At 44.0% G+C, this 121,896-nt stretch overlaps 1 protein-coding gene across 1 annotated transcript; it reads right to left on the bottom strand.

The window, feature by feature from the left end:
• Positions 1-1,121: 1,121 nt before the first annotated feature.
• On the bottom strand, positions 1,122-67,096 carry NEDD9 (neural precursor cell expressed, developmentally down-regulated 9). The gene is made up of 7 exons (XM_035124977.2): positions 66,907-67,096; positions 42,554-43,000; positions 11,422-11,523; positions 7,702-7,803; positions 4,484-5,701; positions 2,530-2,619; positions 1,122-2,105 (listed from the first exon to the last, which is right to left on the bottom strand). Exons 1-7 carry the CDS (start codon positions 66,916-66,918, stop codon positions 1,596-1,598), a joined length of 2,481 nt encoding a protein of 826 aa, XP_034980868.1. The 5' UTR covers positions 66,919-67,096; the 3' UTR covers positions 1,122-1,595.
• Positions 67,097-121,896: the final 54,800 nt, after the last annotated feature.

Genomic DNA, 121,896 nt, shown 5'->3' with positions numbered 1-121,896 from the left:
CTACATTGTGGTTACAATCCAGAGGAATTTATGCACGTGCGGAAAAACATCTTGCAAGGGCAAGAATTGCCATGCATTTAGTTTTGTTTAGTCATCATTGCCCAGGGAACTGTAGAGCATAGGTAAGCTTTGATGTGGTGAGACTGCTGCATTGCTGAACACCTTTGAACTGCCCTGCAATTTAGTGCAAGGTTATACAGCTGAAAAACGTATCTCCATGTATCAGAGGCATCCATTGGCATTCTGAACAAGTACCCCCGAGGCTACATAAGAACCAAAGCAATTTAGCAACTACCGTGTTTCCCCTTTTTTAAGACACCGTCTTATAACTTTTTTCCTCAAAAAAACCACAGGGTGGCTTACTTTCGGTGGGGTGTCTTATTTTTTTTATTGCCGGTACGGTATTTATGGCTCAGGGCGCCGCTGGGCTCTCTTGAGTGCTCGGTGCTGCAGCAGCCACTGGTTCCAGGTGGCGGGGCGGCAGGCGTCCTTGACCAGGCCAGGCGGAGGCCGCTGGCTCAGGCGCTCCGCCCGCTGCTGCAGGGTGCTCCAAGCTCCTTGGCTGGGCCAGGCAAGGAAGAAGCAGTGAGCCCAGCGGTGGCGGCAAGCACAGAAGCAGTAGGGACGGCAGTGGATGAGAAGGCGGAGCACGGGGATGCAGCCAGCAAGGCGGGAGCGCGATCAGCTGTTAAGCGACGCTCTTGGAGCGCCGCTTCACAGCTGATCGTGCTCCTGCAGTGCCGGCCGCATGGAGTGACTCTGTGAGTGGAGGTGCCTGTGGGGGTTGGTTTCCGCGGCGCAGAAGTATGGCTTATTTTCGGGGTATGTCTTATATTTCTCAAATCCTTAAAAACCCTGCCATGGCTTACTTTATGACTATGTATTAAAAAAGGGGAAACAGGGTATTATCAGTTTGCAAATGCAAGTGAATGGCAGACACATAAAACTTGTCCAGTTTTGAGGAACTACGGATTTACCATTAAACAGAGGTACGAAACAAGGGAGTCTTGTCTCTGAGGACATGATATTTTCACCACCACCCACCCTGCATTGCTAATGGGAGCGAATTTCATAGCTTGGCAAAGAGAAATGAGTTTTGCTTCCAAAGAAATGTGCAGGAGTTCAGTGTAAGAGGGCATCATTTATTTAGTAGCAACCTATGCCAAGACATAATTAGGCTACAATAAAATACAATATACACTATAGCCCCCAAGAGGCAAAAATAGTATCTGGTTCATGGATATCCTGAAAAACCCAGGCCACATATACACCATAAAACTGACGGATGCTTTTGTTAAGGTGCTTACTTAATGAACTTTATGGAATGTCGCAACATATACATACATGCAGAGTATCACTTTATATTTATATATGTATACTGTATTTAAAATGATAAAAGAAACAGGCTGAGATTGCCGAAACCCTTTATAATTTCTAATCCATAAAATGAATTTAAAATATTTAGTATAAAACGTCTAGAAAAAAATAAAATTAAATGCTCAAGTTTCATTTTTGTACATAATATAGAAAACATTTCCAGTTCTTTTATTTTTAAAGGCATTATTCTGCATTGGATTCTGTCCATTTTGTGTGCCTCAGTATGATGCCATATGTACCAAAGAGCGTTTGAATGACTGCGCGTAATGGGAGAGTTCTGTCACCCGGTCCACCATGTCTTGCAAGGATGCTGTGCTGGGATAATTCAGGGCAGCCACCTTAGTGGACATGACGATGCTTTTAAGCAATTCGCAAAGCTGGTTGCTGGAGTTCATTATACTGTTGCGTATTTCCTGAGTGGTCAACTGCCTAGTGAGGGTGTCCCCAATGAACACCAGCTTGTGAGCACTTAAGATGACGAACTTGCTATGCGCAACAAAGATCCTCGGTGGCTGCGCGGCACTAATGCAGCTGAAGAATGCATCGATGGCGTTTAAAAGGGAGATGAAGTGAGTCTCACACTGGTCCGCATAAAACAAAAGCAGCTGCCTTTCCTGAGAGGCCATTGGGCTGTTCACAGGGTGAAGGCCTTGAGGTGCCTTCCATTTCGAAATGTCGTTTTCCACGGGCTTCGTAATTTCTTGTTCCAGCCACTGGAACTGATTCAGCTGAAAAGCAAACAGCAGAGTCAATGCCACGTTATTCCCTCTAATAGCAAGCTCTTTAAGTGCCAACAGGATTGACACAGGATTGAGGACAAAATAGGGTAACAGGAAAACAAGAGTAGCAGCAAGCTTGGGCGAATCTGGAGGTGTGCACAAGCACATTTTTTAAAAAACGCTTTCTGCTTTGTCTGTTAAGCCTGTGGGAAGAGATGCCATGCTTTTAATGTGCTTTCAGGGACTTATGGTAGCACATTTTGCATGCTTAATAAAATAATAAAGAAATGTGTGTTCTAAAAAGAGGACAGCTTCTCCTGCCCCCTGCCAGCTGGCCACATGGTTTAAAGAGACAGTCCCATAAATTCTCCATTCCGTGGCATTTTGTGACTTTTCCTCTTTTGCTGTTTTTGGTGCTTCCACAAACTCTTACCTGGTGATGCTCCAGCTGCATCTTGTTCTGCTTGATTATATTTTCCTTCTCTAGAAGCTCTTTCTGTTGCCTTTCAAACTCTTCCTTCCCCTGATTGGATAACATTTAAGAAACAAGACAAAGAAAGACATGTCACGCATTTCATTATGTTCTCGCTCCAGTTGTTCTCATTGAGGAGAAGGAAGGGATACAAGAACAGAGAGAGCTCACCATGTGAAATGATTCCAATAAGAGCGCCAGCACTCTTCCCCCCCCCCCATGTGATTCCTACCAACTGGCATTCAGAGGCAGAACACAGCCACTGTGACTAGTAGTCACTGGTAGGAGATAGGGCAAATAGCCTACTACTGAGACATCATACCCTGGGGTGAGCTGCTGTCCAGAAAATGGGTGCCAGTGTGAGGGATTTCCACCTTCCCCTGCAGTACTTGAAGCCAGAACCAGAAGAGGCCTGAAGAGGGAGGAGCAAAGACTAGCACTGCGATGGAGTCTCAGATTGCTTGGAAAGGAGGAGGAGGGGAGGAGGAGGCTTAGACAACAGTGGGAACGTGGGGGGACCTTCAGGCTCCACAACTCCCTTCGTAGGGGCAAGATCTACCGCAGGGGTTGGCAACCCAAGGCCCATGGGCCACAAGCGGCAAACGGGGGTCATTTAACCGGCCCATGAGCCACCCCCGAACCGAGCCGCCCAATCAGTGAGTCCCTGTGTGCTGCACTAAACGAGCACAGTGTGGCGTGGGGACTCGCTTTCGCGGCACTGGAAATCGCGTCTGCGCGGACGCCGGAAATCGTGGACGCACCCGCAATCCGGCCCATGGAGAGATCTCTGCTGGGGTAAACTGGCCCAGGTGAGGTAAACCTTGCCGACCCCTGATCTACTGGGACGGGCTGCGGTGCTCACTAGGCCCCTTCTGGGCCAACCGTGTTTCCTTGAATAAAGAGTTAACTTCACTGATGCCATGTGACTCATTGCTCTCCTGCTCCTGACCTATGATGATTGCCACTAAACAGCCTCAGCCTTGTATAACTGAAGGAGCATCTCCACCCCTATTGTTCAGCCCAGAGACTGAAGTCCAGCACCGAAGGCCTTCTGGTGGTTCCCTCACTGTGAGAAGCGAGGTTACAGGGAACCAGGCAGAGGGCCTTCTCGGTAGTGGTGCCTGCCCTGTGGAACACCCTCCCATCAGATGTCAAAGAAATAAACAACTGACTGACTAGAAGACATCTGAAGGCAGCCCTGTTTAGGGAAGTTTTTAATGTTTGATATTTTATCGTATTTTTAATATTCTGTTTGGAGCCGCCCAGAGTGGCTGGAGAAACCCAGCCAGATGGATGGGGTATAAATAATAAAGTATTATTATTATTATTATTATTATTATTATTATTATTATTATTATTGATGGCTTTAAAGGGAAATTTTAATGGATTCATGGGAAATGGGCCAATAGATATCCATTATTGCTAATATTCATTCTAGTTCAGGCATGCCCAACCTTCGGCCCTCCAGATGTTTTGGACTACAATTCCCATCATCCCTGACCACTGGTCTTGTTAGCTAGGGATCATGGGAGTTGTAGGCCAAAACATCTGGAGGGCCGCAGGTTGGGCATGCCTGTTCTAGTTCAAAGGAACATCCATGTTTCATGGCAGAATAGTTCTGAACAGCAGTTCCTGGGAGATAAAGGACAGAGGTGGGCTGCTGCCTTCCTCCTGGCCTGCTTGTCAGCCGCTTCCCGAAAGCATTTGGCTGGTCCTTACTGAAAGCAGGATGCTGAGCACAAGAACCTGCTGTCAGACCACTGTACACTGACTGGCAGCAGCCCACCAGGATCTCAGGCAGGGGTCTCTCCAGGAGATGCTGGAACCTGGGACCTTTGGCATGCAAAACAAGTGCTCTTCCACTGAGCTATGGCCCTCCCCCAAACCTGGCTTAATCCAGCGAAGCAGTACTCACCTGCAAGTGCACGTAGTCGTAGTCATCCATCCAGCTCTTCTCCGAGCCATCGCTGCTGCTGCTGCTGCACTGGCAATGCTGGTCTTTGGAAAGGAGTGGTGACAAAGAAGAACAATGGCCCTGGCTCTTCTCTCCAGGGTGCAGCGTCTGGGCCTGAGGGCTGTCATACACGTAATCTGCAATCTCCGACGCATTCTTCAAATAAGAGCCACTCAGCCCTTGCTTGAAGAGCACCTCGGCGTTGAGGCCGATGCTGGTGGTGAGCTGCTTCGCATCGTCCGGGATCGTCCTCGCCACCATCACAAAGCGGTCCAGATCGTCGCATTTGTTCTGGACCTTGTTGACAGCCAGGACGTTCAAGGACCAGCTGCAGCTGCTGAGGTCGTGGCTAGTCTGGGTTAAAATCTGGTGCGAATCTTCCAGCCTCTGCAGCTCCCTCCTCATCTTGTGGTAGAGGCTGAGCTCAGGGAGGAAGGAGGCGTTGGCCGCAGCTCCTTTGGCAAAATGAAGGTAGTCGACCAGGGACTGCTCCACCTTCTCGACGGCCGCGTGGATCTTGTTGATGTGCTTCTCCATGTACTCATAAGACCGCCAGTCGGAGTTGACAAAGGCCATTAAGCTGGAGACAGTGGTCTCTACCGTGCTCTGGTGCCTGTAGAGTCTCTCTATGGCTGCGTCGGGATCTAGCGCTAATCTCTTGTCCTTTTCTGGGGTGGCTGAAAAGGACGATTCTTTTGACGTTGTGGAAGAGGTGGACATGTTGCTCCTGGTGCTCCCCGTACTAGAAAAGGACAGCCTGTTCATCCCGTCCGTCACGTCCTGCAGCCTTTTAGTGTCCTGTGTCACCAGCGGAGGCACATCGTACACACCCTCTTTGGTTTCACCATCCCCAAATCCCAAGAGCTGTCCGGGGAACGGGACTCCTCTGGGGGTGTCATAGACATCCATCTGGGGAGCTATCTGCTGCCCAGCAAACGGGGTTTGGTGGCTCACTGGGACGTCGTACAGGCCTTGCTGGTGGGGAGGGAGGTCGGAAGGGGCAGGCGGGCTGCAAACACATTTCTGCCCGGTTTCCTTTGCAGCTCCTTTGGCCATGGGAGGTGGGATGTCGTACACACCTTCTGGCCTTGCCTCGTGCTTCATGCAAGCGGCCGAGTCGGGCGAGCGCTCCCTGGGATCTGCAGCATCTCTGCACTCCAAAGGTGGGACTGAGTAGATCTGGAACACAAAAGTGGGGGAAAAAGCCATGAGCTGCGAAAAGGCATTGCCTCCATACCGTGAGGCCTGTGAGTTTATAACACAGCTTACATTGGTGAATATGGTTCCTGACATCAGACTTTTAAAGCATCGCTGAAATGCAAGATTGCTAAGACGAACTTTTGAGTGTTTGGGGCCTTTGGATTACTCAGATGAAGCAACCATTAGGCCTAGATGGTGCGACTGATCACAGTCCTAGCTGGTGTGTTGCTATCAAAAGCAACACATAAACAAACATAAAAATAGCTTGGCACATTCCCCAAGCAACAGGAAGTAAGAGTATGGGAAAGAGCTGTCCATGGATGCTTCTTTAGTTTATATCCCAGTCCTAAGCATTCTATTTGGAAGGAAGTGCAGGTCAACATAAATGCTTGCACTGGCTTCCAGAGAAGGTGAATGCATGCTCGGCTACGGTGTTAGGATCTCTGGATCAGCAGGGTCACAACAACAACAACAACATTTTTTTATTTATACCCTGCCCATCTGGCTGGGTTTCCCCAGCCACTCTGGGCGGCTTCCAACAGAAGTATTAAAATACAATAATTTATTAAACATTAAACAGTACGCAATTAAACAAATCTGTGGTGAGGCTGGAATGGACTTTCACTCATGCCACCCTCAGTAACACCAGGTTGGGCCAGACACATGATGTAATTGCTCCTCAGTGCCCAGGGAAGGTTGGTGACGCCATGGAAAGTAATCCACCTTACCCTGATGGTTTATCAGTAGCTGTGTTAAGCACTATACTGTATTGTGTTTTAGCTGATGTTTGCACTCCCCAAAGCTGTAGCACCAACAGGCAGGAAGGAAGTTTGGGAATGGCCAAGAAACCCACCATGTCTCCAAAAAAAAGAAACAATGCAGCTTGGGATGACTCTCCTTCCTTGGAGGTTTTTAGGCAGGGGTTGGGTGGCCATCTGGATGCTTTAGCTGAGATTCCCGCATTTCAGGGGGTTGGACTAGATGACCCTTGGGTCCCTTCCAACTCTACAATTCTATGATTCCCTGACCTGGTGTCAACACCCTCTCCATCCCCTGTTCACACCATACAGACACTGCACCTGCTTTACTTGGGATGGGAAAAGTCTCTTCCTTGAAACCCTGGAAAGCCACTGCCAGTCAATGCATTACTGAGGTCTGACTCACAGAATTGTAGAGTTGGAAGGGACCACAGGGGTCATCTAGCCGTACCCCCTGTAATGCAGGAACCTTTCGCCCAATGTGGGGCTCAAACCCACGATCCTGAGATTAAGAGTCTCACGCTCTACCGATAGAGCTATCTCAGCTTCCACAATGTAAGTCAGATTCCAGGACTCCTATGACCAGGCATCCCCAAACTGCGGCCCTCCAGATGTTTTGGCCTACAACTCCCATGATCCCTAGCTAACAGGACCAGTGGTTGGGGAAGATGGGGATTGTAGTCCAAAACATCTGGAGGGCCGAAGTTTGGGCGTGCCTGCCTATGACTGTGGCGCTCCCCGTGGCGCACATAAGCCTATTATGTGGCATCTTGCAGAAGGGAAGATCGCATAAGCAGGTTGCGCATGAATGGGAAACTTCCATGGGGACGGGAGCACCAGGCAGTCGGAGCAACGGAGAAACCATCAAAGTAACTGGGAAAGCAACGAAGCAACACGGATGAACTCCTCTCAGGTGAAGCAGAAAGATCCAAATCAGCCTGCTGCACGAGTGTTGATTTTTCAGAACTCTAATTACAAGAATGCTTTACGTAAAGCTAGTAATTACATTCTAAAGTTTATCTTTATCACAATTTTAAATAAATAAGCGAGCTGCAAGCTTGAGGGGAATGTTGAAAGGGCTAGAGAGTTCAAAGCGCTCCCCGCTTCTTCTTTTTTCTCCCGCCTTCTGTAAAATGCAAAATGTACTTTTTTTGTTCAAACATGCCTTCGACACGGCATGAAACGACACGTTTGCTTTCAATGGAGGAGGAATAGACTTACGCCTTTTGCAGGAGGCACATCGTAGACGCCTTGAGGTTCCCCATTCCCCATCTGGGCGGCGTGTGGGGGGCCTTTAAATGATGCAGGGGGGACGTCGTAAATCTTAGGAGAGAAGAGTTGCATTAACACAAACGGAGGGAAGCACCAGAGGGACCCACAGCCATTTCAAATCAATCCAACCCCACCCTGACCCTTTGCTTGGGAATTACTTCTGTAACAAACAGGATGAGGTTTGGAAGTTTACTTGCTGTTGCTTAGGGTTTTAAAAAAGCAAACAACAACAGCGACCTGCCAAGACATCTCCAGACCATTTTCATGCTTTCCTAAAGGACTGGTTTTCCAGTTTTGGAAAAGAGCAAATGTACCATATTTTGGAAATATATTTCCGAAGGACTGGGGTCATGTTTACTTATTCATTACATCTCTATCCCGACTTTTCTCCAAGGAGCTCATGGCGGCTTCACAACAACCCTGTGAGGTAGGATCCAACTAAAAAGTAACAAGCGGTCTAAGGTTACCCAGTGAGTGGCTGGATTAACTCCCAAATCAGACCATTGGTCCAACTACCTTATCACGATCACTATCAAATGTGGTTTTAGTAGGATTTGGAATAGTTTTGACGGATTCCAGATCAGTAGATAAGAAATGTGTACGAGAGATTTTTCAAAACATGGACATAAGATGAGCCCCCACAGATCAACCCCCACTGTCTAGGCTAGGATCCTGCGTTCAAAAGGATTTGGAAATTTGGGATTAGTTGCCCATCAGAGAGCCCCCCCCCCAATACAAGACATGATGCCAATTGCCCTGGACTCGCTGCCCAGCTACTGCTATTCAGTGGCATACAGCTCCTGAACATGAAGTTCCATTTAGGATATCCTGTGTCAACTCACACTGAACCAATGGGACTTACTTCTGAGTAGACATGTACAGGATTACACTGCTGGCTCCATCAATGGCCATTAAAGCTACCCTCCATGAATTTCCCTACAGCCCCTTCTAAAGCCATCAAAGGCTTACATAATGAGTCATTAATTGTTCAGCTTCCCTTTGGATTCCCCTCCCCCTTTTTTAATTGAGGTTACCTTGGCTACTTTCCAGTCCTTCAAGAAGGAGGCCCACTTTCATGACAAGCTGCGTATTTTTTTAGAAGTCCCGCAATTTAACATTTGAGCTCCAGTGGCTTGTTAAATTTTAATTTGTACATTAGCAGGGCTGGCCTTAACTGTTAGGCGGGTCGCCTTGGGCAGCTGATTTTGGGTGGTGATGAAAGGGCCATAAATGGTTAGTGATTTAATTTATTATTATATATTTTACTGCCAGGGAGAAACACCTGGGAGGTATATATATCATTTTTTCTGGCCCCCAAATAACTTGACCCAGCTTGGTACTATGCAGCTTGATTTGGGTGGCTAAGAAGATGGAGTAGACCAGGCACCCCCAAACTGCGGCCCTCCAGATGTTTTGGCCTACAACTCCCATGATCCCTAGCTAACAGGACCAGTGGTCAGGGATGATGGGAATTGTAGTCCAAAACATCTGGAGGGCCAAAGTTTGGGGATGCCTGGTATAGAACATTATTGTGATCCTGTGTCACTTTAAATGCAATACTTTCAGACGGAGTCAGTTCACACATTCAGCATCAACAGGGAACATTCCAACAGTCCAATTGCAGGTTATGGAGAACATAAATCACTGAAGCTAGCTTATCCAAGTCCAGAAACAGCTGTAGCTGGTGAATGAGGCATAGGCACCCTGCACTAAGGCCACCTGGGATTCAGCTGACAACCTGGCATTGAGGAGCAGCCTCAGACTATATACCTGTGCCTCGTGAATGCACTTGAACTGTGATACCTGCCCCCTCCTGGGAAACACCTTCTGTCCAAATTCCAACATCAACTTCCATTCTCTGTAGCACAGCGGTGAAAATGTCTGACAATAACCTGGAAGACCAAGGTTCAAATCAACCAGTCGTCTTTGAAGCTCGCTGGGAGAACCTTGGGCCAGTCACTGCTTCTCAACCTGGCCTACCTCACAGGCTTGTGGTAAGGGTAAAATGGGGAGTGGGGAGGAACCATGTATGCCACATTGATCACCTTGGAAGAAGAATGGGATAGAAGTGTGATATTAATCATCAGGGCATTTTTTTTCCCAGCTGGAACTTGCCGGAACTCAGTTCTGGCAGCTCACAGGTGGGCGCCATTGACATTCTAAGAGAACAAGGGAGGTGTTCATGGTGAGTTCTGGCACCTCTTTTTCTACAAAAATAGCACTAATAATAATAATAATATTCTAACATTGTGCTTGTGTACTATTATTACTGTAGTCTGCTTAATTTTTGCTTCAAGCATATGCATTTGTGGAAAACGTGCTATAGAAATAAGTTGACTATGGCCGTAGGAAAGAGATCTACAGGAAAAGGCTTCTGACACGGGGCTGGATCCTCCAGCAGCTTTGACACTTGTGATTTATCTCAGAGCTGCCGCCCTGCTCCTTCTCCACTGAAGTATGAACACAGCTGCTGATGGTAATTGATGCCTAATCCCTAACAATTTTCATGAGGTGTGAATTAACTTTCCCCGCCCCACTATCCCTCCCTGCTCTGTTCCACTGAGATCAGCACATATGTGTGCCATTTACAGTCCCCCTGGACCTTAAGATGTGGAGCAGGAAGGGCTGAGTTGGGTATTTCCCCCTCTCTCTTGGGTGCTTGCTCTTTGCAAAGATTGCTCCACCAACGCCAGACGGCGTGCTCATGAGGAAGTCCCATGTTGCTGAACTCCTAGCCAGCGAGGAACTTCTACATGCATGACAGAAACGAGCAATTCCTCGCCCAGATATTTTTGCACTCGTGCGGGCCCCCCTAACACATGACAGCCATGCTTTCATTCTTTGCCAGTCCCAATATAACATGGCATGAAGCAAAGGAGATCAGCAAGACTTTCTAAAATGTCTAAGCAGGACACCAACCATACATGCAGTAGAAAGGCAGGGCTCCATCATGCAACAAGTAAGGCTGCTGCCTGGAGCACAAATCTATTGTTACACTGGAAACTATGCACAAGTCCCTGCGCGAAATGGGAGGGGACCCTGAGGATCATCTCGTCCAATCCCCTGCAATGCAGGAATATGTGGCTGTCCCATTTGGGGATCGAACATGCAACCTTGGCATTATCAGCACTACCCACTGAGCTATCCAGAACTCCCTGAGATGCCTCTGGGCATACTGGGAGACACAGTCTTTGTGCCAGGATAACCTCAGAGTGAAAACAAGCTGACAAACCCCGAACCTACACAGGCAAGTATGCTCTATTTTCTTACAGTATGCAATTCCAGCTAAGCTATTTGTACTTATATTCAAGAGGCCGATATTTCTTATATGGGGGGGGGGAAAAACATTTGAACTGAGAGACAGCATTTGGGAAGAAAAAAACACAACACACTGCTTTTTTTGCTTTCAGGTATTCTGTGTGACCACTTGAATAGATTATTCCCTTAGAAAACAGATGCAGATTTTCTATTTTTGAGCCACATGCAGTGCATTCATTAAACTCTGGGGCCATCTAGAAAGTGGGAAAGGCAATCTGGTCAGAGATTATTTTTTATAAAAAAAAGATCTGGAATGAGTAAACCTGATCTACACTTAGGAAATAGGTAAAATGCCAAGACCTCAGATGCAGATTAATTACAACGGCCATTGACAGCTTTATTGGTACTTACCCCTTGGAGAGGACGAATCGGTGGGATGTCATAGGTATCCTTCTGGTATTTGGTAGGGAACTCATAAACATAACCTTGTCCTGACCTGACTGGAGTTACTACCTATGGGTTCAAAGAGAAAGACAGGAAAACATAAATACTGAGGCACTTGGCCAGATGCAGGTCAACCATGTTAAGAGTATACAAACATTCATTTCACTGGTTGATGGCAGTTTTACCAGAGGGAAAACCCAAACCATCATTAAGAGGTTTTAAAAAAAGTATACCTAAGATAGCTCATAACAAATTTAATCGTGTGTGTGTGTCTGTCTGTCTGTTTGTTTGTCTGTCTGTCTGTCTGTCTATCCAGTGCTTTTTTTTCCTAAAAAAATGTTTAGGGGTACTCTCATTTTCCTACTCATATTGAAATACTGCCCCTCAATAAGGCCAAACTTCAATTCACAAAATGTACCCCTGTGTACCCCCTGAAAAAAACACCACTCTATCAATCAATCAATCATCTAGCAGCCTAATGTGTGAGATATCTCTCTCTCTCTCTCTCTCTCTCTCTCTCTCTCTCTCTCTCTCTCTCTCTCTCTCTCTCTCACACACACACACACACACACACACACACACACACACACACACCCCTGCTGTATTTGTCTGCTACTAGTCAATCTGGGAAGGTAGCCCATCTGGGAGAAGGAAAACTCTGATCCTAAACCTCCACAGCCTTGTGGGATATCTTTGGGAGAATATAGGGCTAAGGAGTAAACCCTACACAAATCCAAAGTGAACTCCCTAAGATGGTTGGATGGTGGCTTGTACGCCCCCTTCTGGCAATTCCTGCAGCCCAGCTGGTGCCAAATGTATAGCTCAGCTTTCCTTTGGACCACATCAGTGAGGCCAAAAGCAGGGTCTTGTCACCTGGGAAGCCCAGGACGTCCACACACAGTGCCCAGGCTTATGCCCCGGGGGAGGTCACTTTGGTGCTGCTAACGACATGATTTGACTTCACACACCCTTGAAGGAGCACTCCATTGCCTCTTGTGACAGGCAGATGCCAGCAATACAGTCGATCTGTATGCCCACATGGAGATTAGCTGTGGATCAGATGTACCCAACAAGCATATCTGGCACATAGACCACATTCACCCATGGATTTTACTCTGCAGTGATAGCTTGAATGATGAGACTGGGGACTGCATTTAAACTCAGAGTCAGTGTTTGGAGAGAGGGTGTCCAGTGATTGTATACCTAGGATTATGAGATGCTTCACACATTACATATTTCAAGTACACACACAGACAAAAAAAACCAATGCATGAATGAGAAACATGGCCGACGGATTTCAGAGTGTGTCACTCAGCAGACAGCCATGGTTGGTTGTAGCTTCCTATGCAAGCTACAGTCTGTGGGAATCTGTGTGTTTGTGACAGACCCTTTCCTCGATCCAAAGCAATATCTAGAACAGGCATCCCCAAACTTCGGCCCTCCAGATGTTTTGGACTACAGTTCCCATCTTCCCTGACCACTGGTCCTGTTAGCTAGGGATCATGGGAGTTGTAGGCCAAAACATCTGGAGGGCCGCAGTTTGGGGATGCCTGATCTAGAATGTCCTGGGTCAATCACAGGCTAATCCATTCCAGGACTTGGGGAGTCAAGGGGAGCTCAAGGGGAGCCAGCAAGGAACATGAACTAAACCAGGCACCCCCAAACTGCGGCCCTCCAGATGTTTTGGCCTACAACTCCCATGATCCCTAGCTAACAGAACCAGTAGTAAGGGAAGATGGGAATTGTAGTCCAAAACATCTGGAGGGCCGAAGTTTGGGGATTCCTGAACTAAACTCTACACCTGTTAAGCTTATTCTGCATCCAGCTGCTGATCTTTAAGAATTCCAGGTGTTCTTAAAATCCATCCTGGAGGGGGTAAGTTGGAGTTTTGTTTTTGCATTTCCTCTCTATTTTTTGTCATTGCTGTTGTATATTGGAAATCTATATTTATTTTTAAAATAATAATTCCAGGTGTTCTGATCACATCACTAATTTTTCTTCACCTGCTATAAAGAAGGAGCTCCTCATCTGATTTTATAACCCACCTTCAGATTAAACTGGGTTAACAAATAAATGCTTTACATCTGGAATGAACATCTGACTCTCCCCGGCAAATATGCCGTTAAGTGCAACTTTAAAAAACTAACACTAAAGCCCTCGACAAACTTTATAGAGGAAACTGATACTGCCAAAATAATAAATGTTATTTAGCTGCACATTTTTTTTTATTAACGCCCAGACACAGAACCAAAAAAGATGCATGAGAATGGGTTGTTAGGAAGCAGTGCTGCTTAATTTAAAAGAAGGCAAACAGAGATGAAATTTACTTTTAATTTAATGCCAGCAAACCCCAATATGTAGCTACAGTTCTGGGCAAGACATTTATTTGCAAACAGCATTGTTTTAATACATGGTCACATTATGTGGCAACTTTTCCAAATCTCTTCTTGTTGTCATGACTGAAATCTCATGGCTACCCTCACGAGAAATCTAATTCAATTATGCAGAATGGTTTCACTGTACATTGATGTACTAAAGAAGGGTTTAACAAAGGAATATTTGGGACACACGAAGATGCCTTATACTAGGCCAGGCTATTTGTCCAGCATCGTCTGCACTGACTCTGGCTCTCCAGGATCTCAGGAAAGCTTCTAGCTGGTGATGACAGGGATCAGATCTGGACCCTTGTGCACGCAAAACACATTATCCGCCAATGAATTGTGGTTCATTTAAATCTGCTAAGCACCACCACCATTTTCTCTCTGGCCTTTTGCTAGGTGCAAAGGATGTCACAAGTACTGCAGCTAACACGGCTGTAAGATTTATTTATTTAATAAATTCCTATACCGTCCTTCATACCAGATCAGAGCTACCTTCACTTGTCACTTATGCAGGCTCATTAGGTATGCCTACAGTCCAATTTCACAAATTAAAACACCAAGGCTGATCCCCCCAAAGCGGTATATCATGCATTTGTGTACCGTGTGTGTGTGTGTGTGTGTGTGTGTGTGTGTGTGTGTGTGTGTGTGTGTGTATTCTGTTTTTAATCTGTTGGGAGCCATCCAGAGTGGTTGGGGAAACCCAGCCGAATGGGTGGGGTATAAATATATTATTATTATCATCATCATCATCATTATCATTATTAGAATTGCCATCGCAATTGCAAATGTTCACACACACAGCCAAGGAGTGCCAAAAGCGGTTCCAGCCTTCTTTCCTCCCTTAAGCCCCCAAACAGTTTTAAAGCAATGTTTTCCCTAGGATTGACAAATGTGCAAAATATCTACTCCAGATCTCTCAGTGACAAGTTTATTATTAGGCTGCCTACTAGTTCTGAATGCTAAGCATACTTGCGGCAGAAATGCTTTGCAACAAAATGACTTTTTTCAAAGAAAATAAAAGGGGGGGAGAGAGCGCTCATTTTATGACTTGTCCTCCAGGGGCTCTTTAAGTTGCAGAGATTCTGTTTAACATAAATAACAAGTCCCTGCGGTGTTGCAAACCTTTCCTTTAGGAGAACAGATATGGCAAATGAGAAACAAGAGTCTCCTCCCCAGGCAGCCTTAAATTTTAATCCTTTCTCTTAATGCAAAAACTTTGGCGTCAGGCTGCTTATACGAGCTATGGAGAAAATGCTCAATCTTAGCAATGCTGAAATGTGCTGCTGTTGGAACCTGGCCAAATGATCACATACGCAAGTAATCACATACATACACAGGGCTTCATGTTAAATTTCTGAAAATCTAGTTTTGGATTTCTCCCTCTGCAACTGATCGTTTGTGTACTGCAACATGGGAGGAGGAAGGCAACAATGCAGCTCCTATTTTACATGGGTGCCCCCCTTTCCCCCTAACTGCCTGTGTGGACCCTTGTATTTACAGATGACTTCTGCAGCAAGTCTGCAAGGTTTGCGATTCACATGGGCCTGTTCACCTGAGGATAGTTCCATTTGCATAAAAAACTGCTGGCGGTGGCAGCTTGTCAACTGGTTGACTGCATGCAGAGCTGTAGCCCTATGGAGAGTTTTGAGCCAGCATGGTGTAGCGCTTAGAGTGTTGGACTAGAACCTGGGAGACAGAGTATTCTTGTAATTCAAGAGTATGAAAGCCAAATTAAATTTGAAAGTGGTTGTTTTCCATACCCACAATGCGGGATGCACAGACACTAGTACAATTTTCATCCCTCAAGGGCATACAGTTTGTTTCTAATCCCTATGTTTGGGGGATTTGTTCATTTTCCCACCACATTTTCTCATCTCATATTTCTGAAATTACTTCTAATGATGAAGAACCACTCTAATGACTCTTTGTCCTGCAATGCACGGATTAAGAAACAGACTGACTTTTGTCCGGGTGCATCCAAAGCCACACTCCGCATGAGGGAGACGAATCGTACACATCTAAAGAAATCTTACAGCCCTCGCCCTGTTAAAAACATTGGCACTTGTTTCTTAGGAAGAACAAGCACCTGAAAGAACTAATTTGTCATCCTCCCTATGGACACATCTTCTCCTGAGCTAAGATGGACTACTGGTTTGACCTGGTAAAAGGCAACTTACTATGTCCTAGTCCTAACTGACAGAGAGTCTGGGGTGGTGTGAGCCTGGAAGGTGTGTACTGAGCTCTCTTTAGAGGCAAAGGAGAACCAGGATGTGCACCATTAATACCTGGGATTGGCAGTCAGGGTGAAGTCTCTGGAGTGATGAACTTGGTATAGGTGCTAGGAGCCTGCATTTGTGCCCTTTCCAGGACTACTCTACTTCATAGAATTGGAAGGGACCTTGAGGTTCTGCAGATTCCAGCCCGTATGTCAGCTTCAGCCCCAACTCCAGATGTTTATTTCAGGGACCTGGAATAAAATTCCAGGGACTCAGCTACATTAGTAAAGAAACAGCAATTTGAATCGGCTCTAAACATGCAACACCGGATGGCGCCAGAGAGCAGGAAATTTTAAAATGTGGTTTTCCATAGTGTTTTTCTTTTGTTATAACGGTCTAATTTCTGACTTATTAATAGCAGGGGTTTTTTCCTGTGTCTGGATCGAACCCAGGCCTAGATTTGGATACAGGCTTAACATTTAGAGGCATACAACTCTCTCACATCTCCTAAAGCAGGGATGGAAAACCTGGGTAGCCCTTCATATGTTGTTGGACTACAACTCCCATCATCATCCCTGACCAATGCTGGCAAGGGCTGATGGGTGTTGGAGTCCAATAGCATTTTGAGAGGAGCAGGTTCCGCAGCCCTGCATTAAGATAAAGATAAAGCACCTTAATGGTTGTACCATCCATGCAACTATTTCATACAATAAGGTCACATTCAGGCAGCTTTTGGGGGGGGTTATCTGAGTTTAAAAAGAAGCCTGCTTCCTTTGTGGAGATTAACCATGTCAGATCCATGATTTACAGGGACTGGATTACAGTACTCCAGGAATAATACCAGTATATTTGTTTGTTTCTGTAAAAATCCTTATAACTGATTCCAGGGCAGTGCACAATATATTCTATTGAATAAAATGCTGCAACAACAACAAGAAGAAGAAATCATGTAACATAAGGCATATGTAAACGCAGCAGCAAGACAACTTCATACAAGTGGTTAAAAGAGTTGTTTTTAAAAGCCTTATAGGAAGAAGTTGTGTGGGTTGGGCAAGTGTCCTGGTCCGTTCCCATGCCAGTGTTACTCCTCCCTTGGGGCTTGGTGTGGGAAAGAGTCACATTGTCCACCCAACCCACACCATTCCTTCCTACCAGACATGGCTAGAACAGTGCGGCTTCCAGCCACGTGGAAGCAGCTCTGATGAACACATGAAACACATGCCAGAAAACTATGCCACACTTTATCTAAGAAACTGCTGAAAAATCTTATCGGCGTTCTGTATTCCAAACAGAAGTTAATAAAGGAGGAACTCTCTGCACTGGAGAACTCCATCAGGAATCACCCGGCCTGGCAGAAGTTCCACAAGGAAAAACAAACCATTTACCACTCTCAACTGGAGTTACTGAAGAACCAGAAAAATAAAAAACTCTGCAACCTTTCCAACCTACAGGCCACCAATCAAAACAAGATCAACAACATTGTCAATCTTTCACAGCAAACACTCAGCCCAGCTGAGGAATCCGTCCTTTCACGGGGACTATCATTCTGCCCTGCCAAATCCCAACACATGATTCAGTTCTGCGGGGACCTGGAAGCATTTTTCCGCCGTTTACGCCTGAAGGAGTATTTTCATCACACACAAGAACAAGACAAAGTAGAACAAACTACATCCCCACAACACAACACCTCTCAACTTACTGGGGAACAACCATCACCCTCCAAACGCATCAATGAACAGAACATTGACCACCAACTACCACCGAAAAGAAGTTACACAAAAAGGGACTCCACATGGACCCCTCCTGATGGACGCAATACCACACTAGATCTGTACATCGAATGCTTCCGCCACAGAATCCAAACGGATGTGACCAGAAAACACCATCGCTTACAACAAAATCTAAACCATGCTGAAAGGAGAGCCATAGAAAATCTCAGGAACAACCCAGACATTATAATTAAAGAGGCAGACAAGGGTGGAGCTGTCGTCATCATGAACAAAACTGATTACATCCAAGAGGCCCACAGACAACTTTCCAATACTGCCTTTTACATGAAATTGGACTCAGACCCCACACAAGCATACAAAAAAGAACTGAACAAGATTATTAAGGAGCTACCCCTACACATCCAAGAACAGATCCTCACAAACACACCAGCGGAACCTCGGCCAGGAACTTTCTATCTTCTACCCAAAATACACAAACCAGGAAACCCAGGACGCCCCATCATCTCAGGTATTGGCACCATTACAGTGGGTGTTTCCGGCTATATGGACTCTGTTCTGAAACCATATGCTATCAGTGCTCCCAGCTACGTACGTGACACCACAGATTTTCTGAGGAAAATACAATATTTGAACAATCTTCCTAACAATACTATACTAGCCACTATGGATGTGGAATCTCTATATACCAACATCCCACACAATGATGGTTTACAAGCCATAAGGAACACCATTTCAGATAAAACCACAGCGGACTTTGCTACCAAACTCTGCCACTTTGTCCTTACCCACAACCACTTCAAATTTGGTGATGACCTGTTCCTCCAGATCAGCGGCACAGCCATGGGCACCCGCATGGCCCCACAGTATGCCAACATCTTCATGGCAGATTTAGAACAACGTTTCCTTAACTCCTACCCACTCAAACCTCTCCTGTACCTGCGATACATTGACGATATTTTTATTATCTGGACACATGGACAACAGACCCTGGAAACCTTCCACCAGACATTCAATGACTTTCACCCCACCATCAACCTAACAATGAACCAATCTATGCAAGAAATACATTTTTTGGACACTACTATAAAAATACAGGATGGACGTATAGACACCACCTTATACAGAAAACCAACTGACCGACAAACATATCTACATGCTTCTAGCTACCATCCCAAACATACCAAACAATCCATCGTATACAGCCAGGCCTTACGTTACAACCGCATCTGTTCCAACTCTACAGACAGAGAATCTCACCTAAGAGATCTACAGCAAACCTTTTTAGAACTAAAATATCCACCTGATGAAATTAAACAACAGATCAACAGAGCCAGACAGATACCTAGAGAGAACCTGCTGCAAGACAGACCCAAAAAAGAAAATAACAGAACACCACTAGTCATCACATACAGCTCCCAAGCTAAAACAGTACAACGCATCATCAGAGATCTACAGCCTCTCCTGGACAATGACCGCTCCCTTTCTCAAGCTCTGGGAGGAAGACCTTTCATTGCCTACAGACAGCCACCCAATCTTAAACAACTCCTCACCCACAATAATACAACCACCAGACTTAACATGGACACTGGTACCAGAGCCTGCAATAAACCCAGATGCCAACTTTGCTGCCACATACACCCAGACAACACCATTACTGGCCCCAACAACATCCAACATACCATCTCAGGACTATTTAATTGCTCATCCTCTAACATTGTGTATGCCATCAAATGCCAACAGTGCCCTTCAGCTCTCTATATTGGACAAACAGGCCAAACCCTACGCCAAAGGATAAATGGACATAAATCTGACATCAGGAACCAGAAGACAGAAAAACCAGTAGGAGAACACTTCAATCTCCCAGGACATTCTATACAAGATCTCAAAGTAGCTGTCTTACTACAAAAGAATTTCAGAAATAGACTGGAAAGAGAAGTTGCTGAATTGCAACTTATCACCAAGCTCAAAACCATGGAGGGACCTGGTTTGAACAGAGATATCGGGTTCTTATCTCATTATACATGATAAGCGATCTTCAGCCATCTCAACCCTTGCTTTTTCATGCAAAACCATTTGCAGTCGTTTGCGGTCATCAACAGCTATCAGTCAGTCAATCACCCATTTCCACCACCCTTCTGAGTGATCCCCCCTCCCCATCCCCACCCCTCCCCACCCCTTCTCTACATAAGTGCCTGGAAACTTCCATTTCACTGTATCTGAAGAAGTGTGCATGCACACGAAAGCTCATACCAAAATAAAAACTTAGTTGGTCTTTAAGGTGCTACTGAAGGAATTTTTTTATTTTACTTCGATCCAGACCAACACGGCTACCTACCTGTAACCAGAACTATGGAAGGCACCACATTGAGCCGCATGAAATGGAAGTCCATCAACCTCACCAAGAAACTTGCCCAGGTACAAACTGACATCCTCTTTCTATCTAAATGCAAAAACCTGGACATTGTACCTAAGGGTCTTAGAATTAAGAACCCTCTTCAATCAACTTATCCCACAGAATATGCCAGAAAACTATGCCACACTTTATCTAAGAAACTGCTGAAACATCTTATCGGCGTTCTGTATTCCAAACAGAAGTTAATAAAGGAGGAACTCTCTGCACTGGAGAACTCCATCAGGAATCACCCGGCCTGGCAGAAGTTCCACAAGGAAAAACAAACCATTTACCACTCTCAACTGGAGTTACTGAAGAACCAGAAAAATAAAAAACTCTGCAACCTTTCCAACCTACAGGCCACCAATCAAAACAAGATCAACAACATTGTCAATCTTTCACAGCAAACACTCAGCCCAGCTGAGGAATCCGTCCTTTCACGGGGACTATCATTCTGCCCTGCCAAATCCCAACACATGATTCAGTTCTGCGGGGACCTGGAAGCATTTTTCCGCCGTTTACGCCTGAAGGAGTATTTTCATCACACACAAGAACAAGACAAAGTAGAACAAACTACATCCCCACAACACAACACCTCTCAACTTACTGGGGAACAACCATCACCCTCCAAACGCATCAATGAACAGAACATTGACCACCAACTACCACCGAAAAGAAGTTACACAAAAAGGGACTCCACATGGACCCCTCCTGATGGACGCAATACCACACTAGATCTGTACATCGAATGCTTCCGCCACAGAATCCAAACGGATGTGACCAGAAAACACCATCGCTTACAACAAAATCTAAACCATGCTGAAAGGAGAGCCATAGAAAATCTCAGGAACAACCCAGACATTATAATTAAAGAGGCAGACAAGGGTGGAGCTGTCGTCATCATGAACAAAACTGATTACATCCAAGAGGCCCACAGACAACTTTCCAATACTGCCTTTTACATGAAATTGGACTCAGACCCCACACAAGCATACAAAAAAGAACTGAACAAGATTATTAAGGAGCTACCCCTACACATCCAAGAACAGATCCTCACAAACACACCAGCGGAACCTCGGCCAGGAACTTTCTATCTTCTACCCAAAATACACAAACCAGGAAACCCAGGACGCCCCATCATCTCAGGTATTGGCACCATTACAGTGGGTGTTTCCGGCTATATGGACTCTGTTCTGTAACCATATGCTATCAGTGCTCCCAGCTACGTACGTGACACCACAGATTTTCTGAGGAAAATACAATATTTGAACAATCTTCCTAACAATACTATACTAGCCACTATGGATGTGGAATCTCTATATACCAACATCCCACACAATGATGGTTTACAAGCCATAAGGAACACCATTTCAGATAAAACCACAGCGGACTTTGCTACCAAACTCTGCCACTTTGTCCTTACCCACAACCACTTCAAATTTGGTGATGACCTGTTCCTCCAGATCAGCGGCACAGCCATGGGCACCCGCATGGCCCCACAGTATGCCAACATCTTCATGGCAGATTTAGAACAACGTTTCCTTAACTCCTACCCACTCAAACCTCTCCTGTACCTGCGATACATTGACGATATTTTTATTATCTGGACACATGGACAACAGACCCTGGAAACCTTCCACCAGACATTCAATGACTTTCACCCCACCATCAACCTAACAATGAACCAATCTATGCAAGAAATACATTTTTTGGACACTACTATAAAAATACAGGATGGACGTATAGACACCACCTTATACAGAAAACCAACTGACCGACAAACATATCTACATGCTTCTAGCTACCATCCCAAACATACCAAACAATCCATCGTATACAGCCAGGCCTTACGTTACAACCGCATCTGTTCCAACTCTACAGACAGAGAATCTCACCTAAGAGATCTACAGCAAACCTTTTTAGAACTAAAATATCCACCTGATGAAATTAAACAACAGATCAACAGAGCCAGACAGATACCTAGAGAGAACCTGCTGCAAGACAGACCCAAAAAAGAAAATAACAGAACACCACTAGTCATCACATACAGCTCCCAAGCTAAAACAGTACAACGCATCATCAGAGATCTACAGCCTCTCCTGGACAATGACCGCTCCCTTTCTCAAGCTCTGGGAGGAAGACCTTTCATTGCCTACAGACAGCCACCCAATCTTAAACAACTCCTCACCCACAATAATACAACCACCAGACTTAACATGGACACTGGTACCAGAGCCTGCAATAAACCCAGATGCCAACTTTGCTGCCACATACACCCAGACAACACCATTACTGGCCCCAACAACATCCAACATACCATCTCAGGACTATTTAATTGCTCATCCTCTAACATTGTGTATGCCATCAAATGCCAACAGTGCCCTTCAGCTCTCTATATTGGACAAACAGGCCAAACCCTACGCCAAAGGATAAATGGACATAAATCTGACATCAGGAACCAGAAGACAGAAAAACCAGTAGGAGAACACTTCAATCTCCCAGGACATTCTATACAAGATCTCAAAGTAGCTGTCTTACTACAAAAGAATTTCAGAAATAGACTGGAAAGAGAAGTTGCTGAATTGCAACTTATCACCAAGCTCAAAACCATGGAGGGACCTGGTTTGAACAGAGATATCGGGTTCTTATCTCATTATACATGATAAGCGATCTTCAGCCATCTCAACCCTTGCTTTTTCATGCAAAACCATTTGCAGTCGTTTGCGGTCATCAACAGCTATCAGTCAGTCAATCACCCATTTCCACCACCCTTCTGAGTGATCCCCCCTCCCCATCCCCACCCCTCCCCACCCCTTCTCTACATAAGTGCCTGGAAACTTCCATTTCACTGTATCTGAAGAAGTGTGCATGCACACGAAAGCTCATACCAAAATAAAAACTTAGTTGGTCTTTAAGGTGCTACTGAAGGAATTTTTTTATTTTACTTCGATCCAGACCAACACGGCTACCTACCTGTAACATGAAACTGAAATGGAGTTAAAAGCTGAAGGTTCAGAAGCACTTCAAGTTCTCTTTGGACTTGTCTGGTGGCTGGGATAAGCTGAGCTATGGATAGCCAAGATGGGGTTTTCATATCTGTTCCGTTTTGGTCTAGTTTCAAGCGATTACTTTGCCCTCCCTACACCTTCAGAGCATCTATGCATTTAAATAAAACAAACCCCAAAAGCACATTTTCTTGCAGTTGAGTATAATGAGCCTCCAAAGGAAGGGGACCGTAAGGCAGAGGGGGGAAAGATGCTTTGGCCCTTCTTTGCCCTCTCTTCCTCTGAGTTTCTGGTATGCAGGAATGTGCTTCCTGAGAAATGTCAATGAACTGCAGGCTGTCATTTCCACACATACCCGTCCTTTCTCTTAGAAGAATGCCTGTGGTCATCTGGTTCTTGAAAACCCTACATCTCGAATCAGAAATTTTTTACTTGTTTACGCATTAACAGAACCAGATGGTGCGCCCACAAACAATCTCTCCCTCCCTCCCTGACACACTCGCCGATAACTGCCAAACACTGCGACCATTTCAACTACGCAGAACAACTAAGCATGGGTAAGTGGTTTTTAAAAAGTAAAGAACGTACCGTACGTTAAACCTGCACTGTGAAAGAGATGCATATAACAACAAGAACAATTATCAAAAGAACAAAGAAGATAGTCTGTCAGAGTCCTTAGTCCTGCAATAGTGGCAACTTGGGTCTTTTCTATGCCAGCTCTGTGTTCTTTTACCAAAGAAAAACGCTGAGTGTGCATGTCCCCTGTCAAGCAGCCAGCTCTGCGGTTCATTAAATCCCTTTTCCTTACACAAAAGGGGCAGGGGGAGAAAGAAATCTTTCCTACTCATTACCTAACAGAGAGAGGGGAGGAAACAGCAACCAGGAGAGCACTTAAGAACATATGAAGAACCGCCTTCCTGGATCGGACCAACAATCCATCCAGACTAGCAGTCTTTCAGCAATAACCGACAAGCCGTTTTCATTGTTACTGTAGCTGGAAATGAAATCTGAAGAAATGTCTAGTTATGTCAAGTAACATGGTCCTTGAATGCAAAATGTATGCTGATATCCGCCGGCAATACTTGGACCAACTATTCCAAACTGGAAACCGGAGATAGAGGTGACACGCTTCCTATTACAGGGGAGAGACCAGGAGCGTACCAGGACTGTAGCTGAGTTCCTCAATTCCTTTTGCCGCTGAAGTACATTACAGGATCCTGCCCCTGTAGAAGACCCACAGAGGTAAAATAGATCGCTGGCCTCCCCTCCCTTTTGGCAAGTGACTGTACTGATGGGTTGGTGACGTGATCACACTGGACTATTTATTTTAAATGTTTGTAAATGATGCCAATAAAGGTTTTGATTGATTGATTGATTGGTTATGTCAAGTACATTATGTGTAAGGTTGTCCCCCCACCCACACAACAATGGACTCCCAGTGAGGAATCATGGCTATGGATCTCATACCAGTAGCAGCAGCACACCAGACCAGAATCTGACACATCTATGCACTGTTGGGAAGTGGCAGAACTGCCAAGGTCCTCATAACGTTTAACACAGCGGGGAAGCATTGCTATTCGACATTACGCCGATATCCAGTGCATATCTGTCATGTAGAGCATGACATAGAAACAGTCGACACAATTAAGAGAGCAGTTTGGAAGAGAATCCTATGGCACAGTTGCACTGGCTTACTCCTACTCTCCCAGAGCACAGATGTGCTACGCAAAGGACTTTTGGGGCGTGGGGGCAGGACAGAGCTGTGACTACTAACAGGCCCTTGTTCTCTGATCTTAGTCAAACCAACAATGCATGTTTTCTAGATAGGACATGACAGGAGCTGAAGCTCACAGAGTTTTTCTGTTATGTTTACTAGAGAGAACTCAATGAGAGCCACTCCCACTCACTGTGCCCTGACAGGGGCAGGAAAGAGCCATATTTAATCTTCTGCCTCTCTCTTCACTCTTCAATCCCATCACCAAGCCAGAAATGTGAGAGTATCGGTGTGTTTGGTACCTTTTCCTACCAGGGTTTGGAGAAAAGGCACACTTACCTGGAGTAATCTTCACTGAACTCATTGGCGCTGAATTATGCGTAAAGATGCAAAAAGGGTTCACTGCATGTTCTTATTCTCCTTCTTGTCCTCAGTTTAACACTCTTATAAGTCGCTTGGGTTGAGAAATGGTGACATGCCAGTGAGCATCAGAGGCAACTAGGGTCACAGACCTGTCTCTCCTCAGTGCCCCCACGACAACACAACTTCATTTATCACATCACAGTGATTTCTGATCCCGGAAAGGTATTTTATTTATTTATGGTTACATTACAGCCCTCCCGGGAGTTCAGGACGACATACATGCTGCTCCCTCTTCCTATTTTATCGTTACAACAACAACCCAGTGAGGTAGGTTAGGCTAGAGAGGCTGTGACAGTCCTAAGGTCATTGAGGGAGCTTCATGGCTGAGCAGTGATTTGAACCCTGACCTCCAAGGTCCCTGTCCAAGACTCCAACCACTGCACCGCACTGCCTTACCCATTCCAAAAAATGGTTCAACAGCAACTTCGACCCATTTACGCCAGGGGTTTTTGTTAAACAACTTGATAAAGCGATTCTTTTGAAATATTGCGTTTCCCTACATTCCTCCTGACTTCCGTATGGCCATCTAAAGATCAAAGGTCTGTGGGTGTGCGATGACTTAACAAGAGGGGTCAGATCAGAGAACAAACAAGGGTGCCCTCGACCTCTGCCACCATATCCTTCGCGTCAGATCGGCAGAGGCAGGTGCATCGGATTAAAGACTTTGCGACGAGGGCTTTGCCTCTTATATTTCCAGCCATTACCAAAGTCTCCGCTCCTGTTGAGTAGCAGTTTCCGAAGAGAATAAACTCGCAAACGGAATCTAATTAAAACTGATTGTCCTTAACAAAAGAACCCACTGTTCTCTCCAGCTTTTCAGGAATGCTCCCACACGGAAACATGTTGCAAATGAAGCTGCTTACGAAATCTCAGCAAGGAATCTACGTATGCTAAAAGTGCAGAAACCTAGGATCTGTTTTGGTTTGGTAGCCTTTATTACCTTTCCTTTCCTTTCTTGGTAGTTGTGCTAGATAGGCCAACCCCTGAAGAACTATACGCACTGTTCAGTGAATGTGCAATGCCACTGCATACAAAAATCAAGCTTTTAGATTTTCATATATAAGCATGCCTGTTAAAACAGAAAAGTTACGAAGCATCCTTAGGTCACATCCACACCATTAAAGCACACGACTCCCCCCCCCAAGAGTCCTGGAAACTGTGGTTTAACCCTCACAGCACTACAACCCCCAGCACCCTTAACAAACTACAGTTCCCAGGGGAAAGCCATGTGCTATAAATGATGGTGTAGATGTGACCTTATGCTGTATTGAGTCAATTGATCTTGTACTGTCTAATCCAGTACTTGTGTCTCTAGCCTTTGTTGGACTACAACTCCCATCATCCCTAGCTAGAAGGACCAGAGGGTCAGGGATGATGGGCTTTGTAGTCCAACAGCAGCTGGAGACACAGGTTTCAGAAACACTGCTCTAAACTGACCGGCAGTTGCTCTCTAATGTCTCAGGCATTTTCTAGCACTGCTTCCCAATATCCTGTTTTGCACAAGGGAGGCTAACCTACAGCCCTCCAGATGTTCCTGAACTACAATTCCTGCTGTCCCTGACCATTGGTCATGCTGGCCAGGCCTTATGGGAAGTGTAGATCAGCAACAATGGGTAGGGCTTGTGGGAAGTGTAGATCAGCAACAACAGATAAGCCATTCCTGTTTCAGCAGGGCATGTCACAGATTGAACCCGGGACCTTCTTCAAGGAAAGCACAAAGTCCTCCATCGAGATGGGGCCTCAGCCCAGCAATTTCACTGCACAGAACACCAAGGACTGTTTCACACATTACACAGAACAAGCCCAAGAGGCTTGCTGCTACCTCAACAGGAAGTGGCAGCCAAGCCCATCACCCAACCAAGCCTCTATGTTTTCAAACAGCTGTATAACTTTCTCACATATGACTTTTTTTTTTAGGTGTACGCCTACTTTAAAAAAAAAACCAGACATGGGCATCTAAAAGTATGATGCAGTCCTACTTTTGATTTGGAGAGCCCTCTATCATTTTATAACTAATCAGCACCATCTGGGCTTGTCTACTATATATTTCAGGCAGAAAAATAGGAACACGTTTTAAATAAAGGTGATAACATTGCAGAGAAACAATGCTCTGACTTGCATTAAAAGCCAGAAATAATGTTGACAAAAGACAGCTGTAAGTCACTAGGCTAGATAAGACACAGTAATTATCTTTTTCAATCCATGATACTCTGCCTCTCACTTTGCTGTTAAAAAAGCAATTGCCTTAACCAGTCTCAACCAGCCTGTGGTGCTATATTTCAACATCAGACACAAACAAAGGTTGATTCACTGTGTATCTGTGAACAAACAATACCCCTGTTGGCTTTCCCCGACTCTATGCATTCTTTGAATCAACACATTACAGTAGTAACATGCCTGAAGTTATATGCATTTCCCCTGCTCTGTATTTGCATCGTATGAAAATATGAAGCCCTTTTATGACCGGCACTATGAAATCAAGTGTTCTAAATGGGAATAAAAATATAAACTGGGTTGATAGTGAATCAAAGTATCCCCTCCCTGTGTTGGCTAGTTAGATACAGATATCAATGCTGTTCTTTGAGCAGAGTAACATGAGCACAGATGGGGAACCAGAATGTTACCTGCAAGTCGCTTGTTTTAATGAAAGAATCCAAAGCTGAGAGAGAAAATACTGTACAGTATGTTGCTTCGGAGATAAATGGTGCAATCCCCACCAAATCTTCAGTGAAAAAGATCTCAGGGAGTGGAGCATGGAAGGATCTCTGCCTTTCGAGACCTTGGGAGCCGCTGTAGTTGCTGGCCTTTGTCTGTCTCAAGAAACAATGGAGTGCACTTCCAGGGGTGAAATCAAACCGCTGTTTTAGCAGCACCAAAGTGACTTCCCCGGGGTGCAAGCCTGGGCAGTGTGTATGGCCGTCCTGGGCTGACCAGATGACAAGACCCCCCTCTTTGCCTCGCTGATGTGGTCCAAAGGAAAGCAGAGCAAGACTTGCAATCCCAGGCAGCCCTGTCCCACCCCGCTTAAAGCAAAGCAACTTAAACACTTAACTAACGTAAAAGGGTAAACTAAAAATACAAATACAAGTTAAAACACTTTAACACACACCCCCCCCGTTTAAACCCCATCCCCATTAAATTAATAACTTGGCACAAGGGGGGGGGGCTGGTCCATGCCCTCGCCCCATCCCTAAAATGCCAACCCCCAAAGGGATGACTCTCTTTGGTGTGGCCCCTTTCCCAGGGTAGGCTAGCTTTATAGAGCTGCCTAGCTGGGGAGCTGGATTAGAAACCTGCCTCTAAAGGCCTGTGCTCTTTGCAGTGAGTCACTTTCAGGGAAAGAGGTGGTGTGGGTGGGGGAAGCCCCTCTTATGTGGCTTGCTGAATTATCTCTTCTGATAAACGTGTTCTCACCTCATGTACAATATATTTCATTGTAAGCTGATACACTTTGAAAGCAAAATAAAAACTTTTGTTTCCATAAATTATCGCCTATGAGCGTAATGAACTCCCAAGTAAGACTAGGCGAGATAGAAACTCACCACGTTTTCCACACATCATGAAACTTGTCAAAAATTGGTCAAAACTGTGGGTGGATGCAGATTACTGTGCTGTGGGAGTATCAGGGAAATCTGGGGAGGGCGGAAGGGGGAGAGAGCTCATAGTGTGTAGCACCATTCTCTAAGCTGGTGCCATCCAGATGGACTACAACTCCCATTAGTCCCAGCCTGCATGACCAATGCTCAGAGATGATGGTCGTTGCAGTCCACAGCACATTGATGCCACAAGGTTGGTGAAGTCCAACCATGTGCCGAAGTACATTTCAGGATGACTTCCCAACCAACTAACCAACCTATTTCAGACTTGTTTTACAGTTGCAATATAGGCATTCCACCAATCAATTGTGTGCTATTTGCCCCTAGCTAAAAACAAGAAGAAAAAAATAGTACTGATTGCTTTTAAGTATCTCCTTAATATGTATTTTGGAAATTTTCTTTTTCTTTTTAAAATATTTTTTTATTGATCTTTCATGGATACTTCTAACAATATATCTTTTAACAAGTTTTCACATTTCCACCCTCTTCCCCTGGACTTCCCTCATACTCCCGTTTTGTTTCATTTCCATATTGTTCACCCTGTGTACTGTTTCCCCAAAATTTTCCCAATATAGTACATATAGTCTTTTTATTTTATTTTATACAGTTGTGATTGTTTACTCAAACCCTGCCAATGAGTCCATTTCTTTATGTTGCCTCTTCATATATGTTGTAAATGGTTCCCATTTTAAAGTCTTTGTTGTCCTTTTCACGTATTTTTTCTATCAGTTTTGCCAATTCTGCATATTCCATTAGTTTTTATTTTGGAAATTTTCTTGTGGGGCCTGCACAGTAACCCCCCCCCCTTTTTATTGCTGATGTACAGTTGTGTTAACTCCTGAAATCCAAATGCTTTCCTTTGCCACAGAGAGCCTTTGCTGTTGTGAGTTTTTTAACAGTGCCACCATTTAATTCTCCTTTAAAATGGATCCATACTGCCATAGAGATCAAAAACCAATTAATGCTCAGCTGAGAGCTTGAGTGGGTGTAAAAATGAAAGCATTCAGTTAATCCCACAGAGACATCTTATAAAAACTCTGGGATTTTCCTTAGAATAATCATCAGCCACACATCAGTGAATCATTTCTTACTACTGCATATTCAAGGTAGAAGGACTCTTCAATTAGTGGTTTTCTGAGAAAGCCTGAAAGCTGATGAATAACCACAGATATACATGCAAATGGCTGAGATAACATGACTGTTCTCAACCATTATGTGTGGTAAGTAACAGATGAGGACTTTTCTGCTGCAATAGAACCAGGACTGCAAAAACAACGGTTCACACCTCTTACACTTTCCGTCCGGAGAAATGCTTTGGCCAGGTAATAACATGGATAATTTCACACTCATGCATACGTTGCAGTTATCAAGTGATGACTTGGATGTGTGAATGAAACACCTCAAACACAACAGATAGAAGTTCAGGTAACTGTAGGGCAGCTGAGGGGGAGGCAGTGGGCAGACATAAGCTCCATGCTTATACGCAGTAAGTGCCACCCCCAGGGTGAGTGGTGCCCAGTGCACACACACACACCCGCCCCTAGCTCTGCATCCACTCACCTTCCAGGCCTCACATGGTCATTAAAGTCCAGAGGCTGCTTAGTGCCACTGCCAGTAGCAAAGTGAAACATTAACCCCCTCCATAGTTAAAGACTAAGGCTAGCACCAGAAAGCAGGAAGACCACAAGCACTGACAGCTGGAACCGCTGGGACACTGGGAAAAAGGCCTTACCTCTTGATTTTGTCCTAAATCGATACATCTATTCGTATTTATTTCTTTTACTTTCTTGTGGCTACTGGCTGCAGTCCTACATGTTGTAGAAAGCCCTAGCAAGCTCATTAGGACTTACTTCCAAGTGGATGTGGATAGGATTGAGCCAAATATAATCACCCTGAGTTATATCCAATGTTAAGTCATGCTCAGAATAGGCCCATGGAAATAGACTAACTTTGGTCTTCTAATTTAAATGGGTCTATTTTGAGTAGACCCCGGGACCCAGGTGGCACTGTGGGTTAAGCCACTGAGCCTAGGGCTTGCTGATCAGAAGGTCGGCGGTTCGAATCCCTGCGACGGGGTGAGCTCCCATTGCTCGGTCCCAGCTCCTGCCAACCTAGCAGTTCGAAAGCATGTCAAAATGCAAGTAGATAAATAGGAACCGCTCCAGCGGGAAGATAAACGGCGTTTCCGTGTGCTGCTCTGGTTCGCCAGGAGTGGCCTTGTCATGCTGGCCACATGACCTGGAAGCTATATGCCGGCTCCCTCGGCCAATAATGCGAGATGAGCGCGCAACCCCAGAGTCGGTCACGACTGGACCTAATGGCCAGGGGTCCCTTTACTTATTTTGAGTAGAGCTTCGTTAATTTGGTAATCTAAAAATTTTTGAAAATATGGATATATGGACCAGGGTATTCTTTGATGCAGCTGCAACCCCTGAACCGTTTAAAAAGCAAACACATAAAATAATGGTATCTGAAGAAGTGTGCATGCACACGAAAGCTCATACCAACGACAAACTTAGTTGGTCTCTAAGGTGCTACTGGAAGGAATTTTTTAAATATAAAATAAGAGCGTATCCCACAACTGAGGGTGTTTTCACCTTCTGCTAAAAGAGCAAAGAGAAATTTCAGACAGAAGACTGGACTGTATTTCAGTATTTCTGTATTTCAGCGTTTTGTTGGAAGCCGCCCAGAGTGGCTGGGGGAACCCAGCCAGATGGGCGGGGTATAAATAATAAATTATTATTATTATTATTATTATTATTATTATTATTATTATGAACCAGAGCACCCTCCACACTAGAGACACAGCCAGTTTTGCATCCTCTGTATAGTTAAAATGAAACTGCAAGTTGTTCTTCAGAGGTCTGCTTTTCTAAAATAAAACTTTGGTTTGAAAAGCATGCTGCAAGAAACTGGGGCATTATGCGACCAAGGGTGAAATGAGGGCGCTCAAAAAAAAGAAAAAGAAAAAAGAAGTGGTGTTCAGATGGGGGGGGGATATGGTTCACAACCAAACTTCAAATAGTGCAGATGTTTTTTTCCTGCCTTTGATGTTAACATGCCTTGTGCATATAGAACAAACAAGCCTAAGCTGTTTTCACCATAACCAAAGCCTTTGACATTTTCAGCAGCATGTGAACCACAGCATAAAAACAATAATGAGCCAGAGGGAGAATATTTCTGGAATACATCTTGCTTGCTATTATTGTTTTGCTTCTCAATGGAGACGGGAACTGCAGCTTAATTGGAAGGAAGGACATGTGAACATGAACGACCCGGTGAATAGACTCATTACTGTGAGAGTTATTTGCCAACTGTGGATGAAGAAGGGGAGGGGGGGGGCTCTTTCTGCTTACCAAAGGCTGAAAGGCCTGGACTGTGATGGAGGTTTTGTGTAAACCTACAAGTGTTAATTGCTTGCCTGAATTTTTCCCATGTTTTCTGTGTTTATGTGATCTGAGCATTTTATGGCACCGTGGTTCAGTTTGCTTTTCAGATTGCTGGACTGTGCTTTGAGTACTTGGTAGGGTGGCATTTTGCAAAAAAACACATTTCAAAGAATAAAATAAGAAGCGTTGGATTTAGGGGACTGCCCAATCGATTTGTACTAGGTTTGACCAGGACTTTACTATGAGTCACGGCTTACTAAGCCCACAAAAGTTACTAAGCTTGCAATATTATAAGTTAAACAAAAGTCCCTCCATGTGGAACTAAAAACAACAACACTAATGTGCTAGTAAGGGAAGGACAGAGAACGCCACATTCCACTGGCACCTCCTTGGTTTCTATGCTGGGTACAGAGAAGGGATGGAGTGCCCGTTTCCCTTCCACCAGCCCATTAACTCACGGCATGGATTTCCATGCACGGGTCTGAATGCAATTCATTACCATTGGTGACAAGGCGAGTGCTTAAATACAAAGCTGGCTTAGCCTCAGAATCTGTTTTCGGTGTCACGTCTTGGCCCTAAAACCTGCATCATCATCATCATCATCATCAAGAAGACAGTGCCTCTGGGCAGAATTTACCTCCTCCACTGAATTATGTTAGCTAAATTCACCCATTGACTTGGCATAACAAGGATTCCAAGTTAGTACCCTGCATGCACACACATGCCTGTAAACTTGCTTTTTCATCCTACAGAGCCTAGGAACAAAGAACTATCCTAACAGCTGTTTGTCTAGAAACAGCTGTTGGGGTAATCTTTTGTTTCTAGCAGTTAGCACCAAAGGTATATGAAGCAATAGTGGAAGATTACAGGGGTGGCTCATCCAGGGGGATAGGGCCATAGCAACAGCCTCCAGGCATCAGTGCCACTTACCACGAAGGGCAGGTAGCAGAGTGGTTAGGGCTGTGCAGAGCGGGTGTGGTGCCACGCACCACAGTAGCACCGCTGCCAGGAGGCTATTGGCGTGGCTCTGTGCCTCCTGCCAAGCCAAGCCACTCCTAGAAGACTATGTCAGAAAGTCAGCAATGTTACTTTACACTTGATTCTAGAGAGCAACCATTATCAAGTACCAAACAATGCCGTATGAAACAGTGATCTATATCTATGCCAAAGAGTCAACAATATTGCATCTCCTGTGTCAGGTTCACTAAAGACTAAAGCTGTTGTGTTTCAGGCCAAGACTGATTTGAGAGCACAACATCTCTGGTGCTGATTTGCAGAAGTGCTTTTTCTGCCCCGGGTGATATTATTTATTCTATAATTTATAGATCACAACTGAACATTTTTAAACATTCATGGCTTTTCCCAAAGAATCTTGGGTACTGTAGTCTGTTAAGGGTGCTGAGAGACCCCGATTCCCCTCAAAGGACTTCAATTCAGAGACCAGTTTAACAGTCAATCCCTCTTCCCAAGGAATTGTAGCTCTGTGAGGTGAATAAGGTTCTCCCAGCAACTCCCAGCACTCTTCAAAAACTATAGTTGCTTTGAATGTCTAGTTCAGATTAGACCTATGGAAAACTGACCGTTTGAATCAGCCCCTTAGGTAATTTTTGCACTGTGAACAACCTTGACTGAAAACCTCGTTTCTAATGAGACATTCAGTCAAAGGATCATTTCCAGCGAGGGATTCAAACAAAGGCTTATTCAAGCCATCCATTATTTTTTGTCAAGTCAATTTGAGACCATTTCTTTTCAGAGTGGTGTTTCAGTTCCTGAAGAGAAGTGGATACAGCAATGGCCTTAGCATTCCCCAGTCATGACATCACTCTAATCACCTGCCTTGAGACGTCTCTCTGACCTGCCTTACCATGTCTGCCAGCAGTAACTGCTGTGTTAGCATGGGTTTATGGCGCTCAGTGCTTATTTAATGGAAACTGCGCAGAAGCAAAACACACCGTATTTGCACAGAGGGAATTAGCTACTTGCAAACAGCTTGATGAGCGCTCACTTTGTAGGCACTTCTTTCAAAAGCTTACTGGAACCACAAACCCACACATAGATATCTGCTGCTTTGGGGAGAAGGCACAAACTGATTTCGTGAAACAACTCCCATGTTCCTCTCTCTGCAGATTAGCTGACTTCCAACTAATCTGGAGAGAGGGTTGTAGAAGTTACTTAGCAAATGAGAACATTTTAGAATCAAGTTCAAAACAAGTAACCAGCAAAAATAGGAGATGATTTGACAACTGGAAATGTCCCGGCAGGAAATGGGATGCAGGAGAGGAGGGAAAGAGAGGGAAGTGTGCACGAAAGAGAAGATTTTCAACAGTCCAAGGCCCTTGTACTGCAGAGCTGCACCTCTTTTCCCCAACCAAAAAGAAACCAGAATGACGTCATCGTGATCTTGAAGTGGACTGTATTATTTCTGACTACTGGAAGGGTCAGCAGTCTGAATGCCACCCCGCATATAAAATTATTCCCTTCTAGTTAAAAACAAACAAAACAAAAACCCACATAGCTGAAAGAAAGGTTCTAGTCTGGTTCTGGCACCCTGTAGTGCTAATTGTGTATTTCCGTCAACTTTTTAAGAATTGTGAACCGCCCACCTGCATCCTGTTTCCTGCTTGGCAGCGGGTTGGATTGGATGGCCCTTCTGGTCTCTCCCAACTCTATGATTCTATGATTCTATCCTGAACTGGTACAATCGATTCTACCACCTCAGAATTCTACTGTTTCATTCGCACATCAGTACTCCCCACCTATGCATCCTTTTTTTTTTTACCTTGCCCTCCTTCTCTCGTTACCTCCCACTGTTTTCTTCCCCATCAAAACTTAAGAGTACCAGCTCTTCATGGCAATGGCCTGTCTTTTTTGTTACTTTTATTAAAAAGCACCACGTACATCGAAGGTGCTGTATACAGGACAGTTAATAACGGAGTTATAAATTGTGTTTCAGTTGAATGAAGAATTTGTTAATAGCTATACAGTATTAACATTTCTTTAAAGTTGTGTTTTTATTTCATTTGCTTTGTGGGCAATCCAGAAAAGAGATGGCCACCGATTTGGGTGGTTCTAAAAGAGGATTAGAGACAAATTCACGGAGGGGAAGTCCATTGATGGCTACTAGCGATTATGGTTGTGTTCTACTTGAGCCAAAGGCAGCATATGTCTCTGTATACTCAGGGAGAGTGTTGTTGTACTAAGGTCCAGCTTATGGACTACTACTACTTCTTCTTTGGCGATCACTCGTAGCCGAGTAAGATTGTCTTCCATAAACACGGTTTTAACAATCAGTCCGTAAGTGACTGTGGAGGCCAATTCTGGATCCACACGTCCTTCCACAGTGGGGACATTGGTTTCCAGGCGGGAGTTGATCATGGTGTGGATTTGCCAAGTGTGCCGTCCTCTTAGCACGTTTCCTATGGACATCTGGCTGGCCCCTATGAGAACAGGATGCTAGAGTAGATGTACCTGATCCAGCAGAGTCATTGTGTTTCTAAATCCTAAGAGAGGCTATATCACCACCACCCTGGAACAGTGTTAGAAACTCAGATATATAACCTAGGCAGCAAAGGACTCCTTAAACCAAGGTTACAGTCAGCAAAACGGAATGTCTAGTTGCCATTTTGGGGAAAGACAACTCTAAAGTCTTATTTTTCAAACAACGTACTGACTGTGATTGATTCTCAGTTAAACATCTGGCTAGTTCAAATGACAACCTTGAGCTAGCTTGAGAACTTTGAGAAGAAAAGTCACTTGATCCAGGGGCAATCCACGTATCTATTGGCCTCTTCCAACCTCTTTTTCTTAAGGTTGACCGCTCCTGTTCAGGCTGCACAGAAAAAGCATTTTGGTTCCTGAAATTCATTCCGATTGTGCAGATAAAATATAACTGATAGAATTCTACAGGATGTGGTATTAGTGTGTGAAAACAGTCCAGATCCAATGATCCCCAGGCATGCACCTCCAGATGGCGGAGATGTCAGGCGCCCAGGCATCTTCGCTTGGTCAAAAGTGGTGCAAAGTGCACCTGGCGCCTGGCTAATTTCGAACACTGTCCTGGAGGAGCCTGTGACATTTAGGCATCTACATGTCCACATGGCAATGCTACATAGGACAAGGGCTGTGCTTTCTTGTGTACAAATTATAACACACCCAGTGCTGTGGAAATGAGACAAGCGCCACACTCTTGAAGAAAACTGTAGTGCGTGCAACAGATAAATAAACAAACACTCACTTTTGCTACAAGCTGATTGTATGGAAAAATCCTGCGAGAAGGCTGGACTTGCCCATTTGCAGGGCAGCCACAAGCCTTGTAGATATTTTGACCCTCTGCTATTAATACGGGTCTTTGAGATCATGCGAGATGGAATATTTTTAACTCCCAAGCCTTGCCAAGACACACAGAACACTTGTAAGCATGGGCTGTATTAGGGAGAGAAGGCACAGCGGTTCACTTAATCTGCTGGGGACAGGTGCCGCCAGTTGAAGGAAAGATATTCATCACATTAGACGTCAAGGAAACCTAGAGCTCAACTGTTCACTACGCCAAGCTCCCTTAAATACTTAAAAGATTGTTTTACTGATCTCCTGAGGATGAGGATCTAAGATGAGAGGCTGCCTTGTTTAGATGAGGAGGGAAGGCACAGCAGATTTTTAAAAAATCCTTTTTTAATTAGATATTTTTTAAAGAAAAACATGAAAGCATTGAAGATTATCCTTTTAAAAAACTGCCCAACATAATGGGTTTGAAGATGGTTTCCCTTCCTTTCTTGTTTTCAGAGCTTTTCCTAACTACTCTAGAGTTACAACAAATGTTTCCCTGAAGTGTAATCATATTGGCCTTGCTAATAGCCTGTTAAAAGAAACTTTAAGGTTTGGCATTGTTCCATGACTGCTGTAGACTCTACCTCTATGAGTCCCAGGCAGCAAAACAACAACAACAACAACAACAACAACAACAACAACAACAACAACAACAACAACAACAACCCCTTTGGTTTCCTTTGTACCTGGAATCCCCTCCTAACATATCTACGTGTTGCAAGCTGTACAGTACATTTAAAGCCATATCATACCGCGTTAAACAGTCATGGCTTACCCCAAAGAATCCTGGGAACTGTAGTTGGTTAAAAGTGTTGAGAGTTGCTGGTAGACCCACAGAGCTGCAAGCCCCAGCATCCCCTGTGATTGATCGTTTAAACCAGCGTTTCTCAACCACTGTTCCGTGGCACACTAGTGTGCCGCGAGACGCTGGCTGGTGTGCCGCGACGTGCGGCGACGAGAAGGGCGATTTGCATTGTCACGTGCCTGGCGGCCGCCAATATACAGCACTGACCCGCCGGAAAGCAATATTTCTCCTCCTCTTTCCCAAAGCTCAGTGCAAACGAGCCTGGCGGCCGCCAATACACAGCACTAACCCGCCGGAAAGCAATATTTGGCAAGTGTTTCTTACAGTCATAATTATAATATAGGGCGGCACAGAGTTAAATTTTTTAACTTTTTTAATAGTGGTGTGCCTCGTGATTTTTTTCACGGAACAAGTGTGCCGTGGCCCAAAAAGGGTTGAGAAACACTGGTTTAAACCACTCAATGCTAGTTTCCCTACGGCACCACCTATGCTGTTGCAGAGAATTATTCAACCCAGGCTTTCAGTGTTTGCTAAAGACCCAGATGTTCACTCAGGCATTTGAGGGCTGTTAATACAGAGCTGAGCTAGTGTACTGTGGACCGTGATATATTTTGATGTGTTTATTTTATCAGCATTGTAACGTATTGTTGCGAACTGCCCAGGTGTTACCGCTGAAGGTACATAAACACATTAAAATAAACAAACATAACAGCAATAACCTTTTGTGATTGTTCCTGAAGCAAAGACAAAGATACACAATGCAAAAGCATGAGGTCGAAGGATGTTACTAGTGAGCTAACCAAGTTTGCCTCAATGCCAAAAGGCCTAGAGTGGGTATTTCCAGTTCTCCAGGCATGGAAAATGGTGGCATAGGCAACAGAACAACACTCATGATAACCACTGTGATAAAGATCCTAATTTATCTACACCAGGGGTGGCCAACTCCCAAGAGACTGCAATCTACTCACAGTTAAAAACTGGCAGTGATCTACCCCTTTTTTGGGGGGGGGGGTTTCAGGTCAAAGTTGTTGAGTTTTTTCAGAGAGGAGGTAAAATGTTGAGCTTTTTTTTAGGAGAGCCACAGTTGTTCAGCTTCTTTGGGGGGAGCCAGTGATCTACCAGTGATCTACCGCAGACATCCACTGATCTACCGGTAGATCACGATCTACACCATTTCTAATCAAGCAGTCTGCAACTCACTAAACTGAACACATTTCAGCAGCCACATATAGCAGCACACAAAGGACTTCATAAGCCACCTGGCTTTGAAACATTCACCTGGGACTGAAAAAAAACACAGTGTGTGAGATCAGTGCTTGGACTCATCTTGCCTATGTCCTCCAGGCGCTGTTGGACCACAGCTCCCACCCACCAATGACCATTGGCCATGGGGGCTGGGGCTGGTGGAAGTTGGAGTCCAGCAACATCTGGAAGGTCACAGGCTCTTCATTTCAGCCTACAAGGATCTGACAGCATTGCTCTCATGTGGCAGCCATCCTTGCATATCAAACAGTATCCCTTCATTCAGGGGATCTTGCTCCACAAAGTCTGCAACGGTTGTCTCTTAGCCCATCTTTTGGCCTTCTTTGAGTCCATCTCTGCTGGGAAGCTGGGGAAGCAACAGGCTGTTATCCCTCTCCCTTTCCCCACCCATTAAGGAAGCAGGCAAACTCCAAGTTGACTGTTGGGTACCTCCTCTGAGATGGAGGAAGAGACACCTGGAGGCACAAGTCTTCTCTGTGCATTCAATCTATTTCTCTCCCTTCGACCTATCTGGACAATCTTCTGATACGTGCTACTTTCCCTGGCTGGGCAGCAGCAACCACCCTCTGCTGCTCCTCTGGCCCCATCACATGAAGCTTGCTGGATCAAATCCCACTTTGGGTCAGCCCATAACCTGGTGCTAACTGTGGAATACAGGTGCTCCAGGCCACAGCTGAGTTCAGAAAGCTGAATGGCAGAGTAGAATTGTTGGCACCTGTCTGCCTTGGGAGATGATGGAGGAGTGCACCTCTGGAGGTGAAAAACTGTTGGAAGGTTACAGCGCCTGCTGTGGCTGTAGAGACCAATATGCGAGAGACATGTTTTGTTGCAGTTGGGGCAGATGAAGGTGTCTGGTTGTGGAGTGGCATCCAGAGTGGAGTGAGACATGAATATGACATTTGCTTCAGGATCCGATCAAGCACCTGAGAGAGAGCTTACACATTGTGCAGGTCTGATGGAACTAATCTCAGCAACACATTCAGTGGTATCTCATCTGCTTGCATAATCCCACCCGTCCAAAACTACTTTTTTCCCCGAGGATTCAACCAGTAACAAAGCACATCCCTTTAGAACAAGTTTGTAAACAGTCACGTATCTAGCCTCCAACTAACTGGGCAGGGAAGCTTTCCAAAAGCTAATGCTGGATATAAGACAGTTACAAATATTGGTGGGCAGCTGGACTAATAGCTTTTGCAATTCTGCTTTCAAGTAATCTGTGAATGAATTCGTTTAGAACTCCTTCTCTGCCATTAGAAAACCTGATCTTTACCAAGGGATGGGGAACACACCAAAGCTAGCAATCAGAATACCAGGAAAATGTTCCTAAAGAGTCCTGATGGAAAGTAAGAGTCCACACAAGCTCCTGCTAGCTTTCCAAAAAGTGAGGATGCTGAACAATTTTGTTTGGCTTTATAAAAAAGTCAACTGACCTGACTCACACTTCCCAAACTAATGCATAGATGAGAAGGCAGTTAGCTTTCAGTTTTTGCACTGCTCTGAATTTTGCAGTCTTGGGTTTTTTAAAAAAGCACCAAAATGCATATATAGAAATGTGTGTTTTAAATGCATAAAGCAGGTTAAAATGCATACACAAATGCATATTTTTGGAGGAAACATATGAAAATATGTGTTTTGTGAAAAATGCATTCAAAGATAATGCAAATTCCCATGCTTTTTTTTAAAAGAAAATTGTAGATGGATGCAAAAAGAAGAGAGAGCAGTCTTATGAATGAACTCATGCAAAACTGACACAGGCTGGAAATAGACTTATCTGCCTGTCATTACCTTAAAGTGAATGGGGCGTGAATCGAGGACAAGCTAGAAGGATCGCAGCTTTAGTTTTAAAAGGAAAGAGCCAGAATTCCTGCCAACATCAACTGCAATGAAAGATTAAACCATGGCACCTTCCAGACATGCACTTCCTGCTTGAGTATCCCTGTCTGCTGTACATCACCGAGACACATTTATAAGGGCTCAGCAACGAGCTCTAAATATTACAGAGGATTTACTGATAGCCCTGCCTTCCAGCTGCTCCATATCAGATGAAATGCAAAGGATTTTTTTATAGAGCAGGGCTTCCACTAACTTTCAAGAAGCAATTGCCTTGACTCATGCAATGGGCACGTACCCCTGCAGAGAGATGTCAAGTGTCACTTTTATTTGCTCTAGGTTTAATATTTGAGTCACCCTTTCAAATCAAAGATTACCTAGATTTCCTGTTTCTCCTTGTCGGGCACTGTTGTCACATCTGGCGCCATTTCTTAAAATACATCCTGTAAACTCCTTAAACAAAATGCTGCCTTTACATAATGTTGGCACTTGCATGGTTTTAATAATAGACAAGGCTGTCTAACAGAATAGAGGTCTATTGGTGACTGCATGAGAAACACCGAGTACCACATTTTGTAGCCCCCCATGCACAAGAATTTAGGCTGCTTAAAGCTTTCACACTTTCACCAGAGACCACCAATTAATGAAGTCTAACTTTAGTTGATTAGCCAAATAAATAAGCCAAACAAAGCCGGCAAGCTTACTAGCAACCAATCAGGGATTATTCATTTACCATTTTCTCAGAATCCATCCATGCTAGATTCTTCTTGTATCACAGTATGGAAGAGAAGGAACGTCCCCTAGTATGCGGTGTCAGGGACTATATGGGACCACTTCAATGAGGAACAAATATCCAAGCTGACCAAAAGTTGGCTCAGCTACTGGTCCTAAGCAAGACAGAAGATTGAGTCCTACAGACTCAACTCGTTCTATTATCCCCTGTAGATAACAGACAATCTATACAGAATTTAAAAAAGATGTTTAGGTTTACATTTCCAAAAAAGGAGAACTTTTTATTAGGTATAACAAAGGGTGACATCCCCAAGAAGGTACTATGCCTATTTCTCTATGCGACCACAGCGGCTAAAATAATCTATGCACAACAATGGAAGGACAAAGAAATCCCAACAAAAGAACAGTGGCAAAATCAGATAATAGAGTATGTGGGGGTTAGTTACTATGACAGCAAACATAAGAAATCGAGATGAGGCACTGATAAGGGAGGAGTGGGAACATTTTGGAGGGCATCTAAAGAGGTACAATAGCGAAATAAGCCTCCAAGTAGGGTTTGATTTGTGAACAGCAGCTAATAACAACTAGGAATACTGTAGCATAGAATGAAGCTGGATGGAATAAAAGGATATGTAGCACAACTAGGATCAAATAAGATGCCATGGAGAGGTGGACTGGGAAGTCTTGAGATATGAGTTGATCAAAGGCAAATGTAAGATGCACCTATAGGTAAAGGTACAGGGACCCCTGACCGTTAGGTCCAGTCGCGGACGACTCTGGGGTTGTGGCGCTCATCTCGCTTTACTGGCTGCGGGAGCCGGCGTACAGCTTCCGGGCCATGTGGCCAGCATGACTAAGCCGCTTCTGGCGAACCAGAGCAGTGCACGGAAACGCCGTTTACCTTCCCGCTGGAGCGGCACCTATTTATCTACTTGCACTTTGACGTGCTTTCGAACTGCTAGGTGGGCAGGAGCAAGAACCGAGCAACGGGAGCTCACCCATCGCGGGGATTCGAACCCCCGACCTTCTGATCGGGAAGCCCTTGGGCTCTGTGGTTTAGACCACAGCGCCACCCGCGCCACCCCCAAGATGTATATATATATATAATGCTGGGAAATGTATAAATAAATAAAAAATAGATGATCTCATTATCACTGGTGGTAGGGAAAAAAACAGAATGGGGTTTTATCTGTTTTTTGAGGGTCGAAGTCCACCACGTTCAGCTACTTTCCCTATCCCAAAACTAAACAGCAGAAGGAAACGGTTTTGAAACGGATGCCTCAAGATAATTTGGACCCACCTTGTTGCTTATAGGGGAGGTATCCATTCCGCCAAAACTCCTTTGACCAGATGGAGGCACTTGGTAGACATCTTGGCCCTGAAGACCATGGCCGGTGGGCACCTGGTAGATCCCCTGGCTGTGGTAAGAAGGAGGCACTTGGTAGACCGGATCCCGAGGAGGAGCATGAGCACTAGGCACTTGGTAGATCTTTGGCTGGTTAAAGGGTTGGTGTACAGATCCCGAACTGGCCATGTCTTGGTTAGAGGGGCTCTCCTGCACAGGGCCGATGAGAAGTTTCACACGGTTGCCCGGAACAATGCCTTGCCGCCCATGTAAGGAGCAAAGCCACCATCCTTCCAGCCCTTCCGTGTTCTGTTCTATCACGGTCAAAATGTCGCCTTTGCGGAAAGCCAACTCCTCTGCACATTCTGGAACATTATCGTAGAGAGCTCTTGCCATAAGATTCTGTGGAGAAAACAGAGAGAACTTCAGCACAACATATTCCATCTCAGACACACTCAGGTTCTTTAAAGAAGTAAGAATGCTCGGTGCGAGGAAGGGGGAATCATTGCACAAATGTGGCATTAAAAACAAAATGATAGCATCCACGGACATTGTCACACCTGAAGCCAAAAGTCAAAATGGCAGCCTTCACTCCCCCATCACTTTCAATTGGCTCATATCCTTAAAAAACAGAGAGAAAGAGATTGGGGTGCAATAAGAGTGCAGGGCTGGAGAACCTTTGGGTTTCCAGACGTCATTAGACTACAACACCTATCATTCTTGATTATGATGGCTGGGGCTGATGGGAATTGGAGTCCAGCAATATCTGGAGAGACATGGATTTACAGTGGTACCTTGGTTTACAAACACAATTGGTTCCGGAAGTCTGTACTTAACCTGAAGCGTACTTAACCTGAAGCGAACATGTCCCATTGAAAGTAATGGAAAGTGGATTAATCCATACCAGACGGTCCGTGGAGTACTTAACCTGAAGCGTACTTAACCTGAAGCGAACTTTCCCATTGAAAGTAATGGAAAGTGGATTAATCTGTTCCAGACGGGTCTGCGGAGTACTCAACCTGAAGTGTACTTAACCCGAGGCGTACTTAAACCGAGGTATGACTGTATGGTGTAAGACCCCTGCTTTATGGTAAGAGTCAATTTGTCTAAATATACATACATAATCTTTTATATCCTCTGTGGGGGTGTGATGGGGCCCTGGAAGTTAGGAGTCAGGATTCCTGTCCTGAAATACCAGTTCAAATGCATGCCAAAAAATCTCTGTTCTACATTTATAACCAAGGATCTCATCATGTGTATAGGAGATCAGGAATCTGAATTTGCTAAACTGCAACCTCAGTCTGGTCTTGAAAAACCCTGAGAAAGGTATGCCTCTTTGGTGAAAATTTTCCATGGAGGTTCCTATGAGGTTTGCTGCCTTTAAACTTAAGTATGAGAAGTGTTACGTCATGTGTTGAAAGGAATAAACGGAAGGTAAATCTCTACTACTTCATGTGGCATGATGTAAATCAGGCATCCCCAAACTTTGGCCCTCCAGATGTTTTGGACTACAATTCCCATCTTCCCTGACCACTGGTCCTGCTAGCTAGGGATCATGGGAGTTGTAGGCCAAAACATCTGGAGGGCTGCAGTTTGGGGATGCCTGATGTAAATATTGCATAAAACTGCTAACTTATTTAATAGCAATAAAAGGGATAATCATGCTAGAATGAAACCCAGGTTCAAATGTTTGCACAGTCAGTTGTGTCTCAACCTCAGTTTGCCTTCTAGAAAATGGGAACTATGAAAAAACTACTTCACTGGACTGTTGCAAGGGTTAGCATGCAAATGTCCTGGAAAAGGCAATTCTGGCAGCTTAAGATCTGCTTTGGACAACCTGCTGATGCCTCATTGCCAAGGGAGACTAAATTGCTGAGGAAGATGGGGCAGGGCCTTTTCTGTGGTGATTCCTCCAACTATGGAACTCTTTCCTTAGGAATGAAGCAAAGTGGAAACAACTCTCTCCTTAGGGAGTGGTTTCCACTTTGCTTCATTTTAGGTGGGCCATTAAAACCTTTTTCTTTCCACATAGCTTTTGGATAATTTTAAAATATAACTAATTCTGCTCTCTCTTTTTTTAAAAAAGTTTTGTTCTGTTTGTTTTAAAGATTTGAAAACATGCCACTAAAAAAAGTATGCCCATGGTTCTGTACACACACACACACACTAATTGTAAAGATGCAGAATAGAGAAGCAGAGGCACAACACTCTCTTGGCTACCCAGAAAGCCTTTGGACAAACTGAGATCTTCATCTGTCAAAACCAAACCTAAGGTCCTTGTTATCGTTGGCACCCATCTATCTCGAAAAGCAATGGAGTGTGCCTCCGGGGATGAAGTCAAACCACTGCATTAGCAGCACCGAAGTGACTTCCCTGGGGCACAAGCCTGGGCATGGTGGATGGAGGTCCTGGTCTGCCTAGACAACAAGATCCCCCTCCTGGCTTTGATGATGTGGTTCGAAGTAAAGCAGAGCAATACATCTGGGCACCAGACTGGCTGCAGAGTTGCTGAAAAAAGGTTTGTATTCCTGAGCCTTTTCTTCTTCCAAAGATGTCCCGTAAGGCTGTGGAGGTTTAGGATCAGAGCTTTCCTTCTCCTAGATGGGCAACCTTCCCAGGTTGAAAGGCCCCCGGTGACATTATCTTGATAGCCCTGGAGCCCCACTGCTTCCTGAGCCACCATAGGATTAAGAGACACCCTAGAAGATCCTACAGAAAGGGCTGCAATGTGGCTTGTCCATGCCAGCCTCATGTTTCAGGAGCATGGGTTAACCCTGCCGTGGGGAGGCGCTTTGGACCAGGTTCTCCCTGCATGGTCTCTGGCTTCTCAGGAAGGAGCTGTTTACCGCTGAAGGTTCCCATCCCACCAGAATAATGTGAGCACTGGGCCTAACTCTGCATCCACCATTACAGAGCAGCACGCCGGCTCTGCAACTTCATAACATGAGCCAACCCATAACCTCGTTTAAAAAATATGCCGTTTCCATTCACAGACAAAACATGCTTTGCCTGTCTCACACTCTTTCTTTCTTTCTGTATACATGGCCGTCTGGCACATTCGGTACTGAAGCTGTCAGCCAAACTAGGCAATCAGTGGGAAACAGGCAAGCTGTATAGGCTGTCATTCTTGGACGCCTTCACAAAGGCCCAGAACGCTTTACTTCTTGGCTCACGTGGTCCTAAGCAAAGCACGCTGGCAGACATTAGGCTGCCCATTCCTGTACTCCAGAGGAGCCAGATAGCTGTAGATGAATTGCACGGGTTCTCTTCTCTCCGAGGAAAATGTATATGTAGTGCAAAAAACACACAGGCATAGCAATGAATGGTTACAGCCCATCCTAAACAAGCTGATGGTTGGTGGCTTCTGGAAAGTCCTTTTAAGAGCAGGCAGTTTATACGAAGGAGAAAGCAGTTTTACTTTTTGAAAAAAAGCCAAACTTTGACAGCAGAGGATGAAGCTCCAGTCTCTCCCTGCCTCAAACACAAAAAGTTTCTAACAGTTCTAGAAAGATTTATTATTTACTCGTTCAAAAAAGGGCAGGGAGTGGATTTGCGAAGTAATTTTTTTAAAGTTTAATGTATCTTAAAATAAGGTACTACATGGTTGATTACCATGCTGAAAATGAATAAAGTCAATCTGGAATGAGTGTATGAGCCTCAAATATAGATTAATTTTTTATTTAAAAAAACCAACAACCTGCATTTCTGTTGCCTTTAATTAATAAGTATTCTTATTTGAAGGTGAAATTATGCTGATTTGATGGCCCAGGGGAGAGAAAGCTTGAGAGAGCAACACAAATAACAGAATACGTTTTAAGTAGGGCTGTCAGCTAATTAAGAGAGATTTTAATCAGACTTTTCACTGATAACATAGCTACAGTTAAATAAATTTGCATATTACCAAAATGTAAACACAGGTGTCTTCTTGAGAAGGGTAAGAGGCTATGTTCAAGATTAAATGCTTTATTCACTATTGCAAGAACAAGAACCAAAGATGGTATAGAACAGGCATAGGCAACCTTGGCTCTCCAGATGTTTTGGAACTACAACTCCCATGATTCCTGACCACTGGCCCTGTTAGCTAGGGATCATGGGAGTTGTAGTTCCAAAACATCTGGAGAGCCAAGGTTGCCTCTGCCTTGTATAGAACAACTAAGTTGGTTTACCTTTACACTCATGCTACTACTGATTAAAATACGTTCTCTCAACAAATGAAAACTGGCCCCCTTGGACTACTCAACAAAAGCTCAACTAATATGGTCAATTGCAGCTTGTCAGCCAGAAAATCCTAATTCTATGTTATTGGGTTAATCAACAGGATACAAGGCAAAATGAATACAGAAGAACAAATCAACACAAATTAACAAAGATCATATCCAGCTTTGAGACAAACACATATGACCAAATAAAGATGCTATTGTGTGAGTTAAACAGGACTGTATAAGCAGATAAAAATGTATTTAGCCAAATCTATCTTTCCAAAAAGACTGCCGGACTAGGAAGAGATGAGCCACGATTAATATGTGATAAAGGAACGCCCAATTGCATAGAAGGTATCAGGTATGATCAAGCTTCTGGAGAGCAGAGCCTGGCAAGTCTGTTTCTCCAGGAGAGCTAGATATCACAGATGAGTGACCCCTGACAATCTGCCATGCTGGCCAGAACAGATGGGAATTTCAGTCCAACAACATTTGGAAGGCAACTGCTTCCCCACCCCTGTGCTAGGGGTATCTATTTACTCCTGTGTAGCAACCAAATTCACACCCGAAGCATAGATCTACTCTATGATAATTGTCACTTGAAAACTTCCCCAACTGTTGAAATCTTTCTCTTTTTCAAAGTTCTACCCTCGGCCAGATGTATCTATAGCACACCACTTTCTCCTGCCTGCATTTTATGGGGAGGTGCTACAGCCAGTTAAAGCACCAAGCCTAACTACCTTTGGCTTATCCAAAACCTAACATGCCAGGTCCCTGATTTACAGCTGGGTGAACAGGAAGCAAACATTAATTTGAGTAGTCAAGCAGAACCATTCAGGTTTCCAGCTTTTAATTAGAACAAATGCACCGAAGGAAGAAGGAGCGGGGGAGGGGGGATTAAGAGAGACAAAATGTCAGTAATAATTTTGGGTGCCAAGGAAAAAAGAACCACGAATTCCAATAAACAGGAATCAATAAGAGTCTTCCCTCTTTTCCTTTGACCAGTTACAGGTAGGTAGCCGTGTTGGTCTGACGCAGTCAAAACAAAATAAAATAAATCCTTCCAGTAGCACCTTAGAGACCAACTAAGTTTGTCATAGGTATGAGCTTTCGTGTGCATGCACACAAAAGCTCATACCTGTGACAAACTTAGTTGGTCTCTAAGGTGCTACTGGAAGGATTTTTTTATTTCCTTTGACCAGGACTTGGTCAGTGAGCTAAAATGGCCTCAGTCTGCTGGACTGGCATCACAAGCTGGGAGCCACTGTTCACATGAAATGTTAAGGATGCTCAAGATGAATGCAAACAAATATAGCTTACCTTTTTCTCCTCCCTCCCCACTGCTTTTTCCTTGCCTGTCATACATTTTAAATTATAAACCTGAGGGCAGGGACTGTCTGTACTTATATTTGTACACTGCTCCAAGAGTCTTTTATCCTGCTAAAGAATGGGGCAAATAAAGAAAGTTACAACAGTTTTTAAAGTAAGCCCACGAGTTACTGGACTGCAAATGTTATTAGCTTGCTAGGAGGCGAGTCGTCTGTGCTGTACAGTTCTGTGTTGGACATGGAGTGTGTAGGGGGAAGCTCCCACCTCTGCAGCCAGAATGGAAATGCAGGATGCTAGTCCTTTAACAGCCTACGAAGTGGACCAATGGAGGTGGGAAGGGGTGCTCCCTCGCTGCCACCTTGCTACAGCTTCTCACTAGCTGTTAATAAAGAATGACTTTATCTGCAGCTTGCACAGAAACTAAGACATCTAGTCAGGGATGGAGGATCCTGCCTGCTCACTCACCTGCATGGAATTCCTGGATACCTGTGGCAGGCAAGCAAATTAAATACAAGAGTGACAGTTATTAAAAAAAGCCACTTTCCCTCCATTTCCTCAGAACTAGTAGCACTGATCACTCACATAGCCAGTTATTTTGCATCATTCTGTGTGGGGCTCCCACCCTTTGAAGCCTCTGTGTTTCTTTTAATGTTTAGGTTGCTACAATATACAATATAGGAAGATGCCTTATACTGAGTCAGGGCATTGTTCAATCTAGATCAGTGCTGTTGACACTGACTGGCAGCAGCTCTTCCCCAGCCTTACCTGGCGAGGCCAAGGATTGAACCGGGGACCACAAAGCAGATGCTCTAACCCAGGCATCCCCAAACTTCAGCCCTCCAGATATTTTGGACTACAATTCCCATCTTCCCCAACTACTGGTCCTGTTAGCTAAAGATCATGGGAGTTGTAGGCCAAAACATCTGGAAGGCCGCAGTTTGGGGATGCCTGCTCTAACCACTGAGCTGCAGCTCTCTTCCAACCTTTATGCTAATCTCAGCATACCCCTCCATGAAATGACACCATGATGTGGGCTGTTAGGCCACAAAAGTAGCTATATAAAAACAGGAGTGTGCTATTTTTTAAATTACTCATTAAAATAAAAACCAGGGCATGGAGATGAAAGAAACGTTCACGAGGGTTATGAAGTGACAGCTTTAAAATGCCAAAGGGAAAGAGGCCAGCCAGAGGCAGGGGTGGGAACGCAGGGAGTATTCCATCCGGCCTCATAAAGTAAACAGGCCGAATGACGTCCATTGCAAGACAGTGGTAGGTGGGTGGGTGTTGCAGCCTTGGAGCAAACAGAGATAACTGATGCAGCACCATGAGATTGTGCACAATGGCTTCTTTAAAGGCTAACAAAACTGGCCACAAAAAAACAACAACCTAGCACCCTTCGTCTGCATCTCCCCCAGACAACAATTATTCATCAGAAAACAACTTAAGCATCCATTCTTTCCCCAGAATCGTTTTGCCATAGCAGGAGGCGGGGAAATTGCTCCCAGGCACGTACACTTGTGTACATTGAGCTATCATATACCAGAATGATTAACTTTTCTTTCTCAGCCCCCGCCTCCCCAACTAATGCCACCTACGTGCACAGAGAGTTTATTATTACAGCTACCAAGGAAACTATCACCTTTGAGTAAAGGAGAAATGCCTGCTCGTTCCTATTAGGAGCCGTTTCTAAACTACGCTAAACAGGTCATCCACTTCTCTCACTCATGTTTAGACAGTAACAGGAAAATAGGAGGGAGGAGCGGTAAGAGCTCAAACAAAAAAAGAATGATGTAAGCCTCTCGAGCAGAAGCAGCTTAAGCAAGTGACTGTAATTTCCCAAGATTATTAATACAGTAATACTAAAAATTTAAAGGCAGATAGAATGGTCTGTCTCTAATACTGTTTGCCTCCCTTTCTCTATATGCATGGCTTTAAGTCCAAAGGAATTGGCAGTCTGAGGGCCGCAGTCCTTTCACGAGTAACCTGTTAGGGGCCAGTGATGATAGCAGCAGATACGACTCTTTGCTTTGTAAAATGATGACATTCCAGCTACACAAAACTCACTTGTTGTTTTCTAAAGACAGACACACACACACACACACACACCGCCCAAGTTCCTCAGAGTGGTGTATGTAGTTTTCTCTCCTCATTTCACCCTCACACCCACCCTGTGAGGTAGGCTAGGCAGAGAGAGAATCAGTGGCATAGTATCCCCTAATGAGCTTGAAGAATTGAGGTCTGATTCTCAACATGGCAAATAAGAACAGCCTCTTGGTGAGCCAGCAAGGAAGCGTTAATAAGTTAAAAGAGTTCCTCCCACCAGTGCGCCACCGGCCTATTAAACCTTGTGAGCTAGTAACTTGCGTAGACTTGACACAGCAGACAGGAGGAGGCAAAAACGCCCCAAGTCATAAAGCAGGGCCAGGGTATCAACAGAGAGAAGCACATGCTGTGTTGTGGAGGCTGACAATGGACATCTCTAGTCGGGAAGCTGGCAGGCAGATCAGTGTCCTTTCTTTTTTATCTTCCGCTTCCCTCATCCCCCCCATCCATGGAATAAAGTGCCTATTGTATTGTACCGTCAAGGAGGAAAACTACTGAAGCATTGTGCGTCACAAATCTGTCTGTGGAAAGCAGGAGATTCTGTGAGAACTAGAGCTGTGCAGATCCCGCCACAGATAGAAACATTATGGCTTTAGATTCTTTTGATTTTTGTTTCTTTGCTTAAAGGATGCGGATGATTGTTCTGTTCCGGTGCTGACAGCTTTAAAAACTCATGCAAGCATCATGGTAGCAGCACTGGACTGGGAGATCAGGTTCAAATCCCTGCTGAACTACAAAGCTCACTAGGTGACCTTAGGCCAGTCTGTCTCTTAACCTAACCCACCTCTCCTTCTGTCACAGAGAGGAAGTCCACAGGATCCTATGACCCCCTTCAGCTGCCATTTGTGGGAGTTGAGGATTGTTCCTTGAGCTGCCTTAGTCACAGAAATATTAAACAGTGTGGTTATTATACAAGAGGGTTATGGGGTGGGCTTCCAACCTGATGGGTTTTTTTTATATATTTAAAGAAAATGAAACAGCTTCTAGAAAGTGGTTTGCCACAACAGTATTGAGATTAAGCTCACTTCCACATCAGAGTTTACTGTGAATTTAGTGCTACACAAACATGAAAGTTTTTCACACTGTCCGCGCAATATTGCACACATCAAAATGTCCCTCGGTTTCCTGCACCCTCCCTTTAAGCCAGATTTCCCAGTTCCACATTTAAAACTTAGTTAGGTGCTACTGGAAGGGATTTTTTTATTCCCCCCCCCACATTTTTAATTTTACTTAAGTGGATTTTCCATGGAAATTGTAAATCCAGATTGAATTTGCGTGTTGGGGTGGCATTTTGATGAAGAAAGTACTTACGGACAGCACAAAACAAACACCTTGTTTGAGCAGTGCCCTAAATCTCTTTTTTAAAAGATTTTTATTGGTTTTCACATAAACACACAAATTAACAAACATAAAACAAACACACACAAAGAAATACACACATAACACAACCTCTGGCATCTTATACTCTTGTATCTTAATATAATTCACTCCACCGAGCTAAGACTTCCCTCCCTCCCATCCTTCGGCTTTGTTTTTCCACTCTTATCCCGCTGTTTATTTTACCTACTTATTCAAAGTCAGTTCGTAGGATTTATTTTAGTCCTGCAAGTGTCCTTAAACTTCTACAGTTCCTCTCCATGTATTGAATGAATTTACTCCATTCTTTTTGGAACCTTGTTTCCCCCTGGTATCGGATCCCGTAGGTCAACTTGGCTAGTTCTGCATAGTCCATCATCTTCGTCCTCCACTCCTCAACTGTCGGTAAGTCCTGTAGTTTCCATTTGGGGGCCAATAAAGTTCTTGCCGCAGTTGTAGCAGAGCAGTGCCCTAAATCTCAATGTTGTTGCAGGATGGCATTTTGATCATGCAAATGCTGAGCTAAAATTGCCTGCAGGAGCTGCACCAAGATCATCAATAGACTGCTTTGCTGATGTGCCTTTACTTAGAGCTATGAAACACTTGCAAAGTACAAACCTAAGAAGCCAGTATGTTCGCCATTACTCTTGCAACCCTCAGGCAAAAGACAACCATTATCACAGAAGGCCAAACCTTCATATCAAGTACAAACCGTTCTCAAAGAGTTTCGTGAGAGGAGATCGGAGGGATCTCTTTGCAGAACACTTTGGCCAACAATAATTCCACCAGTGTGCTTTATTTGGCAGTAAGATATTCCACCCCCCACCAAAAAACTGGATGATGTGTTTTTAATGCAAATAAAGAGTGATGGCTTCCCAGCCTTGGCAGGAGCCATGAGAAGGTGCTGAGTTTTGAATGCCCAGCCACTTCATTCCTGTGCATCTCCAGGGCAGAGGCTGCCAGTCACTGAGCCCACTAGCCCTGCCAAGTTGTCTGGAAGCAGCAGAGTGTGGAAAAATGTTGGCCTGGGCAGGAGAAAAGCAAGTCTCTCAATTCACTCTTCCAGCGAGCTGCCTGCCTTTGTTTCACTATACATTACAAAGCGGGAGGGTCTGAATATGCAGTGGTGGAGTTTATCAGCCTCAAACAATAGAAGTTTTTTTAAAAAATGCACTCTCAACCATAATGCTTCCCTCCCTTTTAAAAAAAGATTATTAAGGTCTTTTGCTTTAGCCGGGAAAATCATACCAGTTGCATTTTCTCTTTTGGCCCGACAACTCAGATTCACTTCCAAGATGAACCAGGCAATGCCAGTCTAATTTTAAAGGTGTGTCGGGCATATATCCAAAAGGTTTATTAGGTTCCAGATGTTTCACTCACTGTTCAAGACTTTGATGCAGTCCAGGGATGATTGAGGCTTCATGAATGATCCTGAGAAAGCACGTCAGCCCTTTTCTCTTACTCTAATTTATACTCTCTTTTGCAGCAAAAAGATGGGGATCAGTTAGGAAACAAACAGATATTCTCGTTTCAGCTATTCTGTATCTTTACAGCAGAAGGAACTGGTGACAAGAGCCTGCTGCTGCAGATCCTGTAAGACTCCAGACTTAATATTCTTACAGATGGTCACCTCACAGAATCACAGAATTTTAGACTAGGAAGGTACCATGGGCGTCGTCTAGCCTAACCGCCTGCAATGCAGGAATCTTTTGCCCAATGCGTGGCTCAAACCCATGACCCTGATATTAAGAGATACATTTACTTTAGATGGCATTGCTTCAAAATGCAGCAATCCTTGTAGCAGCACATTCATTCCATCACATGGGATGGAGAAACCATGCAAGACTGCTTTGGCCTCTTTCAAATAGGGAGCTTGCCACACTAGGAAATGCAATTTCACGGATGTGCCTGTGGCAAGCCATTCCTGTGGAATATCCCTCCTTCTCTGCTCCCCCAAAGAGAGGCCACACTGAGAAGGTTGACCTTGCCACAGCAGCACAAGAGAAGCACTACACAGAAGCAGCTTGTCACATGGCCCCCACACAAAGAAGTGCCACCACCCTGCAAGAATCAGGATGTTAGGTATGCAAACACTCAGGGACAGACTTAACTAAGCCAGTGTGCTGGTGGATGTCAATACAAGGGGTTCTACTAGTGCAATGGGGCTTCCACCTCCTCTCCTCCCCGTTTGCCCCCTGTGCCAACTCGCTCAGATTGCCTCTGGAGGGTGAGGAGAACCCCCAGAACAGCACATGGCAAGAGGAGAGGGGCTTCATTCCACCTGGCAAGCAGAAATGTTTGCCCTGATGGGAAGAGCGGAAGAGTGCATTGTTGAATTCCTCCCTTGGAATTTTATGGTTGTCCCTTCCAGCAAATCATATGAATGCTCACCAAGGATCTTCATTCTGAACAATGACAATTAATTAACAACACATGCTAAGTGGTGCTAGTCTGGGTGAAGGTTGGGCTCTTGGCTTGTTTGTTTGCCTACAGGATTGTTATTCATTTAAAAGGCCTGTGAACAAGCTTTACAAAACCCAAAACAGATTTCAGGGTGGAGTTGGATTTCATTTTATTGCTTGTTTTCTCACACTGTTTTCTCTCTCTCACACACACACACACACACACACACTCACACACACACAGAACCCAGCACATTCTACCCTGATCCCCACGCACTTCTGAATGTACACATACTCAGAAATCCCGAGTCTCTATCAGAATATGCCCAAAGGTTGTGGCACAAGAGAAACAGTGTTGTAATATCTAAAACACTATGTTTTACCTGGGCTACCAAGTGCTGATAGGAGATGTCTGCTCCCTTGCTTTGCTTTCGGCACACTATCCTCTGGCTTAGGTAGGTTAGTGTGCCAAAGGGCCGGTGATTCTGCTGCAGACTTGAGGAATTTATGAGATCACCAGCCGACTGATTCTATGTAGCCTTGCTGTGAAGTAGGTGTAAGCTCATAAAAGCACATGACGGACAGCGACCAGGGAGAGACACACATTAGTACAACTCCAGATGAAGCAGTTATCGCAAGCAGGGGAGAGGCAACCAAGCTACCCTATCGCATTTCCAGAACCCCATGGGGCGTTCATTTCTTTTCCAGTGGAACATTAGCAATGACGTGCCCTTACATATCCTTTGAAAGAGACAGACCCCACCCTCTGCCTCCCAGCTCAGACTAGCCAAGTGTTTGGAAACTCTACAAAGTCAAAGGATTTTGGTCATATATATATTTAACCCCCCCCCTCCCTCACCCTTTTCCTATAGAGCTATCTATTTTAAAATAATTCTTAAACTGGAAGGGGGCTTCCTTTTAAAGACCACACCATCATTTCTGTGCACGAAGTAGGAAAACTACAAAACCAAAGGGATGGTAGCAGATGACAGAGAACCAAGCAAAGCAAGGATGATCTCACTAGGATTTAAATACTGTACTACCATGCCAAAAACCCAGAAGTGTGTGGTGGAAAAGCTAACTTCATTCCCTCCGGCAAACCAGGAAATTCCTTGTGAAAGGAGACTGGCTGTTGGGTGCTAGGAGGCAAAAAGCTAAGTGGGGGGGAAATGTGGGCATGAGAGAAACAAAAGAGGTAAGAACCCACTGAAATCTGCTGTGGTTGAAACTGCCCCCACTCTGTATTTTTCCCATATAAGCAATCTAGAATAAAATTCCCATAACATATTGGGGGTGGGAGAACCAATAGCTACTCCATAACAGTACTCAATAGCTTGGCTCAGGTTGCCAGGGTTAAGGTTTTTGTATTAATTTCCAATTTGGGTCCATGATATCTCAGGGGCTGCTTGATCTCTTATATCCCTGCCTGATCAATGAAGTCTTCAGGAGAGCTACTGTTAGTGGTTACCTAGCTCAGTAATCCTTCCCAGTTATACAGTACTGTTGTGTTTGCCTTGGCATGCTGACGTCGTATTTACAACTCTGCTGCAGCCCAAATCGAAGGCCTCACAGACCAATTTGCTCAGGTTTCTCCCTTTCCTACCAAGTACCTAAAAATATATCATCAATACCTCAAGCTTTCTGCAGCGGCAACACATGCCCAACCCCTGCCTTGCATAGGTTTGCTTCAGATGGGTTGAGAGAGTAGGATCCCGTCAGTATAGTCTTGTTAAGAGTAGCAATATGTGAAAACTCCACATCAACTGATTTCCAGAGTCATTTTAGTTCTATAAAGAATTAGCTGGTGAAAAGAATGAAGGCACAAACCCAGACTCTACTATTACAAATTACAATGCCAAAGACTTTTTTCTACGTACACAGTTTGTTTGAACCTGTAGATTAAACATCAATTCTCCATGGTTCTTTAAAAAAATAATGATGAAGTGAGAGCTAGATTGCATTCAGTGGGAAACAAGACTTTATTCCCACGATTTTTAAGCATTCCTCAAAAGCTATTGTCTCTGTACATGTCACAGGGTTTCCCGCTGAAATTTCAACTTCCTAGTCAATGGGGCACATCTTAAGAAGGGCCTCTTAATATGCCAACTACATTCATGCAGACTAAATCCATTCTTAGTTCTCCCCTTCTTTTGGAGCATACTAATCCAGCCTGGTTGTATGAATGAATGAATGAATGAATGGGTGTAAAAACACAAACTTCAAACAGCAGGAGTTGGCCTTGTCCCCTTTGAGACGAAAAAGTTGGGTCATTTTCACCAACCGTACAGAAACTATGTTTCTCCACTGAAATTTTAACAGCCCTGTTTCTTCTCATTTTTAATTATTTCTTTTAGGGCAAAGAATAAACAAGAATTTCCACTATTATTCAGAATAAAGAAGCGGAAAGAAAATAGTCGTTTTAAAAGAACAGTATGAGCTTGTCAGAGACAAACTGGCCCAAGGTAAATGACATCACATTTTGGCTTAGAGGATGCATAAATCTAGATTTTTGTAACTGGCAGAAATTGTTCTGTATGATACACATAATGTTCTCACTGCTGATTGGTAGATTACCTGTGCTGTAACATAAGCCTCTCCTTATTACTAGAACAATTCATTGATGCATTTAACGGTATTTTAAAATGCATCTACAGATACATAAGTGTATACCTGTGAAAATACTTCACTTTGTAAGTCTGATCTTCTTTAATATCTACATCCTCCCATCCCTGCTGTCATGCTCTGATCCAACTAAGGAGATCCACATGCATCTTGCTGAAAGCAATGCAAAACAGATATGTGGCCCCAGAACACAGATGTGTATATGAATGAGCATCTGCACAACTGATCCAGCAAGTGATGCAAACACGTATTTTTGCACAGTGGTCTCCTTACTTGGGTCGGGGAACCTGGCTGCATGGAGTCAGCTCCACCGACAGCCATTGAAGCCTCCCTGCTCGAGCCATGAAATATCTTGTTTGAATCCCTTAAGAGAATTGGGCTAAGAGGTGCAAATACCTAACCCTCTCTCCCTTTATGAGGAAACCCAAGTGACTGTGTAGGGCTTGCTCCTGCCAACATTCAGCGACAGCAGCAATTCTGCACATAAGTACAATTCTTGGTCCTTACCAGTTTTTCAAGAACTTGGGATATTTTCCTCCCCAAGAAGCCAAGATTTTCTTGCGTATCTCAGGGGTCTCCTAGGTATGCAGAAACTCACTCCAATTCTCTCGCTGAGCGTGCTTAGCTGTACATGGGACATCTAGTGGACCAACAGAAGGCGCAATACATATTGCTGAATTCTAGCTAATCTGTGATTCAGCAGCAGATTCCCACTCCCACTTAGCTGGATTCAAAAATGACTCAGAACAAAGAATTATGAGACTCTGGTTCTGCTTAGTTCTTAAAAGTTCCCACACATACAGTGCATAGTGTCTCCAGTTTCATGGACAGATGAACATGGTCACTGGGCAGCTAGCTGACGGCACACTTACTTAGCATCACTGTCTTAAGATGGCAACCAATACAATTCTCTGCAAAACACCATTGGCTCTGTTGCCGCCCAACACTGTCCTTCTGGGTAGCAAATTCTACCCAGTTCTGGGTCAGTTTATATGCCCATTCTTAGCACAATTCTGAAAATGTAACAGCCAACGCTTATTACAAGATTACACAAGGTGGTGTGGGTTTGCAAAGCCTGGATCATGCTGAAAGTCATGCTAGATAAGGGGAGGAGAACCTGTGTGGACCTCCAGACTCCAACCCCCATCAGCCCCAGCCAGATGGTCAATGGTCAGGGATGATGAGAATTCTAGCCAAGAAACATCTCATGTGCTACATAGGTGGTGCCAACTGTTGCCTTCTGTCTGAAACACTGATTAATGCAGATATCTTTAGAGTGTCCAGCTTGGGTGTGGGAGAACGAAGTTCAGATCTTTGCTCTGAAATGAGGCTCTCTGAAGACAAGGCAAATCCCTATCACTTTCTTACCCAATTTGCCTCATGTGATTGCTTTACTGTGAGGCTAAAGTACAGCTGCTCTCTGAGATCCTTGGGAGTGAAATGAATCAAACAGATCTGTTTAAATAGCAAAACTCTCACTAGAAAAGGTGGTTTCCACTATAATGCCAGCTGATAATCCAAAAGGAGGGAAGCAACGAATATTTTCAAAATGTGCAGCCAAAATCCACAGAACTATAGTTGATACGGAGTGGTAATTTTTGGTTCAGGCAGTGCACTCTTAGACCATAGCTGTCAAGTTTTCCCTTTTCTCGCGAGGAAGCCTATTCAGCATAAGGGAATTTCCCTTAAAAAAAGGGAGAACTTGACAGCTGTGTTCTAGACATGCCTACGCAGAAGGACGTCCTACTAAGTTCAGTGAGACTTACTCCTAGGTAAGTATGTACACGATTGCAGCCTTAATGTAAAATAAAAAATGAACGTCTCAAACAAAAACAATTCATTAATAGTGTAGTTGAAAGTGCAGGCAGTTCCTCATGTAACCTTCAGGAAAATAGTAACTCCTTTTTCAGACAAAGCTCCCTTCATTGTCCTCCAGGGCATCCAGATAAATGAGGATGTCCTGAAATTCTAATTTAAAATGTCCCACAGAATCTCTTTCGTTTGCATTTGTTCTCTTCACTCATGCTAAAATAGACTTCCCATAACATGCAGTGCGTTCATCTTGCATCCACTTCATCAGGATGCAAGACTGTAACAGGAGACGGATAGCGTGCTGGATTTACAACAGACTACAAACAGTGACCAAGAGTGTCATTAATTATCTTTCCTCTCTTTGAGTCAATGCTGAGGCAAAATAATGTGCACAGCCTTTAAAGTATTGGGTGACTATAGCTGCCTAAAGGCTGCTAGTTACCCATGCCTTGTGAAATCAGAGGAATCTCTTTTATTAGTATGAAGATTTTACTGATCTCATTTACCACACTTTGTGCCGTGACATTCAGAGGGGAATGTCAGGAATAAACACAACCGCGGAGTTTGGGTCAGCAAAGTACATGCCGCCACCACCACCCCTTTTTTTTACATGGCTTAATGCCCCAGGTCTTCCATTGCCTTGGTTACAGACAGCAAGCAAGCACTTATGGTTAGGAATACAGTAATCCTTCCCAGTTATGCAGTACTGTTGTGTTTGCCTTGGCGTCGTATTTACAACTCTGCTGCAGCCCAAATCGAAGGCCTCACAGACCAATTTGCTCAGGTTTCTCCCTTTCCTACCAAGTACCTAAAAATATATCATCAATACCTCAAGCTTTCTGCAGCGGCAACACATGCCCAACCCCTGCCTTGCATAGGTTTGCTTCAGATGATCAGCTAACTACCAAACCCCAGTGAACTCTAGGTAGGTGTGCCAAGTTCACTTGTAAAAAGGTATGCAGGGCTGTAAAAAAGGCTGTAAAAAGGTATGCAGGATCATCAGTGGATCCATGCACATTTCAGCTTACATATGTTCCTGTCCGCATAAAAACTGGAGGATAGAGTGACATCTGTCCCACAACTGTTGAATCAAGAAGAGAGGGCTCAAGTGACATCATCATCATCGTTGTTGTTGTTATTGCTGCTGCTGCTGTTAGGAGGGCTGCTGAAAATTGAGGGTCTTTAGGTTGAAAGGTTGGAGTATTGCAACAGAGCTTGTACCGCACGTGCAGAAAGTATAAATCCCCAGGTTCACTCCTTGATACCTCCAGCTAAGCAGAGGTGGGAGGGCTAGGAAAACAGTAGTCTGGTTTATACATGCATTCACACACCCCTCTCTGTCCTCCATTCAAGCCAGCAGGAGGTGTTATCAGAATCCAGGGATACTGGAGAAGAATACAAATTAGGACTAGTAGAGTTTTGAAAACCAGCAGAGAGGCCTGGATGGTAGCGTTTGGCCCCCAGGCATTCGGCTCCTCACTCTTGGTCTACAATGAGCAGCACTGACTCTCCAGGGCTTCACAGAGCAGGATTTCCTAGAGATGCCAGCGACTGCGCACAAAACGTTTTGTAGTCGTCCCTTTCTGTCTTGGAAGATGCTGCAGGCCCACAGTTTGTCCTATGGCTGCCCATCATGGTCAAGCAGGAAGCACCTTCAGCACTGTCCTGGGTTTGGATGACATGCCAAGCCAAACCATGGATTAGCCGTTGGCCCTGCATGAACCTAAAAAGCTCCAGCGTGGAACACAGTGAGTGCCACGTCCTCCTTGGGAGAACCATGTTTGCAAGATCACTGTGGACCACACCCTGGCTCAGCGTAACACGCGGACCAGACCTTAGAGAGGCTTGGTAGGGCACGGTTTCAGAACTACTCCTTGAAGTGAATACCCTGCACTTCATAAAAATCACAGTGGTCAGGTCCTTGGTTGCAAAGCCATTCATTCTATAAAGTCCTCTTCTGCTTTGACCTTAAGGTCTGTTCGCAGTACACTGGCAATGAACAGGGGTGGGGAGAGGGCTTGTAACAGGCGGGTGTTAATTACAGCAACAGAGCTATTTAAAACACTGTTGATTTGAAGTCTTTTCGAAATCCCAATTTGTTATCTACAAATCACCTTTTAAACAAATGCTAATCCCTTCCCCCTCTCTAATGGGGCATTTTAAAAAAGAGAGGCTCATTCACCTATTTCTTAACTGAAAGATGTGCAGTGATATGTTATTTTATTTAAAAAATATATACCTGCAATTACTCACTGCTATTAGTCATTTCGTTCCAATTTTATGCCTACAGCTTGGTTGAATGAAATCTGTTTCAATACGATCATGGAGTTTTAGAGTTGGAAAGAACCTTACAGGTCATCTAGCCCAGTCCCCCTGCTCCATACAAGAATCTGCAACCACAACAAGGGAGGAGAAATCATTTCCAGTCTGTTCCAGGCAACCAGTTGAACCATGTGCTAGTGGTGGGCGGAGCCAGAGGCAAAGATAGGTGGAGCAACACATGTAAATTTTACCTTTGAACAGTAGAGACCTTATCAGACCTTATCAGAGTTCAAGGATGTGTTCCAGGTAGATAAAAAAAAACCTTGGGGTTTGAAGCAGTGCCAGTGAGGGGAGTAGCCTGGAGAGAGGGGGATGCCCTGGAGAACATTCCAAGGGCCAGAAAGAGATGTCTCAGGGGCCACATTTGCCTCCCTGGCATGAGACTCCCCACCCCTGAATTAGAGCATCCCTGAGACAGCCATCCTCTGGTGAAGGAGAGCTCACCACCTCATAAGGCCATTTGTCCCACTTCTGAGCAACTCTTACTGTCGGTTTCTCCTAATATTTAGGTGAAATCCGCTTCTTGCCATCGCCCACCCACTGGATTCAGTCCTGCCCTCTTCTGCAAGGGAAAGCAAGCCTGCTTCATCTTCTGCATGATAGCCCTTCAGATATTAGATGGCCATCATGTCTCTCCTTAACCTTCTCTTCTCCAGATTACAATCTACCCAACTTCTCCAGCTCTACCTCACAAGATGGACCACATCCCTCCAGCCTCTCTGGATGCAAGATTATATATGCTCTCTGATTCCTTTACCATAGGCTATGTCATGGGCGTGGCCAAGGGGGGAAGGGAAGGGCAGCTGTCCCCCCAAGTCAATAAAAATACATAGCTAACTGAGGTTCCCCCCCCCCACAAAAGGTCTGCCCCCCCAACAAAAATCCTGGCTACACCCATGGGTTACATGCCACTGCCAGTAGAGCATCTCTAAGGCAACAGAAGAGTTGTTCTATTGTGGCATCTTTCTAAAATGGCATATAGACACCCGTGGGAAATTTGTCGTTAAGGCCATTTTGTTTAAGCTGAGAAGCAGCTGTGGTCAGGGATGTGGGGGGCCACACCCATAAACTGGCCCTCTGAGGCATTTCTCCTCAGCCAGTTTGCCATTTGAAGGAATTTGTGTGCAGGCCATTGAAGCTCAGGCTCTGCTGCCTTTCATTTGTTCCTCCTCTGGCCAGACACTTTCTGGCAACTGCCCGTCCTGGTGGCTGCCTCTGTTTCTCGGAATGCACAGCTCAGAGCCGCTTCCCAAGTTACAATTTTCTGCCTTGGGCCTCCGCCCACAAGTCACTCCCATCAGAAAAAATTATAGGGCGGGGAGGACTTATTTGCCAAGGTCTATGCACATCAGACTTTGGCACACAAAGGGGCATGGGGGAAAGGCTTGGAGAAATGCACAGATATATTTCCAATGCTTCTGACAACTTGGGTCTTAACCAATGTGATGGCCTCTGAGGTGCTACTGCAAAGACCCTTTGTTGCCATGACAGAAGGAAGACACCTAGCTCTCATTATTTTAATGGGATAGAATGCTCTTGGCAATGAAGCTCAAACGTGGCAGGTGGTTCCCAACAGTGCAAACCTGGAAGTTAATTCTCCGATGGTGCGACTAGGAAAATTGCTCCCCGGGGAACCTCAGTTGTGGTACCCAACTCTTCTTATGCCTTACAGGATGGGTGGAGACTCTCGGGCCTGAAGGTGAACTGCATCCTTCCAGCCTCTCTACCTGGCCTTAGAATTCTCTCCAAATTTGGTTGGATTGTGTCCTAGAACTCTGATCATGCCTCTTTCTGGTCTGGATGGAGAATACAGAGGGGTGTGTGTGTGTGTGTGTGTGTGTGTGTGTGTACACACTAGGCTCCTTTGGGAAGAAGGGCAGGATGTAAAATTGATTGATTGATTGATTAAAACTACCCTACTGCACAGAGGTAAAATTTACGCTTACTCTTCCATCCACTTTTGCCTCTGGCAACGCCCACCATCGGCATGCGGCCCCTGGAATGTTGTCCAGAAGAGAATGTGGCCCTTTGGCTGAAAAGGGTTCCCTACCCCCACATTACAAGTATTCAAACGTCTACTAAATTATACACAAAGTGCAATGTATGGGAGTGGGGAGATTAATATTGCTGTGTATCAATGATGTTTCAAGATTTTGTTGGAAAGCATAATATACTCAGCTTATTGCCCAGCAGGTGAATCTTTGTAACATGCTCAGGCCAACTATCCATCTTATCACGTGCCCATTTTTAAGTAGCGGCCAAATCAAAGCTTTGTTATTAGGAAAACAACAGTTGTATATTAGAATAGTATGCATTTTTGTCACACAACAGTGGAAACTCTAGGATTACAACTCCAGGACATTAAAAAAGATGTAGGGAAATTGTTGGAACTTGTGTATTCTTGCAAGTTGTAAAATGTATGCTTCAGAGAAGTGTCCAGATTTTGCCATTCAGAATGAATTTGTGTAAAGTGATTAGTGGCATGACTTTGATGACCAGTGAATGAGCTCTATACCTGAGCAAGACTTTGAAGTCTTGCAGCCAAACCAATTCTCTATCCATTAAACCACAAGGGGTATTGATTTTGTTATGCAAACAAAAGCAAAATAAACATAAAAATGACAGGACATAAAATAAGCAATATATTAGATGCTGGCTGGTTGCCTTGCTTTTAAGAAAGGCAATAGAAGCAGTTTTTCAAGTTACATCAACTTTGATAAACGGTTTTAAGTTTGTAGTAGTATTAGTGAAATCTATAGAATTACTCCAGGGTGAATGATTTGTGGACTTCAAGCTTAAGAATGTTAGCCTTGGGTAAACTGTTTAAATAAATACTTCAGGCTCCCTAAGAAATGTAAACAAACTAGTTTACCAGGAAGGTTTTATAGAGACCAAAAATCTTCTGATTTTATGGTTTGCCTGCTCGCTGGCACTTTTCTGTTGCCTGGCCTGCTCCATCTAAGAGTATCACATAGTATGGCTATTCAGTCAGTCAGTCAGTCATCTGAATTAAATTACTCATTTCATATGCACTCAGTGTTTTGAAGGAGACTGCATCTATATATGAAATAGGATCATCACTTGTGGCAGTGGGGGAAGGATAAAAAAGGGATAACCAGAAATGTCAAGGTGATTTTATAACCCCAAAGGGATTACTGTGCAATTAAGGCAGAGTATCCCATATCCAGTTGAAGCCAAAAGCAAAATCTTCCTTGATCTCAATAGTTGGGAAGGTACATTGGCCTCGCATTTCCTTTCAAAACACTGTTTATAAGTGGGTGTATTTCTGAACTGAGGTTGGTTGAGATCCTGAGAGCTTTCAAAGAGTAGCACTAAGTCAGAGATCCTTTCCTCCTTGCTTCCCGTGCAATGGGAACTGAGGAAACGGCAGGATTGTTGGCAGCCATGAAGAATAGCCAATAGATTTCTTACAAAATTACTTGGAAGCCAATATTTGTAAGCCCCTTCCTTTTCTCCAAGAGTTGGTACTATCTACTACCTGCCCAGGTTCATACCTCAACAGAGGTTCTACTGCTGACCACCAGAACCTGCTACCTACTCATTTGCCCTCTCCAAGACTCCCAAGTTCACAATTCCACCTGCTCACTTGCCTGGGTGTTGATCCAGGTCTGATCTGGGTTTCAGGGGCCCCTGGTAGACCCACTCCTCCATTTGTAAACCTTGGAAAGCTTTCCTAGCGGTGCCAGGCGGCGCTTCAAGAAGAGCCACGCCTAAAGAGCCTTTAAATTTATCATCCTAGGTCATGGGGATTGTGGGAAATGAAAATGGTGGCCAGATTCAACCACGTGACACTGTTCAGAATCTTCTATAGCAATCCTAAGCTTGGGCCCATCATTCATGAGATCTGGCTCTAAATTCCCCTGCGGCATGCGGGAAATTCTGAGAAGGTTCATGTATGCTATTACAGTTAAGAATTAGTGTACCTCCAGGCATGAATTATCATTATGACTATTTGCTACTCTATTTATTTTTGCATTCTAGAGGCTATAATCATAGGCTGGGACTAGCATGGAGCTATGCATTGTACAGCCATATAATAAGACCACCACTTGTGACCAAATTAACTCACAACATTATAAATACTGTAGTTACAAACTTCGACTTGGAAGGTAAAGAACTTCCTTCACTCTTTTGGTTTCATGTTGACCTTGACAGGTTTCCTTTTTCTTGGCAGAGGAACAACCTTTCCTTCCCTCCCCCTCCCCTCTGAGTCCAACAAAACAAGATTGCAGTACAGTAGATGCTATTTGCTGATCTGATGCCCCGGGGTGTTCTTGTACCAAGCACACATATTTTTAATCAGTATAGAGCTGTGACTGACTGCAAGGAGCCAATCATGAAAGCTCTGAAACAAAATTCCTTTAGAAAGAGCTCTGCAAAACTCAATCTCTTTCCCAGTTTAACTTGAAAGAGTTTTCCAAGACCCCTGGGAGACGAAGGAATACAGGGGTCACTGCTACCAAAAACTCGTCCAGATTGTTGCTCAGAGCTACCTAAAGAATTGTGTACAATGCGCACATTCCCAAGTAAAGTCCTACTGATTTCAGTTGTCTTTACTCCCTTGTAAGCATGCACACAGGATCACAGCCCGAATGTGTTTTTTTAACATGACTAGAATGAACTCTAGAAATAAAGCAAACTGGAAAGAGGGAAAATGCTAGACAGCAATTCATTCCAAGGGACTGAAATGTGCAGGATTCTGGCTACACTTTTTTGAATTAATGGGTAACATCTCTGCAGCAGGAATCACATTAAATCAACATGTGAGCCCTCTTGCTAAAAGTACAGGTCTAGAATTTTATATTTCATCTAACTCTGTTTGCCCCATTTTGTAAAGCACTCATCTTTCAAAGTGTCTAAGCTGGTGAACAACACCAGCTTCTTATCCTCACAACTCGGCATATATACAGGGACTGACCCACAGGCAGCCAGTGTGGTGATTGGTTGAGTAGGAGGAACTTGAACCCAGACCTCATTGGTCCACTGCACTAAGTTTTTAAAAGTGGTTCTTTAATAGGAACTAACATGTTTTATACTTTATCAAACCAATTCCATTAGGTGATGGAAGGAAATCTTTTCAGATCTTCTGCATAGATTTGCATGCAAAATAGGGAGAAATCCAAGCCCCAGTCTAAAGCTAAACCTTATGCTGACATCTAAATATTTTCTATTCAGTCAACATAATCCTGATCTCATCCTGATTTCTGAAGGAAAGAAGGACAGGCTATCTTGCTTTGGTCACTCTGAGAGAAACTCTCTGATACACCTTTTCTGACAATTATTTTTATCACCGACTGTAAACGACATTCTCTTCTCAGTTATCTATTATTCAATGATATCTCTGCTGGCAAAGGTTTAAATTGCTCCACAACAGTTTTCTTTTAACCCATTGTTTCACACACACACACACACACACCAAAAAAAAAGGTACCCACACATATTTTTATCCAAAAAAAGGATTCGAAGAGCTTTGAAAGGAGGTACAGTAATAAAATCTCAAGTGTCTCCTTTACTTTGAGGCTGCAGTCCTATACACACCTGGGAGTGGGCCCACTGAACTCAATGGGTCTTACTTCCGAGTAGACATATGTATAGGGCTGCGCTGCTGTTTCGGTCTTTCTCCCTGAAACGACAGCCTTACTCCGGAGTAAGCGAGCGAGGCTGTTCTACAAGTAAGGAGCTAGAGGGAGAGACAGCGTTGGCTGTCTTGCAGATCAACAGCGGATGAGAAAATATCGAGCTTGTCAGAGGCATAGTTGAGGTGGCTGGTTAGAAGTTTTCAAACAGCAACAAAACACTCCCCTCCAAAATACAAAATAAAAAACCGGCTGCTACCAAGGACTAAACGCAGTCATTCACTCGATTTTTTTTGTTTTTGCTTTTAAATTCAAGAGACCTACTAAACACAACTGAGACACCGCTGGAGAAGTTTGGAAAAGTTTCGCGACAGATCCTTAACTTTGGCTCGACCCTGAATCCAGGCACCTAGGCGGGTCAGGCTCGCGTCATTCCCCGCTCTGCCAGTACATCTTCCGGAGCAGGAAAAGTATATGCACAACTTTTGCAGTCCCACGCGCGTTTCCTGCCCCACGCACGGAAAGAAAGGTTTTTCAAAGTTTTTCAAAGCAACCCATCTTCTTACCTTGTACTTCATTCTCGCAGGCCTGGGGCAGGGAATGGAAGAGGCGCTCCCTTTTGGACAAGTCAGTCCCACCACCTCGAGTCCTGGCGGGTTTTATACTCCATTGACCGCTGCTTGCAATCGAAAACGAAAACAGCCGCCTGCCAGCTCCGGCCGCCGCGACGCTACTGCCGAGCTGCGTTCAGCCAGCGACTCTGAGCTAGCTGCTTTGCTCGCTCGCAGGCTAACCGCGGCGCTCATTTGCATAGTTTCCGCCTATTGGCTAGAGAGCCAGACGCGCTGCGGTGGAGGGCAACGCCCCCTACTGAATGAAATCTTCGTGCAACACGCGTCGCCCTTCGCATCACATCTGCAGACCAGGTCTGCGTGGGTGGAGTTATTCTAACAATTAGGACCTCTTCTCCTCTGGAACCTGTGGCTCTCCAGATGTCCCTGATCATTGGCCTCGGTGGCTGAGGCTGGTGGGAACTGAGGTTCAACCACTTTGGAAGGGGGAGTTACCATGTTGAATACCTCTCTGTTTCTGGCTCAGGAATTATCATTTGTGTAAACAGGAGAACTGCCTCTCCCAGTGGAGGCTGGTCAGAAGACTGCAAGGCCAGACGCTAAATCACACAGCGGGCAGCACCTCTGCAGATGGGATGCGCTGGACTCACAGGGGCCCAGAGCTCCCATCCATCTTTCTAATGAATTCACTTCTCACTGCAGACTAGCAGGTCTCTTGCGGCATTAGTGTCATTCAGCACACAACTTAGGAATTACTGTTGCAAAGATTGCGGAGATAATGGACATGAAGGGCTTTGAGCATTCAGAAAGTGTTGCCATCCATGGGGTAGCCAAGAGGGGCAGGGGAGCAGTGTCCCCCCCCCCGATCCACAAAAATTATTGAAAAGTATTGGAAGTACTCATTTATCTGAGGTTCTGTCATTCACCCCCAGCAGAAGCCTGCCCCCTACAATGTCCTATTTACAGGATATTTTTGCCCATGATTTCCCAAGAAAACCTCAACAACTTTGGCTGCCCCCCCAGAACCAAAATCCTGGCTACGCCCATGCTTGTACCTGCAAGGGAAACTTTTTATTTTTAATACTGCTCTTTTGTGCGAATTCATTTCTATGCAAAACAGATGTTTTAATCGTAAAAATAAAAATACCATAAATGTGCCTTCAACAGTTGGTGGTGAGAAAAGACAGACTACAACCTTTCCTTTGGTCTGATGGAAACAAAATGGAATTAGGGATCCTGGAGGGAGGCATCACCCAGCAAAACAATACCACAAGCAGGGTTTGTTTTTTCACAGGAACTCACAGGAACTCAGTTCGGCGCATCTCAGGTGGGCACCATAGCCATACCAAGAGAACAAGGGAGGTGTTTGTGGTGATTTCCGGAACATCTTTCCCCCAGTAAGCTTTAACCTTATTGCTAGGTTAAAAGGTACCTTCTTTCTCTTTACATTTCCAACATTTAATTGATTTATACATTTTTGCTAATCTGCTGGTATTCGGCACCACCTATACAACATTTTCATATACTTTTCTCTTCTTTCATAGCACGCTGTAAACCTTCCATCCATATTCCACAATTGTCCCAATGCCTCCATTTCTATATTGTGACCAATATCTATTGCCCAACATATCATGGAAGATTTCACTTGTTCGACTTTTGTCGGCCAGGACAGCTTTCCTGTTAGACCTTCTGAGACTGACAAGGCATGTGACCCCCACCTGTCTTGAGTCTACTCCAGCTGAGAAATCAGACAACTCCTCCCCAAGCTAGTGAGCCCCACCTGGGCTGTAGGTCCTTGCCTGCCTTTTATCAGAACTGACAGGCTTAAGTTCTCAAATCATGAGGTCAGCGGTGGTACGTCTCATTTCACCACTTGAGGCAAACCAGGAAGTGCCACCGTGCTCAGCCACACTACCATAGCACCACCACCCGTGGGACACTCACTTACAAATGTTAACTTAAAGATCTTTCTCAGTTCATTATATATCATTTCCCAGTACACTTTAACCTTATTACAAGGCCACCACATATGGAAAAAGTACCTTCTTTCTCTTTACATTTCCAGCACATATTTATGATTTATACATTTCTGGCAATCTACTAGGTGTTAGGGAAGTTGACACCGTGCTCTGCCACACTGCACCACAACCACCAGCCAAGCTGTACCATACCCTCCAACATTTCTCCGATTAAAATGGGGATGTCCCATTCCACACTTATAATTTTACTTTTTCTGTATGGTACTTAGTATGTAGAGTTGAAAGGCTCCACAAAGGGTCATCAAGTCCAACCCCCTGCAATGCAGGAATCTTTTGCCCAATGTGAGACTCGAACCCATGACCCCGAGATTAAAAGTCTCATGCTATTCCAGGATCCAGTAGCAGATGATGTGAAAGACCCTTTCCCTGGAGTGCTGCTTCCATTCAGAGTAGACAAGGCTGGGTTTGTTGGACAAATAGGCTAACCCCATATGAAGTAGCCTTCTGTGTGGTTCCCCCCCCCAAGCTTTGTTTTTAAGCAGTAAATGTGTATTTTGCACCAACATGGTGCTACTATATGGTGTATAGCATGCACATTCTCTTCATGGAAGGCTTTCTTCTACGGGTGTATCCTATTAACGCTAAAGACAATATATCTGAAGTGTTTCACTGAGACAGCAAAAGCAGAGGGCGCTGCAAAGATATCGGAATATTCATTAGACCCCTGTACCACTTAAATACCCTGAAAGTGTTGCCCCATAACATTGTGTGGGCTGGTGAGAGCCTGAAATAAAGGTGGAGTATTTGTTTGAAAAATCAAACAAACTTTGACTAAAGGGGCGGGGTTTATAATTTTGAGGGACAGAAGTGCATCTTGCAAGTCTTCCTGTTCAGTAGAGATCTCTTCCCCCCCCATTAACACATTAATTGTTCCCCTTTTTTCCTTGTAAGATGTTCCCATAACACCCACTCATTGTCCCCTCAGTCCAAAAATAAAAAGGCCAAAGGTTTGTTTTGCGTGGGGAAAACGTCTGTATTTACATGCTGCTTAGGTGTTGGAAGACAAACTGGTTTAAAGTGACCCCAATGCCTGGTGGTATAAAAGTATGGCCAAATCGGAAAAGCCCGCTGGGTTCATGTGGGGGCAGGACAGAGATGAGTCAAATGTGAAACGCTGTTGCCGTTCTTTTAAACTGGGCCTCTTTATTAGGTTTAGATGATTCCTGGCCAGACATTCACTATCTTGACTGGAGGAACTCCAGCCAGACAAAATGATTTGGACTGAAAAGTCTCCAGTCTGAGTCTCAAAGCATTCCTCTGGTGAGAGAGCTCCACGTTTATTTCTTTTATTCTGACCAACTTGGACCTGCACCAGTATTTCTAAGTGCTGCAGATGGACTGGGATTGCTTCCAGTGATATAAAAATGAACAGTAAGCTGTATTGTGTTACCCGATTACTATGCACTAGGGATGGGGGGACCAGTGGCCCTTCAGCACCAGCCAGCATGGACACAGTTTCCCCCATCCCTGCTCTACAAGTATTTCAGCAGACACGGCTGGGTCTTCAGAACAGGCTTTGCTAACCTTGTGCTCTTCAAATGCTTTGCACTACAGCTGGGTGCTGTGGCTGAAAGGAATTGTAGTCCAAAACTTTGAGAGGGCATCAGTTGGCAAAGGCAGCTCCAGAGGCTCTAGAGAAGGCTCTATCTTGAACTAGGCGTGCTCTGCCCTTTTCCATGCCCTCCAACATTTCTCCAATGAAAATAGGGACGGCCTAAGGAAAAGCGGGACATTCTAGGATCAAATCAGAAACCGGGATGGCTTCTGTAAATCTGGGACTGTCACTGGAAAATAGGGAAACCTGGAGGGTCTGCTTTCCTTTGGACACCATATTACAGCCAAGCATTTTATGTGGAGATATCAGATAAATAGGTACCAATCCATATCAATGTATTTACAAACCAGAATTAAACCATTCTGCACTTTGAACACTACACTCTGATTCCTACCTCCTGCCAGAGCTTTTCTTCAAGGGAGAATTACCATTCGTATTAAAATCTCCTTCTCATATACTTGTCTTAAAGGTAAAGGTGCCCCTGACCATCAGGTCCAGTCATGTCTGACTCTGGGGTTGCGACGCTCATCTCGCTCTATAGGCCGAGGGAGCCGGCGTTTGTCCGCAGACAACTTCTGGGTCATGTGGCCAGCATGACAAAGCTGCTTCTGGCGAACCAGAGCAGCGCACGGAAACGCCGTTTACCTTCCCGCCGGAGCGGTCCCTATTTATCTACTTGCACTTTGATGTGCTTTCGAACTGCTAGGTGGGCAGGAGCTGGGACCGAGCAACGGGAGCTCACCCCGTTGCAGGGATTCGAACCGCCGACCTTCTGATCAGCAAGCCCTAGACTCTGTGATTTAACCCACAGCCACCTGGGTCCCTTTCTTAGTCTAGGACAAATCTGGAATAGATAGCCTTTCCAAGTTACAGAAAGTAGACTAATGTGATGTGGTTGTGTGGATACTGTCATTATATGGTTCAGTGACTAGTTAGCAATGGACTTAGGCTATTAAGGGAGTTTTCCTATGACTGCTCACGTACCCTCCAACATTTCTCAGATGAAAATAGGAACATTCTATTCTGCATCAGGAAGCTTATCCCGTATTTAATCTTGCTGCACACATATGCATCATATATATATGTCTGTTACTTGAGCCAATTACAACCTCTCTGCTGAACCTACCTCACAAGATTGTTGTAAAGAAAAAATGTGCAAATGAAAGGATAATGTAGAACACCTTCCATAGATAAATGGAATTAAATAAAATTTTAGCTGTAAGCTGCTTTGTGTCTCTATCAGGGGAAAAGGCAGGAAGCAACAACAACGGAAACTGTGAGAATGATCAGGAACATACCCGATAATAAATCCTATTGAATTCAGTGGGATTTACTTCTGGGTAAAAAAAAAATGTTTAGGATTGCAGTGTAAGGCTGCACAGTCCTTACCCAGACACCTTGGAGTAAGCTCCATTGAATGCAGTGGGACTTACTTATGAGTAGACAGTGTAAGGCTCCATTTACAATACAGTAAAGGAATAAACACTCCAGGCATTTCCTTAAAAAAATGGCTGCCTGCTGAATCACTGCAATTAAAGAATTTAAAGTGGACTGGTTACATTTTCCTTCAAAATTTTAGGAAGGGCTTCGTATGCCAGCTTCAGTTTCCTTCATTTGGTGCAGATATTTTATATTTAGTATAAACAGGAATCCGTTTTTGCACCTTCACACACACAGATAGAGCAAAGACTTGTTTCAAAAACGAGGAGGGGGAAAAAAGGAAAACCAGGATATTCCAGGATCAAATCAGAAACTAGGATGGTTTTTGTAATTCCAAGACTGTCCCAGGAAAATTGGGACACTTGGAGGGTATGCTGTTCTGTCCTTGTTTAAGGAAGAGAGCAAAATTCTCACTCACAGAGACCAGCAGAGCTGGGCAAGACTGGGCAGAGGGATATATTTATTCCATCCAAGCCCCCTCCAGCACAATATATCAGGGGGTTTGGAATGCTCTGCCATTTATGTATTTGGATTTATATCCTGTATTATTCCAAGCTTTTCTAAGGCCGTCACAGCAGACCTTCAGCTATGCATTTAGCAACAAAACACATAAGTAATTTGAATAATAAGTAGAGTGTTTAAAATGTGGGACTTCACAGTATTTAAAGCTCAACATACAACAATGTCAAATACAAGAATACTGAAAATATCAAATTGCTCTCAGGGGTTCCTTTGGAATTATTTTTGTTTTCCTCTGGGCTAAAGGACTCCAGCTTAACACAGTCATTTTGATCTACTACAGTGTTTCCCGAGACTTTAAAAATGTCAGAAACTGGATACAGTTTGAAAGGGACATTAGAGAATGTGAAACTGCTATCCTTGCACATTAATGACAAAATAAAACAAACCTCTATAAAGAGCATATTTGTGGCTAATACAACTACTTAGGCTTTCTTAACAACCTTGTAGATGTTAATGGGTTTACAGCCCAATATTATGTTACAGGTCCCTTTTGGAAAATTTACTCTCTCTGATTTAGTAAAACTATATATATAGAAAAGGATACATATATATAAAAGGAATGGGAAAGTGCTGGAAAGTGTGTAGCTAACAGGCCCGCTTTGTGGTGTGTGTGTGTGTGTGTGTGTGTGTGTGTGTGTGTGTGTGTGTTTTAAGAGGGAGAGCTTAAGCATACTGATTACAGTTTTCAGAGGTCAGGTCAATGAAGTGAAATGCCCACTAATCTCTGCTTTAACAAATAGTGAGATCTGAGATTTTTCCAGTCCTTTATTTATTTATTCAAAGTTCTTACATGCTGATTTCTATCCCAAGGTGACTTACAAAATATAATTAAAGCCACAGAGATATCTTTTAAAAAAACAAATACAGCAGAAACAATTAAGTAAGAAACAAATACAACAATTACAGAAACAAAAAAAAGCAGCAATTTAAAACCCAGCTCACCATATTTTTCATAGACTGTAGATGGCAATAAACATGATGTTAAGGTCAATCTTTAACCAAGATGGGGGCCTTATTGGCTTTCTTCTGAGTGGTAAAAGTGTGTTGACACTGCAATCCTAAAGTCGTTTACGAAGGAATAAGCCTCATTAAACACCATAGGGTTTTAAGATTCAGAAAACAAACCTTTTGAACACGGCAGCTCATGGTGGAATCTACACACATATAAAAATGCTGCAAAAATACTTTTTTAAAAACTGTTTTGAAAAATACATTGAGTTTTGCATAGCTCACTGTCACCATCCAGTGTCATATTTGTATATCACACTTTACAACACATTTAAAACATTTTATTTGCAGCTGTGTAGTTTGGAAAACTCAGCAGTGGCCAGAGGATTGGAGAAGATTAGTCTACATCCCTATCCCAAAGAAGGGCAGTGCCAAAGAATGCTCCAACACAATTGCGCTCATTTCACACACTAGCAAGGTTATGCTTAAAATTTTACAAGGCAGGCTTAAGACCGAGAACTCTCAGAAGTGCAATCTGGGTTTTGAAGGGGCAGAGGAACCAGAGACCAAATTGCAAACATGCGCTGGATTATGGAGAAAGCTAGAAAGTTCCAGAAAAACATCTACTTCTGCTTCATTGACTACGCAAAAGCATTTGACTGTGTCGACCACAGCAAACTATGGCAAGTTCTTAAAGAAATGGGAGTGCCTGATTGCCTCATCTGTCTCCTGAGAAATCTCTATGTGGGACAAGAAGCTACAGTTAGAACTGGATAGGGAATAACTGATTGGTTCAAAATTAGGAAAGGAGTATGACAAGGCTGTATATTGTCTCCCTGCTTATTTAACCTATATTCAGAATTCTTCATGTGAAAGGCTGGACTGGATGAATCCCAAGCCGGAATTAAGATTGCCATAAGAAATATCAACAACCTCAGATATGCTGATGACACAACCTTGATGGCAGAAAGTGAGGAGGAATTAAAGAACCTTTTAATGAGGGTGAAAGAGGAGAGCGCAAAATATGGTCTGAAGCTCAACATCAAAAAAAACTAAGATCATGGCCACTGGTCCCATCACCTCCTGGCAAATAGAAGGGGAAGAAATGGAGGCAGTGAGAGATTTTACTTTCTTGTGTTCCATGATCACTGCAGATGGTGACAGCAGTCACAAAATTAAAAGTCGCCTGCTTCTTGGGAGAAAAGCAATGACAAACCTAGACAGCATCTTAAAAAGCAGAGACATCACCTTGCCGACAAAGGTCCGTATAGTTAAAGCTATAGTTTTCCCAGTAGTGATGTATGGAAGTGAGAGCTAGACCATAAAGAAGGCTGATCGCTGAAGAATTGATGCTTTTCAATTATGGTGCTGGAGGAGACTCTTGAGAGTCCCACGGACTGCAGGAAGATCAAACCTATCCATTCTGAAGGAAATCAGCCCTGAGTGTTCACTGGAAGGACAGATCATGAAGCTGAGGCTCCAATACTTTGGCCACCTCATGAGAAGAGAAGACTCCCTGGAAAAGACCCTGATGTTGGGAAAGATGGAGGGCACAAGGAGAAGAGGACGACAGAGGACGAGATGGTTGGACAGTGTTCTCGAAGCTACCAACATGTGTCTGACCAAACTGCAGGAGGCAGTGGAAGACAGGAGTGCATGGTGTGCTCTGGTCCATGGGGTCACAAAGGGTCAGAAACAACTAAATGACTAAACAACAACAACAACAAGCTAAGTCCCATATCTGTTTTAATGCTATGATCATACACACTTCCTCCCCCCCCCCCGTTGACTCTGTGCCAAAAGAGAAAGTAGCGGTGGGAGAGAGAAGCAGAGTAGGAGAGAGTGTGACCCTCCCCACTCAGGACAATTTAAATACAGTAGATGTCCCAAATGACCATCAGCTCTAGTGGAAGAAACCCAATTTCCTGTTTTGTGCTATTGTGCAACACATAGTTCCCTGCTCTAATTCTAGATGGATAAAGAAGCAAATTCCTAACATCCAACAACAATAAGATAGATGGGTGATCATGTTACATACAGTGGTTTCCAGTCAACATCATCGAAGGTACATTCTCTCCTGCGCCTCTTTCCTCCAGATCATTGCATGAGTTGAACAGTCAGAACCAAGAAGGACCTCCTAAACTGCAGGTCCAGTGTCTCTGCTGGGCCCACTCGGGCACAAGCCATTGTTGTTGGGAGTCAAGGAGGAATCTGAGCTATGTGGGGAAGAGAGCAGGAGGAATGGAATGGGAGGATGTGGTGTGCTAGAGCTTATTGCTTCTAATGACACTTTAAAAGATTCTTTCATTTCTGAAACAAAGCCAACTTGCCGTCGACTTCTGCACTGAATGCTTCTTCCTTGTAGATGTGCTCCAGCAGTCGAACTGAGAATGCCAAACCTCCCACTTGTGCCAGAGGAAAAGAAAGAGTGATATTTGTGCCCATAACAGAAGCGGATAATAGTCTCAAAAACATGTGGCATTTTTTAGTGTCTCGTTAGTCACATGTACCTTTGATGCAGACCCCAATGTATTATTTCCCTTGCCCCTTCCCCAGGCTTCACTCTCTCTTCTGTCCCCACCCTGGGGATCACATCCTAATTTCCTCCATCACCATCCAAATCAATGGGAAATCTGACTTCTAAAAGGGCAGAACAATGGGGCTACTGTGATACAGTCCTTTGGAACAATGCATGAAAAGGCTCAATTCATGCTCTGTTTGACTACTTTTGGGTGGAGGCATTTTTAAAAAAACACCCACGGTTAAAAAAGAAGTAGTAGAAATGGTGAACACCCACAACCAGGAATGAATTAGAATTGGAATAGAAGATCTGCCTTGTGGGTGACAGTCAAAGTCCACATTCAGGCTTCCAATATCTGCCAGCCAGGTCCCTCTGGAAGTTTATGGGGAGAGGATAAAGGTGATGGCCACCCCTGTGGTTGTCTCCAGCACCTGGTACTCAGAGGTGCTCTACCTGAGAACAAGGAAGCCTCATGGCTAATACCATTTGATAGAATTGTCCTTCAGTGCTCACTGTAGCTTACCGGGAAGGACAATAGCTCAGTGGCAGAGGACAAGGCCTTGAGTGCCAAAGGTCCTAGTTTCAATTCCTGATATCTCTAGATAGAACTGTGGGAAGGAGTCCAGAAGAGAGAGGCAGGTAGGTGTCAGAGACTAGTTGGAAGGAGAGGAATGTTGGGAGGAACATGAGGAACAAGGGAGGAATAAAGATCTATATTGGGATCTGCTGCCCTTGTGGATTCTGCTGCCTGAGGTTGGTCACCTCACGTTGCTTCATAGGTGGGCTCTGGTGTGTTGGAAAGGAAATGGATGATTGTTTTGTTTCTTCCCAGAACCAATTAGGTCTGCACTTTGAGCTGTTGCTTCCAGGAAAATGGAGGTGAAAGGCAGACAGCAGTGTCACTCCACAGAATCAAGTTCAAAAGCTTCAAATTCAAACTTCCAGATGGACTGTACTTCAGTAGCAGAGATCCATCTCCCACTGCTGAAAACCACAGAACACCAGTCAATTTTTTGACAGGAACTTTGTTTTGTTTTCTTCAAGAAAAAGATGGGCAATGTACCGTATGCATTATTTGCTTATAAAACGATTTAAGTTTGAACAATTTGATCTTTGTGTTGGTGCCTCTTAGCTGGTGGGCCAAAGAAATCCTAGAAGATTCTCCTTAATGATCAAATGGCATTCAGATAGTTTCCAAAATATTTTAGTGAAAGTAAAATTTGATTAATTCTAAGCACACACATTCTCTCTCTCTCTCTCTCTCTCTCTCTCTCTCTCTCTCTCTCTCTCTCTCTCTCTCTCTCTCTCAGACACACACACACACACATATAAAAATGTATCTCGGTGAAAAGTTATGTAAGTTTCTATTTTAAACTCATCTGGTCCTAATTTTCTAAATTTACTGCCTCGGAGCTAATGCCAAAGTGCTACATTTGATTTATGGAAACACTTGAGCACATTTTTCCATAGTGATATTGTAGAAATGCATTTACAGCTCTTTTTGTTATTGTTAGGAAATATTACAGACTAAAACAAAAATATTTTAAAGAATACTTTATTATAAAATACCATAAGACGTACAGTTAATGAGGAATCTAGTAAACAATGCAATGTATTTTAAGAGCATTCCACACAGTTTACTTTTTCTGTTGTATTGAACAAGTTGATCCATCTGGTAAATGGATATTGAGAAATGTCTGCTTGGTGCCAAACCACTTTTTCAAGCACAGGCCACATTTTTGCAGGCAAATATTTAAGGGGCAGCCTTGGTTTTATGTATCACTGATTGTAACACAGAGAAATACACACACTGAAAAGCCGACATCACGAAAGGGAAGAAGCACAGAAACAATTCCATTAAAAGTCGCTAATCAGAATCCCAAAGAGCGTTCTCTCTCTCTCTCTCTCTCTCTCTCTCTCTCTCTCTCTCTCTGTGTGTGTGTGTGTGTGTGTGTGTGTTTTAAATGGATCTGGAAACAAAGCATCTGCTGGAGCCAGACTCTAGCTTTCCATCCCAGAAAGGATTTAAGCATTTTGTAAAATGACAGCATGAAAAAGTAGAGGAGTTCAGACTTTGGGAAAAAGGCACAAAAGAAACCCCAAATAGTTTTTGAAACCCAAAATAGAATCAGAAACCTGGGGGGGGGGATTTTCTGAGAAACATTTTTATGTGTGATGACTGTGGATTAATTGGAATATGCCTTTCTGAGAAGATTGTGGGTTGTTTCCATCTGGCTAGTTTTTGTTTTTTTTAATGCCTCAGGTCAAAGTTCAGCTTCAGTATCACTGAAACATTTCCAGCCATCTAGATTCACTGGAGATGGTGCATAACAAAAACCAGTCCAAAAAGACGCTCCCCTTCCAGCATTGGCAACAGCAGAAACGTAGCTTACTCTTAAAGATGTCACCATCTGTCTCTCACTCATTCACATCTCCCTTACTAAAAGTCACAGACAAATGTTATTATTTTTAATTCCATGCCTTCCCCAAGCTGGGGCCCTCCAGGTGTTGTTGGACTCCAACTCCCATCTGCCCCTGCTACTATGATCAATGGCTGGGGGTGATTGGATCTGATTGTCCTTGGAGCTCTGTGTGCTTTCTGCATATTTCCTTTAGGATAAAATCACTGAAAAATGCAAGGTATAGATCTATACCACAGGTTCACTTTGGCCACAGGGAGCCCTGGGAACTGTAGTTCTTAAAGAGGGGCTAGGGAACTCTTCTTGGAGAGTGGTCCATAAGGGGAACAGGGCACTGCCCCACCAACCTTGGTCTGCCCTCAGCCAGCTCCCACCTGCCCACTATCTTTCTTACAATCAGACAAGGGGCAACACCATCTGCTAGGGTCCTCTTCCTTAGTCTTGATGTTGCCTTGTGGAACTCAGCAGTTAGGATGGTGACAAAACCAGAATTAGTTGGCTCTGCCTGTTATTGGCTCTGGTTCCATCTACTGTTTCGACTGCCTGCATTCCACCCTACCAGTCTCACTGGACTCCAGTCACCACTGGGCCAGTTCAAGACATTTTGTTGCCTGAGGCAAAGGAGAAGGTGGCACTTCCTCACATTCCATGCACAAATGCTGACCAGACTAGCAACTGAGTCTTATTACAACACTGACAATGGAGTTGTGTCCTCCACTGCACCTGAGGGCAGCAGGCTAGCTTAGGGAGTGCAGAGATGGGCTGGTCATATAGCACACATAGCCTTGTCCACTCCACATCCCTCAGTATCTGTTACTTGAAGTGGTCGTCTCTCTTACCCAATGGAATAGAGAATCCTCAGGTCCAAACTACATGTTACATTAATCACACTTTTAAAAGAGTGGTAACTAACGCTATCACTATTATTTTGAAGAAAAAGCAGCCACAAGGCACTGACCTAGCGCTGTTCTCCTGATCTAGATTAGGTTATTACACCTAATGTAAGCCTTACACTGTAAGGAGATTGACAGAGAAAATATCCACTGCAAATATTCACTGTACAGTAATCCCTCATCTTAAGCACATTTGACTTGCATGATTCCAACCATATGCAGTTTAAGGTGAGCTGGCTGAAATTGCTCAAGTCAAATCCCAAGCAGGGTGGGGAGGGGAGCTTAAAAGCTCTTTTTGTGCAGAGTCCTCTTGGGGATACTCAGTGTGAAAAGAACTTTCAAGATCTCCCACTTGCTTGTCGGGCAAGCACCAGGTCTGGAAGGCTCTGAGATACTCTTGTGAGATCTCATAATGGAACAATCTAAGTTCCTGTGAGATCCTGTGCAATCATCCCTAGCCTTCCAGAGCCGATGCAGTGAGCAAACCTTGCCCAGAAGGCAAGCCAAGTGGACTCAGCATGAAAAGAGCTTTTAAGCCAGGAATGGGCAAACTCGGCCCTCCAGATGTTTTGGGACAACAACTCCAATCATCCCTAGCTAACAGGACCAGTGGTCATGGATGAGGGGAATTGTAGTCTCAAAACATCTGGAGGGCCAAGTTTGCCTATGCCTGTTTTAAGCTTTTGGCGCTCTCTCCTTCACCTGTGGGACGGCTCCAAGGGTCTGACCAGGGGCGTAGGAAGATAGGGGCGGTAGGGGTGGGCCGCCCCGAGCAGCGCAATCCCAGGGGCGCCATCACGGCTGCCCACCCCACCCCCCAAACACGTGCCCTGCCCCTGTGCGCGCCGCGCCACGCCACACCCCAAAACGCACGTGAGGTGGCGTCACGCTTGTGGGTGGTGTGACGCCCCTCGCTGGCCCGCCCCTCGCCTCCGTCCAGGGAGAGCACGCGCCACAGCAGGGAGAGCACATGTTGTGCTGAGCAAGCCCCTGCAGCACCTAGCGAGGTTTTTGCTGGGCAGCTGCTGGGACCGGCCTGCTCTCTCGGCCGACACACGCTCTCCTTTCCTGCTGCCACGCTCTCTTCCTGGGTGGAGTTGAGGGGCGGGCCAGCGAGGCGACGCTTGTGACGCCCCTCGCTGGCCCGCCCCTTGACTCCGTCCAGGGAGAGAGCGCACCGCAGCAGGAAGGGAGAGCGCAGATAAAGGTGTGCCATATGTGAAGGTTCAAGAGTTGCAAATTTAACTTAATATAGTATGGCAATAACACAGTTGTGTGCTAGCAGATAGAGACCACTCAGGGGTGTCCCCTCCTATTATTTCCATGTGATAGGTGGCCACCAGTATAGGTCCATTTTCACAGCAACAGCAATGTCCTTTTAGGACATCTTTCGGATTCCAAAACTCCCTGAGGGGATGGTGCATCTGGGGCCAGTCCTACCATGAGGCAGGGCGAAGCAGCTGCCTCAGGCAGCAGATGCTGAGGTGCACGGAGCTGACCGAGCTGTGCGTGCCACACGCCTGGCCTGTGCCTCCTAAGCTAGGTGGAGGATATCATCTCATTGTCAGTGTCAAAGCAAAATTCAACTGTAGCCTGGCAGGCTTTTGTACATGAGATTTGGGGGGGGGGAGGCACCACCTTTTTCTTCACTTCAGGCAGCAAAATGTCTTGGACCAGCCCTGAGTAAATCTTTGCTTTACTGTAGTGCCGCTTCCATTTGGTAGAGAAGAGATACTTATAAGCACTTTTGTTTTGTGCTTGTGTTTAAGGACCTTGGAGTTACAATGGCGTCTGACTTTTTTTTCTCCTCTGGTGACCATGCTTTTTTGTGTGTATGGCTGCTTCAGGGTCTGACAGAAAGGTCAGGCTTGTCTTTTTCTCTCTGCTTCCCATTCATATGGTTAGTGATGATCACTCATCCTCCCAAGGATCCCTGTTGCTGCTTCACTGGCTGACCTCATTTAGCTTTCTTGTTTGACAATGCCACCATTGCAGACTTTTCATTCTCATTCTCTAATGGCAGAACCCCTTGGGAACTGCCCCAATAGAAGGCAATCATGGAATCTAGCGGTGTTATTTATCATAGCAGCTTTGCTGAAGTGTTTCAGTAAATCAGAAGTTTTCAACCTTTTTGAGTCCATGGCTCCCTTGACCAACTACATTCTTCCTGCGGCACCCCTGTGGGGCTCAGGAGCCCAGATATGTCACCGCTTGCCTGCAGAGGTGACAGCCTCTCACCCTTTTTCGAACACCCTGATCTCTGAGCTGGCCCCCCTGCCCCAAAGAGAGGTGCCTCCTCACATTGCCCCACAGGGGCCTGGCAAGCACCCCCTATCCAGCCCCAGAGGCGGCATTTGCCTGGGGCGCTTGTAGCCAGGGCTGTTGCAACAAACAGCTGTGCAAGCCTCTGGGAGGCAGAGATGCAAGAGGGCATCAGAGGAAGTGAGAAAAGGACAGAGCGGCAGAGGCCAGTGTGTGACACCCCTGACCATCATTCAAGGCACCCCAGAATGCCACGGCACACTGGTTGAAAACAACTGCAGTAAATAATAAGGGGATCGAAATGGCTGAACCTTGCAGCTCTTTTCATGGCACAAGAACATGACACGGCATCGGGGCAATCAAAATTATTTTTCTAGCAACTTTTGGACTTAAAAATATTCTTATTCTGCAATTATTTTGCATGGATTTTGTGTGTGTGTGTGGAGAGAGAGAGAGTGGGAGAGAGAGACAATGTCATTATGTATTACAATGAAATTCTTACTTCCACTGAAGTAAAAACAAAGCTGATCAGTATGAGATGAAAGTTATAAAAGGAGTAATAGTAGTGTTAGCTGCAGGTTGTTTAATTACATATTATTTTTATTACATTTATATCCCACCTTTTCTTCACTGTGTTACTGTAACAGAGAGAAAAATACTTTATGGATCACCTCCCCCCCCTCCAAATATATGGCAACTTTTGTTTGTTAAATAGGTTATCTTATACTCTCAAAAATGGTCCCTACATTAAGGTAGGGAGATAAAATTGACATGATAACTATCCAGGCTGCCTTTCTATGATTTTTTAAAAATAATAATAATATTTTTTTCAAAATTACATTAATAGGTAATGTGCATAATGATAAAGTGCGTACTTACGTTCAATAAAACATAATTGTGGAGTTATTAATATTTACATGACAGCATTTATTACCACACCAAATTCATCCATGATAAATCAACATCAAAAAGAAAATATAAAGAACAATACTATGAATACATAGTAAGCCATTATATTAAACAAAATATGTTGCTGACCAGCATCTTGTACTTCCAAATTCCACAAATTCTTATGTAAAAGCATACATAGCAAAAGCACAGATCTTACTCTCTATGTGGCAGCACATACCTTGTGGTACAGTCTCCTCCCGGAAATCCAGTAGGCACTGACAGAACTGATACGCCATCAATTTTTAAAAACTTACCTGCTTGCTCTGGCCTTCCTTAGCCTCATTAGATGTGGTAGGTGATAACTTTTTTTAAATGGTGCTTAGTGTGTTTTAGTGGATTGTTTTAAGTTCTAAATGAACAGTGCAATCCTATCCCTGTTCACTTCAAAAGGTAGTCCCACTGAATGCAATTGAACTTGCTCCCCATTGAGTGTGTATAAAATGGCAGCTTCAGTCTAAACTTTCTGACCTTCCAAGCCAGCATATAAATATTTCTTCAATACATTCTGTAATATTTAAGTTCCAGAAATTTATGCACCCTAAAATCTCTGTAACCTGCTCCATCCTATTCCCACTTTCTTATCTTCCATATAGACATTTTCCTGTCTCTCCCTCCCACGAAAGGCAGCGACATACGGCAAAAAGTGATTCAGTGCAAATATTTCAACCCCTGAAGTATCTGCTGACCTTTTCCCAGGGCTTCTGAAATGCTCATTCATTTTATGAAGCAGACACATAGTTCAAAGATAACAATGCAGGAAACAGATCCCTTCCTCTCTCTCTCTCTCTTTATTCATGGCTTTTCTACCTTGCTACTTTATGCTATATTCAAAAAGCACACAAAGAGAAAAAGAAGGAGGAAGAGGTGGGAATATACACCAGGATAATAAACATTTTCCTCCACATTCACAATTATATTGTACTGTGAAAGGAAGTGACCGATGCTATGAAAGCATGACCATTCTGGTGCTCAAACAAGGTCACACCATTCTGACTCTCTGTTGAGGCTTGGCTGCTTAGTTCCAATATTCTTGTTTCAAACACCATAGAAAAGAATATCGATCTAGGATTCTGCAAAAGAATATAGGAAACCCACTAGGGATTTTAAAATGCCCCTCCTTATATTACAGATCAGAAAAGTGAACCCATGCAGACCCTGAGATCATCCTCTGAGGCCCTTCCTCATGTGCCTCCTCCATGAGAGGTGTGGAGGATGGCAACAAAGAATACAGACCCTCCAAGTGTCCCTATTTTTCAGGGACATCCCTAATTTAGAGAAGCCGTCCCAGTTTCTGATTTGATCCTAGAATGTCCCGCTTTCCCTTAGAATGTCCCCATTTTCATTGGAGAAATGTTGGAGGGTATGGAGTTATCCAACCCCCCCCCCAAGCCGTCTGAAGGCAAACCAGTTTTTAAAATGTTTAATGTTTTATTATGTTTTTATATACGTTGGAAGCTGCCCAGAATGCTGGGGCAACCTAATCAGATGTGTGGGGTATAAATACCCTGTTTCTCATATTTTAAGACATACCCATAAAATAAGCCATAGCATGATTTTTAAGCATTCAAGGAATATAAGCCATACCCCGAAAATAAGACATAGTGATAGGCGCAGCAGCAATGCCGGCCGCGGCAGGAGGAGGAGGAAAAAAATAAGACATCCCTTGAAAATAAGCCATAGTGTGTTTTTTTGAGGAAAAAATAAATATAAGACGTGTCTTATAATATGAGAAACACGGTAGTAAAATTATCACTATGGAATAAGGTAAAGGTAAAGGGACCCCTGACCATTAGGTCCAGTTGTGACCGACTCTGGGGTTGCGGCGCTCATCTCGCTCTATTGGCATACAGCTCCCTTGTGGCCAGCATGACTAAGCCGCTTCTGGCGAACCAGCGCAGCGCACGGAAACGCTGTTTACCTTCCCACCGGAGCGGTACCTATGTATCTACTTGCACTTTGACGTGCTTTGGAACTGCTAGGTGGGCAGGAGCTGGGACCGAGCAACGGGAGCTCACCCCGTCGTGGGGATTCGAACCGCCAACCTTCTGATCGGCAAGCCCTAGGCTCTGTGGTTTAACCCATAGCGCCACCCACGTCCTTTTCATTATAGAATGGGAAATCCCTATTTTCATCAGAGAAATGTTGGAGGGTATGAGAGCAGGCCTTTCCTGCAGTGGGCCCCCCGTTTGTGGAATGCTCTCCCCAGGGAGGTTCACCTTTAGGTGCCAGACAAAAACGTTCCTCTTCAGCTAGACCTTTGGCTGATTATCATCTGATGCCCTTTTAAATGTGTTGTAGGAGGGGGATTATTGGTTTGTTGTTCTTATCTGTACTATGCATTTTGTGGGTTTTATATACCGGTAGTAATTTTACGTTGTGAACCACCCTAAGATCTGTGGATGAAGGGTGGTATACAAATTTAATAAATAATAGTAAAGTTCTTTTATCTCTTTGCAATGTTGGTGATGCTTGTGGGGAAGCCTGAAATACAGTCACCACCCACTCTACAGGGTTTATTTGTGGCAGAAACCACAGGGGCTCAGAAGAATTGCATAGGAGGGGGCAGGCACATGTGGTGATGGAAGGGCAGGCAGGAGTCACATGCCAGTGGGCGTGGCTAGAGCCAGCAGTGGGTGGGGCATACATGCATACATGCACACTCAATTCCTTCCCCATCAGTCTCCCATAGGAGATGCTTCCATTGCAGCCTTTCCAAGGCCATCATAGCAGTTGGAGCAAATATTTTCAGGGGATTAAAAGGCTCCCTCTTGAATATATTTGCTGTCACATAGGCCTGGAACGCTCTCCCATAATGGTGGATTCAAGTAAGGCCGAAATCACATGGTTTTAATTCAAGAGTTCAATCTCTCTCTACATTTGTCTTTCTCCCTGTTTTTCTCTCCATTTTATTCACAGAAAAGTCCTCCACATCCATCATTGTTTTCCCCTCATCGCTTGACAATAAAACCTACAGACGTGAGAAATAAGAGAAGTTGCTTTCCCCCACCTATTTATAGTAACACCCTCCACCCATGGAAATACGGTAGTGGTGAATTATTTTATGGGTTCCCCACCCACAGACACAGGGGTTATTGCACCACACAGCTTCCTGGAATGATAGAGTCGAAAATAAATCAACAGAAAGGCAGGGAAAGCATGTGATATTGCTGTCATATATTTAGTTCCTACAACCTTTTTTTATGTGCAATGATTGTGCCATATGACTATACCCAGAAAAAGCTAGTCCTAAAACAGATGGGCAGGGTATAGAAATGATGATGATGATGATGATGATGATGATGATGATGATGATGATAGGCAACTCTATGCATCTCTAATATGGGGAAATGGCTTCTGGGGCTTCTGTTTCATGAACACTTGAACCAGCTACCACTTCTAAAATGAGATATCCACTGGAGAACCATTGGAAATCTGCAACACATCCACATTCATTAATAAATACTACAGCAGGTGTGGGGGACCTTGGGACTTCCAGACACTGCTGAACCACAACTTCTGTCGTCCCTAGCCATTGGTCATGCTGGCTGGCACTGGTGGGAGTTGCAGTTCAGTAACACTTGATGCTTTCACACACCTGTACTCCAGGGATGGGCCGCTTCCTCCAGGACAGAGCTGAAGTCACATTTTGAAAAATGGTAGAATGTGAAATATTCGCTCAGCATTGTGAATTCAGCTACTACAAGTAGTTGGAAATTAGGAATTCAAACACTTTAGGTTTATTAGCATCTCTTGCATATCTAAATTTCGACAGGTAAATAAAATTCACAGAGGCTGTCAACAGCCAAATATGAAATGCTATTTCATGTCAGCACTGGTGGAGAAATGGGGGGGGCGGGGGAGCACACCGCCCTTGGCACCATCAGGGAGGGGGGTACCATCGCGGCCACCCCCCCGGACACACGCCACACACACACACACACACTGCACGCCACGCCCCCGGGTGGCGCGTCACGCCTCTGGGACGCACGCCACTTTGCCGTGGGCAGCATGCCATGCCCCCCAGGGTGCACACCACGCCCCCGCGGGCGGTGTGCCACACCCCCGGGACGCATGCCACAGCCCCTGGGATGCGCACCAGCCACACACCCGCCTGCTGTTCACCCCCGGTGCCGGAGCATGCAGCTTCACCACTGCATGTCAGCTGTAGCCGGATAACTCTTAGAATTTGGGCAAAGAGAGGAAGGGAGGAAAGGATGGAAGGGGGGAGGCGGGGAGAAAGGGAAAGATAGAGATAAAGAAAGGAGTTTATTTGGCCTGGAAGCCAGAGATTTGTGGGAGTCCACACCAATGCTTCGGGGATCTGACTCAGGCTCAGTGTTTTTTGCTGACTGCTGCAGAAGATCACTTTGTTCTGCTTATATGCTCATAAAACAGATATTTAAAAGATATGACATCTCCATTGCACTCCCAACCTAAGGAAGTGAAACTGTAGCAATGCCCCCTAGAAATTTGATTTCTTGGGGAAGTGGGGAAAGCTGAGCAATATGATACCGGAAACACATGGAACCCACATTTTAGGGGCTCCCATAGCGTCTGGAGAAAGGAGCCACATAGACTGGGTGAAATAATCACTAAAATTATTATTTGTATTGTTTTTAATGGTGTTTTATCATTGATCACACCCTGATATTTTATCAGATGACAGCATATACTATTAAATAAGTAATAGGTAAAGGTAAAGGTAAAAGATCTCTGGATGGTTAAGTCTGGTCAAAGGTGACTATGGGGTGTGGAACTCATCTCACCTTTCAGGCCGAGGAAGCCGGCGTTTGCAGACAGCTTTCCAGGTCATGTGGCCAGCATGACTAAATCGCTTCTGGCGCAACGGAGCACTGTGACGGAAGCCAGAGAGCACGGAAACACCGTTTACCTTCCTGCCACAGTGGTATCTATTTATCTACTTGCACTAGTGTGCTTTCGAACTGCTAGGTTGGCAGAAGCTGGAACAGAGCAACGAGAGCTCACCCCATCATGCAGATTCAAACCGCCAACCTTCCATAGAGGCTCAGTGGTTTAGACCACAGCGCCACACACTCCCTTAAATAAGTGATGGCATGCTTTGAGTTTTGCCAAACCTTAAGTGGAATGATGTGTTTGGATTGAGCAGCATTCAGATCAGTTGCTAATTGACACCATTCATTCCTAAAGACATTACCAAACTGAACTGAGAGCCATCCGGCCATGCCAGAGCAGAAATGGGCGCTACATTATCCCAGTAACACACAACTTGTCCCAAAGAAGGATTTGAAGGAAGTGAGAAACATTACTAGAGGAAGAGGTTGAGGGAGAGGGAGGAAGGCTGGCAGAAAGCAGGTGGGAGGCTGTCCATTCGTATTGCATGCTTTCCTCTTTCTTTTTTAATGCTAGTAGGCAGATGGAGGAAAAGAACTTCCCTGTGCCAGGAGACAGCCCAACATTGTGGTGGTCTCTTTGGAGTTGTTTAGGCAGTGTGCATGAAACAACTCAAAGTCGATGCTCCCTTGGGTCACAAAACAGCAAGCTGTCATTAGCAGCTTTTATGAGAAACCATAATTATTATCCGACACTAAGTATGAGAGCATATTTTGTCTGTGCTAGGGATTTAGAGCTATTTTAACTTGGGCCTAATTAGAAAACATCATGATAATCTGTAGCCTCAGGCTTTTCCTACCCACCCATGAATGGATGCTTAACTTAGCCACTCAAAACAAACTTGAAGGGCTGAACAGAATCCGCACGTTCCCATACAGAGGCTCAGCGCACAATTGTGCCCTTTGTATCCAGCCAACATCAAGGGAAGAAGGTACTGTATACACTTGTGTAGGCTGGTGCTGCTGCCATAACTATTCCAATATCTACAGTATGCCCAACTTCTGCACTGTTGCCCCAATCTAGAATGTAAGGACATAAGGAAACCCTACATGGCCCATTGGGCAGACCCTCTCACCAGACTCACTGGAGTATGGGCTACTGAGGCCAGTCTATCCCATTCCAGGGGTGGTCATGGCTGGCAAAACAGCCTAAGCTGGGAATAAACACTTCTATCCACAGAAGCCACTTGGGACTCCAGTGGCAGGGGTAGCACAACTTCTCCCAGAGCAGGTAATCCACCTACTTTCCAGATACAACACCACACACTTACAGTGACTCCTCCATCTTTTAGGCGTCAGTTTGTTGACTGCTTCCATCCAGTCCAACATCTTCACGGCCTCTCATGATTCAGATGGAATGGATAGAGCTGTGTGTTATCAATATATTGATGGCATTGTGCTCTAAATCCCCAGATGACAGCTCCCAATAACTATATAGAAGTTGAATACTGGTAGCTTGGGAGACAGAACAGACCCCTGCCGGACTTCACAGCCCCAAAGCCATGGGGCTTAGCAACTGTTCCCTAGTGTTACTTTGTGGCAGCCATCCTGCAGGTAAAAGTGGAACCACTGCAATACAGTTCCTCCAACTCTCAGTGGTTCCAGAAAGATGCCATGGTCAACTGTATCAAAAGCTGCTGAGACATTCAGGAGAACCAACAGCGTGACATTCTTCCTGTTTCTCTGCCAATAAAGGTGACCAATCAGGGCGACCAAGGCTGTTCTAGGGTTAAAACTGTTCCAGGGCCTGAAACCAGAAACAGGATCTAGATAATCTGCTTCCTTCAGGCACATCTGCAGTGGACTAACCACTACTGCCTGAAAACCAAATATCACCTAAAGCCAAATCTTGATTCCATGACGACTCTCTTAATCATGTAAAGGTAAAGGGGGCCCTGACCATTAGGTCCAGTCATGGATGACTCTGGGGTTGCAGTGCTCATCTCGCTTTACTTGACGAGGGAGCCAGCGTACAGCTTCCAGGTCATGTGGCCAGCATGACTAAGCCACTTCTGGTGAACCTTCCCGCCAGAGCTATTTATTTACTTGCACTTTGATGTGCTTTCGAACTACTAGGTTGGCAGGAGCAGGGACCAAGCAACGGGAGCTCACCCCGTCGTGGGGATTTGAACCACCAACCTTCTGATAGGCAAGCCCTAGGCTCTGTGGTTTAACCCACAGCGCCACCCGCGTCCCTTCTTAATCATGTAGTTACATATATAGAGAAAGGCATGCCTTGCTTCTGAGTGTCGGAATGTGATGCAAGTAGGAGGTTTCCATGTTCTAATTACTGATTGATTTGAAGTTGAAATATTTTGAAGAGAGATAGTGTGTGTGGTCCCGGTATTATACTGGATGTTTTTAATGCAAAAAGGTAACCTTCTTTCCCCTACTTCATCCAAAAAAAGTTCTTGCACCATTCTGATTCATTAAGCAGGCGGGGTCATCCTATTCATGCCGATGCTATACAATGCAGACATCCTATTTTTAAAAACACATGAATAAGCAGCAAAGAAGCATATTTTCTACTTTGAACTTTATTCTGTCTGTTTCTTGCATCAGATTGCTGCCAATTCCCAAAACCTATTAGGTGGCCTGATCTCAGCTGAGAAGTATCAGAGAGTGGAAAATCCATAAAACACACATACAGCAGAATGTTTCAGAGCACCAGATCTTACATTCTTTTGAAGTACTACTGACAAGAAGAGAAAAGAGGGAGAAAAGAAAAATGAAGAGGCCTGTTGCTAACACTTATATTTTATTTCAACTTATAAACTTGTTCCAACACTTTACAAAATAAAAACAATGCTCATGATATGAAACAGAGCAAACCAGCCCCATTCTTTCTGCACTGGTAGCCGGGGAATTGTTAGCTGTTGGCTTAGGGGGGCTGAGCCCTTGGTCTTCTGAATCAGACCTCAGATCTCCTGCTCCTTCCTCCATTTAAATCTTCTGGACTTTGCTTATTGGACAGATGGGCACAGTGCAAAGCAAAGCACTTGTGAGACCTCAGCACCCGCTGGCAATATTTCCCAGAGTCATCGATACATAGATAATAGCATAAAGAGATTTTACACCAATGTGTGCGAACTGTGCCCTGTGTCCTTTAAGAACCTAGCAATGCACATGGTCAGTAGAAATCCCATTGAAATGAACAGGGTGATGGTCGCCAACCTTTTAAAGTTTGTGGGATCATTTGGTTTTTTGAGCAGCTGCTTTGGATGCCACACCTCTGGCCCAGATGCTACATACAGTAGTATCCCTCCACCCCATAGCCAGTGCTTCCTGATGGAGCCTGTTTCTCCCTTGCTCCCTCTGCAGCTGTACAAATTGCAAGAGGAAACAAACACCCAGCAAAGGCTGCCTGGTGAGTTTGCATCCCTGTTAGATCAAGCACCTGGGCCCCAGCCATTGTTTGTTCAAACAGTTCATTACAAGGCTTCAGCAGTTCTTTTCTTCTTCGGAGCATTTGTTTGGGGAGAAATGGGTTGCAAAAATGATAATGGCCATTGTGTTTTATTGCCTATTGGGTTTGTTTCCTGGCATTCAGGCCAAAGTGCAGAAGAAAGAGTTTGGGGGAGCTGCTAGCAACTACTCAGGGAGCAGGCGAACAAGGTGTGGTCTTGCCAAATGTTTGTATGATTTTATCAAGGCTCACACAATTACATGCAGAGCCATGCAAACAAAGAAGTGCTGGACAAAGGAGCACAAGAACAAAATTGTTTGGCTGACCCTCTCTTGTTTTCTTTAAATGCATTATTTTAAAGAACAGCTGAGATCGCTACTGACTGGAGGCGGGCAAATGTTGTCCCCATCTTCAAAAGCGGGGAGGGGGGGGGAGACCCAGGTACCGGTAACTACCAACCGGTGAACTTGACATCAATACCAGGGAAGGTCATAGAACAGATAATTCAACAGTCGGTCTGTGAGCATTTATAAAAGGATGCTGTGATTACTAAGACCCAGCATGGGTTTCTCAAAAATAAGTCATGCCAGACCAATCTGATTATTATTTTTTAAATGGAATTACAAACTTGGTGGATCAGGGAAATGCTGTGGACATAGTGTATCTTGATTTCAGTATAAGGTAAGTGGAATAAATGATAAAATTATCACCACCACCACCATCATTAAATAGGATGTCCCTATTTTGATTGGAGAAATGCTGGAGGTTATGTGATCTGTGCAAAAGAGGATCATATTGCAAACAATGAAACCAAAAGCTGGTGAAACTTTGCCTAAAGTTGGATTCAGATGGGATGCTTATTATTCAAGAGATTGTGCAGTAATGGAGGGCAGTTGCTCTGAAAACCCTATAGCCCTCAGCTGCTACTGAAACGAAACCTAAATATATACTGAACTGAGGACATCTTATTCCCACCTCTTCCCTGTGCTAAGCCAAATCCCAGGAAACCATAGTTTGGCTTACTAAGTCATGCAAACCAGATCAGTGAGTATATCTGGGAGCCAAGGGAGGGGGGGAAATCTTCCAATAGTATTGTTACAGATCTAGAGTAACAGAGTTTAGGGGTGCAAGGGTACCCATAACTGCTGGACATAGTGAATATTAGAAATTAGTAAAGGGGTAGAATTTAGCTGGTATTTGGAGTATTGAAGGGAAGATGCCAGGCCAGGGATAGGTAAAGGTAAAGATAAAGAACCTATTTATCAAGCACTGCTAGGAACTGTTTCTTTTTGTTTCCCAGCGTATTTCTTAGCAATTAAAAATTAGGTGCGAGCAAATTTTTACTCTGAAAAGTGTGCTCCAGAGAAAGTTTTTTTAGAACCACTGCGTTAACACATCAGTGAAAACCATTATCAGGGCAAGAGATTCTCTGCCAGTGAGGGGGAGGATACAAGAGGCGTGATGTCACACAGGAAAAATGGGCAGGAAAAATGAAAAAACAGTGGTCTGGATAAGGGGTGCCAGCAGACAGAGGGGGAAAAGTTGTTTTCTGCAAAGGTTCTTGGGAATGAGAAGGGTGGAGCCAAGGCTCCATGCAGGGGCTGAGGGTCAGAAATCAGCCTGGGGTTGGAATCTGATGCTGCAACACTGTGGAGAACAATTCCCTCTTGAGATGTGAATGTAGATGCTGTAAACTCTGCACTCCCTCCATTGAAAACTTCCAGTGTAAATAAGTGTTAATAAATGATATTTCTTAAAACCCCAGGAGTCTTCGCCACACCTTGATTCCCAACGGAAACAAAACCCTGAGTAAGTATCTAGAACCCCCTGGAAGTTTGCTACCACTCGGCAGAGATTGGGGATGGGGTGCAACCTTCGTAACTATTTTTTTTAAAAAAATAAATCAAAGATTCTTGGATTCTGGAAAGAAGACGCCAAGGGTTGTTAAACCCTCTCATTTGTTTAGAGGTCATTTGCTGCATTACATCTCCTGTTTATTTTCTGTACACATTTGACAGTACTCCTCTTTGACAGTACAACACACTGTGGTGTCGCTGAGCTAAAAACACCCACCCACCCAACATCCTTAATCAAACACAGAACACTTTATGCATTCATAAGCAAAATGCTGGTGCTATTTTCCTCATTTCAAACGAGAAGGTTAACTCTCAGTCTAGACAAACCTCCTGGTAGACCTTCTCTTGTGAACCTCAAAGGCCTGCAGGACGCATCATCTCTGAACATGTTTCTTATTTTCCAGACAAGCCCAGGGGATCTGCATCTTTCAATAAAATTCCTGGCTCCATTAAGTTGCCTCTTACTGCAATTTTTTTTTGTTATTGCTTTACATCAATAAAAGATATTTTCTTTAAAAACAAAACAAAACCCAATAACATCAGAAAAGTAGGTTTTTATCATGTAAATGACATGACTTAAGGCAAGCCGTGTTTAAGCTTTACTTTATATTTCATTTTTCAGCTTTTCAGACCAGGCTTCCAGGCTCTAAAAGTGTGTGCAGAGGCCTCTCTTTTTTTCTTTGGAAAGAGATGACAAAATCTCTCAGATAGTATCCAATACTATGGTCCTTTATCATGTACGGTGAACCAGAAACCAGATTATTTCACTCACAAGGTAAGAGTTGGACTCTGCTGCTTTCTTCTAGCTCCACTGCTTCTCCAGCAAGTGGTTTCCAAATACACTAGTTGAGGCACCCCCAAACTTCGGCCCTCCAGATGTTTTGGACTACAATTCCCATCTTCCCTGACCACTGGTCCTGTTAGCTAGGGATCATGGGAGTTGTAGGCCATAACATCTGGAGGGCCGTAGTTTGGGGATGCCTGCACTAGTTGAACCAAATATTGTATGAGGAATCTACAACTTTCTCATTTCCTAGAACTGCAGTGGAACCCTATCATGAGTCCATGTCCAGAAAACAATTTCTGATCCCTTTCAGCTCTACAATTCTGATTCTATGCATGTTATGAAGTTTAACAAAGCCTTGTCTATCCATTCCTGTTCCAGCATAATGAAGAGGTTGTCAATGGCCAAATCCAAGTGTTCAAGATTACAAATTGGTCAGATTAGTTAAATTATTTTTTGATTATTCAAATTATACTGAATGCAATTTATTTTGCTTTTATTTTTTTTCAGGCAGACTCCCATTTGGTTTTTAAAACTCTCGCGCTCATAATAATTGATTTTATCTTTATTATGTCATGTAATTCGTTATTATAAAATAATAATAGCAGCAGCAGCAGCAGCACAACTGTTTCTCAAGTTGAAAAAAGGCCACAGATTATATAATTCACACCTCAGCTTTTTTATATAGGCAGTCTCTTAAAATGTTTGTTCCGAATCATTATAGCTCAGTCAGTACAGCATGGGACTCTTAATCTCAGGGTCATGGGTCTGAGGCCTACGTTGGGCAAGAGATTCCTGCATTTCAGGGGGTTGGACTAGATGACCCTCAGGGTCCCTCCCAACTCTACAGTTCTATGATTCTATGATTCTATGAATCTTGTAGGTCAGATGTGCACTCTGAATTGCTTCCATAAGAAGACAGGTGCATGGTTAGTATTTGCTAACTTTGTCCACATCACCCAAAATCTTAGGGATGCATCAATGCAACACATCTATCTATCTACAGTGGTACCTCTGGATACGTACCTGATCCATTCCGGGGTGCCGTTTGCACCCCGAAAAGTACGCATCCAGAGCGGTGCTTTTGAGCCGTCGATAGAGCACTTCTGCACACGCAGAACGCTTCTGCGCATGCACGCATGGCAAAACCCGGAAGTAAACACTTCCGGGTCTGCCGTGTTCTTAAGTTGCAAATACGCAACCCGCAGCTAACACAAACCGAGTATGTCTGTATCTATCTATCTATCTATCTATCTATCTATCTATCTATCTATCTATCTATCTATCTATGCCATTGCATTTTATTTCTCTCTTTCCCTCCCAAACATCTTTGGAAGGAACCAGTTGTACCTGACTCTCATCTGAAGGTTGGCTGAGCAAAAAAGTTCAGCTGAGACATTCCCCAGTGATGTCCTAATTGGTAAAATGATCTCATTTGGACAAATGTTATGCAATACTGATGATATATAATTATGAGGCTTAGAAATGCTCACATACGCCAGTCGTATTCACACAAAATCCCACAGCTAAGTCAAGAGGGTTTGCGCTCGAGCCAAGAATGCAGCTCTGTCAATGTTTTTTGGTCAGTAACTATTTCCAAGCATTGAAACAGCAGCAATGTTTAAATAAGAACAAGGAGGCCTCAGGATAATTACTGGTAGAAACCCTTCTATGGAGAAGGCCCAGGCAATTATAATAGCATTATTCTTTGGCCCACTTTCAAGCAACCTAACCAGTTAGCTATTGGACTGGATTTTTAGAAAAAGGAGATGAAAAAGGTGATCAGTCTTTAAAACAGACAATACTGTTTCTTTTGCGGTGTATTGGGTGTTAGGGGAGGGGTAGTACCTCTGGTGGGGCGACACATTGTGCTTCTTTTGGGGTAGTTTGTTCACCTTTGGTCCCCACCTTGCACCCAGCTCTTACCTGTGGCTCCTAGAAGCTGTCATACCCCAGGAATGAATTTGACTGGCTGGCTAAACCAGGTGAGGGTAGCCGATGGGTCTCAAACGCTCAGTGAGTTTGGGACTTCCCCTGCATGTGAAGATTAAGCAGACAAGACCAATAGTGGGTCCAACCAGTGCTATTTTTCTAGAAAACGAGGTGCCGGAACTCACCATGAACACCTCCCTTGTTCTCTTATAATGGCAACGGAGCCCAAATAATCATGAATGTACAATACGAATCATGTGTTCCTACAGTGGCCAAACTATGAGTAAGAAATGGCTCAGTATTGGCAGCCTTCACCTGCTTCATTGCTGTTTCACTACTTCATTCAGAACCGTAAGCAGAATCCCTGATTAGGTTAACTGGCATTTCAACCTGTTTTGCATGTAATTTGGGGACAGAATATTTCCTTGCTGGGATTAATTAAACAAAATATAGTTTATCCAGCTCTCTGAAAGCGAGGTGTCCTACTTACAATTGGTCAATATCGCAATAAATTGGAAAAGCCATTAAGTTAGAAGTAAAGAAGATTGGCTAATTAAATTAACAATATATCAAAATTTAGCAATAAAAGTTGGGGTATTGAAAGGGTTAAGAGAAAGCAGGAAGGGATTGGAAATTATTTAAACAATATCTAAAGAAACAGGTAGAAAAAGCGAATCTTGTAACAGAGGTATGAAGGGCACAAAAAGTAAAAAAGAAAAAGAGAAAAGAAAATTATAATAAAGTATGCAATTTATCAAGGAAATATAAATCAGTATATAGGAGAGGTTGGAAGTCAGAAGTGGTGGAGAGGGTGGGGGTGGGGTGTAGCTTTTCAGCTTTTTGTTATTTTTCAGGATGTCCTTGTTTATTACATATATGATTTAATTTTATGTTATCTTTACATATATATGATTTGGATTTAAAGTTTTATTTACATTTATTCTTTGTTTGTATGTTTTTTGTTCAAGATTTTGTTTATGTTGTGTTTGTTGTGTTTATTTATTTTCCTTTTATTATTCTGTATGTTTTAAAAAATAAATAAAGTAAAAAAATATATATTTATTTTTAATACAATTGGTCAATATGCAGTAAACAGTGTTGCAGTTTTGTATCTTCTTGACAATTATCAGTCATGATAGTAAATCCAGTTTAGACTTCTTGGCAGATTTTTCTGCTCTTTCCTATGGTGACATTTAGTTTCCTATCCAGGATTTCCTTGTTCTAAATGTTTCTTTGGCCCCTGAAACAAAAGGTTCAGAGGAACACAGTTGTTAACTCTGAGAAGGAAAAGCTTCTTCTTGCCACATGGCCAATTAGACATTCAAAGCTCAGATTAAATTCTCTGAACATTCTTGCAGAGATGCAGGGAGGATTTTAAAAGAAGGGCTTCTCCCTTCGGCTAGTGTGGCTGCCAATTCAAGGGAATGTTACTTTCTTTAAGATGGCAGGATTTGAGTAATGTTTGTAATATAGGAAGAACTATGGTAAAAATTGATAATGGTAACCATGGAAGAGCAGAGGAGAGTCAAGGGATTCAGGAAATCCTGAATGATGATGTTGATGTACAATGTTTGAATTGAAACTGGTTATGTAAAACTCATTTAAAATATTTTTTTAAAACTTTCTTTAAGAAGAAGTAAAAAAAACCACATAAATTGGTTTGCGGAGACCTGAAATCAATTCAGTAGCTTTTGAAAGAGAGGCTTAAACTTTCCCAGTACTGTACCTAATATTTCTGGATACAGAATCCTCAGACAGCTGTCTCATTTCTGCTTGGGATCATGCTAGCTCTTCTTGCTGGTCAGTCCAATATGATTTCCCACGGGTGGGTTCCTTGGCTCAGATATCACAGAAGCATAATTCTTTCTGTCTTTTCATCTTCTTGTAGCCTGAGACCTTGGGATGGCTGATGGACATCTTTTGCTCTGCCTTGCTCTTGCCACAGCCAACGGCCAACTTCACTGCTGAATTTCTCTGCCAGTTGCAAGTCATCTCAGTCACCAACTTGTGTTGAATCTATAGAGGGGGCTTCCTTATTCCCACCTTCAAATGATATCCTATGTCTTAAAGTCTTAAAGCTCTTAAACATCTTAAAGTCTGACAAATTATGGGCCAAATAGCTATATAATGTATCAATGGGGAAGCTGAGCAGCACATCAAGAAGTTTATAATGACCACAGAATTAGAATAGAATAGAATAGAATATTTATTTGCCAAGTATCAACCACACTTGGAATTTTGCTTCGACTACATTGCTATGTAAGAAAAATGTACCTCATACAAACACTATTCCCCTCACAATACAACAGCACAGTGAAAAAGCCACATACTACCGACTGACCTCCCTTTCACCCACAACTACAGATTCAACAATTTGATGGCACAAGGATAAAAGCTATTCCTGTGCTTAGACATTTTTGTATATAGAGTCCTGTACCGACGTCCGGATGGGAGTAAATCAAACAAGTGATGACCAGGATGTGAAGGGTCTACAGCAATTCTCTATGCTCTCTTCCTGACTCGAGTGGCATAAAGTGTCTCTATTGGAGGCAAACTAGCACCAATCACCCTCTCTGCAGTTCTTACTGCTCGTTGGAGCCTCTTCTTATCCAGCTTAGAGGCTGTACCATAGCAGGCAGTAATGGAAATACAGAGAACAGTTTCAATAGTACCTCTATAAAATTGGACCAACGATTCTTGGGGCAGATTAAATTTCCTTAGTTGTCGCAAGAAATGCAATCTCTGGTGTACCGTTTTTAATAATAATATTGATGTTATCTGACCAATTCAATTTTTGAGAGATCATAGAGCCCAAGAACTTAAAGGACTCACTCTACCACTCTAATCATGTTTATAAAGAATTATAGAGCTGGAAGAAAACTTCAGAGTCATCTAGTCTAACCCTGAGACAATGCAGGAAACTCACTACTACAGCTCCATGATAGGATGGAGAATTGAGCCCAAACTAAGAAAAAAAATTTTAAAGGCCATAAAATAAACATAAACCAGCAGATTAAAAAGTCAATGCAATTCTAATTTGCATCAACAGTAGCACAGTGCTCAGATTGCAATAAGTAATATAGTTATGTAAATTTATTTATTATGTGTGGAACTGGAGAAAAGCTCGCCAGTGGTCACTACTGCTCATTATTAGCTTGTCCAGTAATTTCCATTTTTTCAGAACTAACACAAGACCTCATGGACCTCCAATGAAGCTGAATGTTGGAAGATTCAGGACAGATAAAAGAGAGCACTTCTTCATGCGGTGCACAGTTAAACTATGGAATAATAAATAATAATAATAATAATAATAATAATAATAATAATAATAATAATAATAATTTATTCATACCCCACCCATCTGGCTGGGTTTCCCCAGCCACTCTGGGCGGCTTCCAACCGAACATTAAAAACAGTACAGCATCAAACATTAAAAACTTCCCTAAACAGGGCTGCTTTCAGTTGTCTTCTGAAAGTAGAATAGTTACTTATTACCTTGACATCTGCTGGGAGGGCGTTCCACAGGGCGGGTGCCACTACCGAGATGTCTGTGGGAAACCCGCAAACAGGATTTGAGTGCAAGAGCACTCTCCCTTCCTGTGTTTTCCAGGAACTGATATTCAGAAGAATGGAACTCATTTCCACAGGAGGCAGTGATGGCCACCAACCTAGACGACTTTTAAAACAAATTCATGAAGGAATTTGGCTATCAATGGCTACTAGCCATTATTGCTATGCTATGCTTTCACAGCTGGAGCCAGTAATTCTTCTGAATATCAGTTCCTGGAAAACACAGGAAGGGAGATGGTCTTGCACTCAAATCCTGTTTGTGGGTTTCCCACAGACATATGATGAGACATTGGCCTGATCCAGCAGGCTCTTCATATGCTCTTATGTTGATAGCCTGCAGAAGTCGTCCCCCCCCCACCCCCCCAATCAAATGAAGATGTTGTTGGTTGGCTTTTGATTCAACACATAATTCTACCCAAATAAAATGCTCAGTGCATTAATCTAACCAAGTAATGAATTAAACATTGCAGACCTAACAATGATGAATTAAAAACACTGAATGGAGTAAATTTATAGAATATGCTAAAGGAAATTATTTGGGCATGAGAGCGTTAGGGGTAGTAACATAACCTCTACAGTGTGATGAGTTGGTTGTAAATAGAAAATACGAAGTAGGATTGATAGAAGTTACCACTTATGGGTTGGAAGGAAGTCTTATAGGTTTAATTATTTGTAATATGAATGATTGTTAAAATCTTTATGAAAAAAATGAATAAAAATTTATCTTCAAAAAAAACAAACACGAGACATAAGAGAACATGAAAACCATCGTTCTAGGATTGCTACATTTGAAGCAAATGAAATTCAGGGTTGTTGTTTTTTGGTCAGCCTAGATATAAACATGAATCATTTCCAAGTTTGTCCATTTCTTTGCATCCATAGTTGATGCCGTTAAATACATTGGGACATTTGTAGATTCTTTTATAGATAGTAAAACTCATACAGACACACACAAAAGTGCCTGATTTTCTTCTTCCCAGCAAATGAGGAAAACTGTTTGCTTGGCAAAGGTTTTGCCCATCTGTTTGGAAGCAAAAGACTAAATCTGCACTTCCCATGAGAGATAAATGGACTGGTATTTGGAGGCAGGAGCCAACTACCTCCTTTCTTTTTATCTGACTTCCAAAAACTGAGGGAAAAATGTAGCTGCTTGAACAAAATTTCCTATCTCCATTCCAAACTTAAATATTTACACATTTAAATGCCATTTACTACGACTACTACTACACACACACACATGCATGCACAAATTTGTAGATTACTGGGAATCACTGATTTTGAAACTTGGAAATTCTCCTACTAAAGGTAAAAGAACATCTGCATGTTTTGGCTGAAACCTAGATTCTTCCCCCCCCCTTCAAGAAACCATTCAAATCCGCATAGTGCATCTCTCTGCAAATGCAGGGATCGGTCATTTCAACGGCTGCTGCAGAATCACAGCTCATCATGGCACTGGATCTGGATTTAAGCCTGTTTGGCTGGTCTAAACTAAACTCTGGTTTAAAGTGAATACACACTTCTCATCTCCATTGGGAATGGTGGAGCTGGAGCCAGTAAGAGATAGAGCCAACTAATGCTGGTTTTATCCCCATCCTCCTCCCTTCTGAGTTAAACAGAGGCAATGCTGAGTCTAAGGAAGATGACGCTGACAAGCCACCGCCACCCCTGGACTGGTTTTTAGTAGGAAGAGGTCAGGCATGGGTGTCAGGGGCAGGCCAGCAATCAGGGCCGTCTTAAGCAGGTTGGGTGCCCTGGTGCAGTGGTGCGCAGATTGCTCCGGCGCCCCCGCCCTGCCCCATTTCTTCCCGTGGCTGGTGGTTTCCGCGCTGCTTTGCCGCGCAGCGCCCCCTTGCTGACCCAGTACCCCGCGCCACCCAGCCTACCCCTAGAGCCGGCCCTGCCAGCAATAACTCAAATGACATCTATGAAATTAACTCGATTCAAACGAACAAGCAGGAGGCCAGGCCTAGTAAGCACAGCAACTTGTCCCAGTAGCTCTTGCCCCTATGAAGAAGTTGTGGGGACTGAAGGTCCCCACCTTCCCACAGTTCCCTAAGTCTCTTCCTCCACTATCCAGGTTCTTCCCAAGCATTCTGAGACTCTGTTGCCTTGTCTGTCTCTGTTCTGCCCTCTTCATACCTTTTCAGGTCATGGGAGACAAGGGGGGAGGGGAGCTGGTCGCAGCAGAGGGTGGGAGATGCTCTGGTTTCTTTACTAGCTGGACTCATCTCTGTCTTGGACCCCCTTCTTTCCAGCCTCCACTTCTGCCTCTGATTCTGTACTGCTATCTGCCACAGACTCTTCCTGCTCACTAAACCCTGTTAACTCTTTAGCTTCTGTCACCTCCTCCTCCCAGTCTGCTCCCTCTTCTCCCTCTGACCATCTTTGTTCCACCACCAATCCCCTTGCTCTGAGCCTTCTTCCCTTGGGGGTTCCTCAACTGGTACTTCCCACCACTTCTCTGCATCCAGCCAGTCCATGACATCAGACAGGCAGGTGAAGGCTAGCTGAAGGAAGACTGAGGTTGGTGGGGCACTGCCCCATTTGCTCTAATGGATAAGCCTCCATTGTGTTTCTCCTGTAAATGAATTGATGCCTTCTGTTTGCAGGTGGCTAGTCAGGATCCAAGCCACTGATGTATGGTAGGCTGAGGTACAATTTCTCCCAGTTAACTTCATTGGAGAATGGAGATTGGATTGCTGATTTCCCCCAATCTAACCATTATACCACTCTGCCACTGCACCTCTCTGACTTGGAATATCTTTTTCTGTCCTCTCTAAAATGTTCTGCATCCACTGAAGGAACTGAATCAAGGGAGAAAACCCTGTCACCAATAAACATATCTGCAACAGGAGGTGGTGAGTTGAGACGAAGCCTTTGTGTGCACTGTAGACTAAAGTTAGCTGCAAGCAAGTTTGCTCAACTTCACTTGAAAGGAAGTTCAGAAAGATGAATGTGTTCGGAAATGGCAGAGTAGTGAAAACCACTTACTTGATTTCCTGAGCTACGTTTCCTGAGACTCATTCATGAACGTGTGGCCACAATACAAGGGAATGGATTAGCAATTTTTCCATTACGTCTATTGTAATGACAAGGGGAGAAGAACTGGTGTAATAAGTTTAAACAGGGATCACTCATTCTTGAAAAAATCTCAACCTGTATTTTATCCAAAAACTGAGATCCAATGACACCCAAAACTTCAGTTCCATGGTCTGGGGATTTCATTTGTTACATCCTGACAAGCAGGGGTGGTGGATCACTTCAAACCAAGAGCCACATTCAGACCAAGCCAACCTTCTGGGGACCAAGATACAAAAGTGGGTGGAGCAATGAATGGAACATTTACCTTTGTTCCATAGGCTGGTTTCTACACACACTTACACACAACACACCCATACCTGCCAAGTCTCCTGCTGAAAAATGCAGGATCAGCAGCGGTGCGGCATCAGAAGTCACTTCTACGCATGTCCGGGCATCCGTAGAAGCAATTTCCGGTGCCCAGACATGGGCAGAGCGGCACCCGAAATGGAGCCTCCCTGGCAGGTAGGAAATCCGGGGGATTTCAAGGATTTTTTTTCTATTCGGGATAACAGCGGGAAACGGATTAAAATCCAGGGGTTTCCCGCGAAAAACGGGAGACTTGGCAGCTATGAACACACCCCTCTTTGTCCATCATACATGCAAGCAAGAGGCACCATCAGAGTTCAGTAATACATTCCAGCCAGGCAAAAATACTTAAATGGAGGTTTGAACCAGGCCAGTTGAGAACATGGTGGTGGAGAGAGTGTGGTTTAGGGCAGTGGTCCTCAACCCCCGGGCCACGGTCCGTGGATCAATTGATACCGGGCCGCCAAAGGAACATTTAAATACAATTAAATTGAAATTATTAAATCAAAACAATCTAAATAAAGTATAAACAGCTAACGTCCTCCCCTTAGTGGGCCGCGGTAAAATTATCAAATAATGACTGGTCTGCGGTAATAAAAAGGTTGGGGAGCACTGGTTTAGGGAATGTCCCAAGGGCCAGATAGTGAGGCTTGGGGGAGAAAATGCATTTGGCTCCTGGATATTATGTTCCTCACCCCTACACTAAGGAAATCAAACAACCAACCAAACCCATGGGATTTTCTTCATTTTATCTTCCTAGAAACCATGTAGGATACGTTAGAAAGAAAGCTAGCAACTTGCCAATGTTAGATGCCTCCTAACCAAATGAGACTACCTGATTTTATGTTCACAGTGATGCTATCACTACCACCACAAATCCTGACCTCCCATGATTCAAATGAGGAGCAAGGTCCTTGATGTTGGCCAGAGTGTCAGAGGTATTTAGAAGCCTAAAGCAGGGGTCAGCAAACTTTTTCAGGAGGGGGCCGGTCCACTGTCCCTCAGACCTTGTGGGGGGCCAGACCCACCCTCTCCCGAAACCCCCCCTCCTGAAAGGACCCCCCTGCTACCACTCACACCACAGCCACCGATGCCACATCATCTTCGAGAGCGTCATTGTCATCTCTGCCTCAGCCAGGGGTCCGCAGGGCACAGAGCCCAAGCCGCTGGCCTGGGTGGCGGTGGCAGCCTCCTCCCCGCCACCACTTCCTCCCGCTCGGCTCTTGACCATATGTGGCTGCCTCAGTGGGAAGGAAAGGGCATCGCCCAGAGGCATCAATGGCTTCGGATTGGCTGCAGGAGCCTCCTTGTCCTTTTCTGTATGGTGGACCATCCTTGCTCTATACATTTTCTTGACACTGCTCAGAGGTTCCCAGGACATTTTGCTTCCTGAGACAGAATAGTGAATGCCACACACATACACACCCCAAATCAAGTTGCATAGCACCCAAGGCTGGCCAAGTTATTTTGGCACCCAAGCAGAAAAGTCCACATGCTTCTCTCCTCCTCACTGTCAGTTATTAACTCAATAACAGGGCAGTCCAAACTGTGCAAATAAACAATATATAATCAAGACAGCACAGTTTCTGCTGCGTCTCATTTCCAATAGTAACACAAACCCTGGGTAAACGCCTGGTCCTCTGTAATCTCACACCACTAAGAGATTGGGGTGGCGTGTAACAATAAAATCAATAACAACAATACTGTTACATATGCTGGCACAAGGGGAGTTTGGATTGCAGCCTAAGTAAATAAATCAATTAACTAACCATTTGCTTTCCATTAATAAGTCTCAAAATCAGCTGCTTGCAGCAGCCACCTAAGTCTACCTAACGGCAGGGCTGGTGCTAAAATAAACTGTATCTACATTTCTCTTTCCAGGAAGTTATTTCTTAAACACTATACTGTCTGTTGGCCTTGTGCCAATTTAACTTAACAACAAAACCATATTAAGCACAGAGGACTTCAGCATTTCCCATTAAATCAGTAGGCAGATTTTTTTTGGCTATGATTTTTTTGTGATCTGGTTCTAACTTAGTATAATTTAAACCTAATATGGGAGGGGCGCTAAATGCAGGTGCTCATAACACAGTATGAGAGAGTTATTTTTAACATCCTTTTGGTAAATCTTGGCTTGCTTGGCTTGTTTCACCTATCTCCTGAGATTTTATTCCTTCTCTCCAAATGAGTTATATCCAAAATGATGAATTGGATCCACTTTGGGCCAGACAAAAGGTTAGACAAAATACATCACATTCAGGATGCTTGAACGATGTATCAGTTACCTTCCCGTGGCACAGGAGCAATAATTCAGTTTCTTAAAATACTCCGTCTGGATTTAAAGGGGTCACTCAAGTTCATTTTGCTTCCATTTAGCAAGGAATTAGTCTAATACAGCCACTCGGTACAGAGACGGGAAGCCATTAAATAAGTAGATTAAAGAGGGAATACCATAACTCGTTTGAGCATGATTTTCGCAGAACCAACTGGAGGATGCCATTGTTGAGTCACTGCCTTTCCACCATTCTCAAAATAGAGGGTTTAAATGTACCGAAACGAGTGTTGCTCAACAAAGCAAAGCAAAAACCCTTGTACAAATCTGACTTTCTTGCCAAAAGAGCACTCAGCTTTCCCTCAGCTATTGCCTTTCATGGCCACGTTTTCGTTCCAAATCTCCCCTTGGATGTTTCCCCAGTTAAATAATAGCAATGGCTACTGTGTGTAGAAATGAGTGTCTCCTCCCAAACCTGCCTTATGAAAGAGATGTGAGTTTAACTGGGAGAGTAGTTAAGGTAATTTAGAAGTATTTAAGGATTTAGAAGTATGATTCTCAGTGACCTTGGTTTGGCCATCCTCACATAGAGTGCATTTGTTTCCCCTGTAGAAGTCAGGGTGAAAACAGACATGAAGAAGAAGAAGAAGAAGAAGAAGAAGAAGAAGAAGAAGAAGAAGAAGAAGAAGAAGAAGAAGAAGAAGAAGAAGAAGAAGAAGAAGAAGAAGAAGAAGAAGAAGACTACAGTGGCTTCCTTTGGCTTCCTCCGTGGTGCAAAATTTGAATGACAGGTTAGATACTACCAGTGAATCATATGCTGGTTTAGCCATCTGTCCAGCCGTAACCTCCATATTTCAGACAGTCTCCCTGCCTACCTTAAAATTACAAAAGCTTTACCAAATACATTGATCCGCTTTCCCATTCAGGCATCAACTTGTGTTTCTCCTATGTACTGTAACTGCTGCTCTGATATAGCAAGTATACCAGTTGTGATGAGCAGGAAGCAAAGGCTAGGAAATCAAAAAAATCCACCAGCGGGATAGGAAATGGATCTGGTTTGTCATAGGAAATTAGGCTTTCTAAAAAAATCTCTCAACATGTTTCCCTCCCCTTATTCAAAATAAAGGCTCCTTTATTTTCCAGGAAAGAATCTGCTGAGTATATTCTCAGCAAATACTAATTACACACACACACACACACACACACACACACACAATATATAGGACTCTATGATTAATGACTTGATATAAACATTAGCAGCATACATCAGCATTCTACCGGTAAGTAATATCATCCTGCATTATTGTCTCAGAACTGCAGCTTACAGGCTTTCTGTCAACAATACACTGGTTCGAATGTGGTCACTCAGCCATGAGATCTGTTTAAGAAATAGGTACTTAAATTGTTATGTAACAGTTAGAAAGCCATATAACCACAGTAAGGCTGGCTCCTTCGGACTTTGCCTCAGAATGTCCTGCCAGCTGCTTGAATATATTGAAACTACCCTCTTCAGGAGCTTAATAATAGCCCTTTTTATTTTTTTTTATTTTTTTACAGTCTCTGGTTTTTGTGTGAGAGAAAGGCTGGGACATGTGTCCAAAACTATAATATTTTCCAAAGCTACACATGCTATTCAGAAATGTATATTGGTCTTTGCCCAGAATGTATAAGAGAAAATGGGTGGGTGGGCTTTTAGAACAGCCTTTTTAGGGGAAGTCAACAGGAAGCTTTCACCACAAAGTGCAGAATCCGAGAGAAGGCATTTTCTCACGTGATGCCAGTGCTTGATTTTTTTTTTTAGGGGGGCAGAGGAGAACTTTTAATGGTAGCCACAAACCTCATCTCAAACTCCTCACAATTTTAGCAAATTCATGCCTTCTAAAAGCAGTAGCTAATGAAGGTTTCATAAAGGGAATGGGGACAGGGCCTCTCTAGCTGTCCTGTAACTCAAGTACTGCATAGCTTAACTTAACCACTATAACCACCTTCTGTGAATAATGCTACAAGAGTGGGCCAAGGGATTGCTTCAGTTCCTAAGACACTTTTGAGTGGCCCAAGGACTCTTCTTCTTGGTTTTCTTTTTAAACAGTTACTGGAGAAATAAGTTAGAAACTTGTTTCTAACTTCAATATGCATCAATGGGGCAGTCAGGATGCAATGGTGTCTCTGACATCACAAAACTCCCTAGTCATCACAATCATCATCAGGTTTATTTGTATGTTAGCATGCCCTGAGAAATTGCTGAAAGTCACTAGCAATGAGAACAACAATATATATAATTAAAAATAGCAATGACATTTCATAATAAAAATAACTGAAAGTGAATAACCCTCAACTTATGCCACAGTAATGTTTCATTTCTATTTGATCTAGAGAGTTGCACAATTCACTGGGGGATAGAAACCAATAACCACCCAAAATAAAGTGTGATGGGGGGATGACAACCTAGCCACATGTTCTAGTTTTTTTTAAAAAAAACTAGCCATACGTTCTATGTACTGCTATCAAAAAGAATAACAACTATTCACCATTAATGAGTTTTTCTTAGGTAACAGCAAATACAAAACAAATCATATTTTGAAAAATCATTGGAATTGTAAATACATCTTTGAGACTTCTGAGTTTTCTTCATAATGCTCTGCTGAATGTATATGGTTAGAACAATAAATCACGGGGAATATTGTATAAACGATTACGATTTGCATTCCCTTCCATTGTGATCATCCCACATCAAGGCAACAGTTCAGATTTTGGCAGCCGTGGACAATGTGCCTGCAAATGTTATTATGTGGTTTAATCTCTGTCTCTCCCTGCACCCTGCTGCCCTGTACCCCAATCTTACAAAGGACAGCAGCAGTACAAATAATTTATGTACTGTTGTGACATGAACAAGGGGAAGGGGTTGATGGTGCCCCGAAAGATCAAATGCAGCCTTTCCTAACCTGGTGCTCATGCAGATGTTTTGGGCTACAATTCCATCACCCCTGAGCATTGGGTCTGTTGGCTGAGGATGGGAGCGGGACTTCAAAACATCTGGAGGGCATTTGGTTGTGGAAGAAGTGGATGACATTCTACCAGCTTGGAGAAAATAATTACAGAGTCTTAAACTTAACCCTGGCTTGCTTTACTGTTTCAGATTTTCTTCCACTAAACAGTCTATCTATGCATTTTCATAGCAATGTAATTATTTTTTTTAAAAAAAATTCTGGGGCCCTGATCTAGCTATAACCATGAACAACTAGTCACACATAATAACTCTTGGCCCTGAATGTAGAGGCACATCCAAATTGTTATCAATCAACAGATGTATCCAGACAGTTAAACAAAACTCAAATCAGCACCCCTATGGAGATAGGTGTGTGTATTCACATCGCCAGGGACCATTACATTCTGCTCATATGCACTGACCTTGGTTGCTGAATCAGGGCAATAGCCGGTGTGTGTGTGTGTGTGGAGAGAGAGAGAGAGAGAGAGAGAGAGATTGCTCCCAGTGATGTTGCACATGCAGATCAGCAGCAAGGAGAGGAAATGAAAGCTCTCACAAACCTCACTATTGCACCATTAACCAACAAAACAGATAAGACTACCCTTATGCTGTGGTTACAGACGCGGGTGGCGTTGTGGTCTAAACCACTGAGCCTAGGGCTTGCCAAAAAGAAGGTCAGCGGTTTGAATCCCGTGACGGGGTGAGCTCCCATTGCTCGGTCCCAGCTCCTGCCCACCTGGCAGTTCAAAAGCACATCAAAGTGCAAGTAGATAAATAGGTACTGCTCCGGTGGGAAGGTAAACAGTGTTTCGGTGCACTGCTCTGGTTGGTCAGGAGCGGCTTAGTCATGCTGGCCACATGGCCCGGAAGCTGTCTGCGGACAAATGCCGGCTCCCTCGGCCTATAGAGCGAGAAAAGCGCCACAACCCCAGAGTCATCCGCAACTGGACCTAACGGTCAGGGGTACCTTTACCTTTACCTTTATGCTGGGGTTAATTATTCATAATTTAATTTCTTTCCTTCCTAGCCATGTGCTCACTTTGGCTGTTTTAAGTCACCAGTTCACAAACTCTACAGAGGTGGGGAACCTTTGCCTGCTAACCTGATTATATGTCATAGAGGCTGTATGCAGAGGAGTGGTGGGAGGCATCAGTTGGGGAACCCCCCAAGGGAAAAGCCTCAGAGCCAGGGAACTGGTGGTGGGATGATGATGATGATATGTCAGGGGGAGAAGAAGGAGCAGACTGAGAGGAGGTGTCGCAAGCTGAAGAGGCAACAGGGTTTAATGAGCAGAAAGAGGCTGTAACAGAGTGCAGTTCTGATTCAGAGGCAGAAGCAGGGGGGGGGAGCAAGAAGCTGAGTGGAGGCACGCTGCTGAAGGGAATCTCCCCTTCATGTTGCAATCAGCTCCCAGCTCCCCCAGACTCCCAGGACATGGAGATAAATGAAAAGAGCAGAGAAGAGATTGGCTGCATGCAGATGCAGTTTCCGAATGCTTGGGGGAAAACCATGGAATGGAGGGGACTTAGGCAGCTGTGGGAAGGCAGTCCTCACAACTGCCTCATTGGGACAAGTGCTACTGGGGAGTGTTGCTGGGGTCACTTGGCCTGCACTGTTTGGGTTTCTATGAAGAAAGAGTTAACTTCACTGACATCATGTTTGTTTATGGCTGACCTACACCTGACTCTGGTTCCTGATATTAGTCTTGTCAACCCTCCCCATCTGGCCTGCTAGGCCATCTTGGCCAAGCCATATATGATGTCAGGTGTGGGGGAGCCAAAGAGGGCTTAAAAGCACTGCAAAGGCTTTTCGCAAGTGCCAATCAAATGGTTCTTTGGCTTAGCACAGCGCAGTGAGCAGTTCTTTACAAGCCCCAACCAACAACTGATCTTCAGGGCTTGCACAGAGACTACTGTATAAGGATAGTAGTGGAAGCAGAGATGGATCTAGCCTTTCAATCTACCAATATTTAAACTTCATCCTCAGAGGTCAATGAATTGATGCATTTATTTTTTTAAAAATGTAAAAGGGAAACCACAGACATTTTATTTCCTTCTGCTTTTAGATGTTGAGTTGATGTTCCGCTACTTGCATTTCCTGTCACAGGCATGGAAATTGCAGGTAGTTGTGTTGATTGTCAGAGGGCAGGTGGAAATCCAAAAAATAACAGCAGTGGCTAATTTCACTGACTGTGCTTGCACATTAAGCATCTAGTTTGGATTTTCTATGCTTCATTCATTCGCTTCTTATGGGGCATCTACATAGGTCACTTGCAGAGGGCCAGTTTATTGACCATTCCCCTGATTTGTTTGCACAAAGTTTTCAGGGGGCTTAGATGGTCTCGGCTATTCAGTGGGCATTCATTCTGATTTGTTTGTAGGGACGTTTTATATGGTGCAATTGTTATCCCATACTTTCCATTGCATTTCCCCATCATTTCCCCAAAAAAGTACCCTTTCGAGGAAAGCACATTTACTGCCCCAGAGCATCAAATCAACTTTACTTGTGCCACCTGAATTTGCTACTATGGGAATTAATCCATCTTGAAAATAGCAATACCCTGAGGAGGGGGTGCCCTGCCAATCCTGTGGTTCCCTGTGTTTCCTCCATATTTTCTCAGCCTGTAGAAAATCTGGCTTTTTTGTTTCTGCCTTTTTGAAGAAGTGCATTCTTTTATTTCTTATCTTGATTTATAGTATTTATTACCTATCCTACGAAGGTGATTCTTTTAGAACTCCCCCCCCCTCTCTCTCTCTCTCTTGTGTGTGTGTCTGTGTGTGACTTAATAATTCCCAGTATCCAGCCTACAATTCCATGGTTTCACCCAAACATTTCTGTGCCATATTCCACAAAATTGCTTTACTTCTAAACCAGGGACATTGCCAACTTTTGGGGGCCAGTGAGCACATTTGCAGCACACAGACACCCTGCAGCCAAACACACGCCACAACCTATTCCATTGCCTACAACAGAATGTTTTGGTAGTGGAGGAGGGGGCCCTGTGGGTTCCAAGGAAGGCTTCTATGGGTACCTGTGTGCCCACATGCACCATGTTAAAGACCTGCTCTACACAAAGCAAATAGGAAGGGTCTTAACAGTTGAAGGTATGTGTATAATAATAATAATAATAATAATAATAATAATAATTTATTTATACCCCTCCCTTCCCGATTTGAAAACCGGGTTCAGGGCGGCTAACATCAAATATGAAATATTAATTAAAAGCGACTTTAAAAACAGCATAAAATACAACATAAATGTAGCATCCATGTCAATAAAATTCAAAAAATTCAGGGTCATTTTTTTTGGTGGGGGGGAACCCAGTGCTAGGGCCAGCAAGGAGACCAGGGATATATAAACTCCACTGAGTGTACATTTTCCACTAGTAATCCTTGGTAATCCTTTAAAGGCACCCCTCCCCCCATCAAATAACCAGCCACCTGGAATCTAGCAACTTTCCATGAATTCATCATGTGTGAGATCTGATTGCCTTCAAACGATCCTTAGCCTTTAATAGCTGCCCAGAGGGATTAACCCATGCGTGACTGCATCCATAGATAAAGTATTATATTCACTGTAAAGTTGGGAAGCCCGTAATTTATTCTGTTGTACGCTGAAGCCGTTCTTTCAAAGGCCAAATCCGTCCTACAAATCTGCCTGGAGATCAGTTACCGACCCTACTGTCATTTGATCCTAGCAGCCAGTGGCAAACACTCTAATTGTACTGCCCAGAAAATACCAGTCGGAACCCAAGTCCTCTGATGGCTCTGCCAGGGCTCTACCATCAATGGACTAAAATGTGGCTGGTGGGCGGGGGTGATGGAGAGAGATATTCTACCATGGACAACCAAAGTTTAAGGAGATGTTTCTACCAAGGGAGGCCAAATCAATAGTTACTTCTAGTCAGGCTAGACTTCTGCGTGAGGCCATAGTTGCTAACTGACCACCTAGGAGAGTTGGAAGGGGAGATGGATTGACCCACACATTGAGTTTGAGACCACATAGAATTATGTTTTAGGAGCATCTACAGTGGTACCTCGGTTTTCAAACGGTTTTGGAAGACCGTTCGAGTTCCGAAACTTTCAAAAACCGAAAACTCAAAAGTCTCAAAACAGATATCTCAATATGGAAAACTCAATATGGAAGCCACGTTTCGATTTCAGAGATGCATTCGAAAACCGAAGCATTTACTTCTGGGTTTACAGCGTTTGAGTTCCAAAACATTCGTCAACAGACACATTTGAAAACCGAGGTACCACTGTATATCAATGGATTATGGTGGTGCTCTCAGGGCTTTGGGTCATCAGAATGAGCAACAAGCTGGGGCAGGGGCGGCAGGGCACAGCAGGGATGGCTTGCCACGTTTTGAAGCAGGCAAAATAATTCATGTGATATCTAGAGAGGGAGCCTGCAGTAAAACCATCAAATGCAGACACCTAAGTACACCACTGATGACTATCTCTCAGATCCTACCTCTAAACTGAGGTGGAGTACCTCAGGGGCCAGGTGAAGCCCTCAAGGGATTTCTATCTGGCCCTTAGGACTCTCCCCAAGCCTCACCCTTGACCAGCTCTGCTCTGCACCCTCCTCAAGACATTTTGCCTAACAGAAAAGTGTCCTTGAGCTGTGAGCCTCTTGCTTTCCTGGATGGAAGACGGAGAAGTGGGTGGGTGGGTGTTAAAAAAATCTATTTGTATGCTGCTTGCCCTTGGTGAACCGTACTCAAAGGAGCTTGCAACATCAAGCAAGATTATGTAAGAGAATTGACTAACAATTACTGGACAGCAGGGGGTCTTTGTTTAGGAAGAAATGTGATGCTTTTTATGGAATGATTTTAAGAAAGTACCTTCTGAAGCTGTCTAGTGAATAGAAAAAGCTTGTTATGCCATGTATGCTGCTATATTGAAAAACCTAAAAAAATAAGATAGGCAGGTAAGTAGGTAAACAGATAGTGTGGTGTCGTGGTTAGAGTGTTGGACTAGGACCTGAGAGACCAGAGTTGAAATCCCCAGTCAGCCATTAATTTTACTGAGCCAGTCACTCACTCTCATCCTAACCTACCACACAGAATTGTTGTAGGAATTAAATGAAGAGCGGGGAGAACCACAGTCACTACTTTGAGCTCCTTGGAGAAAAGGGTGCTGTATGAATGCAATAAACAAATAATTAAGAACTACTACTACTACTATAATTTCTATGGCATTTACTATTTAATCATTTCTGTTTACCCAGGCATTTATTGGCTGAAGAATACTGTTTCTGGCAACCTCCAGATAATTGGGTGGAAGTACGTTTCTAATGGTAACTGCTTTTAAATATTTTTGTCATTGCTTTTAGAAAGTTTTAATCTGTTTTGTTTCTGTTTTTAAAGTGTCTGTTTGCTGCCCCAGGCTCCATGGGGAGGAATTCAATAAAAAATTAAAATAAATATTATTACTGTAGTCTTCTTATAAGGTGCTAGTGCATTTTATATGTGCATAAGCTACATGCACTGGTTTCATAGATGATATATAATAAATTAATGTTGCAAGCTTTATGACACCACAAGACTCCTTTGTTGCTTTTGCTGCAAGATGCTAACCATGCCTTTGTCACACCTCCTGGGAAATATTATTATTATTTGCATTTAAGTCCAACACTCTAACCACTACACCACACTGGAAAAATGTTTGTTTCGTGCAAACATTTAACCTAAATGGCACTCTTCAATCTCAAGTGTGATAAACTGCTAGAGGGCCCATATTTTAATTCAAAGCAGTCAATATGCAGGATTAGTTTGTATCAGTGCCATTCACAAACAATTTAGGATGCCTATGCTTGTCATTTCTTTTAGAAACAACCAACCCACCATCCCTCTGAAGCATGTAGATTTGGGGAAGCAATTTGTACATTTAATACCACCAATTCAAATGTCATGGGCATGCGATCATAAATCAAACCACCAAGTATAAAAACAAATCCTAAAAATATAGCCGCTACCATGTTGAGATTTGAAATAAAACAAAACCAGAAGACGGATACCTTGGTGAACATGAGAACGGGGGATCATTTGTCATTAGCTTACAAGAGGGTAGCTACTGAACAATTACTGTCTTCTAGGTCCAAGTAGGTTTAGGAACAGTGCAGTCCATTGCCAAAAAATGCCACATATACCACACTGCCACATGACTGAGGATTTGTCATTATTCAAGATTCCAGGATAATGATAGATCCTCAGTCATGTGGCAGTGTGGTATATCTGGGGTTTCTGGCAATGGGCTGCAATGCCCCTAAACATACTTTGACAATCAACAATAATAAAACTGAACAAGTTAAGCTTTCCCCTGCTTGAGTAATTCCCCACCCTCCTCAAAGTCCCATTTGTCTCCATTTGGAGTGACTGGAGGCCAAACTGTTCCAGCAGTTTTAAAAGATTCTGAAGAGGTAAAGGCATAAAGAAAAGTGTGTAATGAAGGTCTTTGAGGCTAATAAAATAAAATGGATGCCTATCCTGTTGGTGTTAAAACACGCAGCAGAAGTTGAACTTAATACTGAATTCATGTTGGAGGAGCACATTTTACCCTGGATATAATCACAGAGAGACTCTGAATTTAGGGGGGGTGGGGAGAGAGAAAATTATGATTAGTACAGGAAATGCAAGTTGGATAGGAAAGATCCCCATTTCTTTCAAACGGCAGAGATGTCCTGAACCATCTCAGTGGGTGAGACCCAAAGACATCTCCTATCCTGAGGTGAGGATGAAGAAGGAAATAGGAAATGAGGTCAGCAGCCCTAAGTGTATCTAGCAACTGAGGAAAGGTGAGTTAGCACATTTTAGGCTCATGAAGAGAGTCTAGGAAACATGAAGGTACCTGTCTCTACTCTTTCCCATACAGAGAAATCAGCCTCCAGTGCAACACTTCCAATAGATCTCCATGGCTGAGGTTGGAGAGCCTTGTTCAAGCCAAGGGCCACATTCCCACAAATCTTCTAGGGTCCACAAACTGACTGGCCAAAACAAAAGTAGGCATGGCCAAATAGGGTTTCTTCCCAGCCCTACGCTCTGTAACAGCCTCTGAAAGACAGCCTCCTACACTGCATCTAAGTTTTTAGAAAATGCTATTGGATCTAACAGGGATTTCCCCACCCAAGCCTAATTGCATTGTGGGTGTGTTGTGGAGGAGGGTTAGCGCTGCCTTCCCTAGCTGTGCCCCCAAATGTCTCCCCAGTACCAAAGTCCAGCACTCTAACTCCTCCCTAGGGATGCTGCTGGTACCCAGTGATCCCTGCAATAAAATGAATTAAAAAATAAATGAGAATGTGCTATTTAAAATTCAGGAAGCTGGTTTTGAACCATGGGCAACCTACCTGCTTGGTTTACTATCCCAACTATCTTCCAAATGTATCCGCAAATGGCACTCTGCCCCAGCAATACAGCAACTTAACCTCCACAGTTTAACCTTTGACTAGGGCATCTAATTATTTCCAGATCAGATCCCAGTTCCCACAATGAGTGGCTTGTCGGAAATCTGCTGGGGTCTCCTTCTTAGAACTCTCAGCTTCCATCATAGCGGAACTACACTAACGTTGTATGATTGCCCAACAGTATCAATGCCCCTCCGTTGTCTCCCCGTGGGAAGAAAAGGGGGGGAAACCAGGACAGTCAAAGGGGAAGCCGGATGGCGCCAAAGTCCTCAGCAGGATCTTGTGCTTTGATATTTGTTCACTCATTCCAAACCCTGCTCGCTAAATCAGTCCAATCATGTTTCATAGCCAAAGCAGCAGCATTCGTGCCCAAGCAGGGGACCACATTACCAAGTTTGGGCTAAACTCAAAGCTTGTGTTTGTGGAAGCACATAACAATTAAGGGGTAAAACACCCTACAAGCATGTGGGGTGGACCCATAGCACCCAATGAGGACTGAGCATGCTTAGTGGCCTCTGTTAAGAACATATTCATGGAAGGCAATCTTACTCGGCTACGAGTGATCGCTAAAGCAAGCAAGCAAGACCACTGAGTGTTGCAGGGGAAAGGGAGTAGAAACCCCAGCAGAAAGGGAGAATGGCATGGAGTATCCTGGAAAAGTGTGTATCTGGAACCCTGAACAGGAGCACTTCACTTTCGTTGCAGGCTGGACTGCTTCCAAAAGTCCCACCTAGAGTGAGCAGGTAAAAAGGATGGCTGTAACAGCTTTAACAGTCATGTGCAAGAGGGGATTTCAGAAGGTTTGGCTTGCATGAAAAGGTACAAACCCACCAAAGTCCCCTCTTCTACACAGCTCTTGAAGCCCGGCCCTCTTTTAACCAGCTCACCTGAGATCTAAGCTAGATGATTGCAAGCAGATCATGAAGACCTGCACAAGCAGGTCCTGAACATGTTGCCCTTTTGTCTCTCCCCAGCACCTGATATTCAGAAGTACACTGGTTCTGTTGATGGAGGTTCTGTTTTGTTATCTGGCTAACATGAAACAGGAATGGAGAATATTAGTGGGAAAGGCCCAAGTTCAGGAGCACCACCAGAACACCACACAAGGCGAGGAGTGGAGATCTTCCCATCTGGCATGCAGAAATGCTTGCACAGATGGAAGGATCATAGACTTGTAAAGTTGGAAGAGACCATGAGGGTCATCTAGTCCACTCCCCTGCAATGCAGGAATCTTTTTGCCCAACACGGGGCTCGAACTCATGGCCCTGGGATTAAGAATCTCATGCTCTACCAATTGAGCTATCTTCTCAATATGTTTGGGTGTTTCATTTTGTTTGTTTGCTGCTGTTGTGGCAAATGTTTAAATATAGATTTGAAGTCCAAACAGCCTTTTTTCTGTTTTTAGATTTCAGGGAATGGGTGGCAGCAGAGGGAGGGGCAGGGGGGCAAACAAGGATCCCCTCTCTGCCCCACCCCATTGCTGGACCCCTGTCATTATCATATACTATATTTTTTCAGATATTTTAACATGTGGGGCACAATTCACTAGGAATTCACCTTACACCTTATGTGCCACCTGCAAAACATTTCTGTTGCTGAAACTGTTTCAGGGCAGTCCTGTAATGAACATGTGTGTGCATATGCACATTTATGCATGAACGTGGTTTTTGCATATTGCTTCTTTGTTTCCAGGCTGTATCAACATGCAATATACTGTACAGTACTGCATTGTGTTCTTTCCATTTTTTAAAAAGTCAGTAAATAATGCTTTCTGCTGCAATGCTTATTCTTGATCCAAGGTTATAGAATTATATTTCATCTTCAGTGATTCCTGCCCCCACCAAGAAAGACACCTGCCAGAATATAGAATAAACTAGCATTGAGCAAATCCACCATCAAGCATCTTGAGGGGCACACACATTCATAAACAATTAAGCTAGCCAGAGTGTTCAGGGAGTTCAGGAATCTATCTGGCAGCCTTAGTATTTGCCTATATTTCAGCATTCCAAACAGACCATAGCTTTAAAAAATTCCCTCTCTGTACTAGAAAAGATCCAAGTTCATAGCATAGTAATCTACAACATCCTGTTTGGCTGGTATTGAATACCCATCTTAATTTTCTCCCTCATCCAAAAAATGAAAGAAAAGAAATTCTCGCCTAATTATCCCAGCAAAATGGGGATTTGGGTTGCATACAGTACTTCTAGGGATGTGGGTAGCGCTGTGGGTTAAACCACAGAGCCTAGGGCTTGCTGATCAGAAGGTCAGCGGTTCGAATCCCCGCGACGGAGTGAGCTCCCGTTGCTCAGTCCCTGCTCCTGCCAACCTAGCAGTTCAAAAGCACCTCAAAGTGCAAGTAGATAAATAGGTACTGCTACAGCGGGAAGGTAAACGGCGTTTCCGTGTGCTGCTCTGGTTCCCCAGAAGCGGCTTTGTCATGCTGGCCACATGACCTGGAAGCTGTACGCTGGCTCCCTCGACCAATAACGTGAGATGAGCGCCACAACCCCAGAGTCGGTCACGACTGGACCTAGTGGTCACTTCTAGGAGTACTTGTTTTTTCTACATAGTCCACACACAATATTTCTGCATATTTTTTGCCCCTGAAAAAAAAACTTATTGAGAAACTGGTTTCATTCCAGAAATAATCAATGCAGGGTGATTCTGCATTATCCTGCAGGGTTTTCCATTTGAAAACACATGTAGTTGATCCTGACAATGAGGGCTATACTGTATTCACACCTGACCAGTCACCACTTCCTTCTTCATTCACCTGTACTGGGAGGAAAAGGAATGGATAACCTAACCAAGAGGTTGGTTTTCAAATGCATGCCAAATAACCACACCATAACCTTGTGGATGACTGGATCTTGAATGCTGAGGGTGAGCAATTCCAGGCTGAGAAAAACTACGAATGTGCTACAAATGGGTTAGAAGGAAGGAAAGAAAGAGGTGGGAACTCAAAATGGTGCTATGAAATCAGTCTTCACCAAATATAGTTCTTGTGAACATCTAAAGCAGCGCCATGTGTTTTACCTGAAGACAACCTTCCTCAAAGGCATTTATTGACAAAAAGGTTTTCCCATCAAAGCAACATCTCTCTGAAGCCTCCTTTGAAGATCAACATAGACTCTTTGCTTTCCGTTAGGTCTCCAGTGTGAACTATATAATGGGAAATAAATTATAGGAGCTGGGAAAGAGGGAGGGTCCAGAAGACCAGAGGAGGAGGAGAAAGTATTTTGTGTCAGATCATCCCTGATCATTTTGCCTTGTTTATGGATGACTTTGTCAAGTGCATCATTAAACATGTGCCTGAAAACAGGAAGCAGCTGCCAACATCCTTCTTAGCTAGAGAAGTTGCCACTTCCTGTAGACAACCTTGTTGTAGTGCACAGCTGGAGCAGGAGCTCTTGCTTTGCTCTGCTATTTTTTCACAGGAATGCAGAACTGCAGAATGAATAAAATCTATGGGGAATGGACAAAGCGCACTGGCAGAAGGTCCGAACTCCAATCCTCAGCATTTCTCAGTGGAGCTGGAAATGCTCCTTGTCAGAAACCCTAGAGAGCAGCTGCCAGTCAGTGCAGGCAATACTGAGCTAGAGGGATGAAATGAGTGTGCCTCCATACAGTTTGTACTGTATCTATGTGCTTTTTACAGACCCAAGGATTCCTAGGTTAGCTAAATGAACCCCAAACCCTGTGTTTGTAAAACAGCACCAAACCTTAAATGCAGGTGGGATTAACAAGCACATTGCAACTTTGTCTCCCAAATGCTGTTTTTAAATATAACTGGAACAGGCTATTCAGTGCTTGTTTATTTACTTGCATTATGGGGTTTTTTTTTAGTCTGCTTCTCCAGTGCTTGAGGGAGCTGGCAGAGTATAATGGAATCTGCAGTTCCTCACACTCAAACCCTAATAAAAACCAATCCACTTAGAAAAGAATTGCAAGACAGCTGCAAAAAGGGAACCCACGCAGCAAGCCAGTGTTTGCTTCCCAAGGCATTCCTAAACAGGAGACTTTTTCCATAGCTATCAAAAGATTAAGAAAGAGAAAGAGGGACATTTCTGATCTTCCTCCAGGAGTTCATTCCAAAACTTGTGTTCCGCCTCAACCGCTGATTGGATGTAAGAATGTAAGGAATCTTCTGACCAGGGTCCAGGCCCACAGATCTTTGCAAAGAGCTGGGAGAAGGTGGCAATGGGCTGGTCTTTTCTTTCTTTCTTTCTTTCCTTCCTTCCTTCCTTCCTTCCTTCCTTCCTTCCTTCCTTCCTTCCTTCCTTCCTTCCTTCCTTCCTTCCTTTCTTTCTTAAATGTACTGCTTGAGAAAATAAAAATCTCCAAACAGCTTCCACAAAAATGAGAAAACACAGCAACATTCAATAAAATTTCACAAAACATGGATAAAAACCAGATAAAACCAAAACACAACTATATATCAAAAAAAACTGAGCCATGTACAAAACAAAATAAAATAGGCATCTGGTTGACCACTGTGAGAAGATGTTGTTGCACCAGCTGTGCCACTGGCCTAATCCTAACATCTCCAGCTATTTTGCTTTGCACTGCTTGAGCAGCACTTCTGAAGTATTCTGATTTCTCTGTGAGAGCTGTTGCTTGGCAGCTGCCAGCAATAGAAGATTCACCTCCATCATGGGCTGAGGGAGTTCCGGCTATTCAGACCCACTCTGTGGCGCCAGAGTTCATCCCACTCAGCAGTAGTACCCAAAGGGCAATGACATGGAAGACCAAAGATGAAGGCAGGAGATGCCAGTCAACTCGGATAATCCTGGCACCTTAGGGACACCTTGTTATTTCTGTTCTGGATACCAGACTTGAATATATTTATTATAACTGTCTTTCATAAGCCACTTTGAGAGTTTCTTGGGGCTATGAAGAGGGATATATTCTAAACACCTAAATATGATTTCTGCAGCATCCTATGTATTCCTACTGAAATGACAGCACATGGATCATTCTACCCATGGGACTTAGCCCTACCTAATCCAGTCAGAGACATACTTCTGAGTAAAATCTCTGAGTTCAGCAGCACTAACTACTTCCCCCAAGCCCAACTTGGAGAATGTATTTGCAGCATAGCATGGTAACAGTATGGCAGAATATAATCTGCAAGGTCCAGGTTCACAGGCTATAATGCTGTTTAGAAAGGATCCTGCTTCCTTGGAAAGTGCCACGGTCCTGGAAGACACCTACAACCATATGGTATACATGGAGAACACAGGCTGCCCAACAGCTTCACATTCCACAGAGCCAAAGCTGTTTCTGCACTCTCCACATGCACCAAAGGATCTCACATTTGCCAGTTGTGCAACCGGAGCAGCATTTGTCTGCAGTCCATTCCTCCTGTGTGGTCTCCATGCTGTGCCTGCTGAAAGTCAGTCCCATCTTCTGTTTCCCTCAAAGAGAGTTTGGGAGGAAAGTTCCCTTTGGCTTATGAGGTCAGTTTGTACACCCCGCCCCAAAAAAGTCATCTGGTTTAGCTTAGTTTTACTGTGTGAGAGCAGGATGGTAACAGAGGCACACACACACTCAACCATCTCTGGAAACAACCCTCACCAAATCTTTTGTCACATATTAACTTATTATTATTATTACACAGGCAACAGTTGGCAGATTTTTTTTTTTAACAAACCCAGATAAATATGTACAACTATCTAGCAGTACTATTAAGTGCACTTAACATTCTTTGGCAGCATCCCTCAGCATGGGTATGATGGAATAATAAGAAAACTGAGATTGTCATCTAGGAAGCTCATGGACACCTTAAAGACAATTTAGGCTGCAATCCTATGCCCACCTACCTGTGCTTAAGCCCCATTTCAGTTAGGGGTGTGTGTTTCCCACAGTACATATGTACTGGCTTGCACTGCAACTGGTTTTCTTGTAAACACATATTACCTGCAAATAATATTATGGGCTATCTTCACAGAGACTGTGAGCCCTGCTCAGTTATTCTAATTGTGCCTCATGAATACAAGAAAGCAGGGCTGGGGGGACAGCATTGCAGAAACAGGCATTGCCCTGTGGCTTACATTCATTCTGTGTGAAAATCAGGTTGCCTAATTCACTTTAGGGAATCTACTAAATGTTATGCTGTTTTGTCCTGATTGCACATGATCTATAAAGCGGGGGCGGGGACAGGGGGGGCGAGCATGGTGCCCTTCAGACGTTGTGGGGTTCCAACTCCCATCATCCCACACCATGGGCTGTGATAGCTGAGGTTCATGGGCATTGTAGTCCAACAACATCTGGAAGGCACCATACTGGGTATCCCTGCTATAAAGTAACGTTTGCAAGCACTTAACCAAGTCTGTTTTCAAAATCAAGAAAGATATGGAATGCAAAAACTGCAGAAGCTCCCCTTAACACGAGATAACTTCACTCTCTTGTATTTTTACCTGTATGGTGCTTTACATGCTTGGGCTATCTGGCTGTGTCCCTTTGTTGAATGTTACTTGTCACCTTGCAGCAGGCATTTCAGACAGATCGCCTGTTTGTTCTACAGTGTAAGCTGATATGATTTCTCTTATCATTGATGGTCAAGAGTCATGAGACTCTTAATCTCAAGGCCTGTCAGGGACTGGGCAGAGGAGAAGGACACTAGAGATGGGGGTGATGTCAGGGGCTGGGTAGAGGAGGGGGAGTGGTGGAGACCGCCTCCCTATCCTGACCCTTCCAGGGAGGAGGAAGAGAAAGACAGATTTACAACAGTGGTTTGTGGGAGGTAATAGCTCAGAAGCAGATGAGGGGGAAAGTTGGGAAATAATCGGAGGAGGAGGAGGAGCAGGTAGAGCCGGAGCAGCAGCTGGTTAACACATTTTCACTAAAAAGCATTTCAGACCCACCATCTCCCAGAACCCAGTGAGCCTTAAAAGTAAGAGAGCAAAGAGCTTGAAGACAGAGGGCACTTAGCGGCACCTGTAGAGAAGGTGATGATGACGACG

The sequence above is a fragment of the Zootoca vivipara genome, chromosome 8 (assembly GCF_963506605.1).
Source record: "Zootoca vivipara chromosome 8, rZooViv1.1, whole genome shotgun sequence".
NCBI lineage: Eukaryota > Metazoa > Chordata > Lepidosauria > Squamata > Lacertidae > Zootoca > Zootoca vivipara.
This window is presented reverse-complemented; position numbering and strand designations above follow the sequence as displayed.

Coding starts and splice junctions, on each gene's coding strand:
- NEDD9 (XM_035124977.2), bottom strand. Junction 11,524..42,553: donor CCTCCCCTATAAGCAACAAG/GTGGGTCCAAAT, acceptor TTGAACCCATAG/GTAGTAACTCCAGTCAGGTC. Junction 7,804..11,421: donor CGATTCGTCCTCTCCAAGGG/GTAAGTACCAAT, acceptor TTCTCTCCTAAG/ATTTACGACGTCCCCCCTGC.